Source organism: Salvelinus alpinus, chromosome 33 (genome assembly GCF_045679555.1).
Source record: "Salvelinus alpinus chromosome 33, SLU_Salpinus.1, whole genome shotgun sequence".
In the NCBI taxonomy this organism is placed as follows: Eukaryota; Metazoa; Chordata; class Actinopteri; order Salmoniformes; family Salmonidae; genus Salvelinus; species Salvelinus alpinus.
The window spans coordinates 4564328-4680173 of NC_092118.1; the positions used below are offsets into that span (position 1 = coordinate 4564328).

Here is a 115846-nt window from a genome sequence, read left to right on the forward strand (position 1 = left end):
TTCATCTCTCTGTGTCTGTCTAGCGAAGACACCTTGTTAAGCAGTTAACTTCTATTAGATAACTGGACGGATTTAGCTATGTACAACCATTTTTCAACAACCATTTTCCATCTAGCTAGTTGGTCATCTTCATGTTGCTAGCTATACATAGTGTAACGACCCAGGGTTTATAAGCGCGGAAATCGACTCTGCCGTTTGAGCATGCTTTTGCGGCACAATCGATAGCGCCCTGGACCTCGGGCTAGGTCGAGGGTTTGAGACCTGCTCCCTGCTGTTTCATTACACAGGTGTCAGAAGTGATCGGACCTTGCATCCACGACAGTGCGTGTGCTTGGCTGGTGAGCACTTTCCTGTAAGACGTAGAGTCGCAAGCTAGCGCGAGGACGCGCTCTTTGAAAGGAGGGAGTAGTGTAACGACCCTGGGTTTATAAGCACGGAAATTGACTCTTCCGCACGAGCATTGACTCTGCCGGCAGTTGACAGCGCGCCGGACCTCGGGCTAGGGGGTCGAGGGTTCGAGACCTGCTCCCTGCTGTTTCATTACAATATAGTTCAGTGGAGGCTGCTGTGGGGAGGATGGCTCATAATAATGTCTGGAATGGAGTAAATGGAATTGTATCAAGCACGTGGTTTCCATGTGGTTGATAGCATTCTATTGACGCCATTCCAGCCATGATTATGAGCCGTCCTCCCCTCAGCGGTGTCCACTGATATGGTTATGTCTGTCATATTGAGGTATCTAGCTATAAGTTAAACCTGATCAATTAAATGGATAGGTGTAAGCAATTATGGTATTTATACATGCCCTTAACGTTACCCTAAATTTGGAATTTCTCTGAATGGTCCGCCTCTTGTCGAGATCAGTGATGAAGTCATAGTACTTAGCCTGTTTGGAAAGATACATGAAACTGTCCTCGAGGGATGCCATTGAAGTGCAAGCTACATACAGAAAGCTACAACAACAGTTACTGTAGCTGGCTAGCTGACTAGGCAGGCTGAGGTAAATAAGTACAGCAGCTAGCAACGTCAATCTAAAAACAGCTTAAATGAGTTATTCCTATTTAACAATATTTTCTTATTTAAAGACAAATATATGGTAAAGAGTGTTCTATTTCCAGTCTTTTCGGTCCTCTGAAGCAGCAGGTAGACAGAAAGTTGTCGCCGTCAAAAACACCGTCCTTGGAGAGCAATTCTGAGGTATTAATTTTGCGAGGACTGAGCGAGTGTTTATGAAGTGAAATAGAACTAGAACTGCCCGCGTACTCCTTCGTTCGTGACCGCTACGAGTAAAAATAGAGCCAACCAGCATAGCAACGGACGCTTTGGTTAATGACATAATCCGGTCAGTGTTTTTTGCAAATTGTAGCAACAGCAGCTAGAACTCATCGAATCCCATTGTGACGCAGGGGGAACACGTTTTGGCATGAAAGGCCCATTAAAAGGTTATTCACGTCGGATAAATACATACATGCCGTTCATTGTTGGGTCTTCTAGCAGAGCCCATTAAAGGAATTTCATGGAACTATGCACTCATCAGGCTGAGTCTAATGAAAAGGAATGTGACATCATGGGCCAGTTTCAGCAGGTAGTTCATCAACATGGTGTTTGTGGTTTGATAAGCAGTGTTGCCAACTCATTTTCAGGGTAAATTGCAGGTTGATTTGTTGCTAAAAGTTGCTAAATGACGTTGTGATGTCATTGCGTGATAACGTAAAACTGCGTCATTACGTGGAATATACAATAACGTTACTTAAATTGACTGGCCATCTCAGCGAAAAATATGATTTGACATTTGTTCAGGTTCAGACTCCCACTCTTTTCTGTACTTCTGGCTATACAATTTTGATTGAGACATGTTGATTGATGTTGTAAGTTCTGTTCAAGATCAAAACATTCGTGACCAACTATATTAATTGGGTTTGGCTCGTCGAACCCGTACTTCTACTACTGCAGTCAGCCAACAATGATTTGCAATTTGCTGCTGTCCTGCTGCCTGTGCACGAGCTGAGCGCCTGCTGCTGACGTCACTCACAATGCACTTTCGCAGCCAGGCACGTGTGTTGTGACTGAGTGTGTGACAGAGAAAATCGTTTTTGTGTCATTTAGAGGGAAAATGCGTGCATTTTAGCGTTTGAGTCACTTTTCAAAAGTTGCTAAAAGTTCAAAATACATTTTTAAACAAAATTGCTAAATTGGCATCACTGCTGATAAATCCTCACTGAGCTCTGCATGCTGTTCTCACTTGTACGCTCGCACACACACACACACACAGAAAATGAAAGGACAAACATAATTGAAGTATATAGTACCCAAATGTTCCTCAACGGCAACAAAGCCATAATGGTAAAATATTAATCTCAAGTAAATCTCACAATTGATTTTATATGTTTATTTCATACACAGAGGTATAATATAAATATAGATATATTGTGCTATTTATTTCAAAACTGGCAAGACATGATTTGTGTTGAACAGTTCAGTTCGACCTTGACTGGTTAATGCAGCTTTAACAGACACAAAACAGTCAAGATTGGGGGCAATTACATTTTCAGTCAGTCCTTTTACTGAACACATCAAATTGAAAAGTGCCTATCGTTTTCCATTGGGAAATTTAATTTCAATTAATCTCCTGGACAGACTGGAAGTTAAATGGAATTGACCCCAACCATACATACAGTGCCCCCATAAATATGGTACTGAGAAAAGAAAACACATCTGCACCAATGCAGAAATTGCATAATAGTCCATATACAACATAGTTATTGTTATTCAAACAAACAAAATAACAAACCAGACAGTTTCACAGTGTATGAATGAACAGAGAGTCATGGTGTGTTAATGTTATTCTTTTTCACATGCTCTTGGGTGGGCTCCTTCAGTGAGAGTCAGAAAGTAAAGTATTGGGCGAACAGCTCTTTTTGTTCCTCCGATTCGTTTGGTTCCATGGTTGCCTTGTCCGTCTCAGGAAGGCTGCATGAGAAGGTTGAAACGACAGCAGTTACACAATGCCAAACCATAAAAAGTTTCAAAGAGCCAACACAGAGTTTAATGAACACACTCAACATACAGTACATTCCAGAATGCAATGCAGCTACGTAAAGAGGCTGCATATAGTCTTCATAACACTAAAAGTGCCTTGGCTCAAACCCTTTGGCTCTCTTGATCCAAAAATCAGTTACTTCACCTTTCCACAATATTGTCCTGAAGTATTTTCAAAATGTAGTTTCTTATTTCTCAGTGATGGTGCGAATCAAAGCCTGACAGCATTCCCTCTTTTAACAATAGCTATTAGAGTAGTGAGTGAATTCTAAATATGACGTGTATACACAAGCAGTTACATTCATATAAACGTAACTATGGCTGAGGCAGAGTGAGTGTGATGCTGCTGAATAAATGTCAGCTAACCAGGCAGCGTGCACCCGTGACGCAAACATCCACTCCCAAAGGAAGGCAGACCCATTTAAGCAGCTTATTCATATTCAAAGCAACATGTTAATGCCCATGATAGCGTTCAAAATAAACAATGCCATCCATTTCCTCTGGGTCTGGGTCTCCCCTGACAATGGGCCTAATTGAGCACTAGCATCCATGGTGTTCAGCCAATGTTCTGACCATGGTCCTGAATCCACCTGTTTTGTCTGTACTGTAGATCGCTCCTTTGAGTGGGAGTTGTCGAACTATCTGATAATAAGTTGCTTATTTCAGGAGGTTGGACTGAAGACTTAGGTCTCTCTCTCATTTTTGTGTGGCTTACTTCGTGTAAAAAGACAGTTTGGTGCAACTTCATTCATAGGGGAATTTTTTTTGATTTGAGCAATGCATGATGGGCACTGCCTTTTTTTTCTATAAAAAATAAAAACATGTTAACAACCCAATATTGATAATCAACCATCATGGACATTTTATTAATTGTTTCATGCTGTGTTGTTACAGGATTCAACCCACATAATGCATAGTACATTTAATGAAAATAATAATTGACCTCAAAAAGCACAAATCGCTCAGCACTAAGTGAAGCTTTGGTTGTTATGTACAGTGCCTTCAGAAAGTATTGAAACCCCTTGACTTATTCTATATTTTATTGTGTTACCGAATTAAAAAATGTATATAAAAAAAATTAATCATACCCCTCTACACACCCCCAAAGTCAAAACGTGTTTTTTGAAAACTTTGCAATGTTATTGGAATTAAAATACAGAAATATCTCAGTTATATAAATATTCACAACCTGAGTAAATACATGTTAGAATCACCTTTGACAGTGATTACAGCTGTGAGTCTTTCTGGGTTAGTCTCTAAGAGCTTTGCACACCTGCACACCTGGATTTTTTTTTTAATTCTTCAAGCTCTGTCTAGTTGGTTGTTGAGCATTGCTAGACAGCCATTTTAAAGTCAAAACTGTAACTAGGCAACTCCAGAACATTGAATGTCATCTTGGTAAGCAACTCCAGTGTGTATTTTTCCTTGTGTTTTAGGTAATATTTCTGCTGAAAGATGAATTTGTCTCCCAGTGTCTGGTGGAAAGCAGACAACCAGTTTTTTTGCTAAAATTTTGCCTGTTCTTAGCTCTATTCAGTTTCTTTTTATAATAAAAACTCCCTAGTTCTTGCCGATGACAAGCATACCCATAACATGATGCAGCCACCACCGTGCTTAAAAATATGGACAACGACCCAACACATCTTTGGACAATGTGTTAACTAACCTCCAGACGAGCGTCAATGCCATACAACTCTCCTTCCGTGGCCTCCAACTGCTCTTAAATGCAAGTAAAACTAAATGCATGCTCTTCAACCGATCGCTGCCCACACCTACGTAGGTTCCAAATGTATCCAAGTGTTCTCGCTTTGTCTCTCCCTCTCTTTACCTACCCCTCCCTCTCCATATGTGTAACAAGCCGTCATATCTTGTCAGTCCACTACGGACCTGTTTCATTGTATTACGTTTCTAATTAATAATCTATACCTTGTGTTTATGTATTGTGTTATTATTTAGCTAGTTAGTAAATAAATAATTAAGTCAATTTGTGTATTGCTGATTCATCAATCAATCAAATTTATTCATAAAGCCCTTTTTACATCAGCCGATGTCACAAAGTGCTATATAGAAACCCAAGCCTAAAACCCCATAAAGCAAGCAATGCGGCTAGGAAAAACTCCCAAGAAAGGCAGGAACCTAGGAAGACACCTGGGGAGGAACCAGGCTCAGGAGTGGCCAGTCCTCCTCTGGCTGTGCCTGGGTGGAGATTATACCTCATTATACCCTGATGAAGACAGCTTGCCTGTCGAAACGTTGGATATAAAAATTTTGCATCTGAGCTCCTAGAGTGTGCAGCTCTCCTTTATTTTTACGTTTTCTACTCCGCTAGCCAGCACCTCGCCTAAATAGGTGTGCGTTTCTTTTTCTTCTAGATTGGGTGGAGATTATAACAGTACATGGCCAAGATGTTCAAACGTTCATAGATGACCAATATGGTTAGGGTTCTTGCAGATATAAAGGAGTATGTGACCTTCAGAATGAGACTGATATGAGGTAATAATAATTAATACGTGACTGTTATCGAGATATATATCTATATATCTTCCAAGAGTTTAATTCGGGAGATGGTAACTCATTGAACTACGTTTCCCGTGCTGCCCCAAATTCCTAATGAGTTAGTTGTTACATGATTTGTTTCATTGAGTAACAATTAAACATAGTTAATTGATTTGATAAATAACAGTCATCACATTAGTCGATAGTCACATTAGTCGATAGTCACGTCACGACACGTGACATTAAAACTTGAAACAGCCTCCTAACTCCTGATTGGTCAGTTCAGTGGAGCCAGATCCTTATCATTCCTTCTGGCTGTTGGAGAGGTGGAGGGGTAGTTGAGTGAGCTGGGGCCTTTAATGGCCTTGCCTCTGGGAGCCTGTCAGCCTTTTGCCTGTCAGCTTTTGACATGATGAGATAAGAGTGAGATAAGTACTACCTGCAAGATATTTTGTGAATAGTGCTATAAAAGTATTTGAAGAGGTCCTAATTTCAAACTCTCATAAAAACATGACAACATTATTTTCTACACTAAAGAATGGGATTTTGATCATAAAAATGCATATGCATGAAAATAAAGACTTTTCATTTTGGAGAGAATACTGGACACTAGGGGACACCTAGGCCTTGGATAAAAGTCTATAATGATAGATTGGTATAAGATATCTGCTCCATTTTCATGGCACATGTTGACAAGATGTTGGGGAATCACTTGAGGGAATTATTGACCCACCTCAGTGTTCAGGTCAATAAACATACTAGTTGTTTTGTTATGTTTCAGTCTTCTGTGATGTATATAACGTGTAATATTGTGACGCAAACTCAAAATTCAATACATTTTAACTCTATATCTGATATGGTATAGGTGTCATCTTTAATTAAGCCGGCTGTGTGACCCTGATTTAGCCCTCTGCAGTTGTTACCAGGTCCTAGTCTTTTTATCAACCCTGGATTAAATTTGATTTATTTTACCTTTATTTAACTAGACAAGTAAGTTAAGAAAAAAAAATCAGATTTTCAATGACGGCCTAGGAACAGTGGGTTAACTGCCTTGTTCAGGGGCAGAACGACAGAACGATTACCTTGTCAGCTCGGGGATTTGATCTTGCAACCTTTCGGTTACAAGTCCAACGCTCTAACCACTAGGCTACGCTGCCGCCTCAATGATAGTGGCAGCTTGTGGTTACATATAACAAGGTCATATTTTGGTTTGATTTATTAACATGGTAATTCACAGGTGACTTTCAAATGTGTAATTACATTAGTTACATAGTGGAACAAGAGAATATGTAATAATATCAGTAGTTACACATGTGGGATAACATTAAGCAAGTGAATGTGTAATTACACAATCCTAGTTCCAATTGTGCAATAACTGATTCCGCAACAACCCCATTACCATGTAGTTACATAGTAAAATCTAACATAGTAAAATGTAACTACTATGTTGTTTACACAGTTATTACTGTGTTACTTACATAGTAATGGTGGCAACTTAATGTAAAGTGTTACCAAATATGGTGGTGTATCTGATGTGATGGGGCTGTTTTGCTTCCACTGGTTCTGGGACGATGTTAAGGTCAATGGCACCATGAACTTTACCCAGTACCAGGACTTTTTTTTAAATTATTATATATATATTTTTTTACATTGGATAAAAGTAGAGACTCAGAGCTAGAAAACTGTATATAATACACTACAATTGAGGAACAATGGGAAAGTAATTTTTCTTTGAAAGTCGATAAACTTGTAACCCCACTTTTGAGAAAATGGCACTTGAATGTTTCGGTACACCTACTGGAGACCTCTTCTTTGTCTACACCCATTCAGCATCGTTCACACCCTCTTAAGCCTTAGCCCCACCCATCTCTTTAAGGATTCACATGTGAGGCCATGTGCTAAACAGTGAGTATGGTAGTGTACTAAACAACCAAAGATTTCAAGACTAAAGGCTGGTTTATACTACATCTATCGACATGTCTATACAGTTGTAAAATAAAGCTTACGACACTGTCTCGTTGGCCTAACGTTATCTTAATTTGGCTTTGGTGCAGGTCATGTTGTTCGTTACATTACACCATATCAATTAAAATCTAAGTTATTTGTCACATGCACAGAATACACAAGGTGTAAACGGTACAGTGAAATGGTTACTTGCATAGTGGAGTCTTTTGTTTAGACATGTAGTTAGCTAGCACAACAATTAACCATAATCCCAACTCATAACCTGCATGAATCTACAGGTAGCTAACACTAACTAACCAAGTAGGTTCAATGTTAGCTAGCTAGCTAACATTAGGCTAAAACTAGCAATTCAAATGGCTCTGAGATACGAACAATATTACTACACGGATCATACATGTAATGTCAGCTAGCGAGCCAGCCAGCCAGCTAACATTAGCTAGGTCGCTAACAGTACGCTTTAAGTTGCAAAGAAAACAACTTTGACAAAATTACAAATGTATATCAGAAAATTTTGCTAGCTAGACTCTCCTACCCGTACACATGGATGAACGCTTCTCCCTCTCTGTCACATATGCCATGGTTGCCCTTAGTTTGAAGATATCATCTGGAGACAGGTGTTTTATATAACAGCCTTCTGTGTTCTCTTTTTGATTCCCTCCGCATTTGCAATCAAACGCCTGCATTTTCTCCATCTCCTTAGCTATCATACTCTGCTTCCACCGGGCATTCCAATGATTTCAAAACTCGCAACACTTAGCAACACTTTTGCAGTTCTTCGTGATATCTTTCAAAAAAAGCTGTGTTAGAAAGGATTACCTACACATACTGAGCAGCTCATGTTATAGACAGAAGCGAGCTACATGGCAGACCAATCCGAACTGATCTCTCGGCATGTCCAGCCCAACTATTATCTCAGCCAATCATAGCTAGGGGAGGTTCCTTCCTTTTTCAGTGGCTAAACCAAATAGGCTTGTAATTTAACAATTTCATTCATATTTACAGATGGCATACACATTTGTTATTAAGGCACAAGAGAATTCACCTGTTCCAGAAGGCATTTCTGCCAAAACAATATATATATATGATCAAATGACTCTCTTGTGAAGTAGTGACGGGAACCATCTGCTTAGTTTCCTGAAACAAGTTATAAAAAAAGATCAGTGCCGTTATCCTTGCAAGGGGAGGGTGCCGGAGTACTGAAAAGGGGTGCAAATAATTTTGACCCCTATCTTTTTGAGAGAACAAAACTATGACTCTCTTTCTCTAAGCAATTGTATTAGTATAAAATAATATAATCTAACCCCCCCCTTTTTTTTATACATACAATATACAGTGGGGAGAACAAGTATTTGATACACTGCCGATTTTGCAGGTTTTCCTACTTACAAAGCATGTAGAGGTCTGTAATTTTTATCATAGGTACACTTCAACTATGAGAGACGGAATCTAAAACAAAAATCCAGAAAATCACATTGTATGATTTTTAAGTAATTAATTTGCATTTTATTGCATGACATAAGTATTTGATCACCTACCAACCAGTAAGAATTCCGGCTCTCACAGACCTGTTAGTTTTTCTTTAAGAAGCCCTCCTGTTCTCCACTCATTACCTGTATTAACTGCACCTGTTTGAACTCGTTACCTGTATAAAAGACACCTGTCCACACACAATCAAACAGATTCCAACCTCTCCACAATGGCCAAGACCAGAGAGCTGTGTAAGGACATCAGGGATAAAATTGTAGACCTGCACAAGGCTGGGATGGGCTACAGGACAATAGGCAAGCAGCTTGGTGAGAAGGAAACAACTGTTGGCGCAATTATTAGAAAATGGAAGAAGTTCAAGATGACGGTCAATCACCCTCGGTCTGGGGCTCCATGCAAGATCTCACCTCGTGGGGCATCAATGATCATGAGGAAGGTGAGGGATCAGCCCAGAACTACACGGCAGGACCTGGTCAATGACCTGAAGAGAGCTGGGACCACAGTCTCAAAGAAAACCATTAGTAACACACTACGCCGTCATGGATTAAAATCCTGCAGCGCACACAAGGTCCCCCTGCTCAAGCAGGCGCATGTCCAGGCCCGTCTGAAGTTTGCCAATGACCATCTGGATGATCCAGAGGAGGAATGGGAGAAGGTCATGTGGTCTGATGATTCAAAAATAGAGCTTTTTGGTCTAAACTCCACTCGCCGTGTTTGGAGGAAGAAGAAGGATGAGTACAACCCCAAGAACACCATCCCAACCGTGAAGCATGGAGGTGGAAACATCATTCTTTGGGGATGCTTTTCTGCAAAGGGGACAGGACGACTGCACCGTATTGAGGGGAGGATGGATGGGGCCATGTATTGCGAGATCTTAGCCAACAACCTCCTTCCCTCAGTAAGAGCATTGATGATGGGTCGTGGCTGGGTCTTCCAGCATGACAACGACCCGAAACACACAGCCAGGGCAACTAAGGAGTGGCTCCGTAAGAAGTATCTCAAGGTCCTGGAGTGGCCTAGCCAGTCTCCAGACCTAAACCCAATAGAAAATCTTTGGAGGGAGCTGAAAGTCCGTATTGCCCAGCGACAGCCCCGAAACCTGAAGGATCTGGAGAAGGTCTGTATGGAGGAGTGGGCCAAAATCCCTGCTGCAGTGTGTGCAAACCTGGTCAAGAACTACAGGAAACGTATGATCTCTGTAATTGCAAACAAAGGATTCTGTACCAAATATTAAGTTCTGCTTTTCTGATGTATCAAATACTTATGTCATGCAATAAAATGCAAATTAATTACTTAAAAATCATACAATGTGATTTTCTGGATTTTTGTTTTAGATTCCGTCTCTCACAGTTGAAGTGTACCTATGATAAAAATTACAGACCTCTACATGCTTTTTAAGTAGGAAAATCTGCAAAATCGGCAGTGTATCAAATACTTGTTCTCCCCACTGTAGATATTTTTTGTTCATTTTTAGCAAGGGTGCCAATAATTTTGGACCTGACTGTATATTATGTACCTATGTACGTTATATTAAATATCAACCTTAAACAAAAAACTTAACTTTATGTATGCCTTTTGGTATCCATACCAGATTCAATCAGTATATTGTTGATCAAGTTGATCAGTATATTGGTGTTCGTAATTGAATTAGTATAAACTGAGCAGGTGTTCAGTGGATAACTAACCTTGATGAGAGGGTTAATGACTCCAACATTAGGACTGGTGTTGAACACTTTGTTGAAGCCAGTCTCTCTGTTGACCAGCTCCAGCTGATAGAACTTCTTGTCGTCCTACAAAAAAAAACAGGAAAAACCAGTCAGTTCATGTCTGTAACAGAAGGACCACTTTGGAAACAAGTGTTTAAATTACTGCTTTGAAGTGGGGAACCAATGGACATCTTGTTGTATTATTTCATACCCCAAATTCAACATGTGAGTCAGAGGACTGACATGGATAGAATGGGACCACACTCAGAGCCACACAAAGGTCCCAATTTAAGTCAATAAAATAAATGCCAACTCTAAATTCACTTAGAATGTTTCTGCTGTATTTGATGGTAAAGTTGTTCCTCTGGCACAGAATGTATTGGACATTGACAGGAATCCATGCCACACCTATCCTTAAAATACAGTGTTAACATTCTGAGTTAACCCTCAGTGAGGATTCCCTTTATATGCAACTGATTGAATTGAGTTAGGGCCCTTAAGTGTTTGCATCAGTACAATGTGTTGTATCATTCACAGGGAATAAAACCTTGGAAGTTGAAATGTTGGTAAAATCATTAGAAGTTGTAAGAAGGTAAAATAAAGTCCACTAAAAGGAGGAAATCTTAAGGTAAGGTGTATATAAACTTAAAGAGAGTTGAATGATATCAGCTTTCTTTTTTGTTTATTTTATTCCCTTATGACCATAGCAGGTGCAAACACTTAAAACAATACCCTCTGATTTGTAGCTAGATGGTAGATATTCAAATTCTAAAACTTTAGTCAAGAAATCCTATAGTCACATCTTGGCCACAAATGCTGAGTGGGTATTTTTCTATTTGTTTGATGTGTACTTGAAGCATGAAATTCAGATATTACATACATTGAAATAAATCACAAGGGTTAATAAAAATCAATGAATCAGGGCATACAATCAAAGAATGTCAGTGCTTGTTCATGGTTCGAAGATATCATTATGAGGGTCAGTGAGAGGGCATTTGTTTAGTGAGTCATGGAGCTAGCTGGGGGGGGTTCATATTGGTGCCTCTTAGGCTTTTGTGCTATCCGTAGTTGGTTCCCAAAATGTTTCTGGTAGGTTCAGAAACTAGCGATGCAGTCCAATTCTCAATTCTCTCCCTTTCTCAATGACGTGTGCACTCATTCACTCTCCCTCATGGACTCAATAGCATTGGATAGGTGTGTACATGGGCTAGATACAGTTGAAGTCAGAAGTTCACATACACCTTAGCCAAATACATTTAAACTCAGTTTTTCACAATTCCTGACATTTAATCCTAGTAAAAAATTCCCTGTCTTAGGCCAGTTAGCATCACAACATTATTTTAAGAATGTGAAATGTCAGAATAATAGTAGAGTGAATTATTTATTTCAGCTTTTATTTCTTTCATCACATTCCCAGTGGGACAGAAGTTTACATACACTCAATTAGTATTTGGTAGCATTGCCTTTAAATTGTTGAACTTCAGTCAAACATTTCGGGTAGCCTTCCACAAGCTTCCCACAATAAGTTGGGTGAATTTTGGCCCATTTCTCCTGACAGAGCTGGTGTAACTGAGTCAGGGTTGTAGGCCTCCTTGCTCACACATGTTTTTTCAGTTCTTCCCACACATTTTCTATAGGATTGAGGTCAGGGCTTTGTGATGGCCACGCCAATACCTTGACTTTGTTGTCCTTAAGCCATTTTGCCACAACTTTGGAAGTATGCTTGGGGTCATTGTCCATTTGGAAGACCCATTTGCGACCAAGCTTTAACTTCCTGACTGATGTCTTGAGATGTTGCTTCAATGCAACCTCACAATTGTCCCACCTCATGATGCCATCTATTTTGTGAAGTGCACCAGTCCCTTCTGCAGCAAAGCACCCGCACAACATGTTGCTGCCACCCCCGTGCTTCACGGTTGGGATGGTGTTCTTCGGCTTGCAATTATCCCCCTTTTTCCTCCAAACATAACAATGGTCATTATGGCCAAACAGTTCTATTTTTGTTATATCAGACCAGAAGACATTTCTCCAAAAAGTATGACCTTTGACCCATGTGCAGTAGCAAACCGTAGTCTGGCCTTTTCATGGCGGTTTTGGAGCAGTGGCTTCTTCCTTGCTGAGCAGCCTTTCAGGTTATGTCGATATAGGACTCGTTTTACTGTGGATATAGATACTTTTGTACCTGTTTCTTCCAGCATCTTCACAAGGTCCTTTGCTGTTGTTCTGGGATTGATTTGCACATTTCGCACCAAAGTATGTCCATCTCTAGGAGACAGAACGCGTCTCCTTCCTGAGTGGTATGACAGCTGCGTGGTCCCATGGTGTTTATACTTGCTTATTATTATTTGTACAGATGAATATGGTACCTTCAGGCGTTTGGAAATTGCTCCCAGGGATGAAACAAACTTGTGGAGGTCTTGACTGATTTCTTTTGATTTTCCCATGATGTCAAGACTGAGTTTGAAGATAGGCCTTGAAATACATCCACAGGTACACCTCCAATTGACTCAAATTATGTCAATTAGCCTATCAGAAGCTTCTTAAGCCATGACATCATTTTCTGGAATTTTCCAAGCTGTTTAAAGGCACAGTCAACTTAGTGTATGTAAACTTCTGACCCACTGGAATTGTGATACAGTGAATTATAAGTGAAATAATCAGTCTGTAAACACTTGTTGGATACATTATTGTGTCATGCATGAAGTAGATGTCCTAATTGACTTTTCAAAACTATAGTTTGTTAACAAGAAATTTGCGGAGTGGTTGAAAAAGGAGTTTTAATGACTCCAACCTAAGTGTATGTAAACATCCAACTTCAACTGTATGTATTTCTTACACCATGCTTTTAAATCCATGTGGGGGAGTGAACGAGGGTGAGAACCGCCAAGTAAAGATTTATAAAGATTCTGTCATATACGATTTCAGGACCATTCATGACTACAGACATTTGTTTTCCCAGACCATGTGATCTAACCAGGGACCTAGTTATTGCTATAGTTAACTATTTAAGCAATAAAGCATGAGGGGGTGTGGTATATGGCCAATATACCACGGCTAAGGGCTGTTCTTATGCACGAAGCAACACGGAGTGCCTGGATACAGGCCTTAACCGTGGTATATTGGCCATATACCACACACCCCCGAGGTGCCTTATTGCTATTATAAACTGGTTATCAACGTAATTAGAGCAGTAAAAATCTATGTTTTGTCATACCAGTGGTATACGGTCTGACATACCACGGCTGTCAGCCAATCAAATCAGCATTCAGGGCTCGAACCACCATGTTTATGAAACAGTATATACAACAACTGAATGTGTTAACACTGTTCTTCATCTAATAGCACAACCAAATGACCTGTACAAGTGATGTATCTACTGCTTGGATAGTTCGATCTGTGCCACTGGCTTAATCCTTAATTCTTTAACTTCGATTTTTGGTTGAGTTAGAGATGTGAATCCAACACATTATTTGTTGACCTGTCATCAAGTTAGTAGGCTCTTCACTGTATTGCAAAAGTTATACGGAATTGTTTGGTTGTCAACAAACCAAATATCAACATTTTGAAGGAGATGTACTGTATCTACTGATTGGATAGTTCCATCTATGCCACTCACGTGGTCCTATTCTTTAACCTTCGAGTTTTGGTTGAGTTGGAGACATGAATCCAACATGTTAATTGTTAACTGCTATTTAGGCCGGGACTCAATCTTATACGCATTATAGGGCCCTTGACATTTAAAGGTAATTTCCATTGCATTTACCGTGAATGCGATCTCCATGAATCTCAAGGAAAATGCCTTTAAAATCTGAATTGTCGACTGTACAACACGCTGTGCTATAAATTAAATTGTGGCCTTACTGTATTGCAAAAGTGATATCGAATTGTTTTTGGTTGTCAACAAAACCAAATATTAACATTTGAAGGAGATGTATCTACTACTTGGACAGTTTCATCTGTGCCACTGGTTTAGGGCTATTCTTTAACTTATATTTTTTGTTGAGATGGAGACGTGAATCCAACATATAGAGTGCCTTTTATATCCGTCCCGCATTATGTGTTTCCAACTTCTAGGACTATTTTAACCCACTTAACCCCAATATTTCACCATCATTATAAAGCCCTACTTCTTTTTTGCTTTGGGAAAGTAAATTCTAAAGATTTTTACCTAATTTAATGTGATTCTTAATTAATTTACATTTGTCACTCAAGTTTAAAGATGTAATCCGCAGTAAAGGGAATCAGTGCGACTGGCCGCCATAGTTGTTTTTGTTGCCGAGCTGAGGAGCGTCACGCAGCATGGTAAAAGAAATTTCAGTACATATCTTCTCTTCTATCGCGGGTGATTCAATGATGTCCGAGGGGGAAAAAACGTGTTTGTTGTTGTAATATCGCAAACGGACGTGGCAGTTTCACCATTAAGGGGAAGGGGATACCGAGTCAGTTCCATAACTGTATCCATTCAACCGAAATGCATCTTCTGCATATAACCCAACCCCTCTGAATTAGAGAGGTGCGGGGGGCTGCCTTAATCGACGTCCAGGTCATCGGTGCCCGGGGAGCAGTTGTTGTGGGGTTTAACTGCCTTGCTCAAGGGCAGAATGGCAAGTTTTTCCACCTTGCCGGCTCAGCGATTCTAATAAGCGACCGTTTCGTTACTGTCGCAACGCTCTAACCGCTGGGATACCAGCTTTAAAGGTCAACCCTGTAACGTGAACTCTCGTATTTCTTTAAAATCTTTTTGTCAAAACAAACATTGATCATCTAATAGCTAAATCATAATGCAGAAGCAGTTGAGCTGGTTCTAATCTTTATGCCATTTTCTGGTGTTTTGTGGCGGAAAACTGGGCCCAGCTAGCATAACACGTCAACGCTGTTGCCCATAGATAGATAAGCTAAAAATGTTTTAACAATTTCAACAACAAAGGGCACACAACAACTTTCTATTTCCTTTGTCACAAGGGGAGATGAAATCTAAGATAAAAATCGTCAACCCTGTCAGTTTAAGTCACTTTTTTAAAAATGTATTTTTTATTTTACCTCTTGAGATGGGGAAAATATGTTTGTCATGAAGTTGAACATGTGCTCTTTGTGACAGAATGTTCAAATTAGGTGAAATTGTTATTTTTTTAAAATGTTATCCCATTTTTCTCCCCAATTTTCATCGTATCCAATCGCTAGTAATTACTATCTTGTCTCATCGCTACAACTCCCGTACGGGCTCGGGAGAGACGAAGGTCGAAAGCCATGCGTCCTCCGAAGCACAACCCAACCAAGCCGCACTGCTTCTTAACACAGCGCGCCTCCAACCCGGAAGCCAGCCGCACCAATGTGTCGGAGGAAACACCGTGTACCTGGCCCCCTTGGTTAGCGCGCACTGCGCCCGGCCCGCCACAGGAGTCGCTGGAGCGCGATGAGACAAGGATATCCCTACCGGCCAAACCCTCCCTAACCCGGACGACGCTATGCCGGCTGCGACAGAGCCTGGGCGCGAACCCAGAGACTCTGGTGGCGCAGCTAGCACTGCGATGCAGTGCCCTAGACCACTGCGCCACCCGGGAGGCCCGAAATTGTTATTTTTGACCAAATTAAAGGACCCAAAATTTACTCGTGGAATAACACAATAATGTAAAAATAATGTCCAGGGAACATACTTCCACAACAGCGCCCAACCAAATGGAAATTACTTTATGTTCCGTGAAGGTGTCTTGTTCGTTGACCAACCACCACCCATTCCCTGAGAATTACTTTTCTACTGAATTCTACTGTGTCAGGGGCAGATCTCAAAAATGGAATTGTGTAATTGCATACAACTATAACAGGATTAATTGGATGGTAGCAATGTCAATGTCTCCCCTAGTCAAATTTATTTAAAGTCACCATGAAGTGAATTTGCTGTTTATTTCCCCCCCCAATGTTCAAGTGAAACCTACGCCCTTGAGTTGACCACCCACCACCAGTTTCTTGACAAGGGCCTCTCGCTCTGTCACCATGTCCTTGAGCTCAGCAATGACCCGTAGGTCCTCATGACGACTCTCTCTGTTCCGAAACTTATCTTCTGTCCCCTCCAATCTAGACCAGGGTGACACATCAAAACATAAAATCTGCATTAGATAACCATAAAAGTATCAAATTGCCTAGTAGACGCCACGCAGTACCTTGTATGGCATCTAGATGGCGCACACATTGAAGGTTATCTAAATCAAAACAAATGTATTTATATAGCCCTTCTTACATCAGCTGATATCTCAAAGTGCTGTACAGAAACCCAGCCTAAAACCCCAAACAGCAAGCAATGCAGGTGTAGAAGCACGAAGGTGTGCAGGTGTAGAAGCATCTAAATTAGGTCACCATAGATGGCATTAAGTATGTAAGCAAAACAATGGGGGAGGATCTGTCTATCAACATTTCAACAGTGGCATAACATTCTAGCACACGTTATCAGATAAAAATAACATTTGAGGTGAGATCCCTGGCTTTTGATTGGTCTCTCACACACACACACACACACACACACACACACACACACACACACACACACACACACACACACACACACACACACACACACACACACACACACACACACACACACACACACACACACACACACACACACACACACACACACACACCCCTTACAGTATCTGGAGGGCAGAGATCTTGTCCTTCAGTAGCTCCTGGGCTTTGTTGAAGTCTGAGAGCATGATCTGAGTCTCTCTATGGTGAACAGCACTCAGCTCCCCCAGCTCTCTCTCATGTCTCTTTGTCAGGTCCTGTTCGTGAGCCCTGAGGCACAGAGAGAGAGACAGAGGTCAGTCACATACCCCCAGTGGCTGAATGTAAACAACGCTTGGCAGCCAAACTATGTTAAAATGAGTGTCTGTACACTCTCCAGTCAATAACGATGAGTAACTAATTAAAGCAAGCTAAAAATAACAATAATGCATTTATATAACAGGCACTCACTCCTGTGAGATTGTTACCTCTCTTCCCATATCTAATCATGGAATTTATCCAAACACAACACTACCGCTCCCCAAATCCAAACTGCAATACAGTCTCTGCTTAACTGGTTGTGGACGTTGTAGAATTCAAGTGGAATAAAAGAGGGATGTGTATGTTAGTCACCTCCAAAAGATACACCTGCCATGTCCTGGGAATTTATTTATATAATGAGAGGAGGGAGTCTTAATACTGTAGGATGGCCACAATCACGTCAATCATTCTAGCCACAGAGCATAGCATTATGCCAGAGATAGAGATCTTCAGTTATCTCTGGGTACATACAGTGCATTCGGAAAGTATTCAATCCCTTTCCTTTTCCCACATTTTGTTACGTTACAGCCTAAAAAATGATTCAATTGTTTTTTTCCCCCTCATCAATCTACACACAATGCCCCATAATGACAAAGCAAAAACAGGTTTTTAGAATGTTTAAAAACAATGTAACTGTATTGCCTAATGTGAAAACTGTGTAATCTACTGCAATGTACAGTACTGTAGCATAATACTTTCAGCACATCTCAGGGTTATTTGAAACACGTATCTTACATTGTTTGCTATTGGATTAACTGGTAGTTAAAACGACTAAATTGAAACGATATCATTGTGTTGTGTTTTGGTGAATAAACCAATGTTCTCATTACGTTTCACAATAAACATATTTGAATCAATGGTTGTGTGGTGAGAGATGTTTACTATTCAAATTAACGCACAATGACATGCTTTCAATGAAAGACTGGCTGTGTTACAAGTGTGACCAGTTTAGAGTTTTGTACTAAGTGTTATGAAAATGTACCACATATTGAAAATAGTACCAAAGCCATGATCCCTTATTGATGTCATCTGTTAAATCCACTTCCATCAGTGTAGATGAAGGGGGAGGAGACAGGTTAAAGGAGGACTTTTACGCCTTGAGCCAATTGAGACATGGATTGTGAATGTGTGCCGTTCAGAGGGTGACTGGGCAAGACAAAACATTGAAGTGCCTTTGAATGGGGTATGGTAGTAGGTGCCAGGTGCACCGGTTTGAGTGTGTCTGAAGAACTGCAACGCTGCTGGGTTTTTCACGCTCAACAGTTTCCCGTGTGTATCAACAATGGTCCACCACCCAAAGGACATCTGGGGCGGCAGCGTAGCCTAGTGGTTAGAGCGTTGGACTAGCAACCGAAAGGTTGCAAGATGAAATCCCCGAGCTGACAAGGTACAAATCTGTCGTTCTGCCCCTGAACAAGGCAGTTAACCCACTGTTCCTAGGCCATCATTGAAAATAAGAATTTGTTCTTAACTGACTTGCCTAGTTAAATAAAGGTAAAATAAATCAACATCTAGCCAACTTGACACAACTGTGGCAAGCATGGGCCAGCATCCCTTTGGGATGCTTTCGACACCTTGTAGAGTCCATGTCTGACAAATTGAGACTGTTCTGAGTGCAAAAGGGGTGCAACTCAATATTAGGAAGGTGTTCCTAATGTTTTGTACACTGCACTACATAATTTTGGTTCAGTAGTTATCAGTTTTGAGCAGTTTGATAAAGTATTGTTGACAAATGACAAGAAAATCATATCAAAACTAAAGTGAATATTGCATTTTGACAAAAGCAGATCCAAATTGAAATAGTGATTTGGTGCAGTGAACAAGTTACTTTGTGAATTTGTTTGTTGTACTCACTCAATTGAAAATGTGCTTAGAATTGTGAATTATGAGCCATTTTGATTATCTGTTTAGATTTTTAAAAATATACCACTTAAGCACCAAAGTGATTGGGGAAAAAACAGTAAATCACAACTCACATGATAATGTGGGCTCTTTAAAAAATATAATACTATTTTTCATGTCAATTTAGCATTTCTAAGACCATGAGGGTCCACATATACTGAGAGGTTTGGAAGACCTGGGTACTCCCTCGCTCCCTTAGGGGTCACTATAAATAGATGCCAGTTAATGGGTCCCAGTACCTGATCTGCTGGTTGGCCTCGCTGCGGACTCGGAGAACCTCTTTGCCCTTGAGCTCCAGCTCTCTGGTGAGGGTGCTGATGGTCTCATTGAGGGAGTGGATCTCGTGGTCCAGGTCTGTGATACGGTTGGTTCTGCAGGACACCTCCTGCTGCAGGTCTGATATACTACCCAGCAGGTCCTCCTCCTGGTTCCAAGTCAGACAAGATAATGAAGACAATCATAATTGTTGGGGTGACAATTCCAATCTAATTCAGTCAATTCAGGACTATAATTTAAATTCCAATTCAAGAATGAAAACAATCCCACATTTTCAGGTACTTTTTTAGGATCCCAACTCTAGGGATAGCTATCAAAGCGAATTAATCCTATTGGTACAGAGCTTAGTACGTCTGCTCTAAAAACATAGGGGGGCTGGTTTGATTCCATCAATAAATAGTTCCACAACTTTGCTACAGCCAATTCAATAGCAATTGCCAGTATACCTTTTACCAGCAGCTATTGAATAATCTGCATCATCACATCCACTATCCACTATGAGTGTGTGTAAATTTAGGGTTGCACCAAGAAGCAAACTTATTTCCCCTCTTTGTCTTCATTGATGTGAGTTTGTGACAGCCAGGTATTATTCAAAGCAATATGGTTACAACAATACTTCAACATTTCTGAAGCGGTTTACAGACTGTGTCCCAATGTAGAAATATTTGATTTGGGACCCTCTATCTAATTAGTTTAATTTGGAAGAGATGTTGTAGAAGCTGCTTGGAAGAGGCATGAGTAGATGTCAGCCCTAAGGCGCAGTCTAAATTTTTAAGTGGGTCATGTTAAAAGATGTAGCACCCTCAATTAACTGAAATGAGTTGTCCTTGTATTTCTGAGAAATAAAGAGAGAGCAAGGGAAGGAAGGAGAGAGAGACGGGGAAAGAGAGAGTGTGGTCCAACATAGGAAAATGATGCAACCGGAGTGCTCAGAAACATGTATAGAAATGTGTACACACATGGAACCTTCCAGATTCTTTGTTGTTCTTCACTTATGTATTATGATTCACCCTAAAGATTAAAGCACAGACTATGAGAAAATGGGTAATCTTGGACCTCTGGGCAGTTTGCTTATCTGTAGGACTTAGTATCATCCTGCCCTATTATGTTTGTGTTACTGCATACCCCAGTTTGCCAACGCAAAAAGCAACACCGAAAGCAGCATTTATTTTTCAAAACGCAGTCTCAGTCTGTATATGATATGCACACGATGTGATCGCAAGCTGTTGTATTTCAAATATAATTATAATATTTTTTGGGTTACATCACAGATGCTTGGCAAACAGTGAGCTTCAGCTCCCAAGGGATGAGTCCCAAATAACAATTTATTTTAAAAATAAGCACAAACAAACCCTAAAAGTCCTCCTCTGGTCCTTTCTAGCCACTGAAAGAAAGTCAGGGGCCATGTGAATCAAGCATCTCAAAGTAAGAGTACTAATCTAGGATCAGGCAAAACTTATCCTAGATCAGAACTCCTACTATGAGACGTGTAATACACACACCCCCAGATATAATTTCACCCCCCCCCCCCAAATTGTTATGGTTATGATTAAGAGTGTGGTTAGGGGCAACTTCTACCTCAAGCAGCAAAAAGTGTCAACTCCGGACTGACCTGTTGCTGACTCTGCTCCAGAGCACCCTGTAGCTCCAGTTTGGCAGCAGTGTTATCCTTCAGGTGGATCTGGCGCAGATGCTCTATGGCTGTTGCATGGAGGTGGTTCAGCTCAGAGCGCAGGGAGGCTACAGGGGAGGAAGAGGAGGAGGGGAACATGAAAGTCCCGTGAGGCTCAATTGGTAGAGCATGGCGTTGAAAATACATACAGTGGGGAGAACAAGTATTTGATACACTGCCGACTTTGCAGGTTTTCCTACTTACAAAGCATGTAGAGGTCTGTATTTTTTTTAATCATAGGTACACTTCAACTGTCAGAGACGGAATCTAAAACAAAAATCCTGAAAATCACATTGTATGATTTTTAAGTAATTATTTGCATTTTATTGCATGACATAAGTATTTGATTACCTACCAACCAGTAAGAATTCCAGCTCTCACAGACCTGTTAGTTTTTCTTTAAGAAGCCCTCCTGTTCTCCACTCATTACCTGTATTAACTGCACCTGTTTGAACTCGTTACCTGTATAAAAGACACCTGTCCACACACTCAATCAAACAGACTCCAACCTCTCCACAATGGCCAAGACCAGAGAGCTGTGTAAGGACATAAGGGATAAAATTGGAGACCTGCACAAGGCTGGGATGGGCTACAGGACAATAGGCAACCAGCTTGGTGAGAAGGCAACAACTGTTGGCGCAATTATTAGAAAATGGAAGAAGTTCAAGATGACGGTCAATCACCCTCGGTCTGGGGCTCCATGCAAGATCTCACCTCGTGGGGCATCAATGATCATGAGGAAGGTGAGGGATCAGCCCAGAACTACACGGCAGGACCTGGTTAATGACCAGAAGAGAGCTGGGACCACAGTCTCAAAGAAAACCATTAGTAACACACTACGCCGTCATGGATTAAAATCCTGCAGCGCACACAAGGGCCCCCTGCTCAAGCCAGCGCATGTCCAGGCCCGTCTGAAGTTTGCCAATGACCATCTGGATGATCCAGAGGAGGAATGGGAGAAGGTCATGTGGTCTGATGAGACAAAAATAGAGCTTTTTGGTCTAAACTCCACTCGCCGTGTTTGGAGGAAGAAGAAGGGTGAGTACAACCCCAAGAACACCATCCCAAACGTGAAGCATGGAGGTGGAAACATCATTCTTTGGGGATGCTTTTCTGCAAAGGGGACAGGACGACTGCACCGTATTGAGGGGAGGATGGATGGGGCCATGTATCGCGAGATCTTGGCCAACAACCTCCTTCCCTCAGTAAGAGCATTGAAGATGGGTCGTGGCTGGGTCTTCCAGCATGACAACGACCCGAAACACACAGCCAGGGCAACTAAGGAGTGGCTCCGTAAGAAGCATCTCAAGGTCCTGGTGTGGCCTTGCCAGTCTCCAGACCTGAACCCAATAGAAAATCTTTGGAGGGAGCTGAAAGTCCATATTGCCCAGCGACAGCCCCGAAACCTGAAGGATCTGGAGAAGGTCTGTATGGAGGAGTGGGCCAAAATCCCTGCAGCAGTGTGTGCAAACCTGGTCAAGAACTACAGGAAACGTATGATCTCCGTAATTGCAAACAAAGGTTTCTGTACCAAATATTAAGTGTATTATGCTTTTCTGATGTATCAAATACTTATGTCATGCAATAAAATGCAAATTAATTACTTAAAAATCATACAATGTGATTTTCTGGATTTTTGTTTTAGATTCCGTCTCTCACAGTTGAAGTGTACCTATGATAAAAAAATTACAGACCTCTACATGCTTTGTAAGTAGGAAAACCTGCAAAATCGGCAGTGTATCAAATACTTGTTCTCCCCACTGTATTTTACTTTGAAACAATGTATTTTTTGGTCATCGTTTTGATGGCTAAATTTCAACCGTACATACAGTTGAAGTCTGAAGTCTACATACACCTTAGCCAAATACATTTAAACTCAGTTTTTCAGAATTCCTGACAATTAATCAGAGTAAAAATTCCATGTCTTAGGATCACCACTTTATTTTAAAAATGTGAAATGTCAGAATAATTGTAGAGAGAATCATTTATTTCATCACATTCCCAGTGGGACAGAAGTTTACATACACTCAATTAGTATTTGGTAGCATTGCCTTTAAATTGTTTAACTTCGGTCAAACATTTCAGGTAGCCTTCCACAAGCTTCCCACAATAATTTGAGTGAATTTTGGCCCATTCCTCCTGTCAGAGCTGGTGTAACTGAGTCAGGTTTGTAGGCCTCCTTGCTCTCACATGCTTTTTCAGTTCTGCCCACAAATGTTCTATAGGATTGAGGTCAGGGCTTTGTGATGGCCACTCCAATACCTTGACTTTGTTGTCCTTAAGCCATTTGAGAAGCATTTGATAACCTTCAATAGTGGCTGTACCAGATCATTTAAAACCTTTTTTTGTAAGAACATAGTACAGTCGTGGCCAAAAGTTTTGAGAATGACACCAATATTAATTTTCACAAATTATGATGGCAATTTGCATATACTCCAGAATGTTATGAAGAGTGATCAGATGAATTGCAATTAATTGCAAAGTCCCTCTTTGCCATGCAAATTAACTGAATCCCCCAAAAACATTTCCACTGCATTTCAGCCTTGCCACAAAAGGGCCAGCTGTCATGTCAGTGATTCTCTCGTTAACACAGGTGTGAGTGTTGACGAGGACAAGGCTGGAGATCACGATGTCATGCTGATTGAGTTTGAATAACAGACTGGAAGCTTCAAAAGGAGGGTGGTGCTTAGAATCATTGTTCTTCCTCTGTCAACCATGGTTACCGGCAAGGATACACATGCCGTCATCATTGCTTTGCACAAAAAGGGCTTCACAGGCAAGGATATTGCTGCCAGTAAGATTGCACCTAAATCAACCATTTATCGGATCATCAAGAACTTCAAGGAGAGCTGTTCAATTGTTGTGAAGAAGGCTTCAGGGTGCCCAAGAAAGTCCAACAAGCCCCAGGACCGTCTCCTAAAGTTGATTCAGCTGCGGGATCGGGGCAACACCAGTACAGAGCTTGCTCAGGAATGCCAGCAGGCAGGTGTGAGTGCATCTGCACGCACAGTGAGGCGAAGACTTTTGGAGGATGGCCTGGTGTCAAGAAGGGCAGCAAAGAAGCCACTTCTCTCCAGGGAAAACATCAGGGTCAGACTAAGTGGCTCGGGGAACAAAACATGGATATTTTGGGTCCATTGCCAGGAAACTCCCCAGACCTTAATCCCATTGAGAATTTGTGGCCAATCCTCAAGAGGCGGGTGAACAAACAAAACCTCACAAATTCTGACAAACTCCAAGCATTGATTATGCAAGAATGGGATGCCATCAGTCAGGATGTGGCCCAGAAGTTAATTGACAGCATGCCAGGGCAGATTGCAGAGGTCTTGAAAAAGAAGGGTCAACACTGAAAATATTGACTCTTTGCATCAACTTCATGTAACTGTCAATAAAAGCCTTTGACACGTAATTATACTTCAGTATTCCATAGTAACATCTGACAAAAATATCTAAAGGAAGGAGAAGGCTGTCCTTGTAAATAAGAATTTGTTCTTAACTGACTTGCCTAGTTATATAAAGGTTACACTAAGAGCATAACATTTCTACACCATAATTATAGTCTAACCAATACCCAAACGGAGATTCAGTCAAAATTACAATCTCATTGATTTATCAAGACCAGTCCCCATGCGGAGCTAACGGTGCTAAAATAGTTGTAGGCTATTGCTTCAAATCCTATTGCTTTTACCTTCAATATGCTCTTTAAATAAATAAGACCTACACCACTTAACAGCACATTACTCAACACTTTTGAGACTCATGTCTTCTACGGTACACCCACAGTATATCGAAAAATATGACGTGACTCTCCGCCAATAACTACATATAGAGGATTGGAGGATATTTCTGTAATTCAGTGATATTTATTCCCATAGTAATTCATTATGGATCCATAACTAAATAAACATAGGCATGTTGAAAGACTATTTTTATCAATATTTTATTAACGAAAGCATAAAGATGCCATTATTAGTTACATTGTTTAAGTTGAAACGTGCAGACTGGCACTACGAACAGCGGGAACAATCCCCGCAAAGTGTTGCTCTGTGCTACTCAGTGTGGCGGTGTTGCGCCACTCAGGCGCTGTACAACATGACAGGTCGGGAGTGGGCTACACTACTACAGTAAGAGCAAAATAATCCTAACAAGATAAAATAATAAAAACCTTAGTGTAACAACAGTTTTAGTAAGTAATACTGAAGTCGTGCAAAATTATCAGTTTCTATTTAGGTTTATGTCGCCCATTCATTGTCAGAGAAACAGTGGGACCCAATAGCATAGTCAGTGCTCTAACTCCCCCTTGCGCTGGTCTGGAGCAATGAAGTGGTGACGCAGGGTACCGTACTAAACCACAAATTACCTCTAAGTCCCGCAGCATAAATCACAAAACTTTTAGTGGAGCAACCACTGTATGTTTGGGCCAAATCGATGCTGGTCCAGACATCTGTGGACGTTGAAATCAAGGCTGGTCTGGACCAAATCTGAACCAAACATAGACCTATAATTGGTTCAGATTTGGTCCGGACACGATTATATATAACTTTATTTATTAAAGGAATTATTTGAGAAGAAATATCCTAAATCAAAGTCATTACTAGCTGCATTCCTAGTGTTTTTATTTGTCCAACATAAATTGTGCAAATAAAATCACTTGTGAGCCAAATTGAGCCCCCTGATTATTGATAGGTAGTACACCCCTACATTGATAATAAACTGTTAGACATTTACAATGGATAAGAGCGTCTGCTAAATGACTTAAATGTAAATGTAAATGTAAATCTCTCACTCGTCATTCATTATCATTTTGAATATTATGCATTGGTTCATTAAAAAGAGCTTTGGAGAGTGTGTGTGGAGGGAGTGTGTGTGTGTTCTTTCAAAGGTGGCTTTTGTGATCGAATAGTCCAGCGCGGTGGCTTAGGGTTGTCTTGCGGTTTAAGCTGTTGCCTCTGGATCACATATACCACTGCCGCATGGGTTCTACCTCTACCTCCATCCTATCCAATAAAAAAAAAATATGTGGAGAGTGGTACTGCCCCACATCTTTAAAAAAATTGTCTAGTGTGTGAGGCTCTTACCCAGCATGGCCTTGCCTTCGTCCTCCAATTCAAAGCGCAACGTCTGCAGCTCCTGTTCTGACTGCTGTCTGAGGATGTCCAGTGTGCGTCTGTGGACATCTTTCAGCGACAGCACCTCCTCCCTCTGCTCCTGCTTCAAACGCTCCTCCAAAGCCTAGACCCCTCCCCACCACCACACACACACACACACACATTGTGTTTAATCATTCAACAAATCATTGTACAAATGGTAGCAACACATACAGTACATCACCTAAAATGACATAATATATTTTCAAACATATGTAAATGCATATACGCGCACACACAGCAAGAATGTTTTTCTAGAATGTGCGTAATATCTAACAAGCAGAGCGAGGGGAGGAAAAACATACGAAAAGCTTATGCGCGTTCTGGCTGAGTGTCAGCAAACTCATCCGCCGGCAAGTTTTGAGAACAGACACACAAGTCAGCTGCTGCGCTGCTGATCTTCAGCTTCATCTGCAGGGAGATGATTATGTATTGCCATCCTCTATTTAGGCATTTTAAAACACTTCTGTTATTCCGATTATGAGTATTATCTATCCGACTAATAACTGTCAATTTACGGATACGATTATGAATATGGCCAGATGGGCACACCCCTAATAGGCACACATACACACTAGGGAGGAGTGTGGTGGAATTATTGTAATCAAAAGGAGAGACTTTTAGATTTCTTCAAAACAAATCAAACTTTATTATTTAATTACTGCAGTAATGGAGCTGGTTGGTAATCACCCCTGGAGGTGATCACTGAGAACTCAACGAGCTGTTTTGAGCCACAGCATTTTATAGCAAAGTCCATCCTCCTTCAGTCTACATGACAAACAACAGATGTATGAAACGGGTCACAATGTTAGGATTTGTATGAAAGATACTTCTAATTCACAGCAGACAGTATCTCATTGTGTAGAGACCAGGGTCTGGCCCTGGAGTCATCTCTCCTTTAACATTAACTCATGCTCTGGAATGCGGTATCACCCAAAGACATCGTCAATCTTCCAGAGGCCCATCCTCAGTAGAAGACACACAGATGAGCGTTCTAACAACCCCTTATTCTGTTGCATAAAACAACAATTTGATGCAATGACAGCATTATAACATCATCTTGTAATTTCTGTTCTGACAGGAGACATGTTCTATGATATGCTTCTCAAAATATTGTGATATCCAATATAATCCTTTTTGCGCCATTAATGACTAGATCATTCCAGACTGTGCCATTTTATGTGCTTGTTTATAATATTATAGTCGTATTCTCATTAAATAATCTTAGCATGGCAAAACAATAAGCCTTAGTTCATTAATTTAGGCTTAATTTTCAACATATTTTTTTACGTCCGTCGTTGGAAGGAGACTTTTATTTATTTATCTTTTATCTTTATTTTCAAATGACACCAAAAACAACAAAACACGAAACGAACGTAAAGCTCTGTAGCGCTAAACAGCAACTATACAAAGACAAGCTCCCACAAACAAGGGTGGAAAACAGGCTGCCTAAGTATGATTCCCAATCAGAGACAACGATAGACAGCTGCCTCTGATTGGGAACCATAGCCGGCCAACAAAGAAATAGAAAACTAGAATGCCCACCCAAATCACACTCTGACCTAACCAAATAGAGAAATAAAAAGGCTCTCTAAGGTCAGGGCGTGACAATATTGAGTTCTCAGCCTAACTGAGAGAACTGCACAGTCTCTCAAGTTATAGTCTTGCACATCACAATGTTAAGTATCGTCACGCACTTGAAGATATATCATTGATGTCAAATATCACAATAAGATGTGACAAAGGCTGTCATTACAGATGGATGAGCTGACGGACAGAGCAGCCCACTACCATGAGGTAAACAACTGTCCACCATTTTAGTGTCTCAAATTATACTGAACAAAAATATAAACGCAACATGCAACAATTTCAAAGATTTATTGAGTTACAGTTCATATCAAAAGAAGGATATTAAATATTTCTACCTTTTTTGTGTACCTATTCAGGATACAACACCATGAAGAGAATGATATTCATATCCATAATTATTGAGAATTGCCAGGGACCTCACAATAAGACATATTATCACAAAACATCAAATTGTATTGGTCACATACACATGGTTAACAGATGTTAAAGCTAGTGTAGCGAAATGCTTGTGCTTCTAGTTCTTACAGTGCAGTAATATCTAACAAGTAATCTAACAAATTCACGACGACTACCTTGTACACACAAATGTAAAGGGATGAATAAGAATATGTACATATAAATATATGGATGAGCGATGGCCGTGCGGCATAGGCAAGATGCAGTAGGTGGTATAGAATACAGTAAATACATATGAGATGAGTAATGTAGGATCTGTAGACCTTATTAATGTGTCGTTATTTAAAGTGACTAGTGATACCTTTATTAAATTAATGTATTACATTTACTAAAGTGGCAAGAGATTTGAGTCTGTATATTGGCAGCAGCCTCTCTATGTTAGTCATGGCTGTTTAACAGTCTGATGGCTTTGAGATAGAAGCTGTTTTTCAGTCTCTCGGTCCCAGCTTTGGTGCACCTGTACTGACCTCGCCTTCTGGGTGAGAGCGGGGTGAACAGGCAATGGCTCGGGTGGTTGTTGTCCTTGATGATATTTTTGTCCTTCCTGTAACATCGGGTGCTGTGTCCTGGAGGGTTGGTAGTTTGCCCCCGGTGATGCATTGTGTTCCCTCTGCTATTTCCTGAAGTCCATGTCATCTCCTTTGTTTTGTTGATGTTGAGTGAGAGGTTATTTCCTGACACCACACTCCAAGGGCCCTCACCTCCTCCCTGTAGGCTGTCTCATTGTTGATGGTAATCAAGCCTACCACTGTGGTGTCGTCTGCAAACTTGATGATTGAGTTGGAGGCGTGCATGGCCACGCAGTCATATAAGGAAATCAGTCAATTTAAATAAATTCATTAGGCCCTAATCTATGGATTTCACATGACTGGGAATACAGATATGCATCTGTTGGTCACAGAAACAGTACCTTTAAAAATAAGGTAGGGGTGTGGATCAGAAACCAGTCGGTACCTGATGTGACAACCATTTGCCTCTTGCAGCGCGACACATCAGGCTGTTGATTGTGGCCTGTGGAATGTTGTCCCATTCCTCTTAAATGACTGCGTGAAGTTTCTGGATATTGGGCATGAACTGGAATACATTGTTGTACACGTTCTTCCAGAGCATCCCAAATGTGCTCAATAGGCGACTTCTGGTGAGTATGCAGGCCATGGAAGAAATGGGATATTTTCCGTTTTCAGTAATTGTGTACAGATCCTTGCGACATGGGGGTGTGCATTATCATCCTGAAACATGAGGTGATGACGGTGGATGAATGGTATGACAATAAGCATCAGGATAAATTCTAATTGCCATTGATAAAATGTAATTGTGTTCATTGTCTGTAGCTTATGCCTGCCCATACCATAACCCCACCGCAACCATGGGGCACTATTTTCACAACGTTGACATCAGCAAACTGCTCGCCCACACGAGCCCATACTGTCTGCCATCTGCCCTGTACAGTTGAAACCGTGATTCATCCGTGAAGAGCACACTTCTTCAGCGTGCCAGTGGCCATCGAAGGGGAGCATTTTCAGACTGAAGTCGGTTACGACGCCAAACTGCAGTCAGGTCAAGACCCTGTTGAGGATAACGAGCATGCAGATGAGCTTCCCTCAGACAGTTTCTGACAGTTTGTGTAGAAATTCTTAGGTTTAGCAAACCCACAGTTTTATCAGCTGTCCGGTTGGCCGTGGTCTGCTGTTGTGCGGCCGATTGGACGTATTGCCAAATTCTCTAAAATGACATTGGAAGCGGCTTATGGTAGAGAAACTAACATTACATTCTATGGCAACAGCTCTGGTGGACATAACTACACACAGCATGCCAACTGCACGCTCCCTCAAAACTTGAGACCTCTGTGGCATTGTGTTGTGTGACAAAACTGCACATTTTAGAGTGGCCTATTATTGTCCATAGCACACGGTGCATCTATGCAATGATCACGCTGTTTAATCAGCTTGTTGATATGCCACACCTGTCATTGTGGATGGATTATCTTGGCAAAGAAGAAATGCTCACCAACAGGGATATAAACAAATTAGTGCACCAAAATAAGCTTTTTGTGCTTATGGAAAATTTGTTCGGTTTATATTTTTGTTCAGTGAAATATGTGCTGTTTTTTTTGACCAAGCACTGCACTGTGACTATGAAGAACAACCTTTTTTTCTTCTCCAGATACATTTTAATATAAAAGCAGCTGCCTGTTGATTTTTAAAACATTTTTTGTTAACCCTTATGGAACAGTAACTTAAGAGGTATAGCTTTCAAGGCCCCAGCATGGGTGCGAGGCAAATATAGAGCCTGTTAGCCTCTGTATGCCGCTTTTTCTACATCAAAGGTTTTCTCCTGGGTTCAATCAAATTTACTGGAGGTTAGTCCTGATAACACTGCCAACAGGTGCTGGTCGATACGGTATATTGCACTGTATTCACAAACGAAATGGATTGATATGTTAGGTAAGAGGCCAGTAGAGTTATTAAGGTCCCAATTCAATCAAAGTTAGTAACTGTATTACCGACAAAAACAATATCCTTACTGCGCAAACACAGAATATTATCTGAATTATTACGGAGACTAACTTCCTTTTGTTTCACACTACAATATAAATACTGCTTTGATGCATACTTGAAATCTAATTACTATACCTGCAACTCCATGATTTTTCTTTAGAGCCTGAAGTCTTTCTTGAAGAAGCCCACATTCTTGTAACGGGCAACAATTCAGCAGTGGTTTTCAATTGGGATTATTTGCCATTACATCAGCAAATCTGGTAGCAGCAGCACTGCAGTTTTTCCAACTCACTGATCTGTGGTTTGGTTTGGTGACTGAGGCTTAAGGTCAGAGGACACATCCAGATGGTGACATGGACACAAGGGTGGGAATGGGAATGAATCCAACTGGACACGGACTAATGGAGAGAGGAAGGGGGCTGAGTGGAAGAAAGGAAAGGGAGCAGGGGTATAGATAAATTAGGAGAAGAGAGGGGCAGAAAAAGAGAGAGAAGGAGCCAGCTGGAGGAAATGGAGAGGTATAAGAAAGAGAAGAGAAATACACTCAGTGTTTCGGTTTATTAGGTACACCCATCTAGTACCGGGTTGGACCCGCCCTTTACCTCCAGAACAGCCTGAATTCTCAGGGGCAAGGTTTCTACAAGATGTGGCGTTCAAACGTTGCTCAAATGGTATCAAGGGACCTAACATTCCCCACACCATTATACGACCGCCACCAGCCTGTACAGTTGACACCAGGCAGGATGAGCCAGTGGACTCCTGATGCTTACGCCAAATGCTGACTCTTTCATCAAGCATGACGTAACAGGTACACCACCTGGCAATGTTTTTCCAGTCCTCAATTGTCCAATGTTGGTGACCACGTGGCCACTGGACTTCTCTCATCAATGAGCTGTTTTCGCCCACAGGACTGCCACTGACTGGATGTTTCTCTGTACACCCTAGACACTGTCATGCATGAAAAGCCCAGGAAGCCGGCCGTTTCTGAGATACTGAAACCGGCGCGCCTGGCACTGACGATCATACCAAGCTCAAAGTCCCTTAGGTCACTCGTTTTGCCTATTCCAACGTTCAATCGAACAGTAACTGAATGCCTCGATGCCTGTCTGTCTGTTTTATATAGCGGTCCCATGACTCACTGTCTGTAGGACCAAAGCATTTTCATGAACGGGGTGGTGTACCTAATAAACTGGCTAAAAGTGCATTTACTGTAGGTACTAGAGAGGCAGATAAAAAGGGAGGGGAGAAAGTGAGGGAGGGAGATAAAGAGGGAGAGTGAGACACAGTGACCATTTCAGATGAGTGACAGTGACAATGTATATCTCCTGTGTAGCTCAGTTGGTAGAGCATGGCACTTGCAACGCAAGGGTTGTGGGTTTGATTCCCATGGGGGACCAGTACAACAACAACAAAAAAAGTCTAAAAATGAACGCACTCACTACTCTCTGGAGCGTCTGCTAAATGACTAAAATGTAAAACATTTAAGTATCTGATAGGATATGGAGACACAGAGTAGGGGATGGTTAACAGTACATGCTGTCTTATGCCACAAAAACTATTGGAGAAACAATGGTCAATGAGTGAGGTGTATGGAGCATGTGTATGGGTACAAAGTAGTTACAATGCCTTCAGAAAGTATACACACCCCTTGACAAAAACATTGACCAATTAATTAAACATGAAAATCTGAAATGTATTTTGTCAATAAGTATTCAACCCATTTGTTATAAAATAAAATTTGATTGTCATCAATTTTGAATTCAGGCTGTAACACAATTTTTGGGGGAATAAGTCAAGGGGTATGAATACCTTCTGATTGCACAATATATATGAGGGGTGTGTGTGTGTATTATTCTCTCACCCTGAGCTGGTGCTGGCGGGCGTCTTCCAGTGTGCCATGGGCGCAGCGTTGAGCCTCCTGCAGCCGGTGCTCCCTGCGCTGGTGCTCCAGCTGCAGCTCCTGGAGTTGATGGCTCAGGTGCTCTCTCTCCTGGCTGAACTGGGCCTGCAGCTGCTGCAGCGCGCCCTGGGACTGGGAGAGCTGCAGCTCCAGACTCTGCTTCAGCAGCGAGATCTGGAGAGAAAGGGATGAGAGGGAGGGGTGTGTTATATGCTATGTGTTCCTAAGGGCACGCTATTCCCTGTATTGCATTACTGGTCAGAAGGTGCACTATATAGGAAATAGGGTGACATTTAGGACACAACCATGATCAATGTGCACTTCGTCTTCATTTTCCCCTGCAGTGTATTAATAAAAAAAAATATATATATATATATATATATATATACAATTATTATTATATTTGTATATAGCGCTTTTCATTACAAAGTCATCTTAACACTCTACCTACAGGGGAATAAAATATACAGTTCAAATCAAAAATTCCCTGTTTAAGGTTTGTTAAGACCACCACTTTATTTTAAGAATGTAATAGTAGAGAGAATTATTTATTTCAGCTTTTATTTCTTTCATCACATTCCCAGTGGGTCAGAAGTTTACATACACTCAATTAGTATTTGGTAGCATTGCCTTTAAATTGTTTAACTTGGATCAAACGTTTCGGGGTAGCCTTCCACAAGCTTCCCACAATAAGTTGGGTGAATTTTGACCCATTCTTCCTGACAGAGCTGGTGTAACTGAGTCAGGTTTGTAGGCCTTGCTCGCACACGCTTTTTCAGTTCTGCCCACACATTTTCTATAGGATTGAGGCCAGGGCTTTGTGATGGTCACTCCAATACCTTGACTTTGTTGCTCTTAAGCCATTTTGCCACAACTTTGGAAGTATGCTTGGGGTCATTGTCCATTTGGAAGACCCACTTGTGAGGGTCCTAGAGCAAAACGCACCTTTGAGAATCTCCCCTTTCCAAAGTGGGGTCCCATTAGTTTGTAACCGAAATGGTTTGGGTGCTACCAAACAGAAGTTGGCACATTGACAGTACTTCAGACAAGTCTTTCTGACACTTGTGGGGGTTGTGTGATTCTCCCCTTTCCAAAAAGTGGTCACGGATTTTAATGGGTATTTTTTTGTTATTTCCTAGTTGCTAAAACTCTAATAGTTTGCCTATTTTCAGTTTTATTTGAATTACAACTTTCCCAGGCCTTTATATCCTATAACACAGACAATAATATGTTTTGTGATAACTGCACTGTGATTTTAATTAAGTGAAGAAAAAATATATATTCACATTGTCTTTCGGATATGGATATTTCTTAACATTAAGAATCCCAAATTAGTTTAAACGTTTTAACATTTAAACGTTCACACCCCTACTCTATATAATAATGTACGTTTTCTTGAATTTGTTCTGGATTTGAGGACTGTGAAATGTGTCAGTGCTGTGTGTAAGTTGACTATGCAAACAATTTGGAATGAAGTGATGCATTCAGTCTCTCCTATACTTTTAGCCAAAAGAGAGACCGTCATGCATACTTTAGCCCTCTGAAGAGCAAGACTGTTCTGGGCCAGCTGAAGTGTTTTTATGTCCTTCTTTGCAGCACCAGACCATATGACTGGGCAATAATCAAGATAAGATAAAACGGGCATGTCTCAGGCTGGACACATTGCCATTCAGGTCTCCACCCAGTGTGGTTAACACCTCATGTTCCTTTTATCCTACAGTCGGTAGAGAGAGCAACTTGAGTGTTCCGAGATAAAACACTTTAGCTCTTCCGACTGGCATGGAAGTGCCTAGAATATTATGTAGTGTACGGATAATTAGGAGTCTGAAACTAGGGTATTCGGTGCAGTGTGAGTGTGACGTGTTCAACAGGCTGTAGTGTTGTTACAATCCCAGTATTGTGATGATATGATACTACATTTTCCATGGCAAAAAAAGAAAACAAGACAGACTAAACTCTATGGTCATTTACAAACCTGATTCAAGTAAAATGGTGAGCTATAGCTTGAAAAATTAACAAATGTGACAACATAAATCCACATGTTAACATTAAAACCATTTTCCTCAGGAAATTCAGTCTGCTTCATGTTTTCTTTCCTTACTTACTCAAAAGTACTGTGATACTGAAAATCGTGACAATGCGAAAGGGAGTGTGTTACACTACCTGTTCCAGCAGGTCCTCCACTTTCCTCTGCCAGCCCTCCCTGGCCGCCATCAACTCCAGCTCCTTCTGCTGAGACAGCTGGGACAAGGAGGCTTGTCTGTCGGCCTCATATTCCTCCGTCAATTCCTCCTTCAGCGACCTCAACTCCTCCCTATAGAGTGGGTAAGGGGAAGGAAGGGGTAGAGAGAGAGAAAGAGAGACGTTGATGATCCTGAAGCCTGAAACACTACATCTCAGATTCTGGGTTGCACAGCCGTACTGGGTAAACTCATTCACCAGACACTTCAGCCCAATGCTTGAAAAGTCTACTGGATCAACAAGTCAAACATAGCCTTTGTAAACCCAATAGAAAGAGTGGGTAAAAGTCCTGATCCAGTAGAAAAAGAACAATCTAGAAATGTATTCAACCGAAATGTGTCTTGCACATTTAACCCAACCCCTCTGATAAAAGAGGTGCAGGGGGGGCTGCCTTAATCGATGTCATCATGCCCAGGGAGCAGGTGTTGTTGTGGGTTAACTGCATTGCAGGCTCGGGGATTCGAACCAGCAACCTTTCGAACCAGCGGCTTCATCAATACATTTGATTGATTTGATTGAACCGCTAGGCTACCTGCTGTAGCCATTGCCATTATCTCTAATCAATCATCTCCCTCCAAACCCCTCCCCATTGGCTTTATCTCTAATAAATAATCTCCCTCCGAACCTCATAACCCATTCCCCTATCTTGTGTACCTCTGATTCGGAGCCACGCCTTGCAGTCATGTGATTCGCTAAAATCTAATTCTGCCAAACAATTTTTCTTTATTTAGTCACTACCACATAGGCCATATTTGAGTTGTTATTCCAGGCTTATCTGCACTATGCACAATAGCTTAGCGACGATGTTACCTACTGGCTGACATAAAGTCCTACCTCAGAGCATAAGTCCATTTTTGGTCCAGGTCTTCAGCCATTTTGTCAATTTTCTGCTTCTCCTCTGTCCTTATTGACATTACCCTGGCTTCATGCTGCTGTTTCTGGGTCTCAATCTCCTCCTGGACACGTGGACAAACCAGAGACAAGTTCAGGGAAGTTGAGGCACGATACAATATTAGTTATGAGTACAGAAAAGGGCAATGGAGTTAAACATTTGGTTAAAAAAATATATATATACTATTTCCTTCTCAATGAGGAGAATTTGCAGTTTAGACTGACACCAAAAGCAAGATTATAATGATAAATGTTCCACTTTGTTTCTCTTTGGATATACTCTGTAATTACACATCAACCCAAGCTATTAACCAGGGACAGGTTTGCCAAAAGCATCTTAAGGCTAAGTTCATCGTTAGAATCTCCGTAGAAGCATTGCAAAGTTTCAGAGCCGTTTCCCAAAACTATTGTAACTAATGTTGCACTTGAAAATGCTTGTAAGCTAACGACTGCCTCAGACCACTCATAGAACAACTAAGTGTGTCATTACTTTACACATAGAAGATCTCCACTAAAAACAGAATCAAAATGTTTGTCTCTCTGTGTCCACCAATGACTTTGTTGCTCCGCCATATCCTGTTTACGCAAATTTGAATAGTTCGCTGAACTCCAGTTTATGCACCATTTAAACCGTTGTAAAATATATTTTTAATAACCCCCAAAATTGTGTTTTTAGCTGTTTGAAACTGGTGTACAAAACCAAAAGTAAAAGACGCAAAAACAAAACTTATGAACGGGAAGCATAGAACAGATCTACCGCTTCTTAGAATTGCTTTCAATGGGAATGACAGGTCTATAACTCACATTTCTACATGAAAAAATGACATATTGCAGCGTTAATCAATTTAGTTATTTTGCCAACTGTAGGCTACCGTGATGTGTACAACATGTGCACAATGATGTACCAACTGTGATTCTTGTCAATTATTATAAGCCAAACTGCCTAAATAATTGTAGCCATACACTCTTAGGAAAGTTGATTCTTAAAGGGTTATTTGCAGAGGGATAGGGTTTTACCATGAACCGTTTCCCTTTTAAGATAGTGGCCAAACCTCAAAAAGGTCTTCAGTTTTGGAGACAACCATGTCTCTTATGTATCCCATATTTTAAAAGTATGGTTGTGTAAAATATTTTATGGCAAATTTAAATGTATAGATATTGTGACACGCCCCCTAAACTCAAAAAGTACAGAATATGCCTGGCTGGAGGGTGAATCGGCCACATAAGCTCATGGAACCCAATATTGCAAGCTTTGATATTTTTTACATTTGAAATACAAGTAGTCAGTTGTCTGCACTACATACACAAAGAAACAGCATTAGCGTATTTTAATGCATCTTAGAAATATAGACCTGTAAACAACAGAGATACAATAGGTGGAAATACCAACAATTAATATTTATGATGAATGTAAGTTTTACTTTTTGGTAGCTTATTAGTCAACTTTCCAAGTCAAATTTGCTCTCATTCAATGCTGTATGGTCCTGCCTGATATAAATACATAGTTACATTTTTTGAAATGTTGTGGCTATTTTAATTTAAATCGGCTCTAAGGAAAGCAAATGGGCTCAGACACTGAAAACGGACATTTTTTACAGTCAAAGGTTCCTCTGTGGATTTATTTGTTTAGCCCCTACACTTGCAATAACATTAGGGCCCCCCTTAACTATAGGCTAACTTTTATGTGTGAAATCAGTTTCGGTATAGTATAGATTCGATGGGCCGGATGTGTAGACTGACTGGCATGGTTTGTTTCCCGCTAATCAAGTTGGATATAGTCAATTATATGTTTTGCATTATTCTAAAGGCCTATTGCAACATGTAGCATGCTCCAACGAAAGGAAAGAGAATCGAACGCTGGACTCAGGCACCCTCTCCCTAGCTCTAACATTTTCCCCCACTCCAGGATTGGGCTTTTAAGTCACTTTAAGTCACCTTATCATTTACTGTAGAAGTAGGCTTTAATTCATGGATAGTCCAATATGGCTGCCTGAATCCAACATGACCTTACGCTGGCTCACTGCATTCGTGATGCACATTGGGACGTTCCAATGCCTTCTTATGCCGTTCAGGTTGAGCTGGCACATTTTATTTTTCCAGAAAATCTTGTCTACCATCCTGGTTTTCTGCCTTGGAGTTGCTGTACATGTTGACTTTGTTGTATAGGGAGAATGCAACCACACAATATGTGACCAACTGCCTTGATTCAGTCTTAAGTACAACAATTTGAAATTGTTTTTTATTTTTTACATTGGATAAAAGCAGACACAAAGCTACAAAATGGTATATCATACACTGCATTTGAGGAACAATGAGAAAGTAATTCGGCTTTGAAAGTTGATAAACTTGTAAACTCACTTTTGAGAAAATTTCCTCTGAATGTTTTGGTACCTACTGGAGAGCTCTTCTTTGTCTACACCCATTCCGCATCATTCACGCCATCTTAAGCTTTAGCCCCACCCATCTCTTTAAGGGTCAATCCGAGTGTTCTGTCCTAACAACCGCAGTCAAGCACCCAAGCTAACTGGCTAACATTGGCTAGCTTGCTAGCTACTCCCAGACACAAATGAGACAACAGCTCACTGACCCTTTTACTCACACTAACAGAGATGGTTAGGCTGTTTTTATGTTATCCAGAGCATTGGTGACTGCAAATGTGCTGCTATCAACAATTGACGCTTTTTTGTCAACGTTTACTGACACCGGCCATATTCAACAGGTGTTGAGCGTTCGCAAATTCGTCAGTTATTCAGCACTATGGCACACTCAGACGAGAGTGCTCTGAAATCGGAGTAGATAGCCAGAGCGAATTTACTGTCTATCGACAGTTGTCGCAGGGACATTCTATTGAAATGGTTACTTGCATAGTAGAGTATTTTGTTAAGACATGTAGCTAGCTAGGGAAACAATTGAACCAAAATCCCAACTCATGACGTTACTACCCTGCATAAATCTGCAGGTAGCTAACCAACCAGGTTCAATAAATAGCAAAGCAAATGGCTCTGAGATACGAATAATAAGATCATACACGTAACGTTAGCTAGCGAGCCAGCCAGCTAACGTTAGCTAGCTAGCTTACAGTACACGTTAACTTGAAATGAAAATGACTGTCAAAATTAGAAATGTGTAATATCTGAAAATATAGCTAGCTAGACTCTCTTACCCGTATACATCATGGGTGGACGCTTCTCCCTGTCACGGATGCCATGGTTACCCTTAGATTGAAGATGTAATCTGGAAACAGGTGTTTTTTCCCCATCTCCTTAGCTATCATACTCAAATTCAACTGATTCAAAACACTTATGCACTTCTACTATGTGATATATATATACAGTGGGGAGAACAAGTATTTGATACACTGCCGATTTTGCAGGTTTTCCTACTTACAAAGCATGTAGAGGTCTGTCATTTTTATCATAGGTACACTTCAACTGTGAGAGACGGAATCTAAAACAAAAATCCAGAAAATCACATTGTATGATTTTTAAGTAATTAATTTGCATTTTATTGCATGACATAAGTATTTGATCACCTACCAACCAGTAAGAATTCCGGCTCTCACAGACCTGTTAGTTTTTCTTTAAGAAGCCCTCCTGTTCTCCACTCATTACCTGTATTAACTGCACCTGTTTGAACTCGTTACCTGTATAAAAGACACCTGTCCACACACTCAATCAAACAGACTCCAACCTCTCCACAATGGCCAAGACCAGAGAGCTGTGTAAGGACATCAGGGATAAATTGTAGACCTGTACAAGGCTGGGATGGGCTACAGGACAATAGGCAAGCAGCTTGGTGAGAAGGCAACAACTGTTGGCACAATTATTAAAAAATGGAAGAAGTTCAAGATGACGGTCAATCACCCTCGGTCTGGGGCTCCATGCAAGATCTCACCTCGTGGGGCATCAATGATCATGAGGAATGTGAGGGATCAGCCCAGAACTACACGGCAGGACCTGGTCAATGACCTGAAGAGAGCTGGGACCACAGTCTCAAAGAAAACCATTAGTAACACACTACGCCGTCATGGATTAAAATCCTGCAGCGCACGCAAGGTCCCCCTGCTCAAGCCAGCGCATGTCCAGGCCCGTCTGAAGTTTGCCAATGACCATCTGGATGATCCAGAGGAGGAATGGGAGAAGGTCATGTGGTCTGATGAGACAAAAATAGAGCTTTTTGGTCTAAACTCCACTCGCCGTGTTTGGAGGAAGAAGAAGGATGAGTACAACCCCAAGAACACCATCCCAACCGTGAAGCATGGAGGTGGAAACATCATTCTTTGGGGATGCTTTTCTGCAAAGGGGACAGGACGACTGCACCGTATTGAGGGGAGGATGGATGGGGCCATGTATCGCGAGATCTTGACCAACAACCTCCTTCCCTCAGTAAGAGCATTGAAGATGGGTCGTGGCTGGGTCTTCCAGCATGACAACGACCCGAAACACACAGCCAGGGCAACTAAGGAGTGGCTCCGTAAGAAGCATCTCAAGGTCCTGGAGTGGCCTAGCCAGTCTCCAGACCTGAACCCAATAGAAAATCTTTGGAGGGAGCCGAAAGTCCGTATTGCCCAGCGACAGCCCCGAAACCTGAAGGATCTGGAGAAGGTCTGTATGGAGGAGTGGGCCAAAATCCCTGCTGCAGTGTGTGCAAACCTGGTCAAGAACTACAGGAAACGTATGATCTCTGTAATTGCAAACTAAGGTTTCTGTACCAAATATTAAGTTCTGCTTTTCTGATGTATCAAATACTTATGTCATGCAATAAAATGCAAATGAATTACTTAAAAATCATACAATGTGATTTTCTGGATTTTTGTTTTAGATTCCGTCTCTCACAGTTGAAGTGTACCTATGATAAAAATTACAGACCTCTACATGCTTTGTAAGTAGGAAAACCTGCAAAATCGTCAGTGTATCAAATACTTGTTCTCCCCACTGTATATATATACTGCTCAAAAAAATAAAGGGAACACTTAAACAACACAATGTAACTCCAAGTCAATCACACTTCTGTGAAATCAAACTGTCCACTTAGGAAGCAACACTGATTGACAATAAATTTCACATGCTGTTGTGCAAATGGAATAGACAACAGGTGAAAATTATAGGCAATTAGCAAGACCCCCAATAAAGGAGTGGTTCTGCAGGTGGTGACCACCGACCAATTCTCAGTTCCTATGCTTCCTGGCTGATGTTTTGGTCACTTTTGAATGCTGGCGGTGCTTTCACTCTAGTGGTAGCATGAGACGGAGTCTACAACCCACACAAGTGGCTCAGGTAGTGCAGCTCATCCAGGATGGCACATCAATGCGAGCTGTGGCAAGAAGGTTTGCTGTGTCTGTCAGCGTAGTGTCCAGAGCATGGAGGCGTTACCAGGAGACAGGCCAGTACATCGGGAGACGTGGAGGAGGCCGTAGGAGGGCAACAACCCAGCAGCAGGACCGCTACCTCCGCCTTTGTGCAAGGAGAAGCACTGCCAGAGCCCTGCAAAATGACCTCCAGCAGGCCACAAATGTGCATGTGTCTGCTCAAACGGTCAGAAACAGACTCCATGAGGGTGGTATGAGGGCCCGACGTCCACAGGTGGGGGTTGTGCTTACAGCCCAACACCGTGCAGGACGTTTGGCATTTGCCAGTGAACACCAAGATTGGCAAATTCGCCACTGGCGCCCTGTGCTCTTCACAGATGAAAACAGGTTCACACTGAGCACATGTGACAGACGTGACAGAGTCTGGAGATGCCGTGGAGAACGTTCTGCTGCCTGCAACATCCTCCAGCATGACCGGTTTGGCGGTGGGTCAGTCATGGTGTGGGGTGGCATTTCTTTGGGGGGCCGCACAGCCCTCCATGTGCTCGCCAGAGGTAGCCTGACTGCCATTAGGTACCGAGATGAGATCCTCAGACCCCTTGTGAGAGCATATGCTGGTGCGGTTGGCCCTGGGTTCCTCCTAATGCAAGACAATGCTAGACCTCATGTGGCTGGAGTGTGTCAGCAGTTCCTGCAAGAGGAAGGCATTGATGCTATGGACTGGCCCGCCCGTTCCCCAGACCTGAATCCAATTGAGCACATCTGGGACATCATGTCTCGCTCCATCCACCAACGCCACGTTGCACCACAGACTGTCCAGGAGTTGGCAGATGCTTTAGTCCAGGTCTGGGAGGAGATCCCTCAGGAGACCATCCGCCACCTCATCAGGAGCATGCCCAGGCGTTGTAGGGAGGTAATACAGGCACGTGGAGGCCACACACACTACTGAGCCTCATTTTGACTTGTTTTAAGGACATTACATCAAAGTTGGATCAGCCTGTAGTGTGGTTTTCCACTTTAATTTTGAGTGTGACTCCAAATCCAGACCTCCATGGGTTGATAAATTTGATTTCCATTGATCATTTTTGTGTGATTTTGTTGTCAGCACATTCAACTATGTAAAGAAAAAAGTATTTAATAAGAATATTTCATTCATTCAGATCTAGGATGTGTTATTTTAGTGTTCCCTTTATTTTTTTGAGCAGTGTATATAAAAAAGCTGCGTTAGACAGGATTACCTACACATACTGACCAGCTCAAATAGACAGAAGCATGCTACATGGCAGACCAATCCAAACTCATCTCCCGGCATGTCCAGCCTACTCATTATCTCGGCCAATCATGGCTAGCGGGAAAGTTGGTGTATTTTTCTGTGGCTAAACCAACTAGGCTCGTAATTTAACAACTGTATTCGTATTTACAGATGGCATACAAGTTTGTTCTTAAGGCACATGAAAGTTCACATGTTCCAAAAGGCATTTCTGCCAAAAAACACATTTTGATAAAACATTTAAAAAAGTTCACGTTCAAATGTGAAGTAGTGACCCGCAACATACGCCTAGTTTCCTGAAACGAGTCACAAGAACATAATCACTATAATGAACCAACACAACCTGACACTCATTGACAAGAAATTCCATCGACTTAGTGGGCCTTCACATGTCACAGGAATTGCAGCTCTCCAATGTCAATGCCATCCTGAATCTGTCTGAATTTATGATTTTTATTAGGATCCCCATTAGCTGACGCCAATGGCGACAACTAGTCTTCCTGGGGTCCCACACAGCCAAATTCTTTGCAGTATTACTTTAGTGCCTTGTTTGCAAACAGGATGCATGTCTTGGAATATATCTGTACAGGATTCCTTTTTTAACTCTGTCATTTAGGTTAGTATTGTGGAGTAACTACAATGTTGTTGATCCATCCTCCGATCACAGCCATTAAACTATGTAACTGTTTTAAAATCCCCATTGGCCTCAGCAGTTTATGTTCACTCCTACAACTGATTTAGGAAGGACGCCTGTATCTTTGTATTGACTGGGTGTATTGTAATTAATAACTTAAAGGCATATTCAATGTCTGCTTTTTTATTTTTACACATCTACCAAAAAGTACCCTTTGTGAAGCACTGGAAAACCTCACTGGTCTTTGTGACTTAATCTGTGAAAACACATTTATTTCCAAAAGTTTGCTCAGAGCTTGCATCAAGCTGATTGGTCAACTGTTAGAATCAGTAAAGGGCGCTTTGCCATTCTTGGGTAGCGGAATGATTTAAGCTTACCTCCAGGTCTGAGGACAAACACTTTTCTCCAGGCAATATAGTCCGCTACCATCCTCAGTAGCTTTCCATCTAAATTGTCAATGCCAGGTGGTTTCTCATTAAGTGATAATGCCAGAGAAGCCGGTGTTTGGAGGATATATCAGCACAGGTTTTGTTAGGCCAGAGAAGAACAGTTCCAATATATCCTCCAAACACCGGCTTTGAGGGCATTATCACTTTTATACAACGGGTAACCAACATACAGTATTCAAATAATGATTGACATATTTTCACTAAAAACATAATTTTGATGATATTATTCTTTCGTTGTTCATTCTAAATGTTCCATTGCAATACTGGCAAGCAACGTTTTTATCCCTTGCTTGCTAGCTAGCCAACTACGGCTAATTTACAGTCACGTCAAACAGTGCAGACAGAATAACAACAGTAGCTACAGTTGTTTAAGCTGTTGCTTTCTAGTGACATTTATTTGGATACATCCATAACAATGAGCTAATGAGGCCCGATTTTGCATGGCATAGAAAATGTGCTCTCTCGTTAGGACACTGTTGTTCAGAGGAACTAGCCAAAAACACAGCTAACACGATATCTTCAAACTGAAGCTGGAAAGACCGCAAACTAGCTGCACTTCAATTCGTTTGACCTTTTTTCAAATTGACATTTCTTGTATATATCCATAAAAATGATGTCAGCTGATTCATGATTTTGACTGGCTGAGAAACACTGCCTGCCTCTCTCTCTCGTCATGACTCCCGACCACTACACGTTCATTACTATGGGACAGTTGGAGATCGAATTTGAATATTGAAACAATGTTGCAAAATGTCGGAGAGACAGACAGCAAGGTTAATACAAATCTCCGCTGTTGAAAACTAAATGTTAGTCTAAAAGTAATGTGAGATAATGTCTAGATGCTTTTTATAGTGGAGAGTCTGATGAGACAATGGATTGCGCAGTCAAATGGAACAGAGTAAATAGGCATTTTAACATCATAGATTTAGCCAGTGGTAACTTGTGGAATAGACACCGGCTGGAATGCAGTTTTAACCAAATCAGCATTCAGGATTAGACCCAGCCGTTGTATAAATATTGATGGACATCAATCATTTTCCCACCTCTCCCACACTAACTTTACAGAATTCAAAATTACAATCCTTTTCTTTCATTATTAGGTATTTCATGCATGAATATGATGGCTCACAGTTTGTTATTGGCATTTCATGTCTGAGTTTGCCCACTTTGCCAATTAAATAGTTGTAATTGGAAATATGAGCCTTCTGATTCAATGAAAGATGGAGTTGAATGAGTCTTTCTGCCTATAATTTCATTTAAAGTAAATCATATTTTATATTATTTATTTTATTTTCATAATACAGTTTCTTCTTTTTGTTCAGTTTAGTCAAATAATGTCTCAATTTACAGTAAATTCGCCAATCAGATGTGTAGCCAGAATTATTAGCCACTCCTTTTGATTCATCTCTCTCAACCATGCAGTTTTTCAATTCCTCATCAAGCCACTGAGCCTTAAAGAGAAACTCCACTACTTTTAAACCTCTTTTTCATAGTATCCAGCAAATAACCAGTGTCAACATACAGTGCCTTCAGAAAGCATTCACACACCTTGACTTTTTCCACATTGTGTTACAAGGAGGGATTCAAATTGATTTTAATTGTCATATTTTGTCAATGATATACAAAATACTCTAATGTCAAAGTGGAAGGAAAAAGTCTAACATTGTAAAACAAATATATACACACACAATACCGTTCAAAAGTTTGGGGTCACTTAGAATTTCCTTGTTTTTGAAAGAAAAGCAAATTTTTTGTCTATTAAAATAACATCAAATTGATCAGAAATACAGTGTAGAGATTGTTAATGTTGTAAATGACTATTGTAGCTGGAAACGGCAGATTTATTATGGAATATCTACATAGGCGTACAGAGGCCCATTATCAGCAACCATCACTCCTGTGTTCCAATGGCACGTTGTTTTATCAAATCCAAGTTTATCATTTTAAAAGGATAATTGATCATTAGAAAACCCTTTTGCAATTATGTTATCACAGCTGAAAACTGTTGTCCTGATTAAAGAAGCAATAAAACTGGGCTTCTTTAGACTAGTTTAGTATCCAAGATGGCGTAGCAGTGCAGATGTTGTTTGTTGTTCTCCCGTGTACATTTTGTATTTTTCGTCTTTTTTGTATACATTTCAATATATTTTCAATCTCTTTTTCCATTTCTAAATTAAATATACCTTCCGGCAACCCGCCTCACCCAATGTGATACGGATCTGCTATTTTTTAGACCTTATAGCCAGAACCTCCATCAGGAGATAGCCATCAGGAGCTAACCAGCTAATTAGCTACTAGCTATTTAGTCATGGTTAGCCACTGCTAGCGGCCTTTACCTTTTGCACAGACACCAGCAGCTTTTAGCCTGGATAATACTTGCCAGCATGCCAGTATCGGACCGTTTTTCTCCACTACAACACCGGATTCCTGCCGTAAGCCCTGGACCATTACTCCTGATAATCACAGCTAGCTAGCTAGCTGCCACTGAGTGTCCCAGCCCCGAAGCTAGCCTTGAGCCAGGCCCACATCCCGGCCTGCTCAGTGGACCCTATGATCACTCGGCTACACAGCTGATGCCTCCCGGACTCTTCACTAACATGACTAGAATCCACTACACCACCAGATTCTTGCCGTAAGCTCTGGACCTTTGCATCGGATCATCGCTGCTAGCTAGCTGCTACCGAGTGGCTAACGCCCTTGTCCCGAAGCTAACACCAGTTAGCCGCGAGCCAGGCGCATCTCCCGGCTAGCAAACAAAATTACTCCAGATACAATACCGCTTTTACCAACTGGCCTGGACCCTTTGTCGACACGGAGCCCCACCGTTCCATTACGACTGGTCTGCCGACGTAATTCCATCCGTTGTGCCCTCAACCGGCCTTTGCCGAACGTCGGAGCAAACGCTTCTACTAGCCCCGGCCTGCTATGTCTCCCGCTTGGCTACATAGCTGATGCCTGCTGGACTGTTCATTAAATCACGGAACTCCATTTTGTTTATGTCGGCACTAGCCTCGAACTCAGGCCCTGTCTGTAGTTAACTGACCCTCTCTGCCCATTCATCGTCATTTTACCTGATGTTGTCTTAGCTGATTAGCTGTTGTTGTTGTCTTAGCTAGCTCTCCCAATCAACACCTGTGATTGACATTAGAGAGAGACATAAAGCAATATGCCTTGTATACTGTTGTTTAGGATAGTTTTCATTGTTTTAGGTAACTGCGGAGCCCCTAGTCCCACTCAACATGCCTCAGATACCTCCTTTGTCCCACCTCCAACTAATGCGGTGACCTCCCAGCATAACTAGTGCATCCAGAGATGCAACCTCTCTTATCATCACTCAATGCCTAGGTTTATCTCCACTGTACCCGCACCCTACAATACCTCTGTCTGTATGCCCTGAATCTATCCTACAACACCCAGAAATCTTCTCCTTTTATTCTCTGTCCCCAACGCACTAGACGACCAGTCTTGATAGCCTTTAGCCGTACCCTCATCCTGCTCCTCCTCTGTTCCTCAGGTGATGTGGAGGTTAACCCAGGCCCTGCATGTCCCCAGGCGCTCTCATTTGTTGACTTCTGTAACCGTAAAAGCCTTGGTTTCATGCATGTTAACATCAGAAGCCTCCTCCCCAAGTTTGTTTTACCCACTGCTTTAGCACACTCCGCCAACCCTGATGTTCTTGCCGTGTCTGAATCGTGGCTTAGGAAGGCCACCAAAAATTCTGAGATTTCCATCCCTAACTATAACATCTTCCGACAAGATATAACTGCCAAAGGGGGAGAAGTTGCAATCTACTGCAAAGATAGCCTGCAAAGTTCTGTCATACATTCTAGATCTATGCCCAAACAGTTCGAGCTTCTAATTTTTTTAATTAATCTCTCCAGAAATAAATCTATCACTGTTTCCACCTGTTATAGACCCCCCTCAGCTTCCAGCTGTGCCCTGGACACCATATGTGAATTGATTGCCCTCATCTATCTTCAGAGTTCGTTCTGTTAGGTGACCAAAACTGGGATATGCGTAAACATAGATATTATCCTGCCCAACTTGCCCTACAAATACACCTCTGCTGTTTTCAATCAGGATCTCAGCGATCACTGCCTCATTGCCTGCATCCGCTATGGGTCCGCTGTCAAACGATCACCCCTAATCACTGTCAAACGCTCCCAAAAACACTTCTTTGAGCAGGTCTTTAATCGACCTGGCCTGTGTATCCTGGAAGGATATTGACCTCATCCCGCCAGTAAAGGATGCCTGGTCGTTCTTTAAAAGTAATTTCCTCATCTTAAATAAGCATGCCCCTTTCAAAAAATGTAGAACTAAGAAAAGATATACTCCAGACCTGACTGCCCTCGACCAGCACAAAAACATCCTGGCGCGTACTGCACTAGCATCGAATAATCCCCACGATATGCAACTTTTCAGGGAAGTCAGGAACCAAAACACGCAGTCAGTTAGGAAAGCTAAGGCAGCTTTTTTCAAACAGAAATGTGCATCCTGTAGCTCTAACTCCAAACATTTTTGGGACACTGTAAAGTCCAAGGAATATAAGAGCACCTCCTCCCAGCTGCCCACTGCACTGAGGCTAGGAAACACTGTCACCACCAATAAATCCACGATAATCGAGAATTTCAATAAGCATTCTCTACGGCTGGCCATGCTTTCCTCCTGGCTACCCCAACCCCGGCCAACAGCTCTGCACCCCCGCAGCTACTTGCCCAAGCCTCCCGAGCTTCTTCTTCACCCAAATCCAGATAGCAGATGGTCTGAAAGAGCTGCAAAACCTGGACTGGCTCCAGGTCATCTATAAGTCTTTGCTAGGTAAAGCTCCGTCTTATCTCAGCTCACTGGTCACGATAACAACACCCACCCATGGCACGCGCTCCAGCAGGTACAGTGGGGAGAACAAGCATTCGATACACTGCTGATTTTGCAGGTTTTCCTACTTACAAAGCATGTAGAGGTCTGTAATTTTTATCATAGGTACACTTCAACTGTGAGAGACAGAATCTAAAACAAAAATCCAGAAAATCACATTGTATGATTTTTAAATAATTAATTTGCATTTTATTGCATGACATAAGTATTTGATCACCTACCAACCAGTAAGAATTCCGGCTCTCACAGACCTGTTAGTTTTTCTTTAAGAAGCCCTCCTGTTCTCCACTCATTACCTGTATTAACTGCACCTGTTTGAACTCGTTACCTGTATAAAAGACACCTGTCCACACCCTCAATCAAACAGATTCCAACCTCTCCACAATGGCCAAGACCAGAGAGCTGTGTAAGGACATCAGGGATAAAATTGTAGACCTGCACAAGGCTGGGATGGGCTACAGGACAATAGGCAAGCAGCTTGGTGAGAAGGAAACAACTGTTGGCGCAATTATTAGAAAATGGAAGAAGTTCAAGATGACGGTCAATCACCCTCGGTCTGGGGCTCCATGCAAGATTTCACCTCGTGGGGCATCAATGATCATGAGGAAGGTGAGGGATCAGCCCAGAACTACACGGCAGGACCTGGTCAATGACCTGAAGAGAGCTGGGACCACAGTCTCAAAGAAAACCATTAGTAACACACTACGCCGTCATGGATTAAAATCCTGCAGCGCACGCAAGGTCCCCCTGCTTAAGCCAGTGCATGTCCAGGCCCGTCTGAAGTTTGCCAATGACCATCTGGATGATCCAGAGGAGGAATGGGAGAAGGTCATGTGGTCTGATGAGACAAAAATAGAGCTTTTTGGTCTAACTCCACTCGCCGTGTTTGGAGGAAGAAGAAGTATGAGTACAACCCCAAGAACACCATCCCAACCGTGAAGCATGGAGGTGGAAACATCATTCTTTGGGGATGCTTTTCTGCAAAGGGGACAGGACGACTGCACCGTATTGAGGGGAGGATGGATGGGGCCATGTATCGCGAGATCTTGGCCAACAACCTCCTTCCCTCAGTAAGAGCATTGAAGATGGGTCGTGGCTGGGTCTTCCAGCATGACAACGACACGAAGCACACAGCCATGGCAACTAAGGAGTGGCTCCGTAAGAAGCATCTCAAGGTCCTGGAGTGGCCTAGCCAGTCTCCAGACCTGAACCCAATAGAAAATCTTTGGAGGGAGCTGAAAGTCCGTATTGCCCAGCGACAGCCCCGAAACCTGAAGGATCTGGAGAAGATCTGTAGGGAGGAGTGGGCCAAAATCCCTGCTGCAGTGTGTGCAAACCTAGTCAAGAACTACAGGAAACGTATGATCTCTGTAATTGCAAACAAAGGTTTCTGTACCAAATATTAAGTTCTGCTTTTCTGATGTATCAAATACTTATGTCATGCAATAAAATGCAAATTAATTACTTAAAAATCATACAATGTGATTTTCTGGATTTTTGTTTTAGATTCCGTCTCTCATAGTTGAAGTGTACCTATGATAAAAATTACAGACCTCTACATGCTTTGTAAGTAGGAAAACCTGCAAAATCGGCAGTGTATCAAATACTTGTTCTCCCCACTGTATATCTCACTGGTCATCCCCAAAGCCAACACCTCTTTTGGCCGCCTTTCCTTCCAGGTCTCTGCTATTAATGACTGGAACGAATTGTCAAAATCGCTGAAGTTGTCTCCCTCACTAACTTTAAACATCAGCTATCTGAGCAGCTTACCGATCGCTGCAGCTGTAAATAGCCCATCCAATCTACTTACCTCATGCCCATATTGTTTTTATTTCGTTTTTTGCTCTTTTGCACACCAGTATTTCTACTTGCACATCATCTGCACATCTATCACTCCAATGTTATTTTGCTAAATTGTAATTACTTCGCTACTATGGCCTATTTATTGCCTTATCACCTCACGCCATTTGCACACACTGTATATAGACTTTTTTCTATTGTGTTATTGACTGTACGTTTGTTTATTCCATGTGTAACTCTGTGTTGTTGTTTGTGTCACACTGCTTTGCTTTATTTTTTGGCCAGGTAGCAGTTGTAAATGTTCTCAACTGGCCTACCTGGTTAAATAAAGGTGAAATAAAACAAATATAAAAAATCTGGAGCATCAGCCTTTGTGGGTTTGATTACAGGCTCAAAATGGCCAGCAACAAATAACTTTCTAATGAAACTCGTCCGTCTATTCTTGTTCTGAGAAATGAAGGCTATTCCATGCGAGAAATTGTCAATAAACTGAAGATCTCGTACAACGCTGTGTACTACTCCATTCACAGAACTGCGCAACCTGGCTCTAACCAGAATAGAAAGAGGAGTGGGAGGCCCTGGTGCACAACTGAGCAAGAGGACAAATACATGAGTGTCCAGTTTGATAAACAGACACCTCACAAGTCCTCAACTGGCAGCTTCATTAAATAGTATGCGCAAAACACCAGTCTCAACGTCAACAGTGAAGAGGTGACTCCGGGATGCTGGCCTTCTAGGCAGAGTTCCGCTGTCCAGTGTCTGTGTTCTTTTGCCCATCTTAATCTTTTATTTTTATTGGCCAGTCTGAGATATGGCTTTTTCTTTGAAACTCTGCCTAGAAGGCCAGCATCCCAGAGTTGCCTCTTCACTGTTCATCTGTGGAGATGGGAGAACCTTTCAGAAGGAAAACGATCTCTGCAGCACTCCACCAATCAGGCCTTTATGGTAGAGTGGCCAGACGGAACCCTCTCATCAGTAGAAGGCACATGACAGCCCGCTTGGAGTTTTCCTAAAAGGCACCTAAAGGACTCTCAGACATTGAGAAACAAGATTCTGTGGTCTGATGAAACCAAGATTGAACTCTTTGGCCTGAATGCCAAGCGTCACATCTGGAGGAAACCAGCCACAACTCATCACCTGGCTTCTAAACAGCTTCTACTCCTGAACATCTAATCAAATGGCTACCCAGACTATTTGCATTGCCCCCCCCCCCATCTTTTACACCGCTGCTACTCTCTGTTGTTATCATCTATGCATAGTCACTTTAATAACTCTACCTACATGTACATATTACCACAACTAACCAGTGCCCCCACACATTGACTCTGTACCAGTACCCCCTGTATATAGTCTCACTATTGTTATTTTCCTGCTGCTCTATAATTACTTGCTGCTTTTATTTCTTATTCTTATCTGTATTTTTTTTTAAACTGTATTGTTGGTCAGGGGCTCGTAAGTAAGCATTTCACTGTTGTATTCGGCGCATGTGACTAATACGATTTGGTTCGATTTTTGATACCATCCCTACAGTGAAGCATGGTGGTGGCAGCATCATGCTGTGGGGATGTTTTTCAGCGGCAGGGACTGGGAGACTAGTCAGGATCGAGGGAAAGATGACCGGAGCAAAGCACAGAGAGATCCTTGATGAAAACCTGCTCCAGAACATTCAAGACCTCAGACTGGGGCGAAAGTTTTCCTTCTAACAGGACAATAACCATAAGCACACAACCAAGACAACGCAGGAGTGGATTCGGGACAAGTCTCTGAATGTCCTTGAGTGGCCCAACCAGAGCCCGGACATCTCTGCAGAGTCCTGAAAATAGCTGTGCAGCAACGCTCCCCATACAACCTGAAAGAGCTTGAGAGGATCTGCAGAGCAGAATAGGACAAACTCTCCAAATACAGGTGTGCCAAGCTTGTAGCGTCATAACCAAGAAGACGCAAGGCTGTAATCGCTGCCATAGGTGCTTCAACAAGAACTTAGCAAACATTTCTAAAAACCTGTTTTTGCTTTGTCATTATTGGGGTTGTGTGTGTAGATTGAGGAAAAACGAAACAAAATTTTGAATAAATGAAGGGGTCTGAATATTTTCCAAATGGACTGTAAATATTAACAGACATTGAAAAGCTACTTGGCTTCACGTATTCAAAAACAGAGGCATGGCAGTGCCACTCGTAGTCCTAGATATACCAAGTGCCTTATGAAACCCTTTTAAAGACAGAATAACACATTCAATACAATATAAACAAGGGCAACTTATATGCAGGCAAAGGAGTTTGAGTGTAATCATGCTGGCCATTTTGGATTCAAAATAAAATGGATTTACAGCAAAATAGTCTTTATGGGCATGAGAGTTGTACACAATCCTGAAAAAAATGCCTCTTATATACAAAATACATAATTACACATGATTTAACCTCCATCAAATGGTATTATGGCGGCCATATGGGATTTTGGATACCATATTGAATTTGAGACAAAATCCACAATGGCCCCAAAGATCATCTGTGGTGGCTCCCGACTTAATTACTAGAGTAGGGTCTAAAAATACAAAATCCCTCAAGGATCCTTGGACCTCAAAAAAAATCGAATTCCGATGTCTGAACCCACTCGTTTTCCTCAGAGCAGATTATACTAGCCATAACACACACAAAAACATGTGGAACTATATGTATTTTGTCAGGCAGAATTTGACTTGGAAAGTTGTCTATTAAATCAGCTACCAAAAAGTAAAGCTTACATTCATCATAGATATTAATAGTTGACGATTCCGCCGATGGTATGTCTATATTTCCAAGATGAATTAAGATTTCCTGATGCTGTTTGTTTGTGTATGTAGGGCAGACAACTGACTACTTGTATTCCACATTTTTGTCCATCCCCCTTCCAACCAGGCATTATTCTGCACTTTTTGAGTTTAGGGTGTGTGTCACAATATCTATAAATTTAACCACTTTTACAGCAAAATATTTTTCAACAGCCATCCATTTCATATACAAATAGCCCTTAAACAGCATGGAGGTGTATTTCGTCATTGTCCTGTTGAAAAACAAATGATAGTGGGACTAAGCGCAAACCAGATGGGATGGGGTATCGCTGCAGAATGATATGGTAGCAATGCTTGTTAAGTGTGCCTTGAATTCAAAATAAATCACTGATAGTGTCACCAGCAAAGCACCCCCACACCTCCTTCTCCTTGCTTCACGGTGGAATCACACATGCAGAGATCATCCGGCCACCTACTCTGCGTCTCACAAAGACACAGCGGTTGTAACCAAAAATCTCAAATGTGGACACATCTGACCAAAGGACAGATTTCCACCAGTTTAATGTCCATTGCTTGAGTGTCTTGGCCCAAGCAAGTATCTTCTTCTTATTGGTGTGCTTTAGTAGTGGTTTCTTTGCAGCAATTCACCCATGAAGGCCTGATTCACGTAGTCTCCTCTAAACAGTTGATGTTGAGATGTGTCTGTTACTTGAACTCTGTGAAGCATTTATTTGGGATGCAATTTCTGAGGCTGGTAACTCTAATGAACTTATCCTCTGCAGCAGAGGTAACTCTGGGTCTTCCTTTCCTTGCCAAGATTTGCCAAGATTTCTGTATTTTTTTTATTTTTATTTTTTGAGCAGAGAATAAGTGAGTATGAGTAAAGCAGCAGTTACCTAGTGTTTATTTTCAGTGTACTAGTGTTGATTTAGGAATTAAATTAACTGGAAGTAAATGAATCAGACATTTTGTAATATAATTTGATGGTATGCACAAAATAGTGTGTGAGGATTTGGTGAGGCAAGCTGATCCTAGATCTGAGCATAAGGCACATCTTCTCAAAAGTCTTACCTGCAGGTCAGTGAGCAGGTTGCTGGTCTCTCTCACTCTGGCTCTGGTGGTGTCCAGCTCAATGCATAGTTTCTCCTGGGTGTCCTTCAGACTGGAGATGTGGCTGTGTGCAGAGCCAAGGTTTTGCTCCCCTTCCTTCACCAACTCCTGAAGGTGAGACACCTGCAGTGGACGGGGAATGAGGTCAGATGTCGTGCAACTCAAGGACCAAATCAGGTAGTAGTGGCAGAGAGGTTGCAAAAGGGAAGGGTATATTACTGTAAATGTTCTAAATTTACCAGAAAACTACAAGAATGTTGGTATCTTAAGGATTTTATGTGATCTATCACAGGACATTTAGTGGCTGTTTTGGGTACTTCAGAATATCACAGTATCACAGTAATTCAAATCAAATGGTATTTGTCACATGAGCCGAATACAACAGCTGTAGACCTTACAGTGAAATGCTTACAAGCAAGTAACTTTATTCCAGTAACTTTAGTTACTGGAACTTTAGTCAATTACCGGTAGCTTTGCAACCCTTGCCATGCCATTGGTGTTGGATTTTTCCGAATGTCTATTTGACAGAAGGTACAATTTTGCATTAAGCAAATTGTAAGATGCAGATGCTCAAGCTAGTTTCCAATCCATGTACTACGGCTGCACTGAGTACAGTAACAGAGAACACAATGGGATACGATACCATGAATCAGTTAAGTTTGCTGTAATGAAGATAAACATGAATTAAACTGCTAATAAGGACTTTTAAAGAAATCAGCCATCAATTTGTGGAACGATTTTCAAGATTTTAGTTTGCACAAATTAATATGCACATTTTACCAGCAACAGTGGATTTCCATCAAACTGGCTTCTTGCAAATCAAAGGCTGTGCATAATGATGTAGCGCACACAAAAATCACATTGTCATATAACTTTTAATTTACAGACTAAAAAAACTGAAATGATGTGCGTTTCCATCCCACTTTTAACTCTATCGATGGTTTTGGTACAAAAAGTCTGATAAACAGCAAATGTGCTGACTGGTCTTGACATGCGCTTTTGCCAACAGCTCGCAGATACAGGGCAGAGGGAGGTCTACATAAGAACGAGATAATTAGTATTTGTCAATTGGCAGGCAAGCATCGATCATAATGTCACCAGCTTACCAATTAACCCTTGAGCTACTGGTGCACTTTCACCACCCTGTGAAGTTCATCATAACGTATTTTATCTGAAGCCTACTAAACTGTGCATGCTTCTTCAAGTAGAGGTAGTGGGAGGACCACATAACATAGCTCAATATGGTGGTAATTATATCAGCAATCGCCCAAGAAATAGTTTCCACTGCAATTTGTCGCATTATCTAATCACCGACAAAAAAAATTATTGGCCCTTCTCTAGCCAATTTTGTTTTGTCGACGTTTAGGAAATGTACTGCCAATTTGAGAGTTGTAATCTGGCCTGTCGTGAGTTTTTTTTATCTGACAGGTACGTTAATTGCATAATTGGATGGAAACCTGCTTTATGTCAAAGACTTTCCTTACCTCTTGATTGGCTATATTGAGCTTGGCAGAAAGCTCCTTCTTCAGGTTGTCCAGTTGCTGTTGGAGACAGTTCTTCTGCTCCTCCAATGAGAGTCGCCGAATCTCAAACTCCTGCCCCATTTCCTAAAGTGACAGTCAATACCCAGATGAGTTTGAGATGCAACAAAGAAGCTGAACTTCGCATGGAACACTGGTTTTCTTAAAAGGATACTGAAGGGAGATTAAATGCATCATCGTGCTAAAATAAGCTTGATTGCAATGCAAAACCCACAAGAACAAACCAGTGATTTAGCTGATCTCACATTGATAACGGACAGCTGCAACTTTCTTCGTCTAGGTTTTCTATTCCCGCCCCCAATGAAATAACGACCTATCAAGAGCACCGGAAATCATAAGGCTGATGAATGTAAAATAATTCAAGAATAAAGGACTAGTAGGTCTATATTTCATTAAAACCTTAATAAAAAATGGCAAATTAATATAATATGTGCAATTTTAAATAACTTTATTAGACTACATTTTATTTTAATAAAGATTATAGATTATATAACTCAATCACGCACTGAGACTGCTGTTTAAAGAAAACTTTAAATTTGCCTGACAGTCATTGACATTTCTGTGCTTAACTTGAGGGACAGGTCGCAGTGGTGGGTAGTATATGGGGCTTTGGTGACCAAACGGATGGCACTGTGATAGACAGCATCCAATTTGTTGAGTAGAGTGTTGGAGGCTATTTTGTAAATGACATCGCCGAAGTCGAGGATCGGTAGGATGGTCAGTTTTACGAGGGTATGTTTGGCAGCATGAGTGAAGGATGCTTTGTTGCGAAATAGGAAGCCGATTCCAGATTCAATTTTGGATTGGAAATGCTTAACGTGAGTCTGGAAGGAGAGTTTACTGTCTAACCAGACACCTAGGTATTTGTAGTTGTCCAAATATTCTAAGTCAGAACTGTCCAGAGTAGTGATGCTGGACGGGCGGGCAGCGATTGGTTGAGAGCATGCATTTAGTTTTACTTGCATTTAAGAGCAGTTGGAGGCCATGGAAGGAGAGATGTATGGCATTGAAGCTCGTCTGGAGGTTAGTTAACACAGTGTCCAAAGAAGGGCCAGAGGTATACAGAATTGTGTCGTCTGCGTAGAGGTGAATCACCAGCAGCAAGAGTGACATCATTGATATATACAGAGAAGAGAGTCGGCCCGAGAATTGAACCCTGTGGCACCCCCATAGAGACTGCCAGAGGTCCGGACAAAAGGCCCTCCGATTTGACACAGTTCGAACTCTAGCAGAGAAGTAGTTGGTGAACCAGGCGAGGCAATCATTTCAGAAACCAATGCTGTTGAGTCTGCCGATAAGAATGTGGTGATTGACAGAGTCGAAAGCCTTGGCCAGGTCGATGAATACGGCTGCACAGCAATGTCTCTTATCGATGGCGGTTATGATATTGTTTAGGACCTTGAGCGTGGCTGAGGTGCACCCATGACCAGCTCTGAAACCAGATTGCATAGCGGAGAAGGTACGGTGGGATTCGAAATGGTTGGTAATCTGTTTGAATGGTGAATTCATCTCCCAGAGTCTGGTGGAAAGCAGACTAAACAAGTATTCCTCTAGGATTTTGCTTGTGCTTAGCTCCATTATCTAGAAAAACATCCCAGTAATAAACAATTACAAGCATACCCATAACATGATGCAGCCACCACTATGCTTGAAAATATGGAGAGTGGTACTCAGTAATGTGTTGTATTGGATTTGCCCTAAACAGAACACTTTGTATTCAGGACAAAAAGTGAATTGCTTTGTCACATTTTTTGCAGTATTACTTTAGTGCTTTGTTGCAAATAGGATGCATGTCTTGGAATATTTTTATTCTGAACAGGTTTCCTTAATTTCACTCTGTCAATTAGGCTAGTATTTCAACAAGCCGACCCCAACAGATACTAAATGAAATGGCCAATGGCCAGATGCGGTAGTCTGGATATTGCACACTTGGTGCACTGCCTAGTGACTTACTTCTGTCCCAGCTGTAAGAATACTGTGTGCTATACTGGGAGCAGTGTCATCCAAGTGATAAAACCTCACAAAAGTGTGTGGTGATGCCCAACTCTCCGCAGCACAAATACCTCCTATAGTAGACCCTTTAAACAATGCCCAAGATGCTGCCAGACCCCTGGTGGAGTGGGCGCGTACACCGCTAGGTAACCCTTGCTGCTAAATGTCAGAGAGATAGCCTCCACAATCCAGTGAGAGAGACGCTGCTTAAAGTGTGCCCTGCCGTGAGCTGGATTAGCAAAACAGGCAAAAAGTTGGTCACATAAACAGATATCCCGGCTCCGTTCAATGTACATGCGAAAAGCTCCCACCGGACACAGGGCATGTAACCTCTGTTGCTTTTCAGAAGCAAAAGGAGGAGACGAAAAGGGAAATTGCTCAAAAGCTAAGGACCTGTAGGACATAGCCATGACTTTCGGGGCAAAGGCCGCATTTTAACGCAACGCCACCTTATAGTCGCCCGGGTCAAACTGAGTACAGGAAGGGTGTATGGATAACGCATGGAGGTCACATTTAGCCGAGGCCAAAGCCATGAGCAAGAAAGTTTTGTAGGAGAAGATCTTCAGATCTCCTGACTCCAGAGGCTTAAAGGGGGCTGCACACAGTGTCTCCAACACCAGCACCAAGTCCCATGTGGGTGCAATAGGTTTAGGACCGTCCCCGGTGAGGTTCCGTCAATTCCCACCGGACAGCGGCAATGTACACTTTTAAAATGGAGAACACTTGAAAACCTCCTGTAGGAACATAAGGATAGCCCTCACAGAGCACTGAAAAGGAACAAGTGCTATATCTTGGCACCAGAGCTCAAACGTTTGCCCCTTATACGCATAAAACCCTCTCGTGGAGGACGCCCTTGCAGACTGAATGGTAGCAATAACATAAGGCAGTAAACCTCTAGCCATCAGGCACATAGGAACCAAATCTCTCACCTCACTTGCCAAACCTGCCCATGTGCCTAGGACAACAGGTCCCTGCGCAACGGGAGTATCCACAGGTCCCCGCCCAAAATGTGAATGTTCTCTGTGAACCAAGGCTGCCTGGGCCAACGGGGAGCCATAAGAATCAATGGTAAGTCCTCCTGGCGCACCCCCTCAAATATGGGCTGAATCAGAACCACTGACAGAAACACGGAAAGGAGGGTCCGAGGCTACTGGTGGCCCAGACCAAAACTTCCTTGGTCTTTGTGGTTGAATCTGTGTTGGAAATTCACTGCTCGACTGAGGGACGACCTTACAGATAATTGTATGTGTGGTGTACAGAGATGAGGTAGTCATTCAAAAATGATGTTAAACACTATTATTGCACACAGAGTGAGTCCATGCAACTTATGTGACTTCTTTAGCAAGTTTTCACTCCTGAACTTATTTATTCACTTTGACATTATGGGGTATTGTGTGTAGGCCAGTGACAAACACCACCCCTCAATTTAGTTAATTTTAAATTCAGATTAACACAACAAAATGTGGAAAAAGTAAAGGTTTGTGAATACTTTCTGAAGGCACTGTATGTAGACTTGGGGGTGTGTACCAAGTTCATTGTATATGAATATATCAATAAATACTGGGCTTGAGTGTGGTTGCGTGTGTGTGCGTGTGTGTACAGAGTGTAGCATAAATAGAGTGTATTAAATACAATTTTTGTCTTAAGCCTGGTTCCTCTCTAGGTTTCTTCCTAGGTTTTGGCCTTTCTAGGGAGTTTTTCCTAGCCACCGTGCTTCTACACCTGCATTACTAGCTGTTTGGGGTTTTAGGCTGGGTGTCTGTACAGCACTTCGAGATATTAGCTGATGTACGAAGGGCTATATAAAATAAAAATAAAATAAAAATAAAATTGATTGAAATAGTGTGTATACAACAGTGTGTAGGGCAGTGTGTGTGCACTATACTCACAGCCATCAATAGATTATTCTCCTTCTCTGCAGCGTTCTGTGCGCTCTCCTGCGTCGCCCTGTGTTTCTCCGACAGCTCCTCCAGTGCCTGTGCCTGGGCCTCTTTGAATCTCACACCCTCCTCTTCGTATTTGCCCCTCAGTCTCGCTAGCTCCTTCTCATAGCCCTGCCTCTCCTCACGAAGGGACTTGGGGGGGGGGAGAGATAGCCAAGATTTATTTCACACCCCGGCAGATCCGAAGGGCCATAGATGCATGAAACATTTACATGTGGTGGCTGTAATGAAACAAACCACAGCTGAAATCTAATAGATGAATGTCCCCTCCTCTTAGAGAGCAGATGGGCTACTTTCATCTTAGCACAGCAGTTTCTGCAGTGTTATTAATGGAACCCCGATGGTTCTTAAAATCAATATGTTAATGTTTTAAAATCCGCTAAAGAAATGATAAACTATGTATACTACATGACCAAAAGTATGTGGACACCTGCACTAGGCAGTCCCCTTCTGTAAGCTTGTGTGGCCTACTACTTTGCGGCTGAGCCATTGTTTCTCCTTGCACTTACAGTTGACCGGGAAGTTCTAGAAGGGCATAAATTTGACAAACTGACTTGTTGTCACGTTGAAAGTCACTGAGCTCTTCAGTAAGGCCTTTCTACTGCCAATTTTTGTCTATGGAGTTGGCATGGCTGTGTGCTCGATTTTATACACCTGTCAGCAACGGCTGTGGTGTAGCCGAAATAGCTGAATCCACTAATTTGAAGGGGTGTCCACATACATTTGTATATACACTACGCTATATGGAAGGTTATACGGTTATACCAAGGATCATTTAGCTATTTGGTTTTACATTCTAAGACCCCTTGAAGTATAAAAAAATATCAAAAACAAATTACATTTGGTCTTACTGCTATAAGCCCATACAAACGCATTGAATAACAGATTCACTACATGGTACAACTGATCGTCCCCCAAAAAATCTAAAGGAAGTTTGTTCTGAAGAGTCTGTCCAATATCAGAGATATAAGAAAGATCAGGAAACATTTATTTGTATTGAATGTACAGTATTTAACTGCTTCGTTTTTGGCAGTAAACAGTCTCCATACACAGTATACGTTACTTCCATACATTTTTTCAACTGGTCCCGGGGGGACGAGTCTCACCTTTCCATATTAGTGTGTAGCCCAAACTGTTCGGACACTACAGACAGAAGTTGGCAGATCGGCTGAACCAACTTCAGACCACGCTTGTGGTGGTCGTACAGCAAAACAGAGAACATGATCGTGTTTGTGAGAGTCTCATCTTTCCATATAGGGGTCATAACAGGACAAACCGTTCGGACACGACAAACGATTTTGTGAGAAGACCGATATTCAGGATGTCTGATGGTCTGACTAACACTGCTCTAGCTCTGTCACCTTTAAACGCAGATGCGTAAGTGCGGCATCGGCGGATGCAGAGGATTGAGACACATCCAATGCAAAACTGATATCTCTAGCTTAAACTGAAAAAAGTGTTTAATGTCAATTAGATTTCCACGGGGCCGCGGAAATCGACTCTACGGGGTTTTAAACACAAGATAGAAGGGCTAAGCTTCTTCACTAAACTTCCCCCGTTGTTTGGATCTACTGTGAAGCTTGATATGTTTCAGTGTATTTGGCACAGCATCTACAATGAGTATTACATAATAAGAGAAAGGTTGAGATACAAAACTATTCTGTTCTGTACCAGCTCCCTGGTGGGTACCTGCCTGAGGGAACAGCTAATTCTAGAAAGCATGCATACGTACTGAAAACATTGGCATCATCGAAAACAGAATTGCACAGTTGTATAAATATGGGCAGCTAACAACCTTTCCCAATGCCATGCCAATCAATATACAGTACCAATCAAAATTTGGACACAAAAACTAATTCAAGGGTTTTTCTTTTTTTAAACTATTTTCTACATTGTAGAATAATAGTGAAGACATCAAAACTATGAAATAACACATTTGGAATCATGTAGTAACCACAAAAAAGTGTTAAACAAATCAAAATATATTTCATATTTGAGATTCTTCAAAGTAGCCACCCTTTGCCTTGATGACAGCTTTGCACACTCTTGGCATTCCCTCAACCAGCTTCATGAGTTAGTCACCTGGAATGCATTTCAATTAACAGGTGTGCCTTGTTAAAAGTTAATTTGAGGAATTTATTTCCTTCTTCATGCATTTCAGCCAATCAATTGTGTTGTGACAAGGTAGGGGTAGTATACAGAAGATAGCCATATTTGGTAAAAGTCCATATTATGTCAAGAACCGCTCAAATAAGCAAAGAGAAACAGTTCATCATTACTTTAAAACATGAAGATCAGTCAATCCGCTAAATATCAAGAACTTTAAGTTCAAGTTTTGACTTGTACATAATGTTTTTGGCCAAATATGTTGGCCAAACAAATGCTTCCTATCTGCGTAACTTCCCACTGTTTTCCCAGTGTCCGGATCTGCTAAACACCGAGACACTAGGAGAAGCTAAATATAATATTCAGCACATCTTACAAACTGAGAGAAGTTGAATACCTGCTCCAGGGAGAGGACCTGATGTTTGTGCTGCTCGTCGGTGGCCTGGCTCTGGTTGAGCACCCTCTCCCTCTCCTCCTCCAGCCTGAGGATCTTCTCCCTCAGGCGGCTCTGCTCCAAGTCCAGGTCCCTGATAGTGGCCTCGTGGCTCATATGGGTGGCCTGTAGAGAGCCTATCTGACCTGGAGGCACACATGCAAAACAAGCAGATGGTGAGGGTGTGAAGGGCAATAGCAGAAAGGCAAGTTAAATGAGCAATGCTTTCATATCAGACACTGAACATCTGTTCTGTCAGAATATTCAAGTGGGATGAACACTCAGCCAGCACTCAAAAGTCCATGAAGTGCCCTTGTGGTTAAAAACTCACTGTAAAGTGCTAAGTTAGCTTAAAAGTTAAATAAAACAATACATTTTTTCCAACAATATCTTACTGCTTTTAATGCTTGAGTTATTCATAGAACTGCAAAGGGAAGTACAACATGAGGAAGGACTTGGCACTGAGGGAGAATATAAAAGGATGATCAAACTAGCCTCGAATAACCCTCATCAATCTGCAAAACACATTTTTCTCAAAAAGGTAAAAGCACATAGCCCTACTTCAATAAAAAACTATTTTTAAAATGTATTTTAAAAACGTACATAATCCTACTTCTCTTTGATAAAAAAAAAAGATATATTCTCTTATCTGACCTGACAAGCTTAGCCCTATTCGCAGGAGATTAGTTTAATGGGGGAGATGGGCTTAGGTAATTATGTACACGTGCACAAATCACCACATCTATAATTTAAGTTCCATCTGAAAGTTATATACTGTTATCTCTGCTACCGCACGGCAAGTGGTACCGGAGCGGCAAGTCTAGGTCCAAAAGGCTCCTTAACAGCTTCTATCCCCAAGTCATAAGACCGCTGAACAATTAATCAAATGGCCACCCAGACTATTTACATTGACCCCCCCCTCTTTTTGTTTTTACATTGCTGCTACTCGCTATTTATTATCTATGCACTTTATTGAAAAAAATATAGAACTACAAAGGGGCAGTTTGGAAAAAATGAATCCTGTATGAATCGTCCTCTGGAATAACAGACATTCTGGGGTAATAATTACATAACCATGTTCTCTAGTAATACTAGTCCTGTGCGAATATGAAAAAAATAAGCACACAAAAAAAACTGCGCGTTTTTTCTTTAATAGGCCTACCCCTCTCATCAAAAAAGAACATGTTCTCTTATCTGGCCAGACAACGTTATATTTCACTCTCACCCCATATACCAGGAAAACGTACAGTTACAAACCTACATTCAGCAATTACCAATACATATTGAACATATTTAAAACAATTCAAAATACCAGAGATTAGTATTCTCTATACAAACTCTCAAGCTAAATGGGGGTTTAATATCTCACTGGCTTTGTGGAGGATCTCAGTAGCCTGCTGCTGCACTCGATCTCGGCTCCCCTCCAGCTCATACTCCGTGTCCTTCAACTGCATCACCCAGATCTCCCCATCTTGGATGGCTTCCTCCAGCTGCTTGTGCAAGTTCTGAGATATCAGGTCAAGGAACAGCAACAAGAACACATTAAAACTGTAGTTTAGTTTGTAGTACTGTAGTTTAGTTTGTAGACCCTTTTTTTCAAATCTCAACTTTGAGGTCAAAAAGTATTGCTGATTTTCATCCTTCCCATATAAATCAGTGATTATTTCACAGCTGGTAAATTGAAGATCTGGCCAATCAGTGACATGAATCAATCAACAAACTACCAGGGATAAAAGAGAACCATCAGTACTCCGGACTCCAGAGCTCCAGATAGAGCTGCATTCCCACGGACACCGCAGGCCCAGACAGTCAACATTGCGGCACAATCTGCATTTTTCATGCTGCAGGCAGGAGCTGGTGGTCAGACCGATCTAAACTCATTATTCGATGCTTGACGTTCAGTACCCTATTCTCCTCTCCTAGTCGAGCATGCGAGATCAAGTGTGCCTATATGTGTGGTCTCAATTAAATAGAGTAGGCTATATGCATGGGCGGAGAAGCACAGGGCAGTTTAGTTCATTCCAAGGAAATTAACCTTTAAAATATGATTTGCCTATAGTTTATTACATTGTCTGGAAATAAATATTGATAACCCATTTATTTGTCTCTGCCTGCAAATCCTGCCGCTTCTACGTGTAGGCATTTATATACATGTACAATGAAACATACTGGAAACATACACAAACAGGGTTGCAGACACAAAAAGGCACAAGTGAATATGCATGAGAATTTTACCTTAATGGTGCCCTCTGCATTGGTGAGGGAAGCCTGGAGCCTGTTGGTCTTGTCCCTGCTTTCTCTCGCCTCCTCCTGTGCCCTCTGCAGCTCAGCCCGGAGCTTTCCCAGTGTCCTCTGCAGCACTGCCTCCTGCACCTGGAACTCCTTCCTCAGCTCCACCTCCGTCCTCTTCCAGGCCATCAGTTTCTCGGCGGTCAGCTGCTGTGTGCGCCTCATGGCTTCCAGTTCGCGTTCGTAGTAGCCCTGAGCCATGGTGAGCTTGGCTTCGTATTCCTCCACCAGATGTACTTTGCCCTTGGTCAGCTCCTCCACTCGCTCCATGAGGGCCTCCACCTCAGCCCTGTGCAGCTCAGCCAGCTTCTCCTGATCCACGGTGGAGTTGGCGCTCTGGTTCTGCTGGCTGTGGAGCAGCTCCTGGACCTCTTGCCGGTGGGTGGCGCGTAGTTCGTCAATTGCCCTCCGCTTGTCCTGCTCGAACTGGGACTGCGTCTGGCCAAAGGAGCGCAGCTTCTCCTCAAAGTCGTGGCGCATCTCCTCCACCTCGCGTGACATGGAGACCACGCGCTGCGTGTGTTGCGCCTCGGTACACAGCTGCGAGTCCTCCATGCGCTGGCGGTACATCTCAAACTCAGCCAATGCCTGCCGCTTCATGTGCTCGTGCAGCTCCACCGACTCCTCCAACGATTGCAGATGGCGCTTCAGGTCCACCTCGTCGACCATCTTGCTCTTATACTGCATGATCTTGTCATGTGTCTCTGTCACAATGTGCTGCACCTCGTCCTCGTGGGCCTCCCGCAGTGACTCCATCTCGTCCTCATGCTCGTCGTTCTTCGTGTTGAGGGCGTAGATAACCTAGAGCAAAAAGACAAGGGAGAGGAAAATGATGAGGGTTGAGCGGATTAGTGAGGATATAGTTAAGGATCCTCACAGCATCAAAAAGATTATGATGAATATCTAATCAGTTAGTAAATCATAGATGACACATAACTAACAAATTAGGAAAATTGTTAATTAAAAACAAAAGCTTTAGATATATTAGGTAGTTGTTTGTGGAATTGGAATTGTTAGATTACATGTTTGATATTGCTCCACTGTTGGAACTAGAAGCACAAGCATTTCGCTACACTCGCAATAACATCTGCATGTGACCAATACAATTTGATTTGCAACAATGAACACACCCTTGTCTCTGCCTGTTTACCTCGTCTAAGATGTTGCTGGTGTGTGCAACATTCCTCACATGCACAAAAAAACTTGACACTAGTTTTACCAGACATACACTACATGACCAAAAGTATTTTGACACCTGATCGTCCAACATCTCATTTCAAAATCATGGGCATTAATAGGCAGTTGGTCACCCCTTTGCTGCTATACCAGCCTCCAATGTTCTGGGAAGGCTTTCCACTAGATGTTGGAACATTGCTGTGGGGACTTGCTTCCATTCAGCCACAAGAGCATTAGTGAGGTCGGGCACTGATGTTGGGTGATTAGGCCTGGCACTCAGTCGACATTCCAATTCATCCCAAAGGTGTTCGATTGGGTTGAGGAACCCAACCTCACCAACATCAGTACCCAACCTCACAAATGTTCTTTTGGCTGAATGGAAGCAAGTCCCCACAGCAATGTTCCAACATCTAGTGGAAAGCCTTCCCAGAATATTGGAGGCTGGTATAGCAGCAAAGGGGTGACCAACTGCCTATTAATGCCCATGATTTTGGAATGAGATGTTGGATGAGCAGGTGTCAATCAATCAATCAATCAATTTTATTTTATATAGCCCTTCGTACATCAGCTAATATCTCGAAGTGCTGTACAGAAACCCAGCCTAAAACCCCAAACAGCTAGTAATGCAGGTGTAGAAGCAAAATACTTTAGTGTATGTGGTGTGTCTGGTAAAACTATTGTCAAGTTTTTGAATACAAGCCAAATATGGAAAGACTAGGAAAAGATTATTCCCCTTTTTCAGCAGCTAAAGCAGTTGGAGTGGGAGGGTTTCCACAATAGTCAAAGCCAACTTCTCTATTATGTAAGATCTCAATGGTCAGGGCTAACAAGGAAGCATGATTTTTAAGATGGCGCCATTTGTATTCTTTCTGCAGAACAGTGATATAATAATCTCTATATAATAATTATCTCTATTGATTACCGTCACCAGCGTGGTATTTACAACAACACCAAACAAAAGAAAATGTACGGAAAATGGGAGGGACTACATGAACTTGTTCTTGTTTCAAAACGTGTTCTGTTACAAAATGGTTTGTTGCGAACTAATGAATATGACCATGCCCTTCATCTATACAACCACAGGATGCCATGTAACGTGTATCCCACTGGCAACTGGTTGAATAGCATTAGAACAATTGTCCTCATGATGCATTTAGAGAATTTGATCAGTAAAGATTTGGAGGATATGAAATGATATATTGTTACATAAATGCTCGCTTTAGTTGAAGGCTTAGTCAAAGGCTACACAACAGAAAACAGCCATGATAGCTGGTGTCAACTTGCCAAAGTCAGTAATCGGCTGTAATGACATATGGGTATGAGGATGTGCGGAGGAGGATACACCTCTTAATCCTTTCTACGCTGGCTCAGGACATTCCCACTAGCCAAGCAAGCAGCGTGTTGGCGGGTGCTGCATTAAAAAACACTGTAAAGGGGTTACCAGGAATTTGACAGTAGTTTACAGGCAGCTCAGAGGCAGTAAAAGTCTGTATTTCATATTACAGTACACTTACTGTAATATAAATACAGTATCAAAGCAAGTACTGTGTAATGACACCCAGTACAATACTGTAAAATGTACTGTATTATACTGTAAAAAAAAAAGTTTATGCTTTCGGAATGAATGAATAAATGGATGAATAAATTAATGAAATTCGTTGAGAGGTGTTTATACTTCATAGTATTTTACTGTAATTAAAAGGGATTGGTGCAAGCAGTTTGGTTGGCTGCTAGGTAAAGTGTTAACAAACATTACAGAATATTAGGAGTTTTATATCACTTGCACTTCTAGAGGCCTTAAAGGCTTCCAAACTGGCAGCAACTACTGGGCAAAACAGACCTAAGGGACATGGCAAAATGCTAAACCATTTAAGGTTTAAGTCTTGCTGCCACTCCAATCTGTCCCCTACATATTTTAAATTGATGGAGACCTATAATCACATAGGAGTTAAATTGGTAAGGCGTTCTCGCTCACAGGTGTAACAAATATAGCCTCTTACAAGGCACACCCTAAAATATTTTTATGAGCCAGAAACAACAATACCATGCACCCACTAGTGGCGCTCCAGAAAATACAGTAAGGTACTGTATTCTGTGGGGTGGAATTACAGTACCATTCAAAATACAGCAAGTATTTTCCCACCCACAAAATTTTCCAATACACCATAATTTACAGTATGCTGCAGTAAAACATTTGAGTATTTTACTTTTGATAATACAAAAAATTATTCACAATTTTTCATTACAATGAAGATACCAATAATGACCAATATTTACACCAAATATTCTCCTGTTTTTACAGTACTTCAAGTAAGGTATGAGACTCAAAAGTTCTGTATATATGATGGAATTCCCCTTACTAATATATCAGTGTGTAGTATGTGAAAATCTTTACAGTGTCTTCAGAAAGTATTTACACCTCTTGACTTTTTACACATTTTGTTATACAAAGTGGGATTAAACTTGATTTAATTGGCATTTTTTTGTCAACGATCCACACACAATACTCTAATGTCAAAGTGGGAAAAAAATTATATGGATTTAAAAAATAAATAATGATAAATAAACAAATCAACCTAGAGTCAATACATCTTAAAATCAGCAATTAAAGCTACATGATTGGCAGTGATTACAACTGTGAGTGTTTTGGGGTACTGTAAATCTCTAAGAGCTTCGCATACCTGGATTGTACAATATTTGCCCATTATTATTTTTATTTCTTCATGCTCTTTCAAGTTGGTTGTTGATCATTGCTAGATAGCCGTTTTCAAGTCTTGCCATAGATTTTCAAGCCGATTTAAGTCAAAACTGTAACGTCGCTACTCAGGAACATTCAATGTCATTTTGGTAAGCAACTGCAGTGTATATGTGGCCTTGTGTTTTAGGTTATTGTCCTGCTGAATTTGTCTCCCAGTGTCTGTTGGAAAGCAGACTAAACCAGGTTTTCCTCTATGATGACAAGCATACTCATAACATGCTGCAGCCACTACTATGCTTGAAAATATGAAGAGTGGTACTCAGTTTTCACTTTGACATTATGGGGTGTGTAGATCAGTTACACAAAATCTCAATTTAATCTATATTAAATTCAGGCTATAACACAAAACATTTTGAAAAGTGTAAATACTTTGAAGGCTAGTAATAGAAAATCACAATTCAAAAGTAATATCCTGTCAGTTAAATGTTTTTTATGTCCTACTGTAGCTGACACTGAATGACTATATAAACCATACAGTATATAATAACAGACCATCTTTCAGGAATTATGTAAGACAATACATTTCCTGCTGTTCACAAATGTATCAGGCCTCAACAGAATTGCAGTATTCCTAGGTGGCACAATAACATTGAATTGTATATTTCCTTAGCGATGAGTGAGCACTCCAACAGGGACATTTAAATGCTTTTCTTCAGCATCAGAGAGTGTGATTTTCACTATAACAACGTAGCCTTATTTTCCCTATAAAAACGTAGCCTTTACTAAATTATTCTAATCATATCACAAAGACACTGTAGCCTAGGTGAATTTATAATGAATTACATAATTTCCATTGCCAGCAGGACAAATAAATGCATTGGCCTGTACTGTGACAGTTTGCAAGAAAACGTGCGCATCAACAAACCTTTGTCAGCTGTGCTATTTTCTTACTCATTTTCAGATGCAGGTCTTGAGTATATTCCATCGTTAAACCTGCCTCGTAAAACATGTTCGATGAATTATACTTCCCTGTACTAGTAATAATACATGGATTGCCAGATGCGATATTGTACGGTTGCTGCCAACCCGTTCCAGTCGCCATCTTCAGACACACGCTACTGTCACGACGGTCCAGCCAGAAAACGGTTCATGTGAATCAGGTGAACTAATGTTTAGTAGTGGTTGTAGCATTCTCTTTTGCTGTTTACAGGTGTGATAGTAGTCGCAATCGCAGAATAGTGGTATACCTAGCGCAGATTGCAAAGAGCGCCAGATGGTCGTCGCTGCAGACCGCGGAACAGGGCGCGGTTAAATGTGGGCCGGGTTAACATTTAGCCCGGCCCGTCACAGCTGTTGTCATTGGTCAAACGATCGACTTCATCAGCATAACGGAATAACGCAACGGCATGCCCTGCTAGGTTGAAGGAATGTACACCGGCATGATACATTCACCGTTGACGGAGGGCGTTCACTAGCAAACGGTGCCCGGAGGTTGTTCATTAGCAAGCGGTGGCGCGCGGTGATGTTCAATGGAAGGAAGGAAAACGGCGAGAAACGGAGAGGGCGGGGACCTTTGGGTGGTGCGTGGGAGGCGGTGAAAAATATACACTTTTCCCAACTTTATGTAAATCACCATCGGCAACAGCTGGGTGATGACCAATCATATCAAGTTCCCATAACGAATTTGACGCTATGCTACCCAACCCAAGGCTGGAGACTTTCTTCAGCGAAGATGACTGACAAAAATACTAGGATGGAAGCAAATGTAAGTGACTATAACGTCATAACGAATCATGCAAAAAATGTACAGTTGATGAATATGTTAGTTAATGTAGAGACAAACGGTAATGCATCTTCTTTTGTCATGAAGTGAATTTACAAAAAATCACGATTTAGCAAGCTAGCTGACTAGCTAACATTAGCATGCTAGCTTTATGGGTGTTGTGACATGAGTAATGTAATAAAAAATAAAAAAATTGGTGTGAAATTGTAATTCTGGTTGTTTCATGTTTTATGGACTCCTGAAACAACCAGCAAAGCAGGCTGTCGTCTTGTTTAACAGTGGATATTTGCCATGCAATGCAGATAGATGAAGTAACGTAGCTAGATAACTATTTTCTTGCTTATTGTGCAGTGGAGGATAAAAATAACTGTATGCCTATGGATGTGTAGCTAGCTATGTAGCCGATCTGTGCATAGACCCTAAAACATTTGGCTATACATATTAGTTCAGAACCTAGCTATGAACCTCAGCTATCATAGCCAGTTGTATCAATTTCAAAACTGTTTGAATGACATTAATGAAGCCAATGGATTGAGTAGAATATAACTTTGTGCCAAGGATGCAAGTCGTATGTATATGTAGTTATTACCATGCAAAATATCCCCACATTGTAGCCTGTACATTTAATATATTCACTGATCATGTACTCTACCTTGGCAAATAAACGTGCAGTTCAGGTATGAATGTCTGAGATTCTTTTTCAGTCATATCCAATACCAGGAATATCAAATTCCAATCTTTGAATGATGCTGTGTCTGCATTGTATGTATTACAATTATACACTTAAACAGTGTTTACCAATCTTGACCCTGGGACATCAATGGTTACACATTGTAATTATACAATAGACTATAAACATGATTTAACTAGTTAAAGGCTGATCTGTAATTCATATATTCAGAAATAGAATAAAAAAACAGTACACTACACTTCCTATGCATCATGTAAATACTCTAAAACCAGTTCATCTCACTATCTAATTTCCTTCATCTGGATTGATCTGATAAACACAGGATAGGTTTAGTATTTCATCAAATGAAAGACTTAATTTTTGTATTTATTTAACCTTTATTTAACTAGGCAAGTCAGTTAAGAAATTCTTATTTAGAAGTTGGGTGAATTTTGGCCCATTCCTCCTGACAGAGCTGGTGCAACCGAGTCAGGTTTGTAGGCCTCTTTGCTCGCACACGCTTTTTCAGTTCTGCCCACAAATGTTCTATAGGATTGAGGTCAGGGCTTTGTGATGGCCACTCCAATACCTTGACTTTGTTGTCATTATGGCATTTTGCCACAACTTTGGAAGTATGCTTGGGGTCATTGTCCATTTGGAAGACGCATTTGCGACCAAGCTTTAACTTCCTGACTGATGTCTTGAGATGTTGCTTCAATATATCCACATCATTTTCCTTCTCATGATGCCATCTATTTTGTGAAGTGCACCAATCCCTCCTGCAGTAAAGCACCCCTCCAACATGATGCTGCCACCCCCGTGCCTCACGGTTGGGATGGTGTTCTTCAGCTTGCAAGCATCCCCCTTTTTCCTCCAAACATACATAACGAGGGTCATTATGGCCAAACAGTTCTATTTCTGTTTCATCAGACCAGAGGACATTTCTCTAAAAAGTACAATCTTTGTCCCCATGTGCAGTTGCAAACCGTAGTCTGGCTTTTTTATGGCGGTTTTGGAGTAGTGGCTTCTTCCATGCTGAGTGGCCTTTCAGGTTATGTCGATATAGGACTCGTTTTACTGTGGATAAAGATACTTTTGTACCTGTTTCCTCCAGCGTCTTTACAAAGTCCTTTGCTGTTGTTCTGGGATTGATTTGCACTTTTCACACCAAAGTACGTTAATCTCTAGGAGACAGAATGCATCCCCTTCCTGAGCGGTATGATGGCTGCGTGGTCCCATGGTGTTTATACTTGCATACTATTGTTTGTACAGATGAACGTGGTACCTTCAGGCATTTAGAAATTGTGGAGAAATTTTCTGAGGTCTTGTCTGATTTATTTTGATTTTCCCATGATGTCAAGCAAAGAGGCACTGAGTTTGAAGGTAGGCCTTGAAATACATCCACAGGTACACCTCCAATTGACTCAAATGATGTCAATTAGTCTATCAGAAGCTTCTAAAGCCATGACATCATTTTTTTGAATGTTACAAGTTGTTTAAAGGCACAGTCAACTTAGTGTATGTAAACTTCTGACCCACTGGAATTGTAATACAGTGAATTATAAGTGAAATAATCTGTAAACAATTGTTGGAAAAATTACTTGTGTCATGCACAAAGTAGATGTCCTAACCGACTTGCCAAAACTGTAGTTTGTTAACAAGAAATGTATGGAGTGGTTGAAAAACGAGTTTTAATGACTCCAACCTAAGTGTATGTAAACTTCTGACTTCAACTGTAAATACAAGTTCAATCTGTACTTCAATGCACATCTGGTGTGCACTATAAAAACAGAGGAAGGAAGAGGTGGCTCCTGAATGGCGCGGTGGTCTATGACATTGCATCTCAGCGCAAGAGGCTGAGATGCAGTACCTGGTTCGAATCCAGGCTGTATCACATCCGGCTGTGATTGGGAGTCCCATAGGGATGTGAAACAATTGGCCCAGCGTTGTCTGAGTTTGGCCGTCATTGTAAATAAGAATGTGTTCTTAACTGACTCGACTGGTTAAATAATTATAAAAGACAACAAGAGAGAGGTAAGAGCAGGGAAGGCAGCAAATGATTAATGAATTACAGTGCCACCCTAATATTCTCTCAGTTCATCACAATTACATAATGGTGTCTCCTAAGGTTATCTTAAGAGCAGGTGACGGGACTGGGGTTGGCATCCTCTCACGTCAAAACATACCTGCAGACAAGAGATAAAATAAAAAACAAGCTAAAAAGCAAGCTTAAACATGCTAACACTGTCAGTCATAATCATAACCAGGAGGTGAAATGCAAAACTGACCTTGGATCATTAACTCTGCGACTACTGCATCTCTATCTGTATTTCAATGTATAGCATCTCTTTAATAATATTTCCTGTTGACCCAACCAAGTGACCTCTGATCATGCTGTGCCCTCTATGTAGCCAGTTCAGATGCGGAAGGGGTTCACCGACACAGCTGATATAACCTAGATGATTTAGGGAGAAGGGAAAGAGCGATGAAGTGAAGGACTTATTGAGAAAATAAGGTAGTTAAAGAGACAGTGTTCAACAGTGTTCTTTTTCATTCCTTTACACTTGTGTGTATAAGGTAAATGTTGTGAAATTGTTAGGTTAGATTACTCGTTGGATATTACTGCATTGTCGGAACTAAAAGCACAAGCATTTTGCGACACTCGCATTAACATCTGCTAACCATGTGTATGTGACAAATAAAATTTGATTTGATTTATAGCGTAGTTATAGAAATCATGAAATGTCTTACTATTCTCCATGGTTGGCCCTCTTGCCTATTCTTTGAAGGTGGAAGGAGCCACAGTTATACACCTGAGGCTGCTTACTGCACAACACAATCCATCAATCAGATTGATACATGAGTGTGTAGGTGTGGATTATAGGGTGTCTAATTGTTCAAAAAAATATGGGTGGCTTAAAACAACCTGTTTTGTTTTTGTACAGACATCACATCCTTACCTGAGAAGTAGAAATTGAAAGGAGAGAAACTGGGAAATGAATTAATGCACTTGACGTAGCTACGTAAATGGAAGAATACTCTTATTGCAATGTGGTTGGCTCTTAAAAGAGCCTTTGGTTGTGCATAGTGTAGTCTATGGTGTTGCCAGGGAACAGCACCCTCTTCGAAGAAGTAGGAGGTGCAGATCTCACATTTTCCCATAATTTTCACCCTAATTATTCATTTACATAATAATAACAAGATGGCGCCGACAGACACGGTCGCCCTGTTGCTAACTCCTTGCCAGCTTTGCAGTATTTTGTTTGTTGAGTGTTATTTCTTGCATTATTTGCTCAGAACGTTTCTAGTATTATTACCTACAGCTGAAAATAACTTTTGGATATTATATCGGTGGTCACTCACCAGAAATGTGTTCAGAAGTTCAACTTCCTTGACCTGGATCCTTTGTTTGAACTTCCTGAGGCAGCCCCATTAATTCCGGGTGCTACACCAAAACGTCGAAGAGGGAGGAGAAGTTAGGTTCTTGTCAGACTCCGGCAGCGAGCAAACCGTCCACCGCTTCTGAGTATATTACTCGCTAAAGTTCAGTCCTTGGACAATAAAGTAGACAAGCTCAGGGCGAGGATCTCCTTCCAGAGAGACATAAGGGACTGTAACATATTCAGTTTTATGTAATTATGGCTCTCTGGATATATTGTCCCCATCTCCGTTCATCGCATGGACAGAAATAAGGAACCTCCGGGAAACACAGAGGTGGAGGGGTATGTCTCATCTTTAAATAATGGTGTGATTGTGGTAACGTACAGGAAATAAAGTAATTTTGTTATCCCGATCTAGAATACCTCACAATCAAATGCCGATCGCATTGCCCCATGAGAGAATTTTCCTTGGTTATTGTCACTGCCGTGTATATTCCATCCCAAGCCGACACCATGACGGCGAACTACACTGAACTTTGTGCGAACTGGAAACCGCATATCCTAAGGCAACATTAATTGTAGCTGGGGACATTAATAAAGGAAATCTGAAGAAAACGCTCCCTGAAATTCTATCATGTCTTGTAATACACGCGGGGAGAACACCCTTAATCATTGTTACTCTAATTTCCAGGATTGGTACAAAGCCCTCCCTTCGGCAAGTCAGATCACGCCTCCCCCTGCTCCTTCATGCCTATAGACAGAAACTTAAGCAAGAAGCACCCCTGGTAAGGACTGTTCAACATTGGTCTGACCAATTGTAATCTGTGCATCAATATTTTTTGTAACCCTTTTAACCTTTATTTTACCAGGTAAGTTGACTGAGAACTCATTATCATTTACAGCAGCGGCCTGGGGAATAGTTACAGGAGGGAGGAGAGGGGATGAATAATCTAATTGGAAGCTGGGGATGTTTAGGTGGCCATGACTGGACACTGGGGTTATCTTGGCCTTCATCAGGGAGTACAAAGAAATAATACAATGTCCTCTTTTGAACAGCTTTTCCAATTAGCCCTAATTTGAAGAGGGAGTGGTTACACAATTGATTGGACACACCTAGTAAGCCATGGGATCTTTAAAAAATTTATTATGAGAAAAACTTGGATTATATTGATATTTATGGAAAGAAATTATTGCACTATTATGAATTGTTATTCGGCTCTATGGATCCCTAAACTTTTTTGGAGACCTATTTTATCAACAGATTTTGTCACAGATTTCCTTTGCAACTTTGAAGCTTTGGAAGATTTTGCTGCTTCTGAACCAGACTGCTGAAGCAAGACAGAACAAGAGCGGTGAGCTGAGCTGAGCAGCCCAGGCAGCGGCTCATTTGTAGGGAGGGGCCCTATTATTAAAACTAGTATTATTTTCTTTAATTTTGCCAAAGTCACAAGGCTCCTGATGATGTGAAGCCTGAAGCAATTTCCTCTTCTGCCTAATGGTAACCACCAGTACAACAATGACATCACTGTCAAACTGGAGCACCATCCACTATACAGCTCCTTCTGCAATTCCTGTTCACAGCCTTCACCGTGGCAGAACAGGCTGACATGGAGAAGCTGAAGGAGGTCTACGCCTTCTGTGGGATTGTCTCTGCTAACCCCACCAAGCAGCACATTCGGAAGCACTGCAGAATGAAGGTGCCACACCTGGCCAAGGACCCCAATGATGTTTTGCTCTTCAAGCCGTCGAAGCTGAAGGTGTGGCGAATCCAGCGGGTAAACATCCTGAGAGGCTGCGTGAATGACACGGAGGTGGAGGAAGGGAACCTCTACAGGTATGGTGGAACCCTGCAGCTCAATCACATCCAAGGTGAGTGGGAAACTGTGCCCATCTGGATCCCTGTCAGGGGCACCTCTCAGGAGTAAGGCTACCATTTCCAGCAGGCTCAGTGGGTGACAGGTAACCACGTCTCCACCGAGCTGTTCCAGGCCCAGGGTATGACTGGAGTGTCACGCTGGAACATCCAGAGGCTAGTGGACTTGAAGCAGCCTGAGGTGGTCATACCTGCTGTTTTTGACCTGTTGAACATGGCCTCTGTGAAGGTGACTGGGTGGGCTAAGTATCCAGCAATGCATGTCACCAACAGGGACACAGGACCCTTGACCCTCGACTGGGAAAAACACAAGACCCAGAAGAAGACGGACATGTCTGTGTTTCTGACTCCCCTCCCTGCTGATACCGACCCAGCCCTGGTAGTGCAGGCCCAGTCCTCACAGCATCAGTCGTCTGCTGTGATGTTTCACCTTCCTGCTGCCCTAGCTCCTTTTGCTACACTGGCCGTGACAGGAGATAAAAGTTATAATCACACAAACGTATACACTCACTCACTCACTCTGTTTACTTGTATAATCAGTTAAGAAAATTGTGCTTGTCTTTTAGATCTGACATCCAGCTCAACCACAACTCTCACAGCTGCATTCGTCTGCCCCAGCATTTGCTACACTGGCTGTGACAGGTGATACAAATAATTATCACATACATGTACAGTGGTTGCTCAACTAAAAGTTTTAAGATTATGCGGCGGGACTTGGAGGTAATTTGTGGATTAGTACGGTACCCTGCGTCACTTTCATTGCTCCAGACCAGAGCAAGGGGGAGTTAGAGCACTGATTATGCTTTTGGGTCCCAAGGCGCAAACGTGTCTCTAACTGACAATGAATGGGCAACATAAACCAAATAGAAACTGATAATTGTGCACAACTTCAAAATTGAATTTCAGTGAACTGAATGATGAGGATGAAGAAGGTGATTGAGTTTAGAACAATAGTGTAAGAATTGCTATCCCTGTGTCCTGCACTCGCACACCCTGAAAAATACACTTATTTTATTGTTACTTCTCGTCAGTATTACTTACTAAAACTGTTGTTACACTAAGGTTTTTATTAGAAGAAAAACTAAAATATTCAATTATATTCCATGATGTTTTTAAGATATAAACTCAGCAAAAAAAGAAACGTAATCTCACTGTTAACTGCGTTTATTTTCAGCAAACTTAAAATGTGTAAATATTTGTACGAACATAACAAGATTCAACAACTGAGACATAAAATGAACAAGTTCCACAGACATGTGACTAGCATAAATGGAATAATGTTTCCCTGAACAAAGGGGGGATCAAAATCAAAAGTAACAGTCAGTATCGGGTGTGGCCACCAGCTGCATTAAGTACTGCAGTGCATCTCCTCCTCATGGACTGCACCAGATTTTCCAGTTCTTGCAGTGAGATGTTACCTCACTCTTCCACCAAGGCACCTGCAATTTCTGTGAAATTTCTGTGGGGAATGGCCCTAGCCCTAGCCCTCACCCTCCGATCGAACAGGTCCCATACGTGCTCAATGGGATTGAGATCCGGGCTCTTCGCTGGCCATGGCAGAACACTGACATTCCTGTCTTGCAGGAAATCACGCACAGATTGAGCAGTATGGCTGGTGGCATTGTCATGCTGGAGGGTCATGTCAGGATGAGCCTGCAGGAAGGGTACATCATGAGGGAGGAGGATGTCTTCCCTGTAACTCACAGCGTTGAGATTGCCTGCAATGACAACAAGCTCAGTGCAATGATGCTGTGACACACCGCCCCAGACCATGACGGACCCTACACCTCCAAATCGATCCCGCTCCAGAGTACAGGCCTCGGTGTAACACTCATTCCTTCAACAATGAATGCAAATCCGACCATCACCCCTTGTGAGACAAAACCGCAACTCGTCACTGAAGAGCGCTTTTTGCCAGTCCTGTCTGGTCCAGCAACGGTGGGTTTGTGCCCATGGGCAACGTTGTTGCCGGTGATGTCTGGTGAGGACCTGCCTTACAACAGGCCTACAGGCCCTCAGTCCAGCCTCTCTCAGCCTATTGCGGACAGTCTGAGCACTGATGGAGGGATTGTGCGTTCCTGGTTTAACTCGGGCAGTTGTTGTTGCCATCCTGTACCTGTTGTTGTGGAATATCTTGAGTCCAATATTTGCACAGATATCGGAACTTGTGAATTCAATTGAGACTTTATTACAAACGTAACAGAGCCGAGCCCTTCCATGGAAAATACTAAATTCTCTAATCACAGAGTTCTGACTTTATAGTTTTAACGTTCTTTACATTGCACAAATAGTCACTCCTTGTATGTACATGAACCACTCCTATTGGCCTTATAGTTCTCCCATCTTTGCATTACGTATAGAATCCCCTCCCTCTATACGAAAATAACTCCTCTTGACCTTTCTCCACCATTATCTTTCCATCTCAGTTCTTGCTTGTTAATGCCCACATCTGACAGCTGTATAGGTTATAATGGTAGCAGGACCTGTTCATATATGTTCCATTCCTTACATAGCCACTCTGTCTTAGCACTTCAAAGTGGACAGTCTAAACACTGCCTGCTAATATTGGAGTCATGAGTTTTGCATGAGTTTCGCTACTACACTGTCCCACAGGTGTGATGTTCGGATGTACCGATCCTGTACAGGTGTTACACGTGGTCTGCCACTGCGAGGACGATCAGGTGTCCGTCCTGTCTCCCTGTAGCGCTGTCTTAGGCGTCTCACAGTACGGACATTGCAATTTATTGCCCTGGCCACATCTGCAGTCCTCATGCCTCCTTGCAGATGAGCAGGAACCCTGGGCATCTTTCTTTTTGTGTTTTTCAGAGTCAGTAGAAAGGCCTCTTTAGTGTACTGAGTTTCATAACAGTGACCTTAATTGCCTACCGTCTGTAAACTGTTAGTGTCTGAACGACCGTTCCAGAGGTGCATGTTCATTAATTGTTTATGGTTCATTGAACAAGCATGGGAAACAGTGTTTAAACCCTTTACAATAATCTGTGAAGTTATTTTGATTTTGACGGATTAACTTTGAAAGACAGGGTCCTGAAACAGGGCTGTTTCTTTTTTAGTTGAGATTTTGCTGAGTTTATGTGTTGACTGAATATAAGCAAGTGATGTCTTCTAAATAATCAAGTTGATGGCGCAGTCATATAGCCCCGGCACCTACATGAAGCTAAGTGACTCAGTCATTCATGTCTTTGGATCAAAATAAATAAGTACCAACATTCTTTCTGGTAGTCTTTAATAAAGAAATGTTTTGGTTATCCTGACCTGAACACCATGTATTATAGTCTCTAAAAGGAAAAATATTACCACCGTCTTTTGCACATGTCATTTTCCATATGGATCCATAACGAATTACTTTGGGAATAAATATCACCGAATTACAGAAATATTGGCACAAAGTAGGCTAATGAAGGTAAACAAATTGTTGCTTACTGGAAAATACAGCATTCAGAGGTCAAGACAGCGCTGCTCTGAGACAAGCATGGGGACTGGTCTTGTCTCAGATGGGCTATTAGCAGGACAATAGACTCTTGCCAACACCTCTCTGTAGTTTGATACTTTGTGCAAGGCAATTGATCAGCATTAAAAACTTTGTGGATGGGGCCTCCTGAGTGGCGCAGCGGTCTAAGACACTGCATCGCAGTGCAAACTGCATTGCTACAGATGCTGGTTCGATACCTGTGCCTGCCGCGACCGAGACCTATGAGACGCACAATTAGCACAGCGTCGTCCAGGTTAAGAAGGGTTTGGCCGGCTGGGGATGTCCTTGTCCAAAAAATAGGCACGGTGGGCTTTTGGTTTCTCTCCCTCTAAAAACAGAAATAAATATTTTGACCATTATAAATGTTATTTTGTCCTTTATTCAGTTTACAATCGCTCACTTTCAGTTATTTGAAAACAAAATCATCTCCAAAATATAGTTATTTTTTAAACAAACAATTTAGAATCCTCCAATCCTCTAAATGTAATTATTGGCGGAGAGCCATATAGATTGCAAAATAGTTGGGAAGAGATTTTCGATGGCACATGGTTTATGAATTGACATGCAATTTTCCGTTACTCCTGAACAATAGTGTAATAATTGCTGTTCCTCTGTCCTGCACGCACACCCAAAAAAAAGACAGTTATTTTTTTGTTTCTACTTGATCAGACTGGACTGTAGCATATTACCTACTAAAAATTACATGAAAAGCGCACATTTGTAAATCCCAAACTCTAAAAGTAATTGGAAAGGTAGATACAAATTATTTGTGACATGGGGGTTACAATAAAGAACGTAACCAAGATGCTTTGTTTTATTTACAGTAGTGATGGACAGCTGGAGGCATTTTGAAAACAAGGTTTCAAACACTTGTTTTTCACTGTACTGTAGCAGGTGTAGCCTATCGTGCAAACAATGTTTCCTATCAGCAGGACAATAGACTATTCACAGCCCGGCTACTGTAGATGTGAAAATCCCCCAATTTGCAATGTATTTGATGCTTAAGTACTATAAAGTGTTATATTTCTAACTCAGTGTCTGTATGTAGCCTCGCTACTTTTATAGTCTTTTTACTGTTGTTTTATTTCTTTACTTACCTATTGTAAGTAAACATTTTACTGTTGTATTCGGCTTTCGTGACAAATAAACTTTGATTTGATTTGAAGACCTCATGCAACTGCAAAATGTCGGAGAGCCATATAGATTGCAAAATAGTTGGGAAGACATTCCATGGCACATGGTTTATGAATTGACACGCAACTCTTCATAACCCGGCTGCTGTAGGTGTGAAAATCCACCCAATTTGGCCCTTACAGTTCTTCAAAAAACATCTTTATGCTTTCATTAATAAAATAACGAGATAAAAGACATTCAAAATGCAAATGTTTATTTAAACTACATTTCAGTTGCACTTCCCCCCAGCTCCACGACCACGGTCACGTTGTACAGCGCCATTATGGTCTATTAGCAGGACAATAGACTCTTGCCAAGAAAGAGGGTAGGGGGAGAATTTGTATTGTCAAATGTATTTCTTATTTAGGTTGGCTGTTTCACAACCGGCCATGATTGGTAGTCCCTTAGGGTGACGCACAATTGGCCCAGCGTTTTCCAGGTTTGGCCGGTGTAGGCCGTCATTGTAAATAAGAATTTGTTCTTAACTGACAGTGGCACACCGGGCCAGTGCAGACAAAGCTACTGGCCCAAATAGAAATAAGATCTCACGCAACAACCAGCTGTTTGAGAGCTGCGCACCGACAGATTATCTATAGGCTATACTGTATGTGTGCAGCGTGCATGGTAAAAAAATGTTTTTTAACTCTTAACAAACTGCTTCGTGAATCTATCTGTTTTTTAATCAATTACATAGCCTAGACTAAAATTAGCATTATTACAATATTATTTTCACTGGACCAAGAAAGCTGTGAATTCTGCAAACAACATTTCTAGGATGGGCTATTAGCAGGACAATATATATTGGTCATGGCTCCCGAGTGGTGCAGCGGTCTAAGGCAAAAGGCATCACTAGAGTCCCTAGTTCGAATCCAGGCTGTATTACATCCGACTGTGATTGGGAGTCCCATAGGGTGGTGCACAATTGGCCCAGCATCGTCTGGGTTAGGGAAGTGTTTGGCCAGCCGGATGTCCTTGTCCAAAAAATAGGCACGATGGGCCTAAAAAAATATATTTTGGCCTTTTTTATAAATATTATTTTGGCCTTTATTCAGATTACAATCGCTCACTTTGAGTTATTTGAAAATGAAATATTCTCCAAAATATTGTTATTTTTTAAACAAACAATAATAATAATTATTACTATTATTAATTAATTTAGAATTATATAAAAGCCACTTAGATATTCTCACAGATCAGATTTTCCCTGATGAAAAATGCCCCTTAGATATTAATTTAGAATCTGCCAATCCTCTAAATGTAATTATTGGCAGAGAGTCACATAATTGAAAAAAATATTTTTAGATATACTGTAGGCAAAGCATGGGGACTGGTCTTGATAAATCAATGACATTTTTATTTTCACTGAACCTCCGTTTGGGTATTGGTTAGACTACAATTAAGCTGTGGAAATGTTAGGATTATTTTGCTCTTATGTTATGCTCTTAGTACTGTAGCCTACTCCCGACCATCACGCTGTATAGCGCCTTGTATAGCGCCAAGCCCTGGGGGTTTCGTTTTTCTTGGAATAGAAACACCATAATATTATTCAAATGAATGAAGTTAAATATCTTAAAAATAATCCCATATACTATGTTCTTACAAGAAAGTTTTTAAATTCTCTAGTACAGCCAATATTGAAGACTATCAAATGCTTCTCAAAGATGCCCTCTGGTGGTCTAACTAGCATTAATGGCAACAGTGACTGACAATTAAATAACGTTCCATAGAATTCTGCGGCAGTCCGCAAGGTGTGCTGCAGTATGATGCAACTTTTACAGAAAAGCCACTGTATACACACATGCATACTCTCGCTCACTCACTCTGTTAAGTTGTGCGATTATTGTCTCTCTCTTTTAGATATGACACCCCCAGCACTTCAGCTGCAGTCACAGCCTTGTTATTTCATTTACTGGATGATTCAGTTCCTGCTACACTGGCCTTGAAGTGTAAACTTTTAATTGATACAGGTAATTAAGAACTATATTACATAGACACTCACTCACTCCAACAGACGTGCACACACAAACATGTTGTTGAGCTGTATACTTACTGCCACTTTGTGCACCTCTCTTTCAGATCTGCCATGCACTCCACCACTGCACCGATAGCTACATAATTACTGTAAATATTAAAATGTGATTGATAATATTGTAATACAGTATTGTTTGTTAACGTGTACAGTTGTGCGGAAATTCTGTGTGAGTTTAAAAACATGCCTCTTTTTGCGATTAAGTACATGCACAATTAAAGCGACGTCTTTGGTTGATTGGATATTGCTCTAATTAAAATGTGTGAATAAGTAAGACTGGGGAAAACACTGGTCTGATATTGCTGCAGTTCTAGTGTAACTCTAGACTGCAGTTAAAATTATAAAATTAACACATATTAGAATAATAAAACATAATAAAGTGACCAATAGTTACTGTATTGTGATAATTGACCCAGGGTGGGATTGAAACATGTCTCAAAAGCAGACAGAAAAGGTCAAATAAGGTCCCAAAAATGCAGTGTGGTAAGTGAAGAAAAATAGGCCTCTTATGGATCTCGTCAGTCCCCTTCTTCAAAGTGGTGACATCGTCCTGATTTAACCACCAAACGACTCAATCTATTTTTATTTCATTATGTTTATTTGTCACTTTCAGAGGTTCAGGGAGGGCCTTTGTCATCACACCCTCCCCCACAACGACACTGCAGTGGTCCCATGGCCGGAATGACACTCATGGGATGAGTGGTGGTTGGGCTTGGCCCTATTCCAACTCATACTTACCTGGCAGGGGAGACATCTTGATCATGATGGAGGTTGACCCACGGCGCGGCTCGGCCATTGCACTCCGGCCATTGACTGTATAATTTGTGGTAGTGGGGGACCGCGTCCGCACTCTCCCTTGATCTTCTGTGTTAAAGGAATGAAAGGACAGGAACTGTAGTAAAAGCGGGGAGGAGGATGATCTCTTCAGTCACCCTCCCATAGCAGCATCACGCATGAGCATTGTGTGTCCACACTGTGGCGCTGTGGATTAATGGCCTTGGGCCCTCCACAGGAAGGAGTGCCTAGCAAAACGATGAGGCTTTATTTGAATCTTATTTCAGAGCTTTAGCTGGAGTACCAGTGGGGTTCCAGTGGCCCCTGCTGGAAAAAGGGAGAACAACAGAGAGAAAAAGCTTACAGCACCTGGTAGTACCAGGCGGTCTCTGATCCAAGTAATAACCAGGCCTGACCCTGCTTAGCTTCCAAGATCAAATAAGATTGGCCATGTTGTGGGTGGTATGGCCATAAGCAACGGCACTCGTGGAAAAGAAGCCACTTGTGGCTAGTGTCAGCCCCCTCCTTCAAAGCAGTGTCACCTTCTTAATGTTTTTATTTTTTTCCAGTCACAACATCACAATTAAAACATAAAACTCAGAGGAAATTTGACACAACAGAGAGAAAAAACTTAAAGCATCTGGTATTCCCAGGCAGTCTCTCATCCAAGTACTAAGTATGCCCGACCCTGCTTGGCTTCCAATATCAGATTAGATCAATTTCCATCCATTTCCGCCTATGCCAACCGATGCTTGTATCTGTGCAGACGTGTTAGTCTGAGCATTGTTAATGTTGGTGACAACCCTCTGCCTAGGGAGAACCTGACATGTCTCTTATCGTGGGTTTGTTCATGTTAGGACAGTGGTGTTCACTAGCGTGAGGACAATGGAATTCCTGAGCGAGGGTTAGGAGGGATTTTCTGTGTGAGTTCAAAGGTCAAGGAAACCCATTATGCCCATGCTCCATTAAAGCAGACATTGTTTTAACCCCCACCCCTTGTCTACAAGCACCCCCCCCCCCTTCCCCTTCTGTTACCATCTCCTGCCCTCCCTCCCTTCCAAAGAGTGTAAACAGCGCCTGGCCGATTGCCACCGCACCTCCTCCCAGTGTCCCCGCCGGCCCTCCCTCTCTCGCCGGTCCCCACCAGGGGTGTCCAAAAGTTCCCGCTCCGGTAGGCCGGTCACAGAAACTCAGCAAACAGCAAACCATTGTTTTTATCAGATAACTGTCTAGTTAGACGTCTATGGTACTGTGACGTGAAAAATAAATATTGCCACGTGATTCTATTATTGATTGATCAGAGTTCAACATCAAATGTCAGACCATTGGACAAAGAGGAATAACAATCCATGATTTACGAGAATGAGCCACATCAAGGTTTTCAGATTATCGTCATCCCATTTGTTTTGGTTGGGGGACTGTTTGAAATGGATAGAAATTCTTATCAACCGATAACATAACATGTTATATTTCTTCCATATATTACAGCCTAGTGATGTGTTGTTCTCACATGGAGATATATTTTTCAACCCACGTTTCAAGTTTGTTAATTTGCTTGTCAAATTAGATTACATTTTTTATTCCATTTAACCTTCATTTTACCAGAAAGTCTACGGATGCTTGTTCCTGCTTTTCAAAAATAGATCTAGACGACTGATCTGTTCAATGAATTGAGGATATACCAACCATGCCAGTGAATGTGTATGCCAGATCACAGGAGGTTTGTGGCACCTTAATTGGGGAGGACGGGCTCCAAAAGGTATTTCCCCTACAAACACAGACACACAAATAATCTAATGAAGCTAACCTCACCATTATGATGAATCTCCACAGTAAATTGCTAGATGCTATGTTAGCGTTGGCTACTGCTCATTGCCTGTGATTTCTCATTCTACTTATTAATGCCAGACTTCCGCTGTCCATCACACCTGAGCTTAATTTTCCTGTCCACTATACATGAGTCAAGGTTGTAATTTGTGGGGTGGAACAGGGGAGACATCAATATTTAAACAGTTACATTTGTCACCCCCACATTCAAGTACATTTTTTAAAGATATATGTAACAGGGTTAAGTTCAATTAGAATAAAGTCACTCAATTTAAGAAGTGATTTTTATTTGAAATTCAGAAATGTTTATATAATAGCTTTTCCTTTTCAGTTTATAGCGAAATCATGGAACATGAAGGTGCATAAAGATGTTGCAATACAGAAAAGTATTGGAATGTATTTACAACTACAATTATTTAAAGTGGCTTCCTCTTCTCGTCTCTTTCCTAGTAACCATTTAGGTACACTTTACTCTAAATGATCCATATACCGGTGTATTCTTAATGGCATAACTACAATAATAACATTATATTGCTATAATTATATAGCACTCAACTCCATTATTACGCAATGAAAATGATGGTGTGTTTCAGGTCAAATGAGTGCATAGCGAATCAATTAGGCCCCTAAACCTAGACAGTGTTCTACGTGATAATCCAAAAACATGGGAGAGCCCTTGCAATCTCTCATATTTGTGACCCGTTTCAGGAAGCTAGGCGTATGCCGCACGTCACAACTTCACAGGAGAGGCATTTGAGCAGCACCTAATGCCTTCTGGAACATGTGAACTTTCATGTGCCTTAATAAAAAAAGTGTATGCCGTCTATAAATAGAACAGCATTGTTAATTTACGAGCCTAGTTCATTTAGCCACGGAAAAAGTCAGGAACCTTCTCATTAGCCAGGATTAACTGCGATAATGGATGGGTTGGACATGCCGAGAGATGAGTTCGGATTGGTCTACCATGTAGCATGCTTCTGACTATAACATGAGCTTCTCAGTATGTGTAGATAATCCTTGCTACCACAGCTTTTTTTAATTTAGCCCAAACAACTACCTCTTTACCTACTGTATTTATTTATTTATTTTGCTCCTTTGCACCCCATTATTTCTGTCTCTACTTTGCGCTTTCTTCCACTGCAAACCAACCATTCCAGTGTTTTTAGTTTTTTATTTTACTTGCTGTGTTGTATTTACTTCGCCACCATGGCCTTTTTATATTTTTATTTATTTATACATATATTTGTTTGCCTTCACCTCCCTTATCTCACCTCACTTGCTCACATTGTATATAGACTTATTTTTTTTTCACTGTATCATTGACTATATGTTTGTTTTACTCCATGTGTAACTATGTGTTGTTGTATGTGTCGAACTGCTTTGCTTTATCTTGGCCAGGTCGCAATTGTAAATGAGAACGTGTTCTCAATTTGCCTACCTGGTTAAATAAAGGTTAAATAAAATAAATAAAAAATAAAAAGTTATGGAGAACTGCAAAAGTGTTGCTACTACTCTCAACAACATTGCTGCCCTGAATTTAGTAGGTGCTATCAACAAAGTTCAGTGGGAAAAAGTTTGTTCTTATCTGACTTGCCTAGTTAAATAAAGGTTGATTAAAAATACAATAAAAGCAGAGTATGATAGCTAAGGAAATTGAGATAATTCTGGCATTTGATTGCAAATGTGAAGGGTGTCAAAGAGAACACAGAAGGCTGTTGTATAAAACACCTGACTCCGGATTACATCTTAAAACTAAGGGCAACCATGGCATCTGTGACAGACAGGGAGAAGCGTCCATTCATGTATACGGGTAAGAGTCTAGCTAGCTACATTTTCAGATATTATACATTTCTAATAGTGTCAGAAAGTTGTTTTCATTGCAAGTTAAAGCATACTGTTAGCTAGCTAGCTAACGTTAGCTGGCTGGCTCGCTAGCAAACGTTACGTGTATGATCTGTGTAGTAATATTATTTGTATCTCAGAAACCCATTTGCATTGCTAGTTATAGCCTAATGTTAGCTAGCTGCTAACATTGAACCTAGTTGGTTAGCTTTACCTACTTCCCAGGTTGAACAAACATCTAGCCTGATTCCGGCATGCCAGATCTAAAACTGCTGGCCCGGGTCTGGCAGCTGGATCCGTCCCGAGTTCAAAATGAATGATGGTACAGACTAGGCCCGAGTCATTCGGCGGCCAGATCGGACATCCTGAACTGAGCCAAAGCTGCCATTTTAGGGCCATAAACGACCCAGCAATGGTCCAAATCCACTCGATTCTACTGTATCCCCTGCCCAGTATTCATGGATACAGCTCTCAGATGATAAACATATGGTCCGTGCTACTTAGAATGCTTTGTACGTCCCTACCCCATTGAAGTTGACATATAAAATGGTTAAGGTTAGGTAAGGGATTTGGTTATGTGTAAGGTTTGGGTAAGGGTTAAGGTTAAGGTTATGGTTTATGGAATTTCCAAGGATCCCAGATAACCCTCACCATAAACATATAGGAGCTATGTATGCAAGGACTTGCCATCCATTATATACAAATTATAGTTTGAACCATGTTTTGAGGCTATACAGTGTTTGTTTTCAGTTAAACAGGCCTATGTTTGGATCTGATGGGGAAGAACAGTTCAACTAAGCTCAACAACCATGTATAACTTATTTTCTTCAAGAATCAATGGGTATACAATGCCTAGTGAAAGTCTACACACCCTTGAAAAGTTTTCACATTTGATATTGACTCATTTACTGTCCAGCCACACCAACTCAGGCTCAGGATGCCAGCCTTCAGATTCACATGTTGAGTATTTGGTGCACAGTGGTGGAAGGTGGAGACAGTCCACCAGAGAGACAAACAAGAAGACGTGTATTGTAGAGCACATCACTGTGCTTGTGATGTGTGGTTCAAGTGAGGAAGGGGGTAAACAAGAAACACTCATCATTCAACCTATAGAATGTTGTTTTACATTATACTTATAGTTATTATTAGTGGAAAGTTAAAAAGTATTGTAAACCAGAATCGATGGACTGTAATTGTTGTTCAACTAATAATATGTTATTATGAGGGGCAGAGCCTCACCTGTTTATTTATTTTTAGCCTGTTTTGCATTTTATTTTGGCATTAATACATGTCACATATCAGTTTGCAAACAATGTAAAAAAACATTATAATTTAGTTAATAAAGCTGCATACAAACATGGTCTCTTTTTTTCTTTCTTGAGTAAGGCAGCTCCACAATGCAGATGTTTCAGCCTAGCTCAGTGCTTTCTGTCTCTAGTTGCGCCGTGAATTGCCTCAGTGTTCTATCACTCATGGGGACACTACTTCACGGCAAAATCTACGGGGAGAGCTCGAAAATTCAAGCCCCTTGGGTGCTGCCATATAGTTACATTAGAAGTGCCTATCCAAGAAGGCTCAAAGTCATTGGCCACAGATAAAATGACGTCAAATCACGTTATATCTACCGTAGCTTTGATTGGACTGATCATGTCAATATCATACTTTCAAAATCTTAGCTAGCAATCGAGACAAGCAGTCATTTTATTTTATTTATTTATTTTTATTTAACCTTTATTTAACCAGGTAGGCAAATTGAGAACACGTTCTCATTTACAATTGCGACCTGGCCAAGATAAAGCAAAGCAGTTCGACACATACAACAACACATAGTTACACATGGAGTAAAACAAACATATAGTCAATGATACAGTGAAAAAAATAAAAAAAATAAAAATAATAAGTCTATATACAATGTGAGCAAGTGAGGTGAGATAAGGGAGGTGAAGGCAAACAAATATATGTATAAATAAATAAAAATATAAAAAGGCCATGGTGGCGAAGTAAATACAACACAGCAAGTAAAATAAAAACTAAAAACACTGGAATGGTTGGTTTGCAGTGGAAGAAAGCGCAAAGTAGAGACAGAAATAATGGGGTGCAAAGGAGCAAAATAAATAAATAAATACAGTAGGTAAAGAGGTAGTTGTTTGGGCTAAATTATAGATGGGCTATGTACAGGTGCAGTAATCTATGAGCTGCTCTGACAGCTGGTGCTTAAAGCTAGTGAGGGAGATAAGTGTTTCCAGTTTCAGAGATTTTTGTAGTTCGTTCCAGTCATTGGCAGCAGAGAACTGGAAGGAGAGGCGGCCAAAGGAAGAATTGGTTTTGGGGGTGACCAGAGAGATAAACCTGCTGGAGCGCGTGCTACAGGTAGGTGTTGCTATGGTGACCAGTCATCATGAATCATCATGAATCAAGTTGACAATCTACTGGCAAATCCTTTTCAATCCTTGTCATATGAAGAGACATTATAGAAAAAATGTATCAGTGCTCATCGCCCATTGGGCATGAACATTACACAACAAGTTGGAAATCGCAAATTCAACAATGAGTGCTTTGGTAGGAATCAGTGGCTAACCGCAAGCATCGCAAAGCAATCACTAGCCTGTTATTCAGTGGAGTTGGTGTGTGGTCCAAGTCTGGGTTTAAGGGTCTCTTTTCCAGGCTTAAAAGGATAAACATTCACACGCCATGGGCCAGAAAAGGTTGAATACATTGGCAATACTGTCAATCCAGCATGACTAATGCATCGTTCAAAACAACTGGCAACTCGGAACTAAGAAATCTCAGACTTCAGTGAGTTCAAGACAACTGGGAACCTAGCTCCGACTGGGAAAATACGTTTTGAGCGGTCATCCAACTCGGAATTCCAAGTCGGGAACTCAGGTCATTTTCTAGAGCTCCGACCTGAAGATCACTGACGTTATGATTCAACGTTGTTTTTTCCAAGTCGGAGCTAGTTGTAATGAAAGCACCATAAATCTAGAGAATGACAGACTTTGATGACAAAACATCCCCACAAGAAGGACCGACTGTAACGTGGGAGTCGGGAAGCAAGTATAGGGAATGCAAAAGTAATAATTAATAGAACATAGTACAAAACAAGAAATACGAAAAGCGTATAGACATGAAACAGAAACAGTGTCAATAATGCCTGAGGAAAGAACCAAGTGGCGTGACAGATATAGGGGAGGAAATCAGGAAGGTGATGGAGTCCATGAGTGTCATGGCAGGTTTGCGTAATGATGAGACAACTGGCGACGTCGAGCGCCGGAAAGGGGGAGTAAACGTGACACCGACGAGCCACCTTCCTGTTCAAGTGAGCACAGCACAACAAGGTAAGTCCAAAAATGTCTTGTATGCTGCTGCATAAATTATGTAATATGCCAGGGAGATATGTATACTGTAGCTAAGAAAGTATGCTAAGTGTATGTTGTGTAGTAAGCTGTAAGTAGCCCATGTGCCTCACCCTAATAATTTGGTCTATTTACCACTCTTAATTTCGCCTAATGTTCTGACTTGGTGGTGGACATGTAGCCTGTAACCTGTTTTAGAGAAATGTACTTATCGAATTTTGTAAGAGCTTTCATTGTCTCCTCATATGCCCCCTTTATTTAACCTACGGTTCTGACTTGGTGTACATGGCTCATGTTCTGAATTCTGTCGCTGTACATTTCAAAGCGCTGAACAAATAGGTATATTGACTACGTCCATCCTAGCTCGCTCATTAATGTCTTCTTGTCCGCTTATCGTTCCCTTATGTCATAGTTTGTAGATCTTAATTGTCAGTAGTAACCACATTTGTTTAAGCAAGTCAGCCACATCAACTATGTTTTTTAAAAAGGCAGTAAACGAGGCTGAATGAACTGTTTCGCTGCCAGACAAGGCTCCTCTGATAGCCAGGTGTAGCGGTGGTAAGGATTCACTCCGTGGTGCTGAAAAGAAAGCTATGCTGTTGGGACATTGTTTAGTGTTGTGTTGCGTAGCGGCTTTTTTGGGGAGTTTGCCCCACCAAGATTTGCATGCTAAAATTGCCACTGGTGGAGACAGTCTGTCAGATAGGCTGAGAGTGGAGAGACAGAGTCTGCTGGCAGGAAGACAAACAAGAAGACATGTATTGTGGAGCACATGGCTTTACATGGCGTTCAAGTGAGGAATGTGATCAGCTGGAAACACAAATCAGTCAACCTATAGAATGTTGTTTTACATTATACTTAAAAAAAAAAAATTATATATAGAATTGCTTTTCAATGAAAGAAGACAGCATCTGATTGACCCATTGACTGTACCGGGTCAACAATGAATAGTTTCGCAAAACGATGTATTGTTTTGTGGTCGACCACTAGCTAGATCCAAATCCCTCAGGTAGGCAACGTTACACAGAACCACCGGGACCATATGCAAAAATAAATGTTGTATGTGTTACAGTAATTCAGTGTTTAGCTGCCATAGTACACATGAAACGAAATAAACCATTATCATCAGTTTAATCCAAATCCACAGTATGCATGCATTTATTTTCGTTCGTGGCCCCGGGAATTGAACCCACAATTATGACGTTTCGAGCGCCATGATTTTTTTCCATTGACTGTCATGGTCGTTATTTATTTTGCTATTTTAATAGGCTATAGACTAAATTTGTAACCGTTGAATAGGCTATTGCAATCATTTAACATGCATGTTTGTAGGCAGCATCACTCCTTCAGCCTAGGTAGCAGATTATCAAACGGAAGATATAGACCTACGTTTTTAGAAAAAAACATTATTCTACATCCTAGGCCATAACAACACAGTGCAATGAGGAATTGTTAGTATATTGTTAGTACACAATTATTGTCTAGGCTGTAAACTGCAGTGATGTAGGATAATTTGAATACCTCCTCAAACGTCCTTTTGCGTTTCATGCCGAAATAAAGCCCTGATTATACAACCATTTGGGATCAGTTATGGATTATTTCTCGACAGTTTACAAGGTACAGAAAATTACATTAGGCCACTCATATGGTGTACTTTGTCAGGATGTATTGGCATTTACAGATAGCCTGTTTTTCAATGGTAGGCCTATGACACTGTCGTGGATCATGTATGCCAAGTCGTCCTATAATTAACATGGCCACCAGCAAATGCCTAAAAATTGCCAATGCCATTATATTAAGTCAGGATTGGCCGAATGACTGACATATAATTAGTGTGAGTGGGGTTCCTAAAAGAAAATCTGTAGTAAAATCTCATTCATTTATAGCATAGATTCTCTAGGGTCCTTCTCCATCTAATTGTCACACCCTGATCTGTTTCACCTGTCTTTGTGCTTGTCTCCACCCCCCTCCAGGTGTCGCCCATTTGGCCCCATTATCCCCTGTGTATGTATGCCTGTGTTCTCTGTTCGTCTGTTGCCAGTTCGTCTTGTCTCGTCAAGCGTACCAGCGTTTTTCCCATACTCCTGTTTTCGCTCTAGTCCCTGTTTTCTTGTTTTCCCGGTTATGACCATTCTGCCTGCCCTGACCCTGAGCCTGCCTGCCGCTTTGTACCTTGTGACACTGCCCTGGATTACTGACCTCTGCCTGCCTTGACCCTGAGCCTGCCTGCCGTTCTGTACCTTTCGGACTCTGCTCTGGATTACTGACCTCTGCCTGCCCTTGACTTGTTGTTTGCCTGCCCCCTGTTTTTGTAATAAACTTTTGTTACTTCGAACTGTCTGCATCTGGGTCTTATCCTGAGGTCTGATACTAATAGCCTAATAGGCCAAATTTTTCCTTGCAAATGACCTGGCATATTCGAGGTGAAATTATTACATTAATTCGTTTTTTTATTCTTCCATCACCTGCCAAATAAAAACCTCATATGGCCCTACTTGTGAAAAAGTTAATCGGAACAGATATGCTGAAGTGGACTCGGTCCGAGTACCATTAGCCGGAACCGATGGTAATATGATTTTGCCAGACTTAGGAAAAGCTCGGCCCATATGAAGCCCCCCGAGTCCGAGTCAATGCCGAGTACCCAGAGACTCAAACGGAATAGACACAAACCCACCGCTTTTACTGGGCTTCAGATTCATATTACTGCGTTTCATGCATCGTGGTTAGCTACGACAATCGGTTTGTTATGCTAGTACTGCATGACTTGGGATTATGGTGCATTGTATAGATAGCTAACTAATTTACATGTCTAAATTCATATTGATGTCTATTTTCTGTAATTTCTGTAATTCAGGGCTCATCTGTGAAAGAGACCTTGGTCTCAGTATGACTGCCTGATAAAATAAAGTTAAAGTTAAAGTATTTTTATATATAAATGGAAAGCAGACACACGTCTTTCACTGACCCGTGTAAAGACAGACTGACAGGGATGTGTACAATTCATTTTAATTTCTCTTTTAAGATATTATACATTTCTAATTTTGTCAGAAACTTGTTTTCATTTCAAGTTAAAGCGTACTGTTAACCAGCTTCGTGTATGATCTGTGTAGTAATATTATTCGTATCTCAGAAATCCATTTACATTGCTAGTTATAGCCAAATGTTAGCTAGCTAGATATTATTGAACCTAGTTGGTTAGCTTTAGCTACCTGCAGATTCATACAGCAGCATTTTATGCATGTTGGCTAGATATGACAATCGGTTTGTATTGCTAGAATATTATTGGTTGATATTATGGACCCAGGCACGTCTTTCACTGACCTGTGTAAAGAAAGACTGACAGGGATGTGACAATTCATTTTAATTTCTCTGTTATTTTGTTGTTGTTTGCAGATGCACTATCCTTCTGACCCTATGCAGCCAGGTCTCATCTACTTTTTAACAAGAACAAGATTGTGCTCTGGTATTGTGCCCGGTGGACCATGCACAAGCTCCACCACAGTCTGGACCTTCACTTCCTGATCACTGGCCACACCAAGTTTGCCCCTGACTGGTTCTTCGGCCTCATCAAGCAGCGCTTCCGAAAGACCAGAGTGAACACTTTGTCTGAGATTGCTGGTGTTGTGAAGGACAGCACTGTGACAGGGGTCAACATCCCACAGCTGGTTGGACTGGAGGATGGTACGGTGCTGGTGGAAAGCTATGGCTGGCAACAACACCTGACTCCGTACCTCAGGCCACTGCCACAGATCAAGCAGTACCAGCACTTATGGTGAATATCATTTTCATTGCATTGTATGAGGTTATTCTTATTATCTAAACTTGGGAGGTGAATTGATGTTATGCAAGGTTGTAATGTCTTCCACATTTGTTTTGTCTATTTTCCTGTTTTACAGCTTCAATGCTCTGGAGCCTGGTGTTGATGTTGCCAAGGAGTGTTCAAATCATATACAATTTTAGTTGTGACATACATGTGATTAGCAGATGTTGTTGCTGGTATAGCGAAACGGTTGTGTTTAGCTCCAACAGTTCAGTAATATCTAACAAGTAATATCTGACAATTTCCCAACAATACACACAAATCTGAAGTAAAGGAATGGAATTAAGAATATATAAATACTTGGACAAGCAATATCAGGGCGGCATAGACTAAGATACAGTAGAATAGGATAGAATACAGTATATACATATGTGATGAGTAATGCAAAATATGTAAACATTATTAAAGTGACTAGTGTTCCATCATTAAAGTGGCCAGTGATTTCAAGTCTATATATATATAGGGCAGCAGCCTCTAATGTGTTAGTGATGGCTATTTAACAATCTGATGGCCTTGACTCAGTCAGGACCAGGTTTCAGCTGCCTCGCAATGCTTACGTCCTCCCATAAATGGTCTCACTGTACAAGCACCACCTGGACTGGACACAACTAGATAAACATATATTTTTGAGAAGATCAGGGAGTTTTGAGACGAAGAGGGCATGGACGTCACATGCCCTGCACCAAAGTCAAGGGCAGGACAGAAACAAGCTCTCCGAATACAGATTCCCTTGTTCATGCATAGGGCGGACGGACCAGCCCATCACTGGGGGCGCGTTTCCAGTCATCCGGACTATCTCCAATGCCTCTATACACATTCACATGACTCTCTCCTAACACACACACACACACACACACACACACACACACACACACACACACACACACACACACACACACACACACACACACACACACACACACACACACACACACACACACACACACACACACACACACACACACACACACACACACACACACACACACACACACACACACACACACCATAGGTTTATGCTACTAATAATGTTTTTATCCTGCTGCTCAGCCCCTTTACCCCTGATTGTATGCATATACCTACCTCATCTATCACCACTATCACTGATATCATTATTGATATTGTTTGTATTCCCCCCCTTTGCTATGAAGCCCCTAAATAAGATCTGGTGCAACCAATTACCTTCAGAAGTCACATAATTAGTTAAATAAAGTCCACCTAAGTGTCACATGATCTGTTACATAATCTCAGTATATATACACCTGTTCTGAAAGGCCCCAGAGTCAGCAACACCACGAAGCAAGGGGCACCACCAAGCAAGCAGCACCATGAAGACCAAGGAGCTCTCCAAACAGGTCAGGGACAAAGTTGTGGAGAAGTACAGATCAGGGTTGGGTTATAAAAAATATCCGAAACTTTGAACATCCCAAGGAGCACCATTATATCCATTATTAAAAATTGGAAAGAATATGGCACCACAACAAACCTGCCAAGAGAGGGCTGCCCACCAAAACTCACAGACCAGGCAAGGAGGGAATTAATCAGAGAAGCAACAAAGAGACCAAAGATAACCCTGAAGAAGCTGCAAAGCTCCACAGCGGAGATTGGAGTATCTGACCATAGGACCACTTTAAGCCGTACACTCCACAGAGCTGGGCTTTACGGAAGAGTGGCCAGAAAAAAAGCTATTTCTTAAAGAAAAAAATAAGCAAACACATTTGGTGTTCGCCAAAAGGCATGTGGGAGACTCCCCCAAACATATGGAAGAAGGTACTCTTGTCAGATGAGACTAAAATTGAGCTTTTTGTGAGTATAACAGAACTCATATGGCAGGCAAAAACCTGAGAAAAAATCCAAACAGGAAGTTTTGGATTTCTGAGGCTGGTCGATGTTCAACTCATCGCCTATTCAAATCCCTGTAGGATATGGATCTGTTAGCACTTCCTACGCCTTCCACTAGATGTCAACAGTCTGTAGAACGTTGAATGAAGCCTCTACTGTGATGTGGGACCGGATGGGAGGTGTTTCAGTCAGTGGTCTGGCAGAGTGCCAGTTCTTGGTCACGCGCATTCCAAATGATATCGCCTTGCGTTCCATTATTTCTGTAGACACAAAGGAATTCTCTGGTTGGAACGTTATTGGATATTTATGATAACAACATCCTGAAGATTGATTCTCTACTTAGTTTGACCAGTTTATTCGACCTGTAATATAACTTTTTGAAGTTTTCGTCCGAGTTCGCCTGCATCTGCGCGAGCGTTTGGACATGTGTACTAAACGTGCTAGCTACTTGGAGATAAGTTTATTACGATTTATTGTGGAACTAGGATTCCTGGGAGTGCATTCTGATGAAGATCATCAAAGGTAAGGGAATATTTATGATGTAATTTTGTATTTCTGTTGACTCCAACATGGCGGAGAAATGTTGTTATATCTGAGCGCCGTCTCAGATTATTGCATGGTGTGCTTTTTCCGTAAAGTTTTTTTGAAATCTGACACAGTGGTTGCATTAAGAACAAGTGTATCTTTAATTCTAAGTAAAACATGTATCTTTCATCAAAGTTTATGATGAGTATTTCTGTTATTTGACGTGGCTCTCTGCAATTTCTCCGGATATTTTGGAGGCATTTCTGAACATGGCGCCAATGTAAACCGAGATTTGTGGATATAAATATGCACATTATCGAAAAAAACATACATGTATTGTGTAACATGATGTCCTATGAGTGTCATCTGATGAAGATCATCAAAGGTTAGTGATTCATTTTATCTCTATTTCTGCTTTTTGTGACTCCTATCTTTGGCTGGGAAAATGGCTGTGTTTTTCTGTGGCTATGTACTGACCTAACATAATCGTTTGGTGTGCTTTCGCCGAAAAGTCTATTTGAAATCAGACATGTTGGCTGGATTCACAACATGTGTAGCTTTCATTTGGTATCTTTCGTGTGTGATTTAATGAAAGTTTGATTTTTATAGTATTTTATTTTAATTTGGCGCGCTCCATTTTCTCTGGCTTTTGGCCAAGTGAGACAGTAGCGTCCCGCCTAAACTCAGATTTTTGGATATAAATATGAACTTTACCGAACAAAACATTCATGTATTGCGTAACATGAAGTCCTATGAGTGTCATCTGATGAAGATCATCAAAGGTTAGTGATTAATTTTAACTCTATTTCTGCTTTTTGTTACTCCTCTCTTTGGCTGGAAAAATGACAGTGTTTTTCTGTGGCTATGTACTGAGCTAACATAATCGCAAGGTGTGCTTTTGCCGTAAGTCCTTTTTGAAATCAGACACTTTGGCTGGATTAACGAGAAGTTTATCTTTAAAATGGTGTATAATACTTGTATGTTTGAGGAATTTTAATTATGAGATTTCTGTTGTTTTCGAATTTGGCGCCCTGCAATTTCACTGGCTGTTGGTTAGTTGGGACGCTACCGTCCCACATATCCCAGAGAAGTTAAACAAGCGTCAGTATAGAGACAAAGTAGAGTCGCAATTCAATGGCTCAGACATGAGAGGTATGTGGCAGGGTCTACAGTCAATCACGGACTATAAAAGGAAAACCAGCCCCGTCGCAGACCAGGATGTCTTGCTCCCAGACAGACTAAACAACTTCTTTGCTCGCTTTGAGGACACTACAGTTCCACTGACACGGCCCGCTACCAAAACCTGCGGGCTCTCCTTCACTGCAGCCGACGTGAGCAAAACATTTAAACGTGTCAACCCTCGCAAGGCTGCAGGTCCAGACGGCATCCCCAGCCGCGTCCTCAGAGCATGCGCAGACCAGCTGGCTGGTGTGTTTACGGACATATTCAATCAATCCTTATCCCAGTCTGCTGTCCCCACATGCTTCAAGAGGGCCACCATTGTTCCTGTTCCCAAGAAAGCTAAGGTAACTGAGCTAAATGACTACTGCCCCGTAGCACTCACTTCCGTCATCATGAAGTGCTAGTCAAGGACCATATCACCTCCACCCTACCTGACACCCTAGACCCACTCCAATTTGCTTACCGCCCCAACAGGTCCACAGACGACGCAATCGCAATGACACTGCACACTGCCCTAACCCATCTGGACAAGAGGAATACCTATGTTAGAATGCTGTTCATCGACGACAGCTCAGTATTTAACACCATAGTACCCTCCAAACTCGTCATCAAGCTCGAGACCCTGGGTCTCGACCCCGCCCTGTGCAACTGGGTCCTGGACTTCGTGACGGGCCGCCCCCCAGGTGGTGAGGGTAGGTAACAACATCTCCACCCCGCTGATCCTCAACACTGGGGCCCCACAAGGGTGCGTTCTCAGCCCTCTCCTGTACTCCCTGTTCACCCACGACTGCGTGGCCATGCACGCCTCCAACTCAATCATCAAGTTTGCAGACGACAGTACAGTGGTAGGCTTGATTACCAACAACGACGAGATGGCCTACAGGGAGGAGGTGAGGGCCCTTGGAGTGTGGTGTCAAGAAAATAACCTCACACTCAACGTCAACAAAACAAAGGAGATGATCGTGGACTTCAGGAAACAGCAGAGGGAGCACCCCCCTATCCACATCGACGGGACAGTAGTGGAGAGGGTAGAAAGTTTTAAGTTCCTCGGCATACACATCATGGACAAACTGAAATGATCCACCCACACAAACAGCATGGTGAAGAAGGCGCAGCAGCGCCTCTTCAACCTCAGGAGGCTGAAGAAATTCGGCTTGTCACCATAAACACTCACAAACTTTTACAGATGCACAATCGAGATCATCCTGTCGGGCTGTACGGCAACTGCTCTGCCCATAACCGTAAGGCTCTCCAGAGTGTAGTGAGGTCCGCACAATGCATCCCCGGGGGCAAACTACCTGTCCTCCAGGACACCTACACCACCCGATGTCACAGGAAGGCCAAAAATATCATCAAGGACAACAACCACCCGAGCCACTGCCTGTTCACCCCACTATCATCCAGAAGGCGAGGTCAGTACAGGTGCATCAAAGCAGGGACCGAGAGACTGAAAAACAGCTTCAATCTCAAGGCCATCAGACTGTTAAACAGCCATCACTAACCTTGAGTGGCTGCTGCCAACATACTGACTCCAATCTTTTTTTTAACCCCCACCCCTTGTCTACAAGCACACCCCCCTCTTCCCCTTGTGTTACCATCTCCTGCCCTCCCTCCCTTCCAAAGAGTGTAAACAGCGCCTGGCCGATTGCCACCGCACATCCTCCCAGTGTCCCTGCCGGCCCTCCCTCTCTCGCCCCCACCAGGGGTGTCCAAACGTTCCCGCTCCAGAAGGCCGGTCACAGAAACTCAGCAAACAGTTAGCCTCATGGTGGGCATTCTGCCTGTAGCCCAGACCTTTTTTCTCCTAACCCGCAGGTTGAGGATGTTGTTGACAGGGATGTGAGATGGTATTTTCCAGGGTCAATGTGGATACAGTGTCTTGACCAAGGTACACAAGGGTGTAGGCACTGCTATCCCTGAAGGTTTATTAATACCCACATTAGCAAGTCGTTGTCCTAGTGCAGCTAGTGGCCCTTGAGCAGAGATTAAAATGATAATTTTACTCTGTCTTTACCAACCATTGTTTTTATCAGATAACTGTCCAACGCTAGTTAGACCCCTATGGTACTGTGACGTGAAAAATAAATATTGCCACGTGACTATATTGATTGATCAGAGTTCAACATCAAATGTCAGACCATTGGACAAAGAGGAATAACAATCCATGATTTATGAGAATGAGCCACATCAAGATTATCAGATTATCGTCATCTCATTTGTTTTGGTTGGGGGACTGTTTGAAATGGATAGAAATTCTTATCAACCTATAACATAACATTTGATATTTCTTCCATATATTACAGCCTAGTGATGTGTTGTTCTCACATGGAGATATATTTTTCAACCCACGTTTCAAGTTTGTTCATTTGCTTGTCAAATTAGATTACATTTTTTATTTGGTTGTTTACTACACTACCTTACTTACTGTCACATCTACTCCCACTCCCCGGCGCTCAACGCAGTTTACTAATCACTGGCTCTGACTACTATCAATACACACACACATGGCACCTTCGTTAAGTGCACCTGCATCTCATCATGAGACACACCTGGACTCCATTACTTCACAGAACTCCCTTAGTCCTGCCTGGGGAAGGGAACTGACTATGTGTTTCATGTCTCGACGCTACTCTTGTCTTGTATCGTTCCATGTTCATTATATTATTAAACTCACCACCTGCTTCTTGACTTCCCAGAGTCTACGTTACACTCACTCTGTTTAACACATGGCCTCACATGTTAGTCCTTAAAAAGATAGGTGAGGCTAAGGCTTAAGAGGGTGTGAACAATGCTGAATGAGTGTAGACTAAGAAGAGCTCTCCAGTAGGTCTACCAACACATTTTCTCAAAAGTGGAGTTACAAGTTTATCAACTGTCAAAGCAGAATTACCATTGTTCCTCAACTGCAGTGTATAATATTGCATTTTGTAGCTCTGAGTCTATACTTTATCCAATGTAAAAAACACAATTTGAAATTTTGCTACGTTACACTGAATCGAGGCAGTCGGTCACATTTGAACTTCCCAAATACATTTTTAGACCTTGTGACTTAGAAAGGCATCTTGTGAGCCGCATTGAAGACAGTGTTTGAAAACGCAACAGGGCCACACAAAGTGCATTTGACGGCATGCACACTGTGAGCCATATTTGTCTCCCTCCTTAAGGAATGTGATCGACGACATTGAGTCTTTGAGATGGCACAGTTACCCATTTCAATCACACGGCTGGGAAGTGTGAAGTGTGAATAATTGGGAATATCTATTAACAGATCAATGGCAAGCCTGCTAGTGCCACATTTATGGTGTTCCCGAGGAGTTTGTTGAACTTGTGATGAGGAGGGCGGAATCTGTCTCGTGGTTTACCAGTAACACTGCACTCTGTGTCAGCCTCAGCGCAATCAATGGATGTATTGTCAAATACTTATCAAGGCCCCCAGATAGCACCTCGTTTCTCTTTTAAACAGATAAAATGATGGTAATGGGAAATGTGCTCTCCTGAGCATCTTAAATATCTGCCATGTAAATGAAGAGATGCAGAGTATACTTAAGGATTTGGACATGGATAATAGATGTGATGAGCCTGGCACTCTTGTTAAGTTGTGTGGCATTTTGGTGTCTTTGAATATTGTGTTAACATCTCGATCTTGAGGAATTACGCTCAAATATTTGTTATAGACTAATAATATAATATGTGAGTTTGTGACCCCTTACTGAGCCACAAATGACATATTCTACAGGAACTGCTGTATACCATGGACACATTCCTGTACATTTTTACTACAGTAGCTGAAAATATCAAAATTCATGCATATCTTTTACTTGAATGGCGCAAAGGACAAACCTTTCCCTGCTCCCTAAATGAACTCTTGATTGGGGCCTCCGGCATCCCACTCTGAAATATCTTATCCACTTTCTGTAAAGGAGATAGACACACACATTTCAATGGTATTTCATGAGATAGTCGTGAGAAGTTGTTACAAGAAGATGTAATGAGTAAGATGGTAGGAATGTGAGGACCAGGGAATGGAGAATGAAGTCAAGATGTGGAGGATGAAAAGGAGGAGGATGAAAGATATCTGGGGATACCAGGGTATTTGATCTGGAGTCTAGGATCATGTTCAATATGTCTAGGGCAGTGGTCATTCACCTTTTCTCAGTCAACATTGCTTCACGAATCAAAATACAAGACAAGATCTTCCACTCAGAATTTTTAAAAGGTAAAAGGTAAAACCTTTTAAAAGTGTAGGAATGAGGTTTCGTGCAATAGGTCTAATCCATTATCACAGTATATTGACTACCGTTGCCAATGCTGTTCTTCTCAGACCACAATTAGATTTCAAAACTCGATGATACTGTATATGATAATACGGGTAATATATCAGTTGTTGTGTTACTTGAGGCACAGCTGAGAATACATTGAAATAATTAGCTTTTGGACTGAAGGTACCTGTAGCTGTTTGTTTTGAAAACCCCTCCACTGAGACTGACAGAGTCCACAAGACACAGAACTCTGTGGCTTTTTGCAAAACAGTAAATGCCTTTTTCAAAATGTAGATGCCTTCTCAAAACATAAATACATGAATCAAAACTATATTTTAGCGTCGAAATTGCAAATACATTCATCAAAAGAACACGACTGCCTGCAAAAAAAAATATCCAACAATACTTATCTCTTGAGTCCAAGCAGACAAAACAAAAAGATAGTCACTGTTTGAAATATCCCAGTAGATCAATACATTTTCTTTGCAGTCACTACATCATGATTACAACTATCAAAAGGTACAGAATTATGGGCAATTACTCTTCTTTTATGCATACAGTATTTCACACGCATCAAATCAAATATTAATCATGATAAAACATTTAATACAAAAAAAGCACAGTGTGCAGGATTCATTCATCGGTATCATCACAATCCAATTCAATCTATTCAATATAAAGGTTTGTTTAGACATTCAATTGGTGCAAAGAAACACAATCCACAATAGAATAAAGGAAAGTTGAATACAATGGAGGAACACAACTGATATGAATGTACTGTATATGTCTAAATCCACACCAAAGCAAAGTTCTATAATGGAAGGTCACAATGTTGGAGATGATCATTTAGGAGTAACCCAAAGTTAGGTAGGAGTAACCCAACTTTATTCTCTGCATCTCTGCATGTGCGCAATAATGCAAAATAAAAAAAATTAGACCAGGGCTTTCCAATGTTCCTGGAGAGCTACCATCCTGTAGGCTTTTGCTCCAACCTAATCTAGCGCACCTGATTCTAATAATTAGCTGGTTGATAAACTGCATCAGGTAAATTACAACTCGGGTTTGAGGGAAAACCTGCACGAGGGTATCTCTCCAGGAACAGGGTTGGAGAACCCTGAATTAGACAGTCCCAATTTCCTAGACCTTTCCATATATCCTTATTTCAACACCAAACCCACAACTGGTGTGCATGGCAAAAGTGTCATCTGACCTTAGCACCGGTTCCAATCCAAGTGCCAATGCCGTTTACGTTTGTTGGATGACATGAAAACAGAGCTCTTTGGCCACACGCACGAGTTGTGGGTTTGGCGTCGAAAAAATGATGCATAAGCAGAAAAGTACCCCATACCTAATGTAAAATATGGTGGTGGATCTTTGACATTATGTGGCTATTTTGCTTCCACTGGTCCTGGGCCCGTTGTTAAGGTCAACGGCATCATGAACTTGACTTAGTATCAGGACATTTTTTGCAAAAAACCTGGTTGCATCTGCCAGGAGGCTGCCGCAAGTATATCTTCCAGCAAGACAATATCCCCAAGCTCACAGCAAAATCCACGAAGCAATGGTTAATTGACCACAAAATCAGGCTCTAAACCCCATTGAAAACCTTTGGTTTGAATTGAAGATGGCAGTCCATAGGCACAGATGAAGGATATCAAGGATCTGGGAATATTCTGTAAGGAGGAATGGTCTAAGATCACTCCCAAATTGTGATCACTCCCAAACTCCAATCTCATAAGAAAAAAGGCTCAGTGCCATTATCCTCGAAAGGTGAGTTATTGAAGGTTATAAAATGGATGATTAAAACCGCATTCCAGCTGGTGTCTATTGCACAAGTTACCACCGGCTAAAACTATGACGTTGAAATGCCTATTTACTCTATTCCATCTGACTGTGAAAACTAATGTATTATCAGCCCAGTCAGTCAATTTATAAACTTGAGCACCACTATAAAAAATAATCTAGACATTATCTCCCATTTCTTTTAAACTAGCGTTTTCCACAGCATAGATATGTATAAACCTTGCTGTCTGTCTCTCCCATATTTGCAACATTGTTTCAATATTGAAATTCGATCTCCAGCTGCCCCGTAGTAATGAACGTGTCGGGGGTCGGAACGAAACAGACCGGCAGGCAGCTTTTCTTAGCCAGTCGAAATCATGAATCAGCTGGCATCATTTTTACGGATATATACAAAGAAATGTCAATAGAAACAGGTAAAATGAAACTAAATGCAGCTAGTTTGCAGTCTTTCCAGTTTCAGTTTGAAGTGAGTGTGTTAGCTGTGTTGTTGGCTAGCTCCTCTGAACAACAGTGTCCTGACATTTTCTATGCCAGGATAATCACCTATTATTAGCTAATTCTTATGGATGTATGCAAATAAATGTCACAAGAAAACTCAAACAAACTCAAATGCGGCTATTTTGCTGATAATCTGGCTGCACTGTTTGACGTGACTGTAAGTTAGCCGTAGTTGGCTAGCTAGCAAGCAAGCAAGGGATAAGAACATTGCCAGCCAGCATGGCAATGGAACATTTAGAACGAACGATGAGGTCGCGTCCATAGATACAGAACAAAATTACTGAGCGACTGGGTCGCGTCCCTGGCAACCGAACCGATAGAACGAACGACCACTCGGCTTGGGTAGCAACCCTAGATTTGTGTCGAGACTATATATTGTGGAAGGATGAAATAGTATGAAGAAATTAATCAAAATAATGTTTTTAATGAAAATATGTCAATCGTTATTTGAATATGTTGGTACCCATTGTATTAAAGTGATAATGCCCTTGAAGCCGGTGTTTGGAGGATATGCAGTATTGGCACAGTTTACAACACTCGTGCCAACATATCTTCCAAACACTGGCTTCTCGGGCAATATCACTTAATCTTTACCTTTCATTTGAGAAAAAATATATTATTTGTTAAACATTACTTGCTAAGCTTTATCTGGGCAATTGTATGAGTATAAAATAATTTAAACAAATGCATGCAATATAGCTCAGTACTTGAATTATTTTAAACAGTATTTTTTGCTCATTTTTATCAAGGGTACCAATCATTTTGGATCTGACTGTATATTGTACATGGTATGACAGCCCAAAAGCCGGCAGATTGCGATATTGAGGGTTTCATCTTACCCTCCAAACACATTGTAAGCAGATGGCAATACACTCGTATACCACGTGGACTGGTTCGTACCTAAAACATTCTCCATTCAGGCTGCAAATGCGTCGATTTCCTCCTTAACTAGATTTAACGGCGAGAAGGCAGAAAAATCATCTTTATAGCAGAACAGCAATGATCAAATGCTCAAATACATGTACAGAACTTTTGATGACTTTTGTTTGCCTTAGTACCTGACTTGAACGCATACTCTCATAAATCTGCAGCACCTATCTAACCTATAATTTTATAAAATAATATTAATTGATTGATTTAATGATTATAATGTATTATTACAGTATAGGTATATAAGTGCTGCAGATTTTTACAAGGGTATGCATCAGTTACTAAGGCAAGAAAATGGTCAGATGTTCTGTATATGTTTTTGAGCATTTGATCATTGCTGTTCTGTTCTGTTTGCCTTGATGACAGCTTTGCACACACTTGGCATTCTCTTAACCAGCTTCACCTGGAATGGTTTCCCAACAGTCTTGAATGAGTTCCCACATATACTGAGCACTTGTTGGCTGCTTTTCCTTCACTCTGCGGTCCAACTCATCCCAAACCATCTTCATTGGGTTGAGGTCAGGTGACTGTGGAGGCCATCTGATGCAGCACTCCATCACTCCCCTTCTTGGTCAAATAGCCCTTACACAGCCTGGAGGTGTATTGGGTCATTGTCTTGTAGAAAAACAAATGATAGTCCCACTAAAGTGGTTCAGAGAATGGCAAGAGTGTGCAATGCTGTCATCAAGGCAAAGGGTGGCTATTTGAAGAATCTCAAATATACAATATATTTTGATTTGTTAAACACACACACAAGTTTGGGGTCACTTAGAAATGTCCTTGTTTTTGAAAGAAAAGCAAATTTTTTCCCCATTAAAATAACAGTGTAGACATTGATAATTTTGTAAATTACTATTGTAGCTGGAAATGGCTGATATTTAATGGAATATCTACATAGGTGTACAGGGGCCCATTATCAGCAACCATCTGTCACGGTTCATGAATCCACTGCCTCACTCTCTCTTTTCTCTCTCTCTCTCTCTCTCTCTCTCTCTCTCTCTCTCTCTCTCTCTCCCGTGTTTGTGTGGGCGTGGTTCCCAATCTTGGCCTGATTGTCTGCGCCAGCTGGAATTAATTATCTTCCCCTTTATATGTTCTGTAACCTGTGTTTCTTGTTGTCAGATCGCTGTTTCTTCCCTGAGGTTGTGTCGTGTGTCAGTGCTCATTCTCTCGCCGCCCTTGTGTGGATTATCTGCTGTGCTCCTTCCTACCCAGCCGGACACACTCCCTTAGATTTCTCAGCACGCTATCATCAGAGGATGCGCCCTAGGCCCTGGGTTGGATTCCGTCTGAGTATATTCTGTCTGTCCTGTTGATGCTGTAAACTGTTTCATTAAACCATCGTTGCTTGCATCTTGCATCCGCCTCTGTATTGTGACAGAACGATCTGACCACATCATGGATGCAGCGAGTTCAACGAGTCTGACCGAATTCATTTCCCGCAGTATCACGAGAATGGATCAACAAGAGGAGAACATCTCCAGCACAGGTCGGGCAGTACAAGCCATGGCGACGCAGGTATCCCAGCTGACCCAACAATTACAACATCTGAGGGGTCTCGCTGCGCCACCTACACCGGCAGTTCCACACGCCCCGCCAGAGCTGGATTCTCAGCTAGAGCCACGGCTACCGACACCAGAGGGTTATTCAGGTGATCCGGACTATTGTAGAGCTTTTATTACGAGATGTTCCATGCATTTCTCGTTGCAGCCACGGACCTTCAACCAGGAACAGTCTAAGGTAGCCTTCGTACTCACACTGCTATCTGGCAAAGCGGCTCTTTGGGGAACGGCGGTGTGGGCGAACCAGGACCCATGCTGCACCTCTTTCCAGACACTCTCCGAGGAGATGAGAAGAGTCTTCGATCGGGCCGTGGCGGGTAGGGAGGCGGCCAGACTACTCGCTGACCTTCGCCAAGGAGACCGTTCAGTATCGGAATATTCCATTCAATTCCGCACTCTGGCTGCAGGGTGTCAGTGGAACGAGGAGGCGCAGTGGGACATGTTCCTGCATGGGCTGGAGGACCGGGTTCAGAAGGAGATTTATGTTCTGGATCTTCCCAGGAGTTTAAATGGACTAGTGGAATTAGCCTTGAGGGTCGACGCTCGTCTGAGTCGTATTGGCCGCCGAGCATGCCCTAACAGACCGTATAACAACACGGAGGACTGGCATGCCAGCGGCGGGAACACGGCCAGTTCAGACTTCGCTCACGAACTCATGCAGCGGGGAAGAGCTCGCCTCTCTCGGGAGGAGAGGGAGAGGCGGAGATCCCAAGGACTCTGTCTCTACTGTGGTAGAGCGGACCACTTTATCCACTCCTGCCCGGTAAAAGATCAAGCCCGGTAGTAAGTATGAGGCTACTATCGGGTGGTGTCACCATAGAGAAGACCTCATCATCCACCCTCCTCCCGGTAAGACTAAGATGGGCCACCCACACGCACGACACCCAAGCCTTACTGGACTCAGGAGCAGAGGGTAATTTCATGGACTTCAAGCTCGCTCACAAGCTCCAGATTCCTATCACCTCACTCACGCACAAGATATCCGTCAACGCTCTCAATGGTCAAGAACTCCCCAACATTTCTCACACCACTGAACCTATCACACTCATCACTTCCGGCAATCACACTGAGACATTATCATTTCTACTCATGGACTCACCTCTGGCACCATTAGTTCTCGGCCACCCTTGGCTCACCCAACACAACCCCAGAGTTGACTGGGGTCAGAACTCTATATCCATGTGGAGTAACAAGTGTCTTGAGTCCTGTTTAGTGTCGGCTTGTTCATCTGTGTCTGATTCTGTGTTTCTAGAGGAGGCAGTGGATTTGTCTAACGTGCCCGTTGAATACCTCGACCTGAAGGAGGTGTTCAGTAAGTCCCGTGCTGCTTCTCTTCCTCCGCATCGTCCCTATGACTGTGCAATAGAATTATTGCCAGGTGAGTCTCCGCCTAAGGGTAAGTTATATTCTCTCTCTGTTCCTGAGAGGGAGGCTATGGAGAGATACATCTCTGATTCTCTGGCATCTGGATTCATTCGTCCTTCCTCTTCTCCAGCGGGGGCGGGGTTCTTCTTTGTGGGGAAGAAGGACGGATCTCTGCGTCCTTGCATTGATTACCGTGGGTTGAATAACATCACAGTGAAGAATACCTATCCCTTACCGTTGATGTCCTCAGCCTTTGAAAGGTTACAGGGAGCATCTGTGTTCACTAAGTTGGATTTACGTAATGCTTATCATTTGGTTCGCATAAGGAGGGGGGACGAATGGAAAACAGCGTTTAACACCCCCAGAGGGCATTTCGAATATTTGGTCATGCCTTTCGGGCTATCCAACTCCCCAGCGGTTTTCCAGGCACTCGTCAATGACGTGCTGAGAGATATGATTGATCAGTTCATATATGTTTACCTGGATGACATACTGATTTTTTCTTCTTCTCTCCAGGAACATGGTCAGCACGTCAGACGAGTGCTCCAGAGGTTGTTGGAGAATGGACTTTTTGTCAAGGCGGAGAAATGCATTTTTCATGCACAATCCGTTCCATTCCTAGGTTACATCGTCTCGACTGAAGGTATTCGCATGGATCCTGACAAGATTAAGGCTGTGGTGGAGTGGCCAAGCCCAGATTCCCGTAAGGCCCTACAGAGGTTTCTGGGATTCGCCAATTTCTACCGGCGTTTTGTTCGCAACTTTAGCCAGATAGTCGCTTCCCTTACCGCCTTAACCTCCCCCAGAGTGACGTTCAGGTGGACCGATACAGCCGAGGCTGCATTCGTCAAACTCAAGAGCCGCTTTGTTTCGGCCCCCATCCTCATAGCTCCCGATCCCTCGCGTCAGTTCGTGGTGGAGGTGGACGCTTCAGAGGTGGGGGTAGGTGCGGTACTTTCCCAACGTGCCGCTTCTGACAACAAGATGCACCCTTGCGCGTTCCTTTCCCATCGGTTATCACCTGCGGAACGCAACTACGACATTGGCAACAGAGAGTTGTTGGCAGTAATGGTTAGAGGGTTCGGGGGTACCTTTTATAGTTTGGACCGATCACAAGAATTTGGAATATATCAGAACAGCCAAGAGACTCAACTCCAGGCAGGCGCGGTGGGCACTCTTTTTCGGACGTTTTGACTTCTCTCTCTCGTATCGCCCGGGTTCCAAGAACGTCAAACCCGATTCCCTTTCTCGCATTTTTGACCATTCCGAACGCCCATCCACTCCCGAGTGTATCCTACCCAGGACCCTAGTGGTCTCCACACTTATATGGGAGGTTGAATCGAGGGTCAGAACGGCCTTAGAAGGGGTAACGCCTCCGCCCGGTTGTCCGCCTAATCGGTTGTTTGTGCCGGAGGGGTGTCGGTCCGATGTTATTCGGTGGGGGCATTGCTCCAACGTAGCGTGTCATCCAGGAGTCAGCCGTACTAGCTTTTTAGTGAAGCAACGCTTTTGGTGGCCACTGATGGCTCGTGACATTCACAGTTTTGTCTTGGCTTGCTCGGTTTGTGCCACTGGGAAGAGTTCTAATCGACCCCCAGATGGGTTACTCCAACCGCTGTCGGTCCCTTCGAGACCCTGGTCCCACATCGCGCTAGATTTTGTTACCGGTCTCCCGCCCTCCCAGGGCAGGACGGTTGTTTTGACCGTGGTGGACCGGTTCTCGAAGGCGGCTCATTTTATTCCCTTGCCTAAATTACCATCTGCCAAGGAAACAGCGGTAACGGTCGTGGATCATGTCTTTCGCTTACATGGCCTGCCGATGGACGTAGTTTCTGACCGGGGGCCCCAATTTGTGTCCAAGTTTTGGCAGGAGTTTTGTAGGTTACTGGGAGCGAGTGTCAGTCTTTCTTCAGGGTTTCATCCCCAGAGCAACGGTCAAACGGAGAGGGCCAACCAAGATTTGGAGAGAGTGTTGCGATGTTTGGTTTCTAAGAACCCCTCTTCCTGGAGTCAACAACTCTCTATGGTTGAGTACGCTCACAATTCGTTGCCAGTGGCAGCCACGGGTCTCTCTCCGTTTGAGTGTAGTTTAGGTTACCAGCCACCTATCTTTCCCAGTACAGAGTCCGAGGTCACTGTTCCCTCCGCTCACGCTTTCATCCAGAGGTGCCGTCACGCATGGAGCAGAGCCCGTGAGACTCTCCTCCGGGTGGGGGCGCGCACCAAGGCTAAGGCCGATCGCCACCGGTCGAAGCCTCCGGTATACGTCGTTGGACAAAGAGTGTGGCTTTCCACGAAGAACATTCCACTCCGATCCGTTTCTAACAAGCTTGCCCCCAAATTTATCGGGCCGTTCAGGGTCACCAGGATCATTAGTCCGGTGGCGGTCCGGCTCAAGCTTCCTCCGGCGTATAGGAGAATTCATCCTACCTTCCATGTGTCCAAGATAAAACCGGTGTTTCAGGCACGCATTAACCCGCCGGTCCCGGTTCCCCCGCCGCCACGACTTGTTGATGGGGAGACCACCTTTTCTGTCAATCGGATTTTGAACTCGAGAAGGAGGGGACGCGGATTCCAGTACCTGGTAGACTGGGAGGGTTACGGTCCGGAGGAGAGAAGTTGGGTACCCGCTAGGGACATTCTGGATCACTCCCTTATCGATGATTTCAATCGACAGGTAAATTTGCCTGGGAACGCCAAGAGGCGTTCCTAGGGGGGGGGGGTATTGTCACGGTTCATGAATCCACTGCCTCACTCTCTCTTTTCTCTCTCTCTCTCTCTCTCTCTCTCTCCCGTGTTTGTGTGGGCGTGGTTCCCAATCTTGGCCTGATTGTCTGCGCCAGCTGGAATTAATTATCTTCCCCTTTATATGTTCTGTAACCTGTGTTTCTTGTTGTCAGATCGCTGTTTCTTCCCTGAGGTTGTGTCGTGTGTCAGTGCTCATTCTCTCGCCGCCCTTGTGTGGATTATCTGCTGTGCTCCTTCCTACCCAGCCGGACACACTCCCTTGGATTTCTCAGCACGCTATCATCAGAGGATGCGCCCTAGGCCCTGGGTTGGATTCCGTCTGAGTATATTCTGTCTGTCCTGTTGATGCTGTAAACTGTTTCATTAAACCATCGTTGCTTGCATCTTGCATCCGCCTCTGTATTGTGACACCATCACTCCTGTTCCAATGGCACATTGTGTTCGCTAATCGAAGTTTATAATTTTAAAAGGTTAATTGATCATTAGAACACTCTTTTGCAGTTATGTTAGCACAGCTGAAAACTGTTGTCCTTATTAAAGAAGCAATAAAACTGGCCCTTTTTAGACTAGTTGGGTATCTGGAGCATCAGCATTTGTGGGTTCGATTACAGGCTCAAAATGGCCAGAAATAAAGTCCTTTCTTCTGAAACTCGTCAGTTTATTCTTGTTCTGAGAAATGAAGGCTATTCCATGCCAGAAATTGCCAAGAAACAGAATAGCTCATACAACACTGTGTACTACTCCCTTCACAGAACAGCACAAACTGGCTCAAACCAGAATAGAATAGTACCCGCAAAACACCAGTCTCAACATCAATAGTGAAGAGGCGACTCCAGGATGCTGGCCTTCTAGGCAGAGTTCCTCTGTCCATTGTTTGTGTTCTTTTGCCCATCTTAATCTTTTATTTTTATTGGACAGTCTGAGATATGGCGTTGTCTTTGCAACTCTCTTGGGGTATGTCTCTATAAGCTTTGCACATCTAGCCACTGGGATTTTTGCCCATTCTTCAAGGAAAAACTGCTCCAGCTCCTTCAAGTTGGATGGGTACCGCTGGTGCACAGCAAACCACAGATTCTCAATTGGATTGAGGTCTGGGCTTTGACTAGGACATGCCAATACATTTAAATGTTTCCCCTTAAACCACTCAAGAGTTGCTTTAGCAGTATGCTTAGTCATTGTTCTGCTGGAAGGTGAACCTCCGTCCAAGTCACAAATCTCTGGAAGACAAACAGGTTTCCCTCAAGAATTTCCCTGTATTTAGCGCCATCCATCATTCCTTCAATTCTGACCAGTTTCCCAGTCCCTGCTGATGAAAACATCCCCACAGCATGATGCTGCCACCACCATGTTTCACTGTGTGGATGGTGTTCTCGGGGTGATGAAAGGTGTTGGGTTTGCGCCAGACGTTTTCCTTGATGGCCAAAAATATAAATTTTTGTCTCATCTGACCAGAGTACCTTCTTCCATATGTTTGGGGAGTCTCCCACGTGCCTTTTGGCGAACACCAAATGTGTTTGCTTATTTTTTTCTTTAAGCAATGGCTTTTTTCTGGCCACTCTTCCGTAAAGCCCAGCTCTGTGGAGTGTATGGCTTAAAGTGGTCCTATGGTCAAATACTCCAATCTTCGCTGTGGAGCTTTGCAGCTTCTTCAGGGTTATCTTTGGTCTCTTTGTTGCCTCTCTGATTAATTCCTCCTTGCCTGGTCCGTGAGTTTTGGTGTGCGGCCCTTTCTTGGCAGGTTTGTTATGGTACCATATTCTTAAATTTTTTTAATATTGGAATTAATGGTGCTCCTTGGGATGTTCAAAGTTTCGGATATTTTTTATAACCCAACCCTGATCTGTACTTCTCCACAACTTTGTCCCTGACCTGTTTGGAGAGCTCCTTGGTCTTCATGGTGCTGCTTGCTTGGTGGTGCCCTTTGCTTAGTGGTGTTGCAGACTGGGGCCTTTCAGAACAGGTGTATATATACTGAGATCATGTAACAGATCATGTGACACTTAGGTGGACTTTATTTAACTAATTATGTGACTTCTGAAGGTAATTGGTTGCACCAGATCTTATTTAGGGGCAAAGGGGGTGAATACATATGCACGCACCACTTTTCCATTTGACATTTTTTTTGCATTTATTGAAACAAGTAAAAAAATAAATAATTTCACTTCACTAATTTGGACTATTTTGTGTATGTCCATTACATGAAATCCAATTAAAAATCAATTTAAATGACAGGTTGTAATGCAACAAAATAGAAAAACGCCAATGGGGATGAATACTTTTGCAAGGCACTGTATATACAGTGGGGAGAACAAGTATTTGATACACTGCCGATTTTGCAGGTTTTCCTACTTTCCTACTATGCACATTTGTGGCCTGCTGGAGGTCATTTTGCAGGGCTCTGGCAGTGCTCCTCCTTGCACAAAGGCGGAGGTAGCGGTCCTGCTGCTGGGTTGTTGCCCTCCTACGGCCTCCTTCACGTCTCCTGATGTACTGGCCTGTCTCCTGGTAGCGCCTCCATGCTCTGGACACTACGCTGACAGACACAGCAAACCTTCTTGCCACAGCTCGCATTGATGTGCCATCCTGGATGAGCTGCACTACCTGAGCCACTTGTGTGGGTTGTAGACTCCGTCTCATGCTACCACTAGAGTGAAAGCACCGCCAGCATTCAAAAGTGACCAAAACATCAGCCAGGAAGCATAGGAACTGAGAAGTGGTCTGTGGTCACCACCTGCAGAACCACTCCTTTATTGGGGATGTCTTGCTAATTGCCTATAATTTCCACCTTTTGTCTATTCCATTTGCACAACAGCATGTGAAATTTATTGTCAATCAGTGTTGCTTCCTAAGTGGACAGTTTGATTTCACAGAAGTGTGATTGACTTGGAGTTACATTGTGTTGTTTAAGTGTTCCCTTTATTTTTTTGAGCAGTGTATATTTTGATTTGTTTAACACCTTTTTGGTTACTACATGATTCCATGTGTGTAATTTAATAGTTTATGTCTTCACTATTATTCTACAATGTAGAAAATAGTCAAAATGAAGAAAAACTCTTGAATGAGTAGGTGTTCTAAAACTTTTGACCGGTAGTGTATTTCAATAGAATGTTTGTCATTGCGACAACTGTTGATAGACGTAGCTGGTAAATTCGCTCTGGCTATCTACTCCCGATTTCAGAGCACTCTAGTCTGAGGGGCCAGAGTGCAGAATAACTGACGAATTTAAGAACACTCAACACCTGTTGAATATGGCCGGTGTCAGTAGGCAAAAAAAGCGTAATTACATTGTTGCCAGCAGCACAGTTGCATCACCAATACTCTGGATAACATAAAAACAGCCCAACCACCTCTGCTAGGGTGAGTAAAATGAGCGGTTCTCTCATTTGTGTCTGGAATTAGCTAGCAAGCTAGCCAATGTTAGCCAGTTAGCTTGGGTTCTTCACGGCTGTTGTTAGGTCAGAACGATTGGATCAACCATACTCCTCGGCCAGAGCATCCAGTGTATGCTTTGAACGCTCCGAGAGTGGAACACTCGGAATTTACAAAGATGGACAATTTGACAATGCTCTGAGTTTACGAACGCCCAGAGCACACTCTGTCACTCAAGATTAAATTCACGAACACACAGTTTAAGCCAGCCTTTAGTCTTGAAATGTTTTGTTGTTTAGTACATAGCCTCACATGTGACTCTTTAAAGAGATGGGTGGGGCTAAAGCTTAAGAGGGTGTGAACGATGCCGAATGGGTGTAGACAAAGAAGAGCTCTCCAGTAGGTACCAAAACTTTCAATGGGCATATTCTCAAAAGTCAGGTTACAAGTTTTTCAACTTTGAAAGCATAGTTACTTTCCCATTGTTCCTCAACTGTATTTTATGATATACCATTTTCTTTCTCATCACATACGCTGCTGCTACTGTTTTATCTCTCCTGTTGCCCAGTCACTTTATTCCTAGGTATATGTACATATCTACCTCATTTACCTTGTACCCCTGCACATCGACTCGGTACTGGTACCCCGTGTATATATACTCATTGTGTATTTAATATTACTTTCATTGTGTGTTATAACTTTTCTATTATTTCTCTATTTTCTTCCTCTCTGCATTGTTGGGAAGGGCCGTAACTATGCATTTCACTATTCGTTTACACTTGTTGTTTACGTAGCACGTGACAAACAACATTTGACGTGTTGACGTCATTTCACAGGATTCGTTTTTGGACAGAAGCCAATCATTGGATGTAGCCAAATATTTGATTCATCAATTGTTTTAAGCATTAAATGACCTGGTATGATGGTGCATTGATCAGTTATACAGTTTAAAGACGTTCTTTTTGTGTTTACCCAAAGTCTAACTTTAAGCAGAATAAGTAGTAATTCATGTCCTCTACTGTATGTCCATTTAAAATATATTATCATATCATCAGCTTCATCGACTGAGTGAGGCCTCACACACTAGCGATTCTTTCCATGCAGAGTTAACGGATGAGTAGGCACTGTGTTTTGAGTGTTGGTAGTGTGTTGGTAGTGCATTGTTTAATGCAACCTCATGCAACTGATGCGCCAACCCCTCGCACCTTCACCATTGAAATACACTGAATTGTCTCCGTCAATTGATGCTGCGTTGCTCAGTGTGAAAGAGC

The 115846-nt window shown here is 42.0% G+C and overlaps 1 protein-coding gene and 1 pseudogene across 2 annotated transcripts; one reads left to right on the plus strand and one right to left on the minus strand.

The window, feature by feature from the left end:
• Positions 1-2374: 2374 nt before the first annotated feature.
• fam184aa (family with sequence similarity 184 member Aa) lies at positions 2375-70000 on the minus strand. 2 transcript variants are annotated; one of them, XM_071381818.1, is made up of 17 exons: positions 69401-70000; positions 64548-65402; positions 63682-63817; positions 62277-62458; positions 59720-59905; positions 55782-55904; positions 54259-54420; positions 36027-36148; positions 35115-35265; positions 32913-33125; positions 26439-26592; positions 21301-21428; positions 19652-19836; positions 17334-17480; positions 16646-16763; positions 10671-10775; positions 2375-2970 (listed from the first exon to the last, which is right to left on the minus strand). In XM_071381818.1, the coding sequence occupies exons 1-17, from the start codon at positions 69575-69577 to the stop codon at positions 2962-2964; spliced, it is 3153 nt and encodes a 1050-aa protein (XP_071237919.1). In that variant the 5' UTR covers positions 69578-70000; the 3' UTR covers positions 2375-2961. The 2 variants fall into 2 exon arrangements, with proteins under 2 accessions (XP_071237919.1, XP_071237918.1); XM_071381817.1 differs by having other exon boundaries at positions 16625-16763.
• Positions 70001-83603: 13603 nt separating this feature from the next.
• On the plus strand, positions 83604-83732 carry LOC139563382 (U1 spliceosomal RNA; annotated as a pseudogene).
• Positions 83733-115846: the final 32114 nt, after the last annotated feature.

What these genes read in the sequence shown, in the direction of transcription:
- fam184aa (XM_071381817.1), bottom strand. Translation starts at nt 69,577, where the DNA reads ATGGCGACTGGAACGGGTTGGCAGCAACCGTACAATATCGCATCTGGC. An exon ending in AAATAGCACAGCTGACAAAG is followed by an intron (nt 65,403 to 69,400) that starts GTTTGTTGATGC and finishes TTTTTGCTCTAG; the next exon opens with GTTATCTACGCCCTCAACAC. An exon ending in ATGCAGAGGGCACCATTAAG is followed by an intron (nt 63,818 to 64,547) that starts GTAAAATTCTCA and finishes CTGATATCTCAG; the next exon opens with AACTTGCACAAGCAGCTGGA.